This window comes from Sus scrofa, chromosome 14 (genome assembly GCF_000003025.6).
Source record: "Sus scrofa isolate TJ Tabasco breed Duroc chromosome 14, Sscrofa11.1, whole genome shotgun sequence".
Classification (NCBI taxonomy): Eukaryota; Metazoa; Chordata; class Mammalia; order Artiodactyla; family Suidae; genus Sus; species Sus scrofa.
This window is the reverse complement of record NC_010456.5, coordinates 6,416,917-6,546,912: the sequence shown is the minus strand read 5'-3', so window position 1 is coordinate 6,546,912 and position 129,996 is coordinate 6,416,917. Positions and strand designations below refer to the sequence as shown.

General features: G+C 51.8%; 5 protein-coding genes, 1 long non-coding RNA gene and 1 other non-coding gene across 11 annotated transcripts; 3 read left to right on the top strand and 4 right to left on the bottom strand.

Moving 5' to 3' along the window:
- On the bottom strand, window positions 17,387-25,951 carry POLR3D (RNA polymerase III subunit D). Of its 3 annotated transcripts, none has more exons than XM_001927933.6 (9): window positions 25,750-25,951; window positions 25,340-25,509; window positions 23,371-23,414; window positions 22,514-22,665; window positions 22,131-22,255; window positions 21,482-21,650; window positions 20,871-21,136; window positions 19,999-20,151; window positions 17,387-19,858 (listed from the first exon to the last, which is right to left on the bottom strand). In XM_001927933.6, the coding sequence occupies exons 2-9, from the start codon at window positions 25,502-25,504 to the stop codon at window positions 19,736-19,738; spliced, it is 1,197 nt and encodes a 398-aa protein (XP_001927968.3). In that variant the 5' UTR covers window positions 25,505-25,509; window positions 25,750-25,951; the 3' UTR covers window positions 17,387-19,735. The 3 variants fall into 3 exon arrangements, with proteins under 3 accessions (XP_001927968.3, XP_005657291.1, XP_020928412.1); XM_005657234.3 differs by having other exon boundaries at window positions 25,740-25,890; XM_021072753.1 differs by having other exon boundaries at window positions 22,131-22,665; window positions 25,750-25,900.
- Window positions 25,933-26,012, top strand: MIR320 (microRNA 320). Its single transcript, NR_035382.1, has one exon. It is a non-coding gene; the product is annotated as a microRNA 320 (primary transcript).
- PHYHIP (phytanoyl-CoA 2-hydroxylase interacting protein) lies at window positions 40,166-52,518 on the top strand. Its single transcript, XM_001927910.4, has 5 exons — window positions 40,166-40,719; window positions 44,484-44,677; window positions 45,797-45,971; window positions 48,571-48,688; window positions 50,389-52,518. The coding sequence occupies exons 2-5, from the start codon at window positions 44,513-44,515 to the stop codon at window positions 50,921-50,923; spliced, it is 993 nt and encodes a 330-aa protein (XP_001927945.1). The 5' UTR covers window positions 40,166-40,719; window positions 44,484-44,512; the 3' UTR covers window positions 50,924-52,518.
- On the bottom strand, window positions 57,847-103,140 carry BMP1 (bone morphogenetic protein 1). Its single transcript, XM_021072336.1, is given in 21 exon segments — window positions 57,847-58,566; window positions 60,755-61,005; window positions 62,872-63,085; window positions 63,429-63,556; window positions 69,131-69,256; window positions 73,375-73,555; window positions 73,922-74,082; window positions 75,149-75,274; window positions 77,137-77,332; window positions 77,434-77,579; window positions 77,791-77,907; window positions 79,601-79,703; window positions 87,630-87,745; window positions 88,270-88,394; window positions 90,083-90,188; window positions 90,920-91,098; window positions 91,403-91,520; window positions 91,711-91,875; window positions 95,466-95,534; window positions 95,537-95,578; window positions 102,804-103,140. Coding segments are annotated over 21 exon segments (2,958 nt in total). The 5' UTR covers window positions 102,958-103,140; the 3' UTR covers window positions 57,847-58,431.
- On the bottom strand, window positions 70,717-72,818 carry LOC110256603. Its single transcript, XR_002338344.1, has 2 exons — window positions 71,507-72,818; window positions 70,717-70,779 (listed from the first exon to the last, which is right to left on the bottom strand). It is a non-coding gene; the product is annotated as an uncharacterized LOC110256603 (long non-coding RNA).
- Window positions 103,809-106,604, bottom strand: SFTPC (surfactant protein C). 3 transcript variants are annotated; one of them, NM_001044533.1, is given in 7 exon segments: window positions 103,813-104,012; window positions 104,312-104,412; window positions 104,415-104,458; window positions 104,796-104,906; window positions 105,165-105,287; window positions 105,594-105,752; window positions 106,493-106,604. In NM_001044533.1, coding segments are annotated over 6 exon segments (570 nt in total). In that variant the 5' UTR covers window positions 106,535-106,604; the 3' UTR covers window positions 103,813-104,012; window positions 104,312-104,321.
- LGI3 (leucine rich repeat LGI family member 3) lies at window positions 117,647-127,813 on the top strand. Its single transcript, XM_003132797.4, has 8 exons — window positions 117,647-119,093; window positions 119,989-120,060; window positions 121,267-121,338; window positions 121,628-121,699; window positions 121,799-121,870; window positions 122,535-122,704; window positions 122,863-123,027; window positions 125,133-127,813. Exons 1-8 carry the CDS (start codon window positions 118,549-118,551, stop codon window positions 125,948-125,950), a joined length of 1,986 nt encoding a protein of 661 aa, XP_003132845.2. The 5' UTR covers window positions 117,647-118,548; the 3' UTR covers window positions 125,951-127,813.

Below are 129,996 nucleotides of genomic sequence, written 5' to 3'. Positions count from 1 at the left end.
AGCCACGACAGGAACTTGAAGGCCTAAGTCATTTTGTGATCTAAGCCTGGCCACAATGCTTGATCTTGAACAGGTCTCAGTAATCAATGATCTTAAGGAAACAAAGAAATGCAGGAACAGATAAAAGGTAGTTAAAACAATAGAGCAGTAATACAGTAGAGTCCTAGTCCCTCCTCAAGGGATATATATAATAGTATATCTCTGATGTGGAGGATGGAATGGTGACTTTGATCCTCCTGTCTCCAATTAACTACAGCTTGGACTCTACTGACCTTCGCCCCAATTCTATGCTGAATTCTCTGCTCAAGCCTTTTCATGAATATACACGTACTTTCAGTTTCAAACTTCCCCAAGCAGTTCCCGTTGTGGCCCAATGGTAATTAACCCAACTAGTATCCATGAGGACATGGGTTCAATCCCTGGCCCCGCTCAGTGGGTTAAGAATCAGGTGTTGCTGTGAGCTGTAGTGTAGGTCACAGACATGGCTCAGATCTGGAGTGGCTGTGGCTGTGGCTACAGTGTAGGCTAGCAGCTACATCTCCAATTTGACTCCTAGCCTAGAACCTCCATATGCCATGAGTGTGGCCCTAAAAAGACACACACAAACACACACACACACACACACAAAGCCTTCTTGATAGGCATTCCTACTTGACAGCATCACTATTAATAGGCTGAAACCAACACAAAACACATGTGCTAAAAACCAGAACCCTACTACTGGTGAGAATGTACAATGGTGCAGTACTTTGGAAAACATTTGGTAGTTTCTCAAAAAATTAAACAAAAAATGTCCTTTGGAACCTAAAAGTCCACTCTTTGGTAACTACCTAAGAGGAATTAAAACACATGTACCTAAAAAACTTGCATGCAAATCTTCATAGCAGCATTACTGATGAAAGCCAAAATCTGAAAACTGGAGTTCCCATTGTGGTGCAGTAGAAATGAATCCATGAGCATACGGATTCAACTCCTAGCCTTGCTCAGTGGGTCAGAGATCCAGGGTTGCCATGAGCTGTGGTGTAGGTCAAAGATGAGGCTCAGATCCTGTATTGCTGTGGCTGTGGCAGCTGCAGCTCCAACTTGACCCCTAGCCTGGGAACTTCCATATGCCAAAGACAAGGCCCTAAAAAGACATTAAAAAAAAAGACAATGGTAAATAAATCAGGGTCGTAGCTGTCTGCAGGGTATGGCCAACTCAGCAATCAGTTCAACTTAAAGGGCTTGCAACGGGGTATCTCCCTTTCTGAGGAAGCTCAAAGGTGGTTCTCCAGAGACAGATCATCTGTGTCCCTCCTTTTCCCATTCCCCCCATCCCAGGGACCAAAGTAGTCCCTCGCTGGTGCCTGAGTCATTCCTCTCGATCCACTGGGTCCAATTCCAATAACTACAAATTTACCATTTGTCACACCCAGACCTTTTGTCCAGAAAGATTCAATATGAGGGATAAGCTTATTTTTTATAAAATCTAATCAGCTGTGCCCCTAGTGTCTCAATTAAATTCCTTTTTTTTTTTTTTTTGTCTTTTTAGGGCTGGACCCAAGGCACATGGAGGTTCCCAGGGATCCAAACTGTGTCCTCATGGATATTAGTCAGATTCATTTTCACTGAGCCACAACAGGAACTCCTCCCTCATTAATTTTTTTATAGTAACCCAGGGCAAAAAAAGTACCAAAAAATTCCATTTATTAAGTTATCAGATCTAATTTAATACATATTTATGTTGTCACAACTTTGTGGCCATTCGAAAAACATACATATAAATTGAAAGAAAAATAACACTTTTTATTTATTGCCTTTTTAGGGCCATACCCTCAACATAAGGAAGTTCCCAGGCCAGAGGTCGTATCAGATCTACAGCTGCAGGCCTACAGTACAGCCACAGCAATGTCAGAGCTGAGCCGTGTCTACAACCTACACCATGGCTCATAGCAATGCCAGATCCTTAACCCACTGAGCAGAGCCAGAGATAGAACCCATGTTCTCATGGATACTAGTCAGGTTCATTACTGCTGAGCCAAGTTGGGAACTCCCATTCTTTTTTTTTTTTTTTTTTTTTTTTTTGTCTTTTTGCCATTTCTTGGGCTGCTTCCGTGGCATATGGAGGTTCCCAGGCTAGGGAGCGAATCAGAGCTGTAGCTGCCAGCCTACGCCAGAGCCACAGCAACTCGCAATCTGAGCTGCATCTGCAACCTACACCACAGCTTGCGGCAACGCCGGTTCGTTAACCCACTGAGCAAGGGCAGGGATCGAACCCGCAACCTCATGTTTCCTAGTCGGATTCGTTAACCACTGCGCCATGACGGGAACTCCCTATTCTATTTTAAAATAGAATAGTCTTCCCTCATCTGAAGTGTCACTTTCTTTTCTTTTCTTTTCTTTTCTTTTTTTTCTTTTTTTGTCTTTTTGCCTTTTCTAGGGCCTCTTCTGGGGCATATGGAGGTTCCCAGGATTGGGGTTGAATCGGAGCTGTAGCCGCCGGCCTTTGCCACAGCCACAACAATGCCAGATCCGAGCCGTGTCTGCAACCTACATCATAACTCACGGCAACGTCAGACCCTTACCCCACTGAGCAAGGCCAGGGATTGAACCTGCAACCTCATGGTTCCTATCGGATTTGTTAACCATGGAGCCCCGACAGGAATTCCAGCAGTGTCACTTTCTACAGTTTTGGTTACCCTTGGATAACTGTCTTCTGAAAATGTTAAAGAGAAAATTCTAGGACTTCCTATTGTGGTGCAGTGGAAATGAATCTGACTAGTATTCATGAGGATGCAAGTTCGATCCCTGGCCTAAGCACGTCCAGGATCTGGCATTGCTGTGAGCTATGGTGTAGGTCACAGATGCTGCTTGGATCCCATGTTGCTGTGGCTGTGGTGTAGGCCGCCAGCTGTAGCTCCTATTTGACCCCTGGCCTGGAAATTTCCATATGTAGAAGGTATGGCCCTAAAAAGCAAAAAAAAGAAAGAAAAGAAAAAAATCATAAGTTTTAAATATATGTCATTAAATGAGTAGTGTGATGAAATCTTACACTACCTAATCTGTCCCATTCAGGATATGAAATATGAATCAACCCTTTGTCCAGTATATTCATGCTGTATACACTTGCTGCATTTAGTATAGGAAAACACAGTATATAAAGGGCTCAGCACCATCTGAGGTTTCAGACATCTACTTGGAACATATCCCGTGAGGATACATAATTAATTTCCTGGGATGTGCTGGGTGCTGTACAACTTCTCAAAACTTGGGTATGGACATACATACTTATTTCTTGTACCACACCAATAGTCACACAGTATTTGCTTTTTATCACGGCAGTGGCAGAAAACCCAACTTTCCAAAGATATGATATTATCAAAAGGATAACAAACATGGGAGTTCCTGTCGTGGTGCAGCGGAAACAAATCCGACTAGGAACCATGACGTTGCATCCGATCCTTGGCCTTGCTCGGTGGGTTAAAGATCTGGCGTTGCCATGAACTGTGGTGTAGGTAGCAGATGAGCTTGGATCCTGCGTTGCTGTGGCTGTGGCCTAGGCTGGCAGCTGTAGCTCTGATTTGACCCCTAGCCTGGGAACTTTCATATACCGCAGGTATATCCCTAAAAAGCAAAAAAAAAAAAAAAAAAAAAAAGGGATAACAATCTGATGTTGAAACCATGCTCTACCTTGGGCTAGCATGGGTCCATAGTTTCCTACAGATGGTATCATTGCGTTTACTTTTTAGAGCTACACCCGAGGCATATGGAGGTTCCCAGGCTAGGGGTCCAATCAGAGCTTTAGCCATTGGCCTATGCCACAGCAACGCCAGATCCAAGCCTCATCTGTGACCCACAGCACAGTTCACGGCAACATCGGATCCTTAACCCACTGAACGAGGCCAAGGATAAACCTGCGTCTTCATGGATGCTAGTTGGGTTCGTTAACCACTGAGTCACGACTGGAACTCTCCCATGAACATTTAAAATAGAACCGACCCTTGAACAACCTGTGGGGTTAGGGCCGTCAACCCTCGGCACAGTCAAAAATATGTGTATAATTTATAGTCAGCCAGATTTCCTACATGTGGTTCATCCCATGTTCCACATCTGTGGATTCACCCAACCATGAGTTGTGTAGTGCTGCAGTTTTACTATTGAGAAAAGACCACATACACATGGACCCATGCAGTTCATGCTCATTTGTTCAAGGGTCAGCTGTATTCTGTGATGCTCCATGGCCTTGCTGCTGAGGCACTCAGAGGTGCCTCAGGACAGTTTGGGGAATGTGGGTCTAACACAGAACTGTTAATTCAGTTTTCAGGACAAAATTCTTTGGGAAAAAAATTCATAATCAGATTGTCACACTTGATATTATTTAGTAGTGTGAATGTTAACAAATGGCATAAAGAGTTAATATTAAAAACAAAATTTAGGGAGTTCTCTTTGGAGCTCTGGTAACAAACCCGACTAGTATCCATGAGGGCTTGGATTCCGTCCCTGGTCTCGCTCAGTGGGTTGAGGATCCAGCGTAGTCGTGAGCTGTGATGTAGGTCACAGACATGGCTCAGATCTGGAGTTGCTGCGGCTGTGGTGTAGACCTGCAGCTGCAGCTCCAGTTGGACCCTAGCCTACTATGAGTACAGCCCTAAAAAGACCACAAATAAATAAACAAATAAATAACTTAGCATTAAGTTTGAATCTCTTAAGTCCCCCTTTTGCAGCCACCAGAGGGTGAAGCAATCTGGCCTGCTGGGGTTGCCATAAGGAGAAAGGAAGAAACATTGTACCTAAAAGGGAAACTCAGATTCTCAAAATAGGTCTCCATAACACTCCACCTTTCCATTCTGATCAGTACCCAGGGAGTGGCCAAGAAGAGGAGATTGCTTTCTAAGAATATCCATATTTAGTGACCACACTGCCTTGTTAATGCACATGGACCCTGAGGAGGTGATGGATGTAGGGTCAGAAATTGTTTTGGGTTGATTTTTTAAAATAGTTATTTATTTACTTATCTATTTACTTATTTATTCATTCAATCATTTATCCATTCATTTATTTATCCATCCATCCATTCACTCACTCTTGGTTGCATCTGCAGCTTGTACAAGTTTCCCAGCCAGAGACAGAATCTGCACCACAGTAGTGACCCAGGCCACTGCAGTGAGAATGCCAGACCCTTATCTCACTGAGCCAAAGGGAACTCCTTAAGTTGAGTTTTGAGGAGGGCTTTCCAATGCTCCACAAACCAGATGCCTGTGGATAGTGGACAGTGTGGAAAGTCCATCAAATACCTTGGTGGCTTGACAGTCCATTTCGAGCAAAGGTCCATCATCATCCGACTACAAATGTCCAGGGCCAGAAATGCAGCTAAGGTTGGTTTCAAGAACCACAGTGGTCTGGCCAGAGTCAGCTGATGGGACTGAGATGCAACACTGCATCCTGAAACTGTCAGCAATGACGAACCCCAGGAGGGGGGCAAAGGTTCTATGGCTTTGCCCTGTGCGATGGGCCTCCCTCACCAAGACCAACACTTCGAACTTTTATTAGGAGTTGCAGTCCAGCATGCAGTAGTAGCTAGTGCATCTGAAACACAGAGTCCTTTACCAGGCGCTCAGTCTACACAGTGGGCATGATGCATGTCTGGTTTAATGATGGGTCCAGGCAGCAAGGGTGGCTCTCTGGGCAGTACAGGCTCAATTCACAGTTTTTTTTTTTTTTTTTTTTTCTTTTTAGGGCTGAACCCACAGCATAAGGAAGTTCCTAGGCAAGGGACTGAATTGGAGCTATAGCCATTGGCCTACACCACAGCCATAGAAACGCGGGATCTGAGCCATGTCTTTGATCTACACCACAGTTCACGGCAACCCCAGATCCTTAACCCACTGAGTGATGCCAGGGATCAAACCCGAATCCTCATGGATACTAGTTGGATTTGTTTCTGCTGTGCCACAACGGGAACTCCCTCAATCCATAGCTTGATTGCAGTCCATCACATCAGAGAAAGAACCTTCATCATGGGTACCTACAAGAGTGCCCAGATGGCTCCATGAACAGCCTTGACTTGTTTCCACGGTTGGTGGCCCCAAAGAGGGAAGTCTATAATCTGCCAGTCTGTAGTTTTCCAAGTGGTAGACCAAACAGCTAGGCCATTGTCAACAGTCCAAACAAGAGTCAGCAAAAATATGACAAGCTTCAGCAAGGATATTGTCTGGAGCTGTGAGGAAGGCTTTGAGTTCTTTCCACGCAGCAGAGGGACCAGATCTGTCTTCTGTTCCACATGCCCAGCAAGGACGCTTAATAGTGGACACCATGGGTTTTGGCTTAGCCAAACAGTGGGCCAGGCCCAGGCTCTGAGGAGACCCACTGCGGACTGAGAGTACCATGAGCAAGAGGCCTTGCTTCAGGCTGTGGAGGACATTTCTCCCAAAGGGATGGCTGCCTGTCTGTCTTGCAAAGCTGAAAACGCCACGGGGTTGAGGACAGTTGGAGATCTAAATATATTATCTCCAGAGTTCTCATCATGGCTCAGCAGAAACGAATCTGACTAGCATTCATGAGGAGGTAGGTTCAATCCTGGCCTATCTTGGGGGGTTAAGGATCCGGCGTTGCTGTGAGCTGTGGTGTAGATCACTTTTGTGGCTTGGATCTGGTATTGCTGGGCTGTGGTGTAGGCTGGCGGCTGCAGCTCCAGTTGGACCCCTAGCCTGGGAATCTCCATATGTCGTGGGTGCAGCCCTAAAAAGACAGAAATAAATAAATACATCATTTCTATCTGACAAGAGAGGCTTGTTGAGCTCTCATCACACTGAGTCGGAGTTAACCTACTCCCTCAAATATCAGTCACAAGACCCCAGTGGGTATGCGTTTTAACACCCTCAGGTGTTCAGTTTTGACAAGACCCCAACAGCAAGGTAAGAGGTGCTTTTTGCAAGAGGTGTACCTCTTAGCATCATCAGGGAGGCAACAAACCCATCAAGGGACATCCCCCAGGTGGAGGCTGCCTCTTGCTGCCAAGGTTTGGATCAGGAAAATGATGAGAGAGATTTTTTAGCACAAAGGGATTACAAGAGCTGTAGGGTCCCAAAGGCATGAGCACCTCTCTCCACGCAGCAATTCCCCATCAGTACAATCCCTTCGGCACGTGTGAGCATTCACAGAACATTCACGGAAAACACCGATGCCAATTACACACTCAGCAGCGGAAGCCACAAGAACAGTCCATTGAATTGGCCCAAAGCCCTGCCCACAAGGTCAGCCAGCTCCTTTCTTCTTCCTGGAAAAGTGAGGGCCATTCTTCCCTTGAAAGGAAGCCTAGGAGACTTGAAGTGTTCTTTTTTGCACTTGCTCAGAAGTGCGGTTAATAACTCTTTAACACACACAGCCTTCACACAATGACAGTCAGTCCTTCATTCCTGCAGCTAACATTTATTTGGTGCCTATTATGTACAAGAAACCATTTTATGTTCTGGAGATAGAGTAATGAGCAAAAAGCCTAGTGGGGGAGTTTCCATTGTGCCTCAGTAGCAATGAAGTATCCATGAGGATTCGGGTTCCATCCCTAGCCTCGATCAATGACTTAATGGATCCGGTGTTGCTGTGAGCTGTGGTGTAGGTCGCAGATGCAGCTTAGATCTGGTGTTGTTGCTGTGGCTGTGGCCAGTTGCAGCTGTGATTGACCCCTAGCCTCGGAATTTCCATGTGCCGCAGGTGCAGCCATAAAAAGCATAAAAAAAAAAAAAAAAAAAAATCAGGAGTTCCTGTGGTGGCGTAGTGGTTAACGAATCCGACTAGGAACCATGAGGTTGCGGGTTCAATCCCTGGCCTTGCTCGGTGGATTGAGGATCCAGCGTTGCCGTGAGCTGTGGTATGGGTCACAGACGCAGCTCGGATCCCGCGTTGTTGTGGCTGTGGCATAGGCCGGTGGCTATAGCTCCGATTTCACCCCTAGCCTGGGAACCTCCGTATGCCGCAGGAGCAGCCCTAGAAAAGGCAAAAAGACAAAAAAAAAAAAAAAAAAAAAAAGTCAGGTGGGAATATCAGGCCAAAAAAAGAGAAGTAGATAATATGTCAGATGGTGATAAATTCTATGGAGAAAAAGAGCAAGAAGAGAGCAGGAGGAGTGTCAGGGATAGAACTTCCCTAATTTATGTTTGGTGGTCAGGGAGAGTCTGAGACCTGAAGGGAACGAGGAAACAAGACAGGAAGGTATCTGGGGAAAGCTGATTCCAGGCGAGGGAAAAATGACACAAAAACCATGAAGCTGGAGCCTGGCTGCACTGTTACATAAGAAGCAAAGTCTGCGTGACTGGAGTAGAAGGACTCAGGAGAGCTGGACGCGGGGTTACAGGGTTCATGGGAGGATCCCATGAGGTCTTGGAAGTTGAACAGACTTGGCTTTTACTCTGAATGAGATGGGAACTGGCATCACATGACAGATTTTACCAGGATCTATCTGGCTGCTGTGTTGAGAACAGACTGGTGGGGTGAGGGAGGGGGTAGAGAAGCAGGCGGATCATTTACAGGGCAACTGTAAAGAAAACTCCACAAGAGAGGATGTTAGTTTGGCCAAGAGTAATAATGCTGGAAGTGGTGAGGAGCAATACCATTCTGGAAAGATTTTTTAAAAATTATTATTTTGCAAAATATAACCACAACACCATATTATAGTTAAAAAAACCTAACAGTAACAACATTATCAAATATCTGTTCAATATACAAACATCCCTGATTGCCTCTCCATTTTTTTTTTTTTTTTTTCCTTAGGGCTGCATCTGCGGCATAGGTGTCCAGTTGGAGCTACTACAGCTGCAGGCCTACGCCACAACCACAGCCACACCAGATCAGAGCTGTGTCTGCGATCTACACCACAGCTCAAGGCAACGCCGGATCCTTAACCCACTGAGCAAGGCCAGGGATTAAACCCACAACCTCATGGTTTCTAATTGGGTTGTTTCTGCTGCACCGTGACAGGAACTCCAGCCTCACGATTTTTTTAAAATTTTGTGAAAAATATCTAAGATAAATAAAAGCCCAGAGTTCCCCGGTGGCTTAGCAGTTAAGGACTTGGCATCGTCACTGCTGTGGCTCAGGTTACTTCTGTGGCTCCGCTTGTTGGATACCTGGCCCTGGAACTTCGCATGCCGCAGGTGTGGCCAAAAAAATCCCCCAACAAAGCCAGATATTAATTAAAATGGTGACAACGGATTTTTTTCTTTTTTACAGCTGCACCTGCGACATATGAAAATTTCCAGGGTAGGGGTAGAGGAACCACAGCTGAGGGCTACACCACAGCCACAGCAACACCGGATCCTTAACCTGCTGAGCAAGGCCAGGGCTTGAACGTGCATCCTCATGGGTACTAGTCAGGTTCATAACCCGCTGAGCCACAACAGGAACTCCCAAGGATTTTTTTCAGTAACTACTAAAGGAGGGGAAAAAGCTTAGCTCCATCCTAATTTGCAAAGAGGCATTGTAAAGAGGGAATGGGGGCAGGGACAAAGAGTTGGTTATTGCAAACGTGACTAGGTTGGCGGTGTCTGCTAAACGGCAATTATGGAAGTAGGATTCTATCCTCGAAGACTGGGAGACAGAAGCCCTCCCCTTCTTGATAATTACATTTCTAAGGACTGGCTTTCAGGTCCTTGAAACAGATACTCCGTAGTTACAGAAGGTACATATCATCTCAAAGGATTCACAATTACAAGCCGTTTTTGAGTAAATGTCTAAGAAAGAGAGGTTACAGGACTGTCTGGTGTCAGCTAGAACAAACAGCAACATTTTTGGACAGCCCTAAACTTTTCCAAATAGACACTCAATAAGGGTCGGGTGGTTCCAGGGACACAGCCTTAAGGCACTATAAGCCACGTTCAAGTTTGGTTAAGACCCTTTCAAAAAGACAAAAAAAAAAGGGAGTTCCCATTGTGGCGCAGTGGTTAACGAATCCGACTAGGAACCATGAGGTTGAGGGTTCGATCCCTGCCCTTGCTCAGTGGGTCAAGGTTCCGGCATTGCCGTGAGCTGTGGTGTAGGTCGCATTGCTGCATTGCTGTGGCTCTGGCGTAGGCTGGCAGCTACAGCTCCGATTCGACCCCTAGCCCGGGAACCTCCATATGCCGCAGGAGCGGCCCAAGAAATGGCAAAAAGACAAAAAAAAAGACCCTTAGTGCTGGGTTTGAATGGAGTCTTCCTGCTGAGAGTTTACTGCAAAGTATAAGGCTCATACATTGCAATGGATTGACGTTATCTTCTAAATCTCTTTTTACCTATAGCTTCCTCCTTCATTCCCCTTACAATTTGTTGGAAAATTTGAGTCATTTGTCCTATAGTTTAAAGGCTTTGCTGATGGAACTCTCATGGCTACTTTTTTTTTATTTTGTGGAAGATCCAGGGCCAAGGATCGAATTTGAGCCACAGCAGCAACCCAAGCTGCTGCAGTGACAACACTGGATCCTTAAGCCACGGGGCTCCATCTCTCTCTCTCTCTCTTTTTTTTTTTTTTTTTTTTTTTTCTGTTTTTGGTCTTTTTAGGGCTGCACCGGCAGCATATGGAGGTTCCTAGGCTAGGGGTTTAATCGAACCTGCAGCTGCCGGCCTATGCCACAGCCACAGAAATGCCAGATCCAAGCCAAGTCTGTGACCTACACAGCTCACAGCAAGGCCAGATCCTTTACCCATTGAGTGAGGCCAGGGATTGAGCCCACATCCTCATGGTTCCTAGTTGGGTTCATTAACCACTGAGCCATGAAGGGAACTCCCACCATGGGTTATTTTAAATGTTTCTTGTTCCTTGTATTTCCCCAAATTGGCAGGTGGTTAGGGGTGAGTTGCCTACTAGACATACAAGAAAAGAAGGGAGAATAGGCAGTTGGATACAGGCTGGAGACAGGAGAGAATAAATTGTGAATCATAGACATGGAGAACTTAAAGCCATGATTCTAGGTGAGATGGCTGAGGGAATGAGAGCAGACAGGCCAGAGAAACGTGGGGGAGGTACCACACCGAGGAAAGAGATGGGGAGCACATCCGGTGAGACAAGAACGATCAGTTAGGACAGTGTCCCCGCAGGCAAGAAAGGAAGGTATTTGAGGAAGGGAGGAGTGATGAACTGTGTCAAGTGTGACAACAGATTCAGTAAAATAAGGATGGCAAATTTAGTACTGAGTTTGGCAAAGACGTCACTGGTGACCTTGAGAGGAGCTCTTGGGTGGAGACTCGAAGGCAGACTGGAATGGGTTCAAGAGAATGAATGAGAGGAAGTGGAGACTCTCAAAGACAACTCTTTTTAAGAAGTTTTGCTGCAGTTCCCGTCGTGGCTCAGTGGAAACGCATCTGACTGGTATCCATGAGGATGCAGGTTTGATCCCTGGCCATGTGCCACAGGTGAGGCCCTAAAGGAAAAAAATAAAGTTTTGCTGCAAAGGGAAGCAGAGAAAAGAGGTGATACTGGAGGCGAATGCGACCTTGAAGGAAAATTTGTTTTCAAGATGGATCTTAAGAGCCTATTTGGATTGTGTGAGACTGAGAAGGAAACACGTGGATGCGCGTGTGTTTAGGGGGTTGCTGGAGCAAGAACCTTTGAGGAGGTAAGAAGGACAGAACTCAGGGCCCCTGTGAAGGGTCTGGTCTCCAGGAGGACGGTGGACAGTTCATCCACTCACCACTCACAGGAGGAAAGTCTGTGCACAGATGCAAACAGACCAGTAGATGTGGTGGTGGGAACGTGCAGTTACTGCTTGTTTTCCTCACGTGATGAGAGGCAGGGCCAGGAGCTGAGAATGGGGAGAGGTGTTGGAGGTTTGAGGACACAGTATTCTCCGGGGAGTGGGAAGAAAAATGGATAAGGAAAACATACTAGATTACTGGTCTTAAAGTGAGATGGTACAGCCTGGTTGTGCGTGCTTCTCTGGCCAAGTTTAAGTCCTCAGGGAGATGCAGAGTAGGCAGAGACTTAGATCTACCCAGAAGTGGGCTCTTTCCTGTCGACAGGAGAAAGGGGCAAGGGCACTGAGAGTGAAGGCAAGGAAGCGGTTTTATTTCATTTTTTTGCTTTCTAGGGCTGCACTCGCAGCACATGGAGATTCCCCGGCTAGGGACTGAATAGGAGCTACAGCTGCCGGCCTACACCACAGCCCCAGCAATGCAGGATCCGAGCCACATCTGCGACCGACACCACAGCTCACAGCAATGCCAGATTCTTAACCCACTGAGGGAGGCCAGGGACTGAACCCGAAACCTCAGGGTTCCTAGTTGGCTTCATTTCCGCTGCACCACCTGGGAACTCTGGTTTTAACAACAGCATGTTTGAGGGTTTGCTTACACAAGTGATGTAAATTGAAGCTCTTCTCTGTCACAACGGACACCAGGAGATGTTCAGTTTTTTTGTTTTTGTTTTTTTGCTTTTCAGGGCCGCACCTGTAGCATATGGAAATTCCCAGCTAGAGGTCAAATTAGAGCTACTGCTGTCAGCCTACGCCACAGCACCGCCAGATCCAAGCCTTGCCTTCAACCTACACCACAGCTCATAGCAATGCCGGATCCCTGACCCACTTAGTGAGGCCAGGGATCAAACCTGAGTCTTCATGGATATTATAGTCGGTTCGTTACCACTGAGCCACAACAGGAACTCCCTCATCTTTAGATTTTTACAGGAGAGTTTATTTAAAAAAAAAAAAGTCTAATTGTTTAATCACTGTTATTTGGGAGCTCTATTTCTCTTAGCTGAACCTAATCTTAACCGATATTTTAGGGAAAAAGCTTAATACAGGAAATATATCTATTTTAAATATTTGAACACATATTTATCTTGCCTAAACTTAATTCGATGGTTGTATCTTTTTCTTTTTGTTCCTTTTTTCCCTCTTTTGGTGGCCTGGTGGCATATGGCACTCCTGGGCCAGGAATCAGACCCAAGCCACAGCTGTGAACTATGATGCAGCTGCAGCAATGCTGGGTCCTTAACCCACTCTGCCGGTCTGGGGATCAAACCTGCATCCAGGCGCTCCAGGGACACCACCGATCCTCAGGAGCTCCTCAATGGTAGTATTCAGCGACTCACCTTTATTAAGTCTTTCCAAAGCATTTACCTTAGTTTCTACAGAAATAAGAACTTTCTTTTAGCAGTCCTATTCATCAGTTTATGTAATATTTAATTAAAGTACGTGCTTACCTTATTTTCATCAGAAAGTTTCTTCTAATCCTCATATTTTATTAGTTTATACCATCTTTAATTGAATTATGTAATTGCAATGGTGAACACCACTGGCAAAAACAAACTTGGGAAAAACACAACTGTCTTTTGGAAAGCACATAACCCAGCCATGTGAGCAGTGTCTTCACACACCAACCCCTCCTATGTCTGAAGGAGTGAGGAGACAGAACATTAGTTACCTATCCTGAGGGTCAGTTGAGTACATGCCAGGTCTCCTACAGAGCGTCTTTTTACATTAATATAGTTCAAAAACAGAATCTTGATTAAACATTTAACCTCACAAATCCATGAGCAACTTACTGTTGATGCGCATGTGGACAGGTGCAAACATTCTGGAGGGCAGTACCTACCAAAATCCATAAAGAGATCATAGAATTTGACTAAGTTTTTTTTGTTTTTTGGTTTTTTTTTTTTTTTTTTTTTTTTTTGTCTTTTTAGGGCTGCACCTGTGGCATATGGAGGTTCCCAGGCTAGGGGTTGAATCAGAGCTGTAGCTGCCGGCCTACACCACAGGATACAGCTGCATCCTTAACCCACTGAGCAAGGCCAGGGATTGAACCCATGTCCTTGTGGACATGAGTCAAGTTTGCTGGAGTCACAATAGGAAGTCCCCTTTAGGATTTTTTTTTTTTTAATTACAAATGGCTTTAATGGAGTTCCCGTCGTGGCTCAGTGGTTAACGAACCTGTGACTAGTATCCGTGAGGTCATGGGTTTAATCACTGGCCTCGCTCAGTGACTTAAGGATCTTGGCGTTGCCTTGAGCTGTGGTGTAGGTCACAGTTGTGGCTTGGATCTGGTGTTGCTGTGGCTGTGATGTAGGCTGGCAGCTGCAGGTTCAATTTAACCCCTAGCCTGGGAACCTCTATATGCCACGGGTTGGGTCCTAAAAAGACCAAAAAAAAAAAAAAAAAAAAAAAGACTGGAAACAATGAAGATATGGGCAACAAGTTAACTACAAAATTGTTTATTGCATCATTTTTTAAAATAGTGAAAAACTGGAAAAACCAAAATTGTTCAGAGACTAGGGATTATTTGGGTGAATTTGATAGTCCAAAGATGTATTCTAATGTAGCCATTAATATTTTGCTGTACACTGTAAGAGATTCCAAAAGAATTCGTGTATTATCTTGTCCTGGGGACAGGTTTGAGAGTCACGCTGGGTACAGTCAGTTTTAGGTATTGTGTTTTCATTTGGAATATACTATTTTGAGGGGGTGAATCAGCATCTATTGGTAGCATGACATGGTCACAGATAGCGTTACCTTCAAATTTTGGATACTTAACCAACTCTGGTGAGTATGGTTGACTGGCACTCTTCAACCACCACTTCATTAAGTGCCTGCCTGGATTATTGGGGCTAGAAGGGGAATGCTACATTTCCTCAAATCTCTCATACTAGGGTTCTGGATGTGAATCAGGTTCTGCCAATTGGAATGTGAAAGTGGAAGTACCACCATTCTACTGCTTTGGCTGTTCACTGGTGCCAAAACTGTGGAGTCGGTCAGCTGGATTCTTCTCTTTCATACCCCACAGCTACTCTTTTTTTTTTTTTTTTTTTTTTTCTGCTTTTTAGGGTGCACCCACAGCATATGGAGGTTCCCAGGCCAGGGGTCTAATCGGAGCTACAGCTGCCAGCCACAGCCACAGCCACAGCAATGCCAGATCCGAGCTGTGTCTGTGACCCACACCACACCTCACGGCAACACCAGATCCTTAACCCACTGAGCGAGGCCAGGGATCGAACCCACAATCTCATGGTTCTTGTCGGATTCGTTTACACTGCACCATAATGGGAACTCCCACCCCACAGCTACTCTTATCAGCAGATCAAGTATCAGAAGCCAATCACTTCCCAACACCTCCACTATCACTTTCTGGTCCAAACACTGTCACTGTTGCCTAGGTTAATAATACAGTAGCCTACAAGAGTTCCCATCGTGGCTCAGTGGAAAACAAATCTGACTAGTATTTGTTTAATTACTTTAAGCCTCGACCTAGAGGCCTTTTGAAATCTGAGATGCTTGCGACAGCTAACCATCTCCCTAAGAGTAAAGCTAAAGTCCTTACGATGGCCTTGAAGCCCTGAGGACCTGGCTCAGATACTGTTCTCCCTTTCACAGTGTCCGTCAGCTGTCAGCTCGTCTCCTTACTGTCCTGACTCTAGCTGTCCCCACTCCTACTAATCCTGCTGGTTCACTTCCTCGAATACTTCTTCAAGGAAGCCTATCCTACTTACTGTGGTCTGCCCCACTACCACCCACAGACCCCTCTTACCCTTTAAAAAAAATTCCACACCTGTGGCATATGGAGGTTCCCAGGTTAGGGGTCCAACTGGAGCTGTAGCCGCCACCTACACCACAGCCACAGTAATGTAGGATTCGAGTCATACCTGCAACTTACACCACAGCTCAGGGCAACGCCAGATCCTTCACACTGAGCGAAGCCAGGGATCGAACCTGCATCCTCATGGATGCTAGTCAGGTTCATTAACTGCTGAGCCACAATGGGAACTCCCACTCATCACATTTTAAATACTAAGTAACTTAACTTCTACTTATGGATGGTCTCCCTCACTAGAATGCAAGTTCCACCAGAGACCTTTCTGTTCTGTCACTGACGAATCATAAGCTGGAACTGAACCTAGCACACAGTGGGCACTCAGAGTTTCTTTTCTTCAGGCGTTCCACGGTCCAACTTTAGCTCTGTGGTTCTCCAGCCAGTTGGGCGTTTTCTGATCTCTGCATTGCAGCTATGCAGTGTGTTCTGGAACTCAGCTCTACCCTGGTCCTTAGGTTTCCTGATGCTAGCAGGGGCTGGAGCTTCCCTGGTGGACTAGTTCTCTGGGGGTTCTGACTCCTGGAGGCTGAACCTATGGCTCTCTTCCAGCTTTCCAATGAGTCTAACAATACTTATTTTCCTGTATTAAACTTTTCTGCTTAGAATACCTAGAATGGTTTCTATTTCTCTACTGAACTTTGAAAAAAATACACAAGATAAAACTGGGGCCAACGACGATCAAGTTTGCCTTCTCCTGACTGACTGGGTCTTAAATGTCCATGAGCCGAACGGAAGAAAGTCCAACTTCTACCTCAGCTTTCGTGGAGTTGGACCAGTGTCTGCTCCAATGGAAGGGGACAGAAGAAATGCTTCAGAAGAGCTGTCAGAAGTTGGCCACAGATAAGTGTTCCTAGAGTTGGCATTCTACCTCCATTTTTTTCAGATGATGCCCCTGAGACCTAACCCCACTCCAGTCCCAACTCTCTCATCAGAACTTTGGCAGCTGAACCACAGTCCAAGAGCAGCTGATAACATCTTAAGAGGGGACCGCCCCAACTGCGGAAGTATCCTGCCCTAAGATGGGGGTGGGATGAATAGACAGCAGATGTCATTTTTTTCACTGTGACTAGACCCAAGACATAAGTCTCTTTTTTTTTCTTTCCCTTTGTAGGGTGAACCCATGGCATATGCAAGTTCCCAGGCTAGGGGTCCGATTGGAGCGATAGCTGTTGGCCACAGCCACATCTGCAACCTACAACATAGCTAATGGCAACACTGGATCCTTAACCCACTGAGCGAGGCCAGGGATTGAACCCGCATCCTCATGGATACTAGTTGGGTTCGTTTCCATGTGCCACAACAGGGATTTCCAAGCCTCTTTTCTTTTATTTTTATTTATTTATTTATTTATTTATTTTTGCCTTTTTGCTATTTCTTGGGCCCTCCCGCGGCATATGGAGGTTCCCAGGCTAGGGGTCCAATTGGAGCTGTAGCCACTGGCCTACGCCAGAGCCACAGCAACGCAGGATCTGAGCCGCGTCTGCAACCTACACCACAGCTCACGGCAACGCTGGATCATTAACCCACTGAGCAAGGGCAGGGACCGAACCCGCAACCTCATGGTTCCTAGTCGGATTCGTTAACCACTGCGCCACGATGGGAACTCCCCCTCTTTTCTTTTAAAGAGCTGAGTGTGAGGGATCAATTCCACTGGAACATGTGGGTAGGTCTGGGAGGATTAAAGGGTGCTTGCTGTCTCTGATACTTTCAGTTAGATCAGAAGTACCTGAAGTACAAGATGGTTATTAACGTGGAAGAACTGTATTTACCTTTGAGTGAGATGGAACACATAATAGGACAGCATGTTTATATTATGTGCAACATATGCAATTTTGTAGTCTGAAAGAATATGCACTAAAATATTAAAACTGGTTTATTTAGTAGAATAAAAGGTAATTGAACATTTCAAAAATTCTACCTACTTTAGGATTTTACAATAGACAGTGTATTTTTTAATTGTGGTGGCAGCTATCATGGACTGTCTACCTAACTGCCATTCCTGTTTCCTACCTACTAACAAAACCGTCTCATAGGCAACAAGCTGTCAGTGCCAGGGGACAAACTGTCCACCCCTCTCTGCCAGTGCCCATGCAAGGGTGGCCCAGCTCTATCAAGAGACATAAGGGCAAGTCTCTTTGGGCCTCTAAAGGATATTCCTTCTGATGAGAACAGCATGAGGAGAAAGTTCCTTTGCTGCTGTCTACTTTGCTTCCAGCTTTGGCTTTGGACACTGTAATTTGAAGAAAGGATGCTGAGCTGTAACAGCCACTTTGCAAGACCAAGGATGGCAGAACAAATGGATCCAAGAAAATTCTGATGACATTCTGGCTGCTACCCAACTCTGGAACCATCTATTTCCAGACTTCCCATTACATGAGATAATTAAATGCCCTAATTGTTTACGTCACTGTCAGTCTAGTTTTTGGTTACTTGTGCTGAATACATCCTGACAGAACCACTTTTCTGTCTGGCACGAAATAAATGCTTTGTGTCCACTATAATTTAAAAGCAACCCTATTAAAAAGCTACTATTACCTCATTTTTACAGAAAATGAGAAAAATTGAACTTAGGGAGGGTAATTTCCCCCAAAATTACTGGTAGTTAGATTCAAACCCGTTTCTGACTCTAAAACCCACACTCTGTGACTTAGCAAAGTAATTAAAAATGAACAAGCCTATATAGTGCACATTCGGCATATTAACAAAATACACACAGATGTAGAGAGTAATAAATTTGCATCCATTTTTCACTCATACATGAATTTAGCTTTGGGCTTTTTTGTCCTTGTTATTTGCATTTATCTGTTGGTAGAAATGTGTGCTCTGGGTGCCTGCCCTGTCCTTCTACCAACACTGTCCAACTTGTGTATGAGGAAGAGAGAGAGAGGTCATGGAGATGCTGACGCCGAGTCATGACTTAATCCCCAAGATACCTGAAACGGTGAAGCGATGAACTGTCAAGTGGGAGATGCTTTCCCTCAGGCCTCCGCAGAACAAACAACTAAAGACTAAAACACCCAACATCTCACGAGGCAGGTTTGAGTTAGCCTGGAAAAGAAGAGTGTTTCTGAACCAGACAAACCAAGAGAAACAAAGAGAGGACTACAACGGAGACTCACTGGCAGTGCATTACTCCTGAAAAGGAGAAGCAGCAAACAATGAAGCCCAGAGACAAAGAAGCAGTTGCTTCACCAAAGCTCAGCCTTCGACTAAACAGGACTTCCACGGCCCACGACTCCAGGAACCCTTTCTGCTTGTCCTCTACAAAGATCAGAACATCAGCATCCAACAGAGCTCACTGAGCTCTTAGTTACAGAAGGGTGACGTGGGGACTAGTCAGTCCTGCCTCCTGGCTGTGGCTAGGAGCTTGCTGGGCTCAGTGTAGAATGAATGATGAATAAAAAACAGGCTCAAAGAACAAAGAGAAGGAGGGAAGGAAGGCATATCCGTCCAAAATCTCTGGGGCCACTTAAGTCAGGAAGAGCCTGTGTGGTTCACACCTGTTCCAAAGGTGGTTTGCTAAGCTCACGGCAAAGGGAGCTGCAACACTGGCTTGAAAATAGACTCAGGCAAAGGGAAACTAAACTAACATTTATTGAGTGACTACTGTGTACATCTGGCCTTGTGCAAGGAGTTTTCATCGAAAATGCTCCATTTCATCCTCACACCAACCCTGCGAGGTAGGTATCGTCCTCATTTTTCTCAGATGAGGAACATGAGGCTCAGAAAGGTTAGGTAGTTTGACCAATCACACGATTAGTAACAGCAGAGCTGGGACTGCATCTCAGACTCAAGAATTCCCCACTCGCTCTTGGGCGTTGCCTCACAGGAGGAAGGAGGGAGCAAAAGCAGCCGTCCTTCCGTTTCCCACCCTGAGAAGCAAAGGGAAAGCACCCTTTCCCACAGACCGTCCCCTCTCCACCTGGGGAGGGGACAGGCAGGTGAAGAGATAAGACATAAATATAAAAATAAATAGCAAGGACAAATCCCCCAGCGGTGAGGAGGTGCAGTTTCTGTGCTGTGGGAAGGTCGTCGCCATTCACGGCTGCTGTGGGAGGGAGCCGCGTGGGCCCTGGGGGGAAAACTGGGACAATGGCTGGAGTGGGTGGGCTAAACAGGCCCCTTCTGGGTCCAACAGATTTGAGAACAAAACGTCTGGAGCAGGCAGCAGCCGTGGGCAGTCACCACCATGCTCCATCTGCTCGTTTTACCGGTGCTTGTGATCCAACAGGGATTCAAAATTGGGAGAACATACAAGTTTGTGCTTCACATGTCCCAGGACTGTCATCTCACCCGTCCTACTGTCTCCAAGGCCCACGGACACCAGCTCCTGCCAATCGACAGAGACAGTGAGAACCAAAACCACAGCCCTATGATTTGAACACTTCCCTTCCTCCCCATGTTCCACACCAATTCCTTAACCATCCTCAATGTCTTAAAGAGCCTCAGAGAGACCTGGCGGGCCCTCACCTGCAGGAAAGAGCAGGCGGTTCCCATCGTCACGTCCAGAGTCACCTTGCCCAGGAGGAGCTGCACCTTCCCTGACTTGCGGATGAGCAGCTTGCCAACCTGGCCCTCTGTCAGGTCAGCCAGGGTACAGGTGTTCTCTGCCAGGCGGGCTTCCTATGAAGACAACCAGGGGATGGAAACCAGGTAAGGAGCCGTCTCTTCCATCCTTCAATAATGAACCCTTTCCTACAGGAAGGCAGCAGCAGCAAAGGTGAGAAGGAGCTCCCCAGGGAGTTCCTGTCATAACACAGCGGAAATGAATCTCACTGGTATCCATGAGGATGCAGGTTCAATCCCTGGCCTCACTCAGTGGGTTAAGGATCTGCCTTTGCCGTAAGCTGTGGTATATAGGTCACAGACATGGCTTGGATCTGGCGTGGCTGTGGCTAGACTGGCAGCTACAGTTCCGATTCAACCCCTAGCCTGGGAACCTCCATATGCTGCGGATGTGGCCCTAAAAAGACAAAAAAAGGGGGGGGGAGCTCCCCAAAGAGGGCCTTTTCCTGGAGCTGCCTGCCATTGGTCAAAAAACCAAACCCCACCCACAGCAAACACCAGCAAAGGAGCAAAATACCAGCAACTGCTGCAGCTGGGTGATAGTACACAAGAATTTACGTTCTCTCATTTGTGTATGTTCAAAATATTCCATTGTGAAAAGGAAACACATACAATTGGGGTTGAAGTGCAAAGCCCCAAGGCCCCTACATGCAGAAAGAACAAATGCATACTGTTCTCCCATTTCAGGACAGGAGGCACACCTTTGCTTCCCCTAAGGGTGGTTGTGTCCCCTCTCAGTGCCCCCGCATCTTCACAGAACTCATTCCCGAGCATACCCGGTCTTTCTCCTGCTTTATAACCACCATCTGGCCATCCTCGCCCTGCACCTCCGTCTTGACAGGCTTGATGTCCTGAGTGGGTGGCTGGCCAGGGAGCGAGTCTGGCAGCTGCAGGAACAGCAGCTCTTCCTCCTGTGTGAGGCTCAGCTCCCTGAGCAGCTCTGCCACAGACACGTCCTTCGGTAGGCTCGGGGTCTTCCGGGTGGCTCTGGGAGGAGCCTTCACCTTGGTCTCCTCCTCCTCATCTCGTGGTTCTTCTTTCACTGCCCAAGACAACAGAAATGGAAGTGCTATCAAGTGGCCATCACCCATGATCTCACTGCACCCACCCCTTCGCCTCGGTCTGCTCCACTGTCATTCAGCCAGGAAGCTGGAAGGAAACTCTGTTTACAGAGAAGGATCCAGGAGTTACATAAAAAGAGGTATCTGAGGCTGGGCCCACCAACTCCTGTTGCCAGGAACCTGCTGAGAGTGAGAATTTAGTGCCCGTGGCCAGGTCCTGTATTGACGGCTGGACTGCCTTATGAGTTGGTCTGGGAGGCTCATTCCCAGAGAGGGGGTGGGGCAGGCACAGAAAAGGAAAGGAGACATTAACTGACACAGAGTACCTTTCACAGCAGGCCCGTCCACATCCATGTCCTCTTCCTTGTGGCCAGGAAGCCAGGGTTTAACATCTGCTTCTTCATCCTCTTCCTTAAAAAGCCAGCCTGAGTGAGCCAGTGGCAGTTGCACAGGTGTATTTCGAGTGTCATTCCTTAGGCCAGGGTCATCGATGAACTGTCAAAGAGGAGCCAAGGGTCACACAGCCAGGCCCGCAAACACATTTGCCTGGAGTGCAGTCCACGTTCGCCCCTTTTTTCCCCCACCTTAGCCTTTTTTTTGGGGGGGGGGTCTTTTTGCCTTTTAGGGCCACACTTGTGGTATATGGAGGTTCCCAGGCTAGCGGTCCAATCGGAACTGTAGCCGAGGCCTACACCACAGCCACAGCAACGCAAGATCTGAGCTGCATTTGCAACCTACATCACAGCTCATGGCAATGTTGGATCCTTAACCCACTGAGCAAGGCCAGGGACCAATCCATGTCCTCATGATGCTATCCGGGTTCACTAACCACTAAGCCACGACTGAGAACTCCCCACCTTAGCCTTTTCCTAATTGAAGATTCCTGCTACTCACGGGGCTTTCAGGACATCAGAGCTCTCTTCTCCCCGACCTGGCTCCCCAGAAGCCCCTTCCCCCTAGCCTGATGGTACCTACATCATCCTTCTCCAGCATACGCAGGATCTGTTTTGTTTCTTCGTCCGTCTCCCTCTTCTCCTTTTTGATGTTGATGATGTGAGAGGGCCCAATGTCTGACATGTCCACGGTCTTATCCCAGTTCCCTGTGGGAAATGACGCAAGTAGTAAAGAAGGGGCCAACAGCAAGGAGGCATGTCCAACATGCCAACAGCAAGGCCAACATGTCCACGGTCTTATCCCAGTTCCCTGTGGGAAATGATGCAAGAAGTAAAGAAGAGGCCAACAGCAAGGAGAGCTAACTGGGAGCAAGCAGGGGAATGCCACTGCCCTTGCCCTCCTCGTGGGCAGCTGGACCTGAAAGCCACTGATTCCTTCCTCCCAGAGCCCCGGCAGCTTTGTACCCTTCTTCTTCATCATTTCAGCTGGGCCCTGCTCAAAGATGGAGTGGGACTGGATCACTTCTGGGCGCCCCCGGCCCCTTCCATGGCCCTCTCGCTGTCGGTCTCTATCCCTTTCACGCTTTTCCTTCTTGACTGCTACTTCTTCCTTGGGCCTGGAAAAGAGAAGGGGCAAAATAAAACCACTCACTTCCCTGCCTCCGAGAACTGGTCTTACTTTCCCACACCACTCCGTTCCAACTGTATGGAGAATTTAATGAGCCAACAAGTACATCATGAGAAGCAGAACCCCCAATCCTAAGTCGAGCATCTTTTCACTTGCTTGATGAGGTGAAGTCCTTTCAGTTTACCGTTGCTTTACCTTTTTGTTCGAGATCACGTATTAGAACTATCAACTCAAAAGTTGAATATAGAGACTGCCCCAAAATGTGGATTTTCTGTATTGAGTGAAAGCAGGAAGGCTGCAAGGCAAAAAAACCTTATGGACCTGATACATCTTTGTCCGGCTGTCAACTCTGGCTACAAAAGATAATCACTCCATTTCCTTACAAACAATTAAATCACAATTTTAGGGATGGACTCCCAGGCATCAGTATTTTTTTAAAGCTTGCACATCAGAATCCCCTGGGAGCCTACTGACAGACCACTGTAAAAATCAACTACAATAAAAAATTTTTAAAAAATCCCCTGGGAGCCAGGGTTGAAAATAACTACTGAAAAGAACTAAATCTATCAACTTAAATTTCTCTTTTTTTCTTTCTTTTTATAAACTTAAATTTCTGAACCACATACCTACTTCCTTCCCCCAAAGCCCAAGTATGTAAATAAGGAACAAGTATTCAGAAGGTCTGGCTACTTACTCTTCCTTGATCTTCCGACTGATGATATTTGGGGTGAAGGTTTTCTGAAAGTAAAATACCGGAGTTACTGATTTGGTTAAGTTCTGATCCCAAAGCACAGAGGAAAATAAAAACTTCCAAAGGGCATTTTCTATGGATAAAGACCAGCAAGGTTTTATTCTACACACGCCACACCGTTGTCAAAGATTTACAGAAATGGGCATATGCTCAATTTTTTTTTTCTTTTTAGAGCCACACCCTCAGCATATGGAAATTCCCAGCAAATTCAGGCTAGGGGTCGAATTGGAGCTGCAGCTGTTGGCCTAAGCCATAGCCGCAGCGACACTGGATCCGAGCCGCATCTGTGTCATATACACTACCGCTCACAGCAATGCCTGATTCTTTTTTTTTTTTGTCTTTTTGGGTTGCTCTTGCAGCATATGGAGGTTCCCAGGCTAGGGGTCTAATTGGAGCTGTAGCCACCCGCCCACGCCAGAGCCTCAGCAACGCAGGATCTGAGCCGTGTCTGCAACCTACACCCGAGCTCACGGCAACGCTGGATCCTTAACCCACTGAGCAAGGGCAGGGATCGAACCCGCAACCTCATGGTTCCTAGTCGGATTCTTTAACCACTGTGCCATGATGGGAACTCCAGCAATGCCTGATTCTTAACCTACTGAGCGGAGCCAGAGATGGAACTGGCATCCTCACGGATACTAGTAGGGTTTATAGCCCACTGAGCCACAAAGGGAACTCCTGTACATGTGCTTGAAAAGGAAGAAAGTCACATCATAGTGGCAGTGGAATTACATATAGAAGAAACAGGCACCAAAAAACATTTAAACAGCAGCTTCAGCTTCTGCCCTCTGAAAGGAGAACTTCGGGACTTCTAACAATAAGGAAATTTCCCTAATCTCACTCCTTGTCTTCAAACTGCTACAGAGACCACGTAGTATCACAGGGAAAGAGCTCTAGCAACAAGGCTCCAGTAGGGAAGACAAATTAATTAGCACTCATAAGCAAATGACTGGGTCAGAAGGCCACTAGAATTTCCCAAAGTAAACTCATGCCTTCAAAAACTGGCTGCTTGGAGTTCTTATTGTGGCTCAGCAGTAATGAACCAGAGTCCAGCAGCTACAGCTCCGATTCAACCCCTAGCCTGGAAACTTCCATATGCCGAGGGTGTGCCCCCCCCACAAAAAAAAGACAAAAACTGTCTGCTTTATGTTCTGTCATCCTCCCCATCCCCCCTTTAAGGGCTATCCTTTACATCTACAGGCAATTAAACATAATACAAGGGGACAGAGCCTCTAACACCATGCCTAGGACTCATAATACTTTGGATCAGATGTCTGCACACTGGGAACCACAGCAAATTCAGAGCTCTTTAAAACTGCAGGCAAACTCTATGCCTGGGTGGCTTTCGCAGCTTTTTGGGTTTTTTTTTTATCTTCTTTTTAGGGCCACACGGCCGCACCCCCAGCATATGGAGGTTCCCAGGCTTGGGGTCAAATGTGAGCTGTAGCCACTGGCCTCCACCACAGCCATGCCAGATCTGAACCAATACTGTGACCTACACCACTGCTCACGGGCAACGCGGGATCCTTAACCCACTGAGCAAGGCCAGGGATGGAACCTGCATCTTCATGGATACTAGTCAGATTAGTTTCCGCTGAGCCGGGATGGGTACTCCTTTCAGCACTTTCTTAAGGATGTTCAAAACACACATAAAAAGGAAATGAACACTGCTCAAAGTGCTTTTGATCTAATTAGGATTCTCTGCTCTTCAGCCTTTTCTGAGAGCCATGACAACATTTTGTATCCAGTAAGTAGCTTGACTGGAAGGTAGGGGCAGGTTCCCCGATATTGCAGGCAAGATTCGTGAGGCCTAACGCTATGCCTGCCATACTGAAGGCCCTACAGGTACTTCAGTCAAAGGTGTCTGCAGTTTAGGGCATTTGGATTCATTTAGAATGGTGCCCTCGGGTACCTTCTTGACTCCTCCGAGGGTGAGGTCCCTGGAGCGGATGGAGGGAAGGCGGCCTGGGGTGAGGGAAGGCGCCGGCCTCCTCCCGATAAGCCCCCGGGCACCGGGCAGGAGGGGTCGGGACCCTCCTGGAGTGCTGGGATCGCCGGCGGCGTTTCCTTCCGACATGTTGCCTGGGGCAGAGAGAGGAAAGGAGTAAAGAAGTCACTGAAGGAGGAGGACATGCGGACCCTGGCCGGAACCCCACCCACGTGGCCTCCTGCCCCCCAGTCAGCGCGGCCCTCCCGCAGCGTCCCAGTTCCTCCTCCTCCCACGTGGCGAGACTCCCCGGACCACCCCCGCTAGAGCCCTTGGCTCGCTCTCTCCTTTGGTCCCCCCGGCCAGGCACCAGGCACGGACGCACCTCAACGCACCTGGGCTGCAGCTCCGCACCTCGCGCGTCCAGACTTCACATCCAATGCGACCCGCAGCCCACCCTAGGCCTCCGCGCCGGGCGGAAGTCTGCGTGGCAGGGCCCGGGCGCCGCCATCTTGCCGTGGGGCGGAAGTGAGGTCGGGGGGTGGGGCTGGGCCACACTATTTATCCCGCGGCTCCTCGCTCCCCTCCGCCTTCTCTTCCCGGTTCTTCCCGGAGTCGGGAAAAGCTGGGTTGAGAGGGCGAAAAAGGAAGAGGGGACTGGTTTAGGTTACGCCACGTTGCAGCGCTTGGGGGTCGTGCCCCGGAGCGTGAAGTGGAGCCGTTCAGCTCTGGGTCTGGGGGTCGGGCGGCGAACATGATGCAATGTGGGGATTCGCTGCTGTGGAGCATCCGGGTCGAGGCTCACGATGGGGCGTGGGACGCGGTGTAGAAAGCAAGACCCCCGACTCAGAATCGGGGAGTTCTGGGCCAGGCCTCGCTCTTGTTCAGGGATCCCTTACCGGGCACAGCGCTGGAGCAACTAATGCCTAACGGCACCTGCCCTGGCTTCGTGACTTTGGGCCGTTGTGTGCATTCTTGGTCCAATCCTGGAACCAGAAAAACGAAGTTTGCTCTACTGGGAGGGGCAATTTTAAATAACTTTTCTCGTGACTCCAACATTTGTAATTTAACCTAGAAAAAAAGATTCTCTACTGTCATTCCTCCCACCCCCAAATCATGTGAAAACCGTGTAACAACATTACAGAAAGCTTGAGAGAAGGAAGACTTTTGTTAGAATCACACATGGAGTAACTACTAAAACTTTTCTGCTATATTCCAATCCCCTTCAGAGATTTCTTATTGTACCACAATTTTGAATCCTCCCATTTCAAATAACCTTTCTTCGTTGCTGCATCAAACGACTGCGCGTAATTCTCATGAATTATCATGATTTGTCTGTTTTCCGGTTTGATCACTTAAATTATATCTTTTCTAGTGTTGTAAATAACAACGTAGTGAACACCTGGTGCATTTAAAATTTTTTATTCTTTTGGATTATATTCCTAGGGTGAATTTCCAAATTTGTGATACCTAGCCACAAGATGATGTACTTTTTTTTTTTTTTTTTTTTCTTTTTAGGGCCTCAGTGGTGGTATATGGAGGTTCCCAGGCTAGGGGTCTAATCGGAGCTGTTGCCGCCAGACCAGAGCCCCAGCAACACCAGATCTGAGCCGCATCTGCGACCTACACCACAGCTCATGGCAAGAGGGATCCTTGACCCACTGAGCGAGGCCAGGGATCAAACCTGCGTCCTCATGAATGCTAGTCAGGTTCATGAACCGCTGAGCGGCTACAGGAACTCCAAGATGCACTTTTTCTTAAGTAAAAATTTTTATTTTGAGATAATAGATACATATGCAGTTGTAAGAAATAATGCGAAGAGCCAAATTCTCTACTCAGTTTCCCCAATAGTAGGATATTGTAAGCCAGAATATCAACATTGTCAATCAAAACACCTTCTATCACCATAAGGATCTCTCTAGGGCCCTTTTATTTATTTTTAAAAAATTTTTAATTTATTTTTGTTTTTTTCTTTTCAAGGCTGCACCTGCAAAATATGGAAGTTCCCAGGCTAGCGGCTGAATCAGAGCTACAGCTGCCAGCCTATGCCACAGCCACAGCCACTTGGGATCTGAGCCACATCTGCGACCAACACCACAGCTCACGGCAATGCTGGATCATTGATGCACTGAGAGGGGGCTAGGGATTGAACCTGCATCCTCATGGATTGTGCTGCGCCACTGCAGGAACTCCCTCTAGGGCCCTCTTAAAGCAACTTCCTCCCCTCCCATCTATCCCTGGCAACTGCTAATCTGTTCTCTGTCTTTATGCTTTTGTTGTTTCCAGAGTGGAAATCATTCAAAAATGGAATCATACAATATGTGACTTCTTGGGATTGCTTTGATTACTCAGTATAATTTCCTGGAGATTATCCAAATTGTTGCATATATCATGCATGTATCACGAGTTTGTTTCTTTTTTTTTTTTTTTTGTCTTTTTTTTTTTTTTTTTGCCGTTTCTTGGGCAGCTCCCGAGGCATATGGAGGTTCCCAGGCTAGGGGTCGAATCGGAGCTGTAGCCGCTGGCCTACACCAGAGCCACAGCAACTCGGGATCCGAGCCGTGTCTGCAACCTACACCACAGCTCATGGCAACACCGGATTCTTTAACCCACTGAGCAAGGCCAGGGATCGAACCCGTAACCTCATGGTTCCTAATCGGATTCGTTAACCACTGAGCCATGACGGGAACTCCACCAGTTTATTTCTTTTTATTGCTGAGTATCCACAGTTTAGCTATCATTTGAAGACATCTGAGTTGTTTCCAGTTTGAGACTATCACGGATAAAACTACTATGAACATAACTGTACAAGTCTTTGTGTGAAAGTAAGTTTTTCTTTCTCTGGGATAAATGCCCATAAGTGCAATTGTTGGGTCGGATGATAGTTATATGCCTAATTTTATCAGAAACCGTCAAACTGTTTCCACAGTGGCTGTACCGTTTTCTTTCTTTCTTTCTTTCTTTCTTTTGCTTTTTAGGGTTGCACCCATGGCATATGGAGGTTCCCTGGGCTAGGGATCCAATCGGAGCTACGGCTGCCAGACTATGCCACAGCCACTGCAATGCCAGATCTGAGCTGTGTCTGCAACCTACACCACAGCTCATGGCAACGCCAGATCCTCAGCCCACTGAAGGAGGCCAGGGGATTGAACCTGCAACCTCATGGTTGCTAGTTGGATGCGTTTCCACTGCACCATAACGGGAACTCCTACCATTTTATTTTTTTAATTTTTTATTTTATTTTTTGTCTTTTCTAGGGCCACAGAGGTTCCCAAACTAGGGGTCCACTTGGAGCTGTAGCCACCGGCCTACACCACAGCCACAGCAACACAGGATCTGAGCTGCATCTGCAACCTACACCACAGCTCACGGCAACGCCGGATCCTTAACCCACTGAGTGAGGGCAGGGACCGAACCCACAACCTCATGGCTCCTAGTTGTATTCATTAACCACTGAGCCATGACGGGAACTCTTGTACCATTTTAAATATGCACATTATTTTATGGTTGTTCATCCATGTTGCTGAATTGCTTTCAAAAAGGGTTGTGCTGATATGTCTCACCACTGAGAAAATGTATACATGAATACATATAATATGTAAGAATGTATATATGTTTTGCTACATCTTTTTGATTATTGGCTCAACATTTAACATTTTTTGTCAATTTAATAACACATTACTATTTTTTTGCTGTAATGGTTGCTAACCAGACTTTTTTCAACTTTTCTCCGTATTGATTTTATAACTAAACCTAACATAACAAAAGGAACACTCTTCCTGTCCCTTTCAGAGCTACACACAATGGCTCTTAACCATTACCTGGAGCACTAGGTAAAACTGCTTTGATTTCATTCTCTGGGTTTTCTACTTTCTAGCAGCTCCTAGGTTTAACTTTTGTTTTGCTTTTTACAAAGATACTTATTCATTGTAGAAAATTTGGAAATTTTAAAAAAACATGCTCTGTCTCTATCTTTCTTGTACACGCATGTGCACATACACAGAAATACTACTCAGCCATAAAAAAGAATGAAAGTTTGCCATTTGCAGCAATGTGGATGGATTAGGAGAGCATTTGCTAGGTGAAATAAGTCAGAGAAAGGTAAGTACTGTATGATATCACTTATATATGGAATTTTATTTATTTAATTATTTAATTTATTTATTTGTCTTTTTTTTTAGTTATTTCTTGGGCCGCTCCCGTGGCATATGGAGGTTCCCAGGCTAGGGGTCCAATTGGAGCTCTAGCCACCGGCCTACGCCAGAGCCACAGCAACGCAGGATCCGAGCCGCGTCTGCAACCTACACCACAGCTCACGGCAACGCCGGATCCTTAACCCACTGAGCAAGGGCAGGGATCGAACCCGCAACCTCATGGTTCCTAGTCGGATTCGTTAACCACTGCGCCACGACAGGAACTCCTATATATGGAATTTTAAAAGTACAATAAATTAGTGAATATAACAAAAAAGCAGCAGACACAGATGTAGAAAACAAACTAGTGGTTCCAGTAGGAAGAGGGAAGCAGGGAGCGGCAATATAGGACTAGGGGATTAAGAGGTACAGGCTATTAGGTATGAAATAAGCTACAAGTATATATTCTACAACATGTGGAGTGTAGCCTATATTTTATAATAACTATATATGGAATGTAACAACTCAATATCAAAAAAACCCCTAAAACCCAATTTAAAAATGGGCAGAAGAACTGAATAGACATTTTTCCAAAGAATCGCAGATGGCCAACAAGCACATGAACAGATGCTCAACATCACTAATTATAAAAGAAAAGCAAATCAAAACCACAATGAAATATCACCTCACACCTGTCAGAATGGCTGTTATCAAAGTCTGCAGATAACAAATATTGTCAAGGAACTGGGGAAAAAAGAACCCTTGTACACTGTTGGTGGGAATGTAAATTGGTGCCGCAATTGTACAAACAGTATGGAGGTTTCTTTAAAAACTAAAAATAGAATTACCATATGAGGTATACATCTGAAAAACAACAAAAACACAAAATGAAACATGTACCCCAATGCTTATAGTAGCTTTACTTACAATTGCTGAGACATTGAAACAACCTAAGTGTCCAGCAACAAATGCATGGATTAAGAAAATGTGGAACACTACTCAGCCATAAAAAAGAACAAAATGTTGCCATTTGCAGCAACATGGATAGACTTGGAGGGCTTATGCTAAGTGAAATAAGTCAGAAAGAGAAAGTCAAATATTGTATGATATCACTTATAGTGGAAACTAAAAACTAGAATAAACTAGTGAATATAACAAGAAGAAGACTCAGATAAAGAGAACAAAGTAGTGGTTACCAATGGATCAGGTTGTGGGAGAGGAGGGAAAATACAGGGATAGGGGAGTGGGAGGTACAAACTACTAGGTATAAGATAGGCTCAAGGATGTATTGTACAGCACAGGGACTATAGCCAATACTTTGGAATAACTATAAATGGAAAGTAACCTTTAAAAATTGTATAAAAATTTTAAATTGAGACTTCTTTTTTGTCTTTTTTTTTTTCTTGGACCGCTCCCACGGCATATGGAGGTTCCCAGGCTAGGGGTTGAGTCAGAGCTGTAGCCACCAGAGCCACAGCACCGCAGGATCCGAGCCTACACCACAGCTCACAGCAATGCCAGATGGTTAACCCCCTGAGCAAGGCCAGGGATTGAACTGGCAACCTCATGGTTCCTAGTCAGATTCATTAACCACTGCGCCATGACAGGAACTCCTAAAATTGAGACGTTTATATGGCTTTTTTCTCAATATAAAAATTGTTCTGAGTTATTACATACTCTTCTAATTTATGATTTTTGATGGCTAAATAGTACTCCACATCATTGTCTTCCACCAAAATTTATTTAGCCAGTTTCCTTACTCAGTTCTTATTGGATTTCCACAGCGTTTGTTATGCCAAAAGGACAAGAAGAGAGAATACTTAAATTGAGCCCTCTATCTTTAACATTTGGGGGCTTACTTCCGAACAATAATTATTATAATTGCTGTTAAGAATATTCTCCAATTTTCCCTCTTATTAGGCTGATGTACTTTCAGCACTATTCTATTTTCTTCCCTTTTTTTTTTTTGGCCACACCCACAGCATGTGGAAGTTCCTGGGCTAGGGATCAAACCCACGCCACAACAGTAACCAGAGCCACTGCAGTGAAAAGAGTGGATCCTGAACCCAGTGAGCCGCTAGGGAACTCCTCTGCTTTCTTTATTTGCTCCAACTCCTCCCTCTTCATTTTCTCTGGAGGAGGGTTCATTCTCTTATCTGGTCTCAAAAGAAAGTTGTAAATCATTACTAGCTGAATCAGGGATAATCACATCTCTGATTCTAGCAGAATTTAATTTGTTATTTAAACCATTTTATTTTGTTTTATTTTTTCATAGTAAAGACAATAATCTAATTTTTGTCTGATAACTTTAATGACACTAACAGTCAGACTCTTTAAGAGTATAGCTTTTGGAGGTCTAAATGCAGATTTCAGAAGCTATAAGCAGATTCTGTCAAAAGTCTATTATGCGAATTCTTTTTTTTTTTGCTTTTTGCTTTTTAGGGCCACACCTGTGGCATTTGGAGTTTCCCAAGCTAGGGGTCAAATTGGGGCTGTAACTGCTGGCCTATACCACAGCCACAGCAATACCAGATCTGAGCTGCATCTGTGACCTATACCACAGTTCATGGCAACGCTGGATCCATAACCCACTGAGGAGGCCAGGGATTGAACCCACAACCTCATGGTTACTAGTCAGATTTGCTTCGGATGAGCCACGACGGGAACTCCAGTTCCTGTGAATTCTTGATGGGCACTGGAAATGCTGAATGAATAAAGGACAGTTTCGAATACATATCAGTAGAATAAAAGGAATATGTGGTCTGAATATGTTTACATATCAGCAGAATAATAGGAATGTGGTCTGAATATCTTATCCAAGTTCAAGCTATTACATGTGCTCTATGAACAATTTATCCTAATTTGTTTGCATCATTTTTCAGCAATTTCTTTGCTGGTTCCTCCCCATCTCCTTTTGTGAAAACATCAGAGAGCTATAGGATTCAGTCCCCCAAACTCTTCCATTTTTTCTCTATTTGCTCTCTTCACAATGGTCCAGTTTCTGGGCTTCGAACTATGTGCTATACACGGATGACTCCTCATTGCTTATCTCAGTCTGGACCTCTCTCAGGTCCAGATGTGTATCTCTGCCTATCCCACCTCCACTTGGATGTCTGCTAGGCATCTCAGCCTGTATCCACATTCGAAGTCTTGATCTTCCTGCTCCAACTACTCTAGACTTTTCCTCATCTCTGTACCTGGCAACTCCATCCCTTCTGGTAGTTCAAGCCAAAAACCTAGCAGGTATTCTTGACTCCTCTCTTTTTCTTATGTGATACATTTAGCATGTCTGCTCTTCCAGATATATCCAGAATCGTACTACTTCTCACCACCTTCACTGACCTCCTACCTTGGTCCAGGCCACCTGTAGGGAGGAGGCTGTGATTATTATAATAGCCTCCTAACTGGCCTCCCTCAGCCAAGTCTCAACATAGCATAAACATTTTCACATCAGATCAGTCTCTGCTCTAAACTACCCAGTAGCTTCCCATTTTAGAGTACAAACCAGAGGTTTTTTTTTTTTTTTTTTTTTTTTTGGCTGCACCCATAGCATGTGAATGTTCCTGGGCCAGCCCAAGCCACAGCAGTGACAATGCTGGATCCTTAAGCCGCTGAGCCACCAGATGAGCTCCAAAACAGAGGGGTTTTTTTTTGGGGGGGGGCATACCTGCATCATATGGAAGTTCCCAGGCTAGGGGTCTCTTGGCAATGCAGGATTGTTAACCCCTGAGAGAGGCCAGGGATCAAACCTGCATCCTTATGGATATAGTTAGGTCCTTAAGCTTCTGACCTGCAATGGGAACTCCCAAAACAGAGCTTCTATTTTTATTTTTATTTTTGCTTTTTAGGGCCGCACCTGCGGCATATGGAGATTCCCGGGCTAGGAGTGGAATCAGAGCTGCAGCTGCTGGCCTGTGCCATAGCTACAGCAACGTGGGTTCTCAGCCACATCTGTGACCTATACCACAGCTCACAGAAACACCGAATCCTTGACCCGCTGAGGGAGGCCAGGGATCGAACCTACACCCTCATGGACACGAGTCATGTTCATTTCCGCTGTGCCACAATGGGAGCTCCCAAAACAGAGGTTTTAGACCAGCCTCCACAGCGCTGCATAATCTGTCCCTCCACCCACTATCACTCTGTCCTCAACTCCTACCACGTTCCCTTGCTCCCTGTTTCAGCTGCACTGGTCCTCTTGCTGTATCTGGTCTGCTCCCTCTTCAGGGCCTCCGAGCCTGCTAAAGGGAATGTTTTTCCCTCACATAATTCTGCATGGCTGCCTCCCTCCCTTCACGGTTTTTAAGCCTAAAGTCGCTTTTTTTTTTTTTTTTTTTTTTTTTTGCCTTTTTCTAGGGCCACTTCCCTTGGCATATGGAGATTCCCAGGCTAGGGGTCTAATTGGACCTACACCACAGCCACAGCAAAGTGGGATCCAAGCCGCCTCTACTACCTACACCACAGCTCACGGCAACGCCAGATCCTTAACCCCCTGAGCAAGGCCAGGGATTGAACCGGAAACCTCATGGTTCCTAGTTGCATTCATTAACCACTGCGCCACGACGGGAACTCCAGAAGTCGCCTTTTTTTGAGAAGACCTTCTCTGATGTCTGTGTTTAAGATGGCAACCTCCCATTCCTCCAGGACATCCCTATATATGGCTACTGACATTTTTCTCTTCGGCACTTATCACCAGCGAATATAGAGTTTATCCGGATGTCTTCCTCTTACCAGAACATAACTCCCTAAAAGCAGGGACTGTCTTCCCTTCTCCCACTTCAGTATTCTCATTGCCTGAAACAATGCCTGATACACAGTCACTACCCAATAAATTTTTGTTGACTGAATGGATGGATTCCAGTTTATGTTGAGACCAAGTTGTCCATCTGGATGTATCTTAGAAAAATAAAGATGGATTGTTTCCAGGGGAATTGGTATCAGTAATTTAACTTTGGTACCATCAACATAAAAGCTATCTTTGCATTGAATTTTCCTATGTCTTCTCTCTAGGTTCTTCTGTATACAACTCTCTAAATAGAGTAAGGGTGGCAAACACTGAGTGTGTGGAGGGAAGCCTTTCCAGCTTGGCAGGAGTTTGCGTATTCAGTATGTCTAAGTATTGTCCCCAGTACCTCGTCATGTGGTGCCCAGTGATAATTCCATAGTTCCTACGTTTATGCTCGTTCACTTCAGGTATAGCTTAGCGACTAGTCCAGCATCATGGTTCTATCTGATTAGTCCTTCCCTTTCTCTCTCTCTTTTTGTTAGTCTTTTCTGGCTGCTCCCATGGCATATGGAGGTTCCTAGGCTAAGGGTCGAATCGGAGCTGTAGCCGCCAGCCTACACTACAGCCACAGCAACACCAGGTCCAAGCCATGTCTGTGACCTACACCATAGCTCACGGAAACGCTGGATCCTTAACCCACTGAGCAAGGCCAGGGATCGAACCCGAAGCCTCATGGTTCCTAGTCGGATTCGTTTCCGCTGTGCCACGACAGGAACTCCTCTTCGTTGTTGTTGTTGTTGTTGTTGTTGTTTTGTCTTTTTGCCATTTCTTGGGCCGCTCCCGTGGCATATGGAGATTCCCAGGCTAGGGATCAAATCAGAGCTGTAGCCGCCGGCCTACGCCACAGCCACGCAACGCAGGATCCCAGCCGTGTCTGTGACCTACACCACAGCTCACGGCGACCCCGGATCCTTAACCCACTGAGCAAGGGCAGGGGCCAAACCCGCAACCTCATGGTTCCTAGTCGGATTCATTAACCACTGCGCCACGACAGGAACTCCTTCTTCATTGTTCTTAATCATCTTCCCTTGAAGTTTCTCCTGTCCCTCCAACATTTTATTAGTATCTCTCTAATATATTTTCAGAGTTATTAAACATAATTTGGTATTTTTCCATGACTTAAAATTGTTACATATTTAAGTTTAAAAAAAACTTAAAAACTGGAGTTCCCATTGTGGCTCAGTGATAATGAACCCAGCTAGTATCCATGAGAATGATTCCTGGCCATGCTCAGTGGGTTAAGGATTGGGTGTTGCCATGAGCTGTAGTGTAGGCCATAGACACGGTTCAAATCCCCCATTGCTGTGGCTTTGGCATAGGCCAGCAGCCATAGCTCAGATTCGACCCCTAGCGTAGGAACGTCCATATGCCAGGTTCGGCCCTAAAAAGAGGAAAAAAAAAAAAAAACCCAAAACAAACAAAAAACCCTTGAAAACTTATCATATTCTTTAGTTGAGTGAAGACTCAGAAATGTGTCCAGTTTTTAGAATTAATGTTCTTTAGTAAGTTTGAAATAGGTGATGGGTGAGGGTTGTAGCAGGTCTAAACATAATTTCAAATTCATAAAGTATAAATAAGCACTGGGAAATCCACATACTTCTCATAAATAGTCATTGCCCACTCCTGTCATTGTCAACACTTGTAAGTGAACAAGGTGGCTTTTATGTGCTGTCTGGACATGTCTGCATTCATTGGTCCATGAGAGCTCCACGCTTTGTTCAACCATGGGGAAACATACATAAACATTTTGAGTCTAAAAAGTGCACAAAGGAGTTCCTTGGTAGCCTAGTGGTTAAGGATCTGGCTTTGTCACTGCAGCTTGGGTTGCAGCTGTGGTGCAGTTTCAATCCCTGGCCTGGGAACTTTTGCATGCCATGAGAGTGGCCAACAAAAAATGAAAACTAAAATTTAAAAAAAAATTTAGAAACTGTAAATTTTTTTCATCATCAGCCTCATCCTCTGCTAGCTTAGACACTATATTTTCTCTGTGCGCTTCCACCACGAAGAACCCAGCCTTTGTACTCAGACCTGAATTTGATTCTAGCTTGACTTCTTATGGACCAAGTCTTATTCCCATCATCTGCCTATTGTCTTCTTCTTCCTCTTTTGTTGTTGTTGTCCTTTTAGGGCCGCACCTGTGGCATATGGAAGTTCCCAGGCTGGAGGGTGAATTGGAGCTGTAGCCACCGACCTATACCAAGCCACAGCAATGCTCGATCTGAGACGTGTCTGTGATCTACACCACAGCTCATGGCCATGCCGGATCCTTAACCCACTCAGCAAGGCCAGGGATTGAACCTGTGTCCTCATGGATGCTAGTCAGATTCGTTTCCACTGAGCCATGATGGGAACGCCCATATTTTTTTAATTAAAAAATTTGTGTTTAGTTTTGTCTTTTGTCTTTATTAGGGCCACACCTGTGGCATGTGGAGGTTCCCAGGCTCGGGGTCTAATTAGAGCTACAGCTATTGGCCTACACCACAGCACAGCAACACCAAATCCAAGCCGTGTCTGTGACCACCACAGCTCATGGCAACACCGCATCCTTGACCCACTGAGATAGGCCAGGGATTGAACCTGCATCCTTGTGGATCCTAGCTGTGTTCGTTAACCACTGAGCCATGATGGGAACTCCTATGTGTGTGTGTGTGTGTGTGTGTATTCTGGCCTGGAAACTTCCGCATACTGTGGGCGTGAGGAAAAAATAAAACCTTATTGTAGAAAGACTGCATAATTAACAGAAAAGTTATTTGGTCAGTGAAAGGAGCAGGGTGTAAAACAGTATTTATACTTTCTATTTTTGCCAATAAAGTATATAACTTATACACATATTTCTTTTTATTTCTTTTGTCTTTTTAGGGCAGTATTCATGGCATATGGAAATTCCCAGGCTAGGGGTTGAATTGGAGCTGTAGCCTCAGGCCTATGCCACAGCCACAGCAACATGGGATCTCAGCTGCATCTGCTACCTACACCACAGCTCACGGCAACGCTGGGTCCCTGACTCACTGAGCAAGGCCAGGGTTCGAACCTGCATTCTCACGGATACAAGTTGGATTCATTACTGCTGAGCCACAATGGTAACTCCTACTTATATTTTTGAATGGTGAGGAAACAAATGATTTAAGTTTTCTCTCAGGAGTTCCCTGGTGGTTCAGCAGTTTAAGGATCTGGCGTTGTGAAAGCTGAGGCTTGGGTTAATGCTGTGGCTTGGGAACTTCTGCATGCCATGGACATGGCCAAAAAAAAAATTCTCTCTTAATTTTACTTTTTTTTAGGGCTGTACCCATGGCATATGGAGTTCCCAGGCTAGGGGTTGAATTGGAGCTACAGCTGCTGGCCTATGCTACAGCCACAGCAACACTAGGTCCAAGCTACATTTGCGATCTACACCACAGCTCACGGCAATGCCGGGTCCTTAACCAACTGAGTGAGGGCAGGGATTGAACCTATATCTTCATGGGTACAAGTCAGATTCATTTCCACTGGGCCATAATGGGAACTCCTCTCTTAAATTTTAGAATTAAATTTTCTCCTCTTTCTACATAAAAAGTTATTAAAAATAAAAATGCAGCAGAAGTGCATCTTGGCGGTTGTTTGGTTTCATCCGGAGTTAGTTATATTTGGCATGTTATGCTTTCTTCTTACCATGTGTTTTCTCATGTGATCTGCAGAGAAGTCCTCTGAGGCAAGAAGAGGCAGGAGCTCTGAGAGGGTTTACGCCTTCACCTGATGCTAGCACCCAGCTAGCTCCACAAAAGCTCATTCAGATGGCTATTGTTCTCAACTTGGGACCCATGATCTCACGCGGTCTCCACGTGCCATCCTGTGACGTGGGAGGCAGGATGTGCTGAGACTAGTCTTCCTTTACAGAGGGAGAAACCAAGTTGCTGTTCTCAGGTTGGTTATAGGGCCAGGTGTTAGTCTGATGCGGACCATAACCATGAGATGACATGTTGCGTCTCTCTGGAGTTTCAACATCTCGGTGTTGGCGTGTGAAGGGCAGGAACTATTTATATTTAGCCAAGGGAGTGCTCGATCCTGCCTTAGTGTAACTAATACCCCACACTGTTCAGGATCTGACCAAACTTGCCCAGGTTCTCCACACCCATTTAGGGTAGGATTGGCTTCTGCGTGTCTGCATTCTGTGAACTGTTCACTTTCTGTCCACTGTCACCGCCTCTAACCTTTGGTGCCAAAGTCTGCAGCCCCTGAGTTCCTCTCATAGAGTGTCCCCCACCCAGGGTCTGCCTGCTGTCCCTGCACCAAGCCCTCCCGTCTCCCACCACACTGCTGCTTCCACCGTCTCCTCATGGCTGTGCTCCACCTGCTCCTTGGAGCTGGTCCTGTCTCCTCCTTCTCTGAATACTCATCTGTACCATCCATCTAGTTGTAGACACCTTGTTCTCTAATTAGAGCTCTGAAACCTATCATTCCTCCCTAGCAGACTGTGGTGTGGGCTCCTTGCAGGCAAGGACTGTCAATAATGATGGCGATGATGGAGTTCCCGTTGAGGCTCAGTGGAAAGGAACCTGACTCCTATCTATGAGGATGAAGGTCCGATCTCTCGCCCCGCTCAGTGGGTTAAGGATCCGGCATTGCCAGACACTGTGGTGTAGGTCGAAGATGCAGCTTGGATCCCGCGTGCTGTTGCTGTGCCTGTGGCATAGGCCAGCAGCTGCAGGTCCAATTCGACCACTAGCCTGGGAAATTCCATATGCCACACCTTCGGCCATTAAAAAAAAAAAAAAATTATGGTGATGGTGATGATAACATCACTGACGAGTGACAGGACACATCTTGTGTACCAGCCAGAGCTTCATAATTTATGTAATTTCTCATTTCGCGGTGACAACAAGCCTCTTTTATTATCCCATTTGACAGATGAAGAAACTGAAGCTCTGAGAGGTTGAATAACTTGTCCAAGGTCACTCAGCTAGAAAGTGAGTGTAAACGTGTTGACCATATCTGTCTGAGTGCAAAGCCTGTGCTTTTCCACCTTCTACATACCCTTTATCACCACTGTTGTTTGTTTGATTCAGATTTCCCTGAGTGTCATTCATGGTGACATCCTCAGGGTCCTTATTTCTTGGTGTAGAAAAGCTTCCTGTCAAGAAGTCAGGAGTTCCCATTGTGGTGCAGCAGAAATGAATCCGACTAGGAACCATGAGGTTTTGGGTTCAATCCCTGGCCTCCCTCGGGGGTTAAGGATCTGGCATTGCTGTGAGCTGTGGTGTAGGTCGCAGATGCGGCTCGGATCCCGTGTTGCTGTGGCTCTGGTGTAGGCCGGCAGCTCTAGCTTTGATTCGATCCCTAGCCTGGGAACCTCCATATGCTGCATGTGGGGCCCTAAAAAGACAAAAAGACAAAAAAAAAAAAGACAAAAAAAAAAAAAGAAGAAGAGGAAGAGGAAGAAGAAGGAAGATAGCAATCTCTCTGGCTGAGGTGTTCAGGGCTTGGCTCCTCTGAGCCTAGGGGGTTGGCTGGGATGAGAACACCCCAGGCTCTGTGTGTTCCTCCCACCCCCACTTTCTTGCCTCGGCTCACCCTTCCCTGCCCCACACCTTCACTCTCTCATCTCTCTCCCTGGGAAACATAAGCAGCCAGACATTCTCCCTAGGCAATCAGGGGGCCCTGGAGCTGCAGGTCTGATAGCTCTTGATAGAGTTGGTAAGAAAATGGAGCCATGGATCAGCAAAAGGCCCTGAGGAGAGAATCCAGACTGTAGACAAAATCTCCCTCCCTCCCCCACCCCTGGCTGCTCCCAAATCCCTGGGGGACCCTTTCTCTTCACAGCCCCCCTCCCCATCCCCCAATTGCTTTGGCGCCCCGAGCCCTTGGGCTAAGCCCCACCCCTCTCCCAGCATCCTAAAGTTTGGGGGCTGCCTTCAAGTGAGAGAGTCCCTAGCAGGGGTGTGCTGGAGGGACTTCTCAGGGCAGCTTGTCCTGAAAAAATGGGGGAAAGGTGATCGCTGCTGCTGTCTCGGCGGACATCGGCGTAGCTCCCTAGGAGACTCTGTGCCCTCTCCCCCTCCCACCAGCCCAGGCGAGCAGGGACCAAGCTTGCTTATTGTCACCTGACGCTGGGCAGCCACTGATCCCATTGGTGGAGCCAGATTCGGTCTGGCTCTCGTTCTTTCTCGCCTTCTCTGCCTCTCTCTCATCCACGCCGCTTTGATTTCGCTCTTGCTTCTCTCCTGGAGCTCGACTGGGAACATCGCCTCTCCGGGGGCAGCAGCATTGTGCGCAGAGCCAGGCAGGAGCTGCCTGCGGGGCATGGAAGAAGCCTTCTTGGCAGCCTCGAGAGGAGCCAGGGGAGTGAGTGAGCGCTGTTGCCTGTGACCCAGGCGTCCGGCTGTGCCCCTCTGCCTGGGGAGCCCGTCCACCCAGAGCTCTCTCCCCTCCTTGCCTTCCAGATCTTCCTCTGCAGAGCCCGGTGAAGCCAGGTGAGTGTTGTTCCCACCCCCCAGCCCCAATCCAGAGCATCCTGCTGTAAATTCCGAGAGAGACTCGGGCGGCTGCGGGCTAGGACCTGGGGGCGCCAGGGTCCTGCCACTGTCCACAGAGCCCACCTGGGATTGCTGGGGCTGACGACCTTGTCCCTTTTCCCCCAGGCCCTTGGCAAAGGGGTTCACAGCTGGACCTGATCCCCAGGGCACCACAGTCACCCTGTGACCATTCTGCTGCAGTCAGTGATGCCATCGGGGACAGCAGGGTGGGGGGACGTGTTACCTCTGGCTGTGATGGCTCTTCTGAATGGGCATGGGCCGGGAGTATCAGTGTGCTCAGTGTGAGTGCCTGCTTGCCAGGGCACTGGAGGCTTGCTTGCGTACATAGTTTTGTCTGCTTGCACTTAGGCTCCTGTGTAGCTTTCGACTGCTGTGTGGCATGTCTAGGAACATACGTTTCTTGCACATGTGAGGTCCGTGGTGGGGAGGGATCACTTATCTGAGTAGCCTGGGGGGTGGGCAGTGCTGTGTGGGTGGTATGAGGCAGTATATTTAGGGGTGGACATATCACTGGTCATGCGTGGGGAGGGGCACGTTGTTGGGTGGGGGAGTGCATGCGACCAGAGGGTTTCTATGTGGGGAGACACAACTCCAGAGCAGAAGGGGGCGTTGGCGGAGAGTGTAGGCAGAAGCCATGGTCCGTGGGCAGGCCCGCGGAGGTGCGCAAACCTGTTGGCATGTGAAGGATCAGGGCTGGCAGAGCCTGGCGGAGACAAACACATTTTCCAAGTCTGTGTCTTTGAGCCTGGAAAAGCTGTGAGAGAGGATACCAGAATATGGGCCCATGTTGACATGTGTGCAATTGCACATGCGTGTGCAAGCGGGCGGAGGGGTTACATGCCTCCATGGAGGTGGCACGCATACATGCGGGTGCCTGTGGCCTCCTTTCTTCTCCAAATATGGCTTGTGGGAGGGCGTGTGTGCATATGTGCGTGTGAGCGTCTGCAGACGTGAACATGTGTGGGTCTGTGTGCAGGTGACAGCTTGTAGAGGGACAACTGTGGGACATTCTTAGAATGCAGAAGGTGGGAGCTACCTGAGTGGGTAGGTGAGTGTGTGGGGTGAGGCTGTCTGAGGAGGTGTGTGCCATGGTGTGTGGCAGGTGTGGGTGGGCATACCCAGTGCCTGTGCCTGTGTGACTGCCTGTGTGTGGGTGTGTAAACGGTTGCCTCGGGGTGGGTTACATGGGACTGTGGGTGTTTCTCAGGTGTTGTCTCAGCCCATCCCTCAAACCCTGCCTTTCCCCCTCATCTGGGCTTGGAGACCTGGGTGCACACCCACCCTTGTCCACAGGCTTTATTGTTCTCCCAGTGTCACTTGCTTCCACCCCTCCCCAAAGCTAGCATGGAGGGGGGGTAGGATCTGAGCTCTCCTAGAACTGTAGAGAGGAAAGGCGGAGCCAGGTCCTGGAGACCCCTGCCAACAAACACGGCTGCCCCTCTGGGAAGACTCTGACAGGAGGGGTGTGGGGTGGGAAGAGGTGTCCAGCCCCTGAGGTAGGCATAGACTGGGTCCTACATGGGTGGGAGGTGGCTGCTCAGGCCCTCTGGGGCAGGTGTGTCTGTGTTGGTGTGTGTGGGTGTGCATGTGTGTGCCTGTGGGGGGCACACATATGTCTCCTGAGAGAGCACCTCACCAGGAGCCCGAGGGATGGCAGCTCCCACCCCCGCTCCACACCGGTCTCCATGAATTACTAAGAGGTTTATCATCATACAGTGGTTTCTAGACACTTGATCCCATTCTGTTTTATTTTGGTGTGGACCTGGTAGCACCCCTGTGCTTATTTACTGTAGGGTTCCCCATGCACGAAGCCACTGGTATTTGGCTGAACTTCACAACAGGTCAACACACACTTTAGGGTGGAAAGCTAAGATGGAACAAGGACTCAGGTGACAGCCCGGGACAGGTGAGGGTCATCACCCATATCCTTTGCCCTGTGCCCGCTGCCCAAGGAGCCCATGGTTTAATTTAGGGTGTCAGGCTCTAGAGCAGGCTTAATTGATGGGAAAGTGTGGGTTGGATCTTCTGGAAGCTATAAATAGAAGAACCTGTGTGAAGGCACAAGGTACCCTCACCCTTAACGCCTGGGCGAGGCAGAGGGAAGGCAGAGAAAAGGAGATGACACTCCAGAAATGTGAGGGGTGCTGGTACGGGGCTTGAGGAAGACCCCGGAAAGCATGAGCCCGATGGGGTACTACGCATGTGCCCCGGGAGAAAGTCCAACCACATTCACAGTCTTGGCGCAGAGACAGTCCCTCTGCCTCCCTCTCACTTCCCCACCCTGTTCCCCAGTGCTCCCGTGAGCCAGGCCAAAGTCAAGGCCAGAGTCACCTCATCCTAGCTAAAGCACAGGTGAGAGTGATGGTGGTGTGGTTCCTTCACACCTGGAAGAGCAGCCAGGGGTAGAAGCAAAGCAGTGAGAGAGGGAGGTGAGAGAAAAGACAATTCCTTGAGAGGGAAGGATAGAAGGAGGAAAAAGAAATCATGGTAAACCCATGTGCATCTGTGCAGACACACATGCCCCACGTGTCACACACACGAGGGGACACAACCTTAGCTTCATGATAAAGAGTTTGGGCTCCGGAGTCAGACATACCTGAGTTCAAATTATTTCCAGCTGTGTAACCTTTGGCATCTTAGTCCCCCCCCACCTCAGCCACTGCATCTGTGAAATGGGGATATTAATATTGCCGACTGGAGTTCCCGTGGTGGCTCAGCAGAAACGAATCTGACTAGCATCCATGAGGACACAGGTTCCATCCCTGGCCTTGCTCAGTGTGTTAAGGATCTGGCGTTGCCGTGAGCTGTGGTGTACGTCGCAGGCTCGGATTGGATCTGGCGTTGCTGTGGCTATGGTGTAGGCTGGCAGCTGTAGCTCCGATTAGATCCCTAGCCTGGGAACCTCCATATGCCTTGGGTGTGGCCCTAAAAAAACAAAAAAGAAAAAAATACTACCTACCTACTTACTATGAGGCTTGCATGAGATGATGTCTGTAACATTATTAGTGCATAGTTGGCCTGCAATAGGTGTACGGGTAAAAACCAATAATTTAAGAGTCAAGCAACAGAGGATCTGCCGAAAGAAAAATAAGAGTTGAAGAGTTACAGGTGAACAGCAGCCGTGGCCCGGCTACCCCCCCCCCAACCAGTAGACCCACATTCTCTCTGTGGCACTTGTACTCCCAGCCCTGTGTCATGGTGACCCTTGCTGAGTCACCCCCAGGGAGGCGGGGACTTGAGCCTGAAAGCCCTGGCACCCTGGGCGTCTTGGCTGCCGGTGCCCTCTGCCGGTCTCCCTGGTGGGCGCTTCCTGCCTCTCCCACGCCGCCTCGCCCTGTTCTCTCCACCCCACTCCTTTCTCTTTTCACGCCTTCTGGCTGAGGGCCCCCCTCCTCGGCTCCATCTGCTGCAAATCTGTCCCACCCAGCGTCTGCAGCATTCCCACTGCCTCCGCCACCTGTCAGGTGCCGTCTGCTCTGCAGACCCCTCTGAGGAGAGCCAAGAGCCCACAAGGGGGACACCCCAGCTCACCTTCGGTCCCACCCCTCCAGTCTTCCCTGTGCAATCTTCCCATCGGAATTGATGAGGCAGGTGCGCAGGATGGCTCCTCAAGGTTCCACCTTGCAAGGGATGTTGGGAGACAGACTTTCTAGAAGATTCTGTGGGGGGGAGGGAGGTGCTGAGTTCTCCTCTCCCCTCAGTCTGTACAGAAGCCAAACCAGTGGGGAGCATGGAGCTGCTGTCCACGCCCCACAGCATCGAGGTCAACAATATCACCTGCGACTCCTTCCGCATCTCCTGGGCCATGGAGAACAGTGACCTGGAGCGGGTCACCCACTACTTCATTGACCTGAACAAGAAGGAGAATAAGAACTCCAACAAGTTCAAGCACCGGGTGAGTGCCCAGGGCCCCTCTTTCCAGCACTTGCCTTTGAAGGAGGCAGGTGACAACTGCGAGTCGGAAAGGCCTGACTCAAGTCCAGCTCTTCCTCTGCAGTCTTGGGAAGGTTATTTAACCTCTTTCCTCCACTGCTAAAAAGGGAATAATAATAACGCCAGCTTGCGAGAGGCTTCACTGAGGTCATGTCTGTGCCCTGTCTGGCCTGGGCCCAGCACACGGCCAACACCGTTATCAGCATCACAGCTGGGCCTTCACACGGGGTGGGGCCACTGCAGTCACACCTGAGGATGGCGTCTCAGGGTCCGACAAAGCCCCCGGCTTCGGAAGCAGCCTTGTTATGACTGGGTGGGCCACAGGGGCCATGGGCCCCTTTGCTTGGTCCTCAGTGATTCCCCCACAGGCCCCTGTGCTGCCCTCTGGCCCTCTGGCCTAGCCTCTGCCGCGTTTAGAAAAGGGATGGCGAATCCTCCGCTGGCCAGGGTGTCCTTTCCCTGGGTTCGAGGCAGTGCAGGAGGAAGGCTCCCATCTTCTCGAGCTGTCAGAGAGGCGGGGGAAGAGTGAGGTGGGAAGGAGCTGGTTCCCACGACGACTGCATCGTGTGGGTTACTCACCCTCTCTCTTTGGAACCGGCTCTCCGATCTGGGTGTCTTTTGGCAGGCCAGTTGCCACGGTGACGTGAATGTTCAACGCCACCCCCTTAACCCTTCCCCCCCAAAGACTAAGGCATATTTTCCCTTCCTCCCTGGCTTCTCAGCATTTGCCGTTGCCGTGGAGACGGCACTGCAGTGTGCAGCGCTCTCGAAGTCTCCCTCGAAAATGAAGGTCTCCCCGCCCTCAACTTTGCGGGTCTCCACCCCAGTGGCCTTTCTCTTCAGTTCCCAAGAGAACGGGCATGTGGGTTAAGGCGGTGCAGGTTGGGCAGAGTCTGTATGGCCTTCCCAACGGCCACTGCTTGCTTCTGCAGGAAAATGGTGGCCGGGCCACCAAGCCCCTGAATCTGGCCCTCCTCACAGGAAGGCGGCCCCTGGGGAGTGGGAGGCCTAGAGGAAGGCTAAGTGTGGGCCTGACCCCCAATTTGACTCTTGGCTCTCGGTCTGCGTCCCGTTTTCTCAGGATGTCCCCACCAAGCTGGTGGCCAAGGCCGTACCACTGCCCATGACAGTGAGAGGCCACTGGTTCCTGAGCCCCCGCACGGAGTACAGCGTGGCGGTGCAGACGGCCGTGAAGCAGAGCGATGGGGAGTACCTGGTGTCTGGCTGGAGTGAGACGGTCGAGTTCTGCACGGGAGGTGAGGCCCTACCGTCCTGCTGCGTTGGCACGCTTGGTTTAATGACGGTCAAGGAGGGGACTTCATCTTAACCCAGCAGGCACTTAGGAACACCTGCTGTATACAGACACCATGCTTTGGCCACCAGGGAGACCTCCATGGATGAGACCCACCCCTGCCCGCCCCCACCAAGCCTGTGGTGTGATGCAGGAGGCAGAAGTGAGCACTGCTAATTACGTTGACAATTCCGTTTCCAGAAAGGAATGGAGTTGCTTTTCTGCCTTGGGGCAAGTATAATGGTGGTAAAATGCATGTAACATAAATTTTACCATCTCAGCCATTTTTTCCGTTAGAGTCCAGTAGGGTTAAGTACCTTCACGCTGGCCGGCAATCCGTCTCCAGAACTTTTTCATCTTCCCAAACTGAAAGGCTATGGCAGTAACCAACAGCTCCCCATTCCCCCCTCACTCCAGGCCCGGGCAGCTACCCTCCACTGTAAATCTGACTACTCTTGGGACCTCCTGTGAGGGGAATCACACAGTATTTGCTCTTCTGTGATTGCCTTATTCATTTATTTATTCATTTTTATTCTATTGGTCTTGTCTTTATTTTTTTTAAATCTACTTTTAATGATTTTTATTTTCTCTGTTACAGTTGGTTTACAGTGTCCCGTCAGTTTCTACTGTACAGCAAAGTAACCCAGTCACACATATATAGACATGCTTACTTCTCACATTATCCTCTATCATGTTCCATTATAAGTGACTAGCTCTAGTTCCCAGTGCTGTACAGCATGGATTGCCTTATTCATTTAGTACGATGCCCTCAAGGTTCATCTGTGTTGCAGCGTGTGTCACAATTTCTTTCCTTTTTAAGGCTGAATAATATCCCATTGTGTGGATGGACCACATTTTGTTTACTGATCATTGGTCAATGGACAATGATCTTATTTTGTTTGTCCTGGGCCTCCACTTGGCCTGGGAAAACTTATCTTACAAACTGGCCTAGCAGAACTTAGCTTGCAAGTTCCAGCGTGAACAAACACCAGGCTTCTGTGAACTTGGTCACTGATGACCCAGGATCTGCCCCATAATATTGCACTCTTCTGGTGTCCACGGGGAGAATTGCCCCAGATTGCCCTCTGCCACAAGGAAGGGGCAGGAACACTCTTAGCCTCAGGTCTCTGAGGCTGCTAGCTCCATCCTCTGCCAAGGTCTGTGCCCAGAGTCTCCTTGACCTGCCTTCCTCTTTTGAATTGTGGGGTTTTTTTTTTTTCTTTCTTCTTCTTTTTTTTCTTTTTAGGGCCACACCTGTGGCACATGGAGGTTCCCAGGCTAGGGGTCTAATCGGAGCTCCAGCTGCCGGCCTACTCCACAGCCACAACAGCATAGGATCTGAGCCGCATCTACGACCTACACCAAAGGTCACAGCAGATCCCAAACCCACTGAGGGAGGCCAGAGATCAAACCCACAACCTCATGGTTCCTAGTTGGATTCGTTACCACTGCGCCACAGCGGGAAATCCTCTTTTTTCTTTTTTTGTCTTTTTAGGGCTGCACCTGAGGCATATGGAAGTTCCCATGCTAGGGGTAGAATTGGAGCTGCAGGTGCCGGCCTATGCCACAGCAACACCAGATTCAAGTGGCATCTGTGACCTACACTGCAACTCATGGCAACACTGGATCCTTAACCACTGAGCCAGGCCAGGGATCAGACCTCCAGCCTCATGGAAACAAGTTGGTTTCATAACCTGCTGAGCCACAGCAGGAACTCCAAGTAGTGTTTTTTCTTAGCTCATCTGCAAAACCCACTCTCTGGAGGTGCTCCTGCACCTTGGAAGGAAACCTCTTGGTTTACCCAGGAATTCTACATGGAGTGGGAGTTCGCTAACACTGGGGAGCTGGGGATGGCTGCAATTGCCAACCCAGCACCCTGGCCAGGGCTGTATCAGCAAGCAGGAAAGGGCACATTTTCCTACTCTGTGCAAAGGCACTTCTAGGCTAGGGGCAGCCCTGCCCGGGCCCCAGGACTCCAGCCTCCGGCCCTGGCCCACAGAATCCAATTTTACTTACCTGTTTCCACCTTCCCTCTTTCTCCTGGGATGCCCCAGACCCTGGCTTGGCTAAACATTCATCTTGGTTCTCTGCAGTTTTCGCATGAGCCCCCACCTGAAATTACAGCTGGCTCCCATGTGGCGTTGTTGGTGGCCTCCTACTGCCAGACTTGAGGCGCTCTCCCCAGGGGACCTCGGTCTCTCCTCTCAATTCTTCCTTTGCCTCTTGGTCCTCTTTTCACACAAGGGTGATCTGGGATTATGGCCCTTGGGGCCTGCAACATGACTGAATAACTGGGCAGCCCTCTGCCCTTTGCTGATGCAGAGCTCTGAGCCTCTTGCAATAGGGTGCAGAAGTGACAAGGACAGACAGCATCCAGGAATCAATCCCCAGCCAGGCGAGGTGGCCCCTTCCTATCTGGTCTGAGCTGCTGTGACTGTTTGGTCTCCCCTGTGCCCTGAGGACAGATGGGCAGTGAAGCACTCGGTGATCTGGGGTGGGGGCAGGGCGGGGGGAGGCTGTGGTCCCCTACCTGACCCTCAGCTCATCCACCTGGCCTCTTGCAGATTATGCCAAGGAGCACCTGGCCCAGCTGCAGGAGAAGGCTGAGCAGATTGCCGGCCGCATGCTCCGCTTCTCCGTCTTCTACCGAAACCATCACAAGGAGTACTTCCAGCACGCCAGGTATGTACGTTGCAGCACCCCACATCTCCCCTGCCCCCAGGGCCTGCCAGGCCTCCCCTTCCTCCCCCGGCTCTGCCATCATGCTGGTGGTCTGATGTCACTTCCACCCAGTCAGTTGCCAGACCCTGCTCTGGAGTCCTCACCCCATCAGAACCCAGGCTGGCTCTCGGGGGACGTTGGGCCCCCGGAAGGAGAGGGCTCTCAGGATGGGACTGCCTGGGGGCACTGTGCTAACAGGACTGAATAAATAAGGTCCTGGATTTGATCCTCCTTTCAGAGAGTTCCTTTCACTGGCTTCTAAGGCTGCAGGTCAGCTGTCCCTCCTTGGTCCCAAGGGCGGTGGTGAGGGGGTTCTGAGCATGGAGAGCCATGGTCTTCAATCTGTGTTCAGGGAAGCCTGAGGGCTCCAGGGACGGCTCTCAGGGCACCCTTTAGGGTGGTGCTGAGGTGGGTGCTGCTGAAGAAATCAGAGGATGAGGCCGGCTAAGCCCTGCTCCCGACATCCAATCAGAGCCACTTCAGTTTTATTGCCTGTGACCTGCCTGTGTGTAATTTTCTTTAGGGCTAAAAGAGAGGGATTCAGTTTGAATATTTGAAATCTTAAAAAAAAAAAAAAATGTTTGAAGGAAGTTCCCCTGTGGTGCAGCAGGTTAAGGACCCGGTGTTGCCAGGTGCAAATCAAAACTGTGGCACAGGTTTGATCCTTGGCCTGGGAACTTCCACATGCTGCTGGAATGGCCAAAAAAAAAAAAAAAAGGAGAGAGAGATAAAAAATGTTTGAAAATTGGTGATCTGATCCAATACCCTCAGCCTACATATGGGGAGGCCTGAGGCCCAGAGTGCCAGCAAGTCACTAGTTACTTAAGACAGCCAGGACCAGGTAAGAGTGAGCCAGGACCCCGGGCTGCCCATCCTCCCCATGCTGGTGTTTGTACTCAAGAAGAGAGGCCATAGGTGAGGTGAGTGGTGAGGACACTGGCCCGCTTTGGGCGTCTCTAACGAGTAAGCAAGGGAGAGACAGAGAGTACCCATACGTGCCAGAATGTAAAGATGAATAAAGGTACAGTACCCCTCCCACCCCCACCTTGCAAACCTCCAGGGTCTTGAAATAAGTATGCACGATTGGTGAGTTCAGCATTCTTCACGTGTTAGGCGGTCAAAATTGTGTTGACTGCAAGTGCATGCTGTTCCTAGAAGGTTTTGGAGACGAGGGGACACCTGTGTTGGGCCTCAGGGGGATGATTAGAAGTTTGCCAGGCCAGGTGGAGAAAGGTGGGAAGGGCGGTCCAGGCAGAGGGAAGAGCACTGCAAGGATGCAGAGGCAGGGAAGAGCTTGGGTGCATTCCCGCCCTGCTGGAGCCTGTTACCTGAGGGTAATGGGGGTGGTGGGAGGTGGGGCCACAAAGACCAGATCTTCCTGACTTTGCTTTTTGTGCAAGTCCCATCAAAGGGTTTTAAGCTGGGGAGTGGCAGGTTCAGATCTCTCCTCCGTGAAGGAGTGGGCTGGATCAGCCCATCTCCAGGGCCCTCCCTTCTCTCGCATTCTGGAATGCTCTATTTGTGACTGGTGGAGGCGGTAGCTGGTGGGAGAGCTGGGAGCTGGGCGGACTCCCTTCTTGGTCGCACACAGCAATCAAGCCTCAGTCCAGCTAACAATGGCATTTTCTCTTCCCCTTGGCATTTCTCCCTCGGGTGGGCAGGACCCACTGCGGGAACATGCTGCAGCCCTACCTGAAGGACAACAGCGGCAGCCACGGCTCCCCTACCAGCGGCATGCTCCACGGCGTCTTCTTCAGCTGCAACACGGAGTTCAACACAGGCCAGCCCCCGCAGGACTCCCCCTACGGCCGCTGGCGCTTCCAGATCCCCGCCCAGCGCCTTTTCAACCCCAGCACCAACCTCTACTTTGCGGACTTCTACTGTATGTACACGGCCTACCACTACGCCATCCTGGTGCTGGCCCCCAAGGGCTCCCTGGGGGACCGCTTCTGCCGTGACCGCCTGCCCCTCTTAGACATTGCCTGCAACAAGTTCCTGACCTGCAGCGTGGAGGACGGGGAGCTGGTCTTCCGCCACGCCCAGGACCTCATCCTGGAGATCATCTACACTGAGCCCGTCGACCTGTCCCTGGGCACCCTGGGGGAGATCAGTGGGCACCAGCTCATGAGCCTCTCCACTGCGGATGCCAAGAAAGACCCCAGCTGCAAGACCTGCAACATCAGCGTGGGCCGCTAGGGACGCCTAGGGAGCTGGGGGGCGGGGGGCTAGGGAGAGATGGCAGACAGGGTGGTGATGGGAGGCATAGGTGCAGGGAGCTGGCCTTCTCTCCCCTGCCCCCCTGCTCCCTCCACGCCATCCATCTCCCTCTTCCCTTCCCCTCCCCAGCACATTGGAGGCAACAGAGGGTGGTCCCCTTGGTAGGCACGGCCCACCCATGCCTGGTGGAGTTGGGAAGGCTTCTTAGCCTCAGCAGGTGGGGGGTGGGGGGCGGGTGGATTTCGGGAGACTTCCCCGTTCCTCTAGTTTCCCTGCCCTGCTGTTTCTTGCCTCATCCCAGGCCTCCATGTCAGGAGATCTGCCGCCTAGGGTTCTCCCCGGGAAGCCTCTCCTTTCCGAGGCCCACTTGTAGCTTGCCTGCCTCCAGAGGTGAGGCGAGAGCTGTGGGCGTGCTCTTCCTTAGCCCCACCCACCCCGCTCAGGGCCAATCACAGAATGCCCCTCCCCTTGAGCTGGGCCTGGGGCTTCCCTCTATAAATAGTCTTCTGCACAGCTGTGACCACCCCATCCCACCCCACCTCCTTGCCCCGCAACGCCCTCTTCCTGCATGGGGAGAGCTGTCCCTCCCCTTCTCCGCTTCCCCCCTCGAAAAGGGCCCTCTTTTCTCTTGGCTTTGGGGGCACCTGACTGCTGAGGTTTTCCCCTTCTGTCTGGAGATGGTATAAACCCCGAACTTTCCTCTTGCTCAGAGGGAGGAAGGGGTCTGCTGGAATCTGTAGTGGCAGCCTCTGGGGTCGAGGAGGGGGAAAGAGACCCCTGAGACCCAGAGGGATCCCCCCTTCTTAGCAAGGAGTGGGAAGTCTCACGCCGAGGGGACCCGATGCTGAACTGGAAGTTGAGGGCGTTCCCGCAGAGTCCTGGCACCCTGCCTGGCTGCGCGCTTGCTCTCTCTCTCTGTCGCGGTGCCGCCACCGCACTGTGCCTGTGTGTCATCTGGACTGTGGCTTCCCTGCCTGCCACCCCTCGCGGCCCCCCGCCCACTGGCACTGTCGGCTTCCCACCGAGCAGCGAGCCTATTGGCGGAGAGCCCCCTCCCCGGGGAGTTCTTGGTGAAGTCCTTCCTGGGTCACGCAGCCTTTTCACCTGTTTCCTACTTTTGTAGGGCTTGTGGGAGTGGTGAGGGTGGCCCCCGGAGACCAGCAGACAGGGTGGAGTGATGGGGAGAAGTGTCCACTAAGGCAGCCAGCTGTTTGGGGGACGAAAGTGGTGACATCAGGTGGAGGAGAGCAGCCCCCACAGTGACAGCCTGATATCTGTGATGAAGGACATAAGAGGGCAGCAGGCCAACAAGGCCATATCTCAGTGAGTGGCAGTTGGGACAGCTGGTCGCCTCTTCTATAGCCACAGGGAGTGGTGTGATCAGCTGTCTCAGTGGCATGGATCAGGGCTGGGGGCTGTGGGAGATGCATGGAGGAGAGGACATGGGCCCCAGTCCCTTTTCCCTCTGCTGAGGGGGTGGCCGCTGCCCTCCCCTACCCCGTATCTGCCCTGGGTTGGGGACATACCCGCCTGTGCTGTGCTTGTGCATTAATAAAACCACCATGGCCTGAGAGCCCTGCCTCTCCTTGGGCTTGGGGGCGGGGGCGGGGGGGGGGCAAGCTGTATAGTCACAGGGGAGCTCAAATGAGGATGCCCGCCAGGACAGGCCACCCGGAACCATCTCCAAGGGTGTTACACATCTCACTGTGGGTGGCAGGGCTCCAGGAGCAGAGCCGCATTTCCAGCTTGGGAAGGACTTTGGAGGTCGCTCGGCGCTACCCAGCAGTTTGCCAATAGGAGGACTGAGGGCTCTTAGGGGAGAACCTATAGCAGTCTGGAGGCCCAGCTGAGGTCGACAGGCCACCCCATTTGGAGGCCTGCCCCTGCAGCAGCCTGCCGCTGCATCAAACCCAGATGCCACTGAATTCCCCTCCCCCAGAGCCTGAGTGTCCCCTCTCCAGCAGGGCTCCTTTGCAGATCTGAGTCACCTCTGTGTCTATTATTATGGACTTATTAAAATGATCCTCTGCTGGAGTGGAAAAGCTCCAGAAAAATTAGAGTCACCTTCCTGACACTGCCTGGCTCAGGGCCAAATGAACATGTGTCATCCCAAGCTTGGGACACAGCCTCTTTGCACTAGGAAGAAAAGCTGAAGGGCACATGCCACTTCCTGAGGGCCTACTATGTGCCAGACATCCAGCCAAGTACTTTCACACACATCAGCTCCTCTAGTCTTCATAATGGCACTGAGCTGTATTATTCCCGTTTAACAGATGAAGAAATTGAGGCACAAAGTGATTAAAAGGCTTGCCCATGTCTTATAGCCAGTAGGTGGCAATGCCCAGGATTTGATTCAGAAGCGAGAATCTTCCCATTTCACTGCCCTGTCTCCGCAGTGTATGCTAGGGACCACCTGGGGTGGTAAGACAGGTGGGGCTGGTCTTAGACACAGTGGCCCTCCTAAGGGCGTCCACGGCACTTCTGGCTGACCATGGCCATGCCTAGTTCTTGAATAACACCAGGGGGGGCTGTGGAGTCACAAATGCCAAGGAGGTTTATTTTAAAAGAGTGGTGGGGAATATTTGGAGTCCAAGATTCCAAGGTTGGGGAGTGATCTCCAGGGTCCATCCTTCTGCCTCTGGGCAGGACCACTCCCCCCAACACTAGCTGAGGGGTTTTCAGAGTCTTCCAGAGACACATGCTTCAATCTTCCTTTTGCAAACCCTTCTGAGGTTCTTAGGAGGAGAGACTGGCTCCCAGGTTTCCCTTCATGGGGGTGGTGGTGCTTCATTCAGGTTTCCTCTCAAGAACCTGCGCCTCCCTCTTCTCTCTAGATGGCTGCGGGCCAAGGCACCCATCAAACAGAGCTGGGTCAGGGCATCTGGTGGAGTCTGGCCCCCCGTGCCTTCTGACCTGTGTCCCTCTAATCTAACCTGGTGGGAGGAGAGAGGTCTACTTCGTTTATACACACACACACACACACACGCACACGCACATGCACGCGCACGCACACGCACACCTCCCAGGGCTGGAGATAGAAGACAGCCTTTGTGGCCAGAGAGAGCAGCAAGTTGAAGGACGACCTTGGGCTGCAGCTCCCACTGTCCAGTAGAAGGGCCCTGAGTTAGCCCCGCTCCAGGGCAGGCAGGGAGGGAAAACGAAGTCATGGCCACCAAGGGGCACCTCCGGGTTACAAGTGGGGTGTTCCGCTGTGTAGGCGCAAATACAGACACACCCAATACACACGCATGGCCTCACACTCTCACCCTAACCTCTGACACACACACACACAATTACACAGGTGCAGTCTCTTCTGCCCAGATATACACCCATATTTCCTTTCCTTCTGGCCAGCATCTATCTTTCTTTTCTTTTCTCTTCTCTTCTCTTCTCTTCTCCTTCTTTCCTTCCTTCCTTCCTTCCTTCCTTCCTTCCTTCCTTCCTTCCTTCCTTCCTTCCTTCCGTCTGTCTTTTTTAGGGCCGTACCCATGGCATATGGAGGTTCCCAGGCTAGGGGTCGAATTGGAGCTGTAGCAGCTGGGTCTACACCACAGCCACACAACGCCAGATCTAAGCCGTGTCTGTAAATTACACCACAGCTCATGGCAACACTGGATCCTTAACCCACTGAGCAAGGCCAGGGATTAAACCCGCGTCCTCATGGATGCTAGTCAGGTAACCACTGAGCCATGACGGGAACTCCCCAACATCTTTCTTTTAATCCTGGGTGGATGTCAGCCCCCCCAGGGAAGTAGGAGGGAAGGTGCCAGCTCTGAGGACCCTCAAAGTTTCATATGTGTCTCTTCTGCGTGTTAAGAAAAGAGGTGGTCAAGGTCCCAAGGAAAGGGACGTGGAGGGACCATCCGCTGAAATAGAGGGAGGCCTTCAGGAAGCTGAGCTGAGGGGATTGGCCATAAAACAGCTTGGCCACAGCATCTGGAAGAGATTGGAACCAGATGTTCCTGGGATGGGGGAGGGGACGGTTGTGAGGCTGGTGGGGGGCTGGAGCAGGAGAAGCAGACTGGTCAGCAGGGGGCTGGGTTGGGGGCCTCTGGACTCTGGGGAAAACATCTGGCCATCCTCTCCCTGTCTCCCCCGCTCCTCAAATCAGGCTTTACTATTTTTGCAAACTGGGGCAGCACATCTTCTCACAGATTCTAGAATCAGCCTTTTGTGTAGGGACAGTCAAGCACAGGGTGTGACTTGGGAGGTGCCCAGAAAGGCTACCAGCTAGCCAGAAATATGTCCCCTGCTGCCACTCAAGCCCCGCCCTGCTGTGGGCTAAGCATTGCCCTCCCTGGTAAGCCAAGTTCTGCGCTAAATTCCTAATGCAAGGCTGGAAACTGGTGAACCCAGAAGATTCCTTTTAGCATAGGAGAAGCGCAGTCCAAGAGCTGGAAAAACGCTCTGCAGAGGGCAGAAAAAGCAGGCCCACTTACAGAAAGCCTGTTGGCCAGGTGCTATGACGGGCTCCCTCTAAAGTGTCATTCTTCCTTTCTTGAAAACTTGTGCTGTCATTCATTCCTGTGTCTAGATGGAGAATCCAAGGTTCAGAGCAGTTAAATGACTCACTCAGGGGCACGCAGCCACCAAATGGGAGAGCTTGTGTTCAACACTGGCTGTGTTTGCATTTAAGTTTCTAACCTTCTCATGACTGAGAAGCATGTGGGGTTGGAGGCGGGGGAGGGGGGGCGAGGGAAAAAAAAGACCTGAGGGGACAGCAGGGCACCCAATTTTTCTTTTGCAAATGAGCCAAAAGTTGGCCCTGGAAGCCCCCAGCTGCCTCAGGAGCCTGGCCCCATCCTCTGGCTCCTGGAACCTAGATGCTCCTGGTTGCTGGGGAAAGGTGACAGGCTAGGGAACAGAGGCCTGGGGCAGCGACAGCTGGCCAACGTCACAAGGCAAAGCAAGGCAGAGCCAGGTCTCCTGATCACCAGGAGCTGGTGTCCTGTCCTCCAAGGGCTGGGGATGTGTGCCCAAATGGAGGAGCCTGGAGCTTCGGGCTATGTAATTATCTCAACCTAGTTACCAGGTTGGGAGTGCAGTCTGGGGCAGGTCCATCCTAGCTCTTCTGCTGTTGGGCAGGCACTCAGGACCCAGGGAACCTCAGGAAGACCTTGGGGACTTGGAGACAGTTGGAGGAGCAAGCATTCCTTCCTCTGACGTGGAGTCACCTGAGTGGTTGGGCAGCCGCACTGAGGTTTGTCTGGTCTAGAGGCCTGCAGCAGCCCAAAGGTGGAGGAGTGGTGGAGTCTAGAGAATACGTTTATTGATGAAGTTCTGGAATGCCTATCGGCAGCCTGCAGCCAGCTCCTGACCAGCCTTTACCATCCAGGGGAAGCTCCTGAACGTGGGCCAGGGAAGACTGGGAGGGCCCACCAGCCCGGGCGAGGCATTAAGCCCCAGTCTATGGTGGTGATGGAGTCTTGGGACTGACGCCCGGGTGGCTACATGGGTCAGTCCTGAGCTGCCTCCAGCTGTGCTGTTGCTGTTCATAGTGGCCCTGTCCTGGGTGGAGGACTGGAGTACTCCCTGTGGGCCCGAGCCCTGCAGTCTAGACAGGGCTATGATCCTGGCTCCCCTCACCCAAATGGCTTGTGAACTGGGAGTGTGGTCCTCTAAGTTTCAGAGGAACCCCAAGGGCTGGCGAGGGGAACTGTGACAACTGACTATAAATTCTGCCCTGGAACTGATGCCAGGCTGGTTGGCAGAGTGTCTGGGTGAGATGCCCGGGACTTGGGGGCCTTTTCATTTGGCTCATGGCCCTCGGGGCTGTCCCCAGCACTTCAGTCAGAAGAGATGGGGGCAGAGAGGGGTGGCTGTGACATCACAGCCCATGACCTCACTGGCCTGCTGGCCATCACCCACTCCCTCACCTGCTGTCAGGACTGGAAGAGAGGGCTTCAGTCTGACTGTGGGTGCTGGTCCTGCACGCACATTAGATACCAGCCATGTGTCTGGTTTCCACGGCTGCTTTCTGCTTAAAGGACCAATATGGGCTGCACTGCTGCCCATACTGTTCCCTGGGGCTGGGTGCCCCCGTATGGTCCAGACAGTATCTGGTACAACATCTTCTGTAGCAGAGAGGAGTGTGGGGCCAGTAAAAGACCTACAGTCCCACCAAAGTCTCCTCGGCCTGGGAGCAGGCTGCCCACTCACGCTGGAATCTGGGAGTGGCCAGCCCAGGCAGAGAACCTGGGTTCTTGCTGGGCCTTTCCTGTGAGATCCATGGAGAGAAAGAGGAGAGAGAGTCTCCTTTGACCGGAAGGAGTAGGGATGCGGTTTCTCTCCTCCTGGCCTCGGGGAGATGGGTCTGGGCCTCACTGCTGGCTGGGAAGGAGGAGGCAATGGCAGGAAGGAGGAGGCCAGACGAGACACAGCCGTAGGTCATCTTGGGAGAGGGGGCCAGAGCTGGAATGTTTGCTCAGTGGCTGCCGAGTGTCTGGTTCTTGTCTCCATGAGAGAAGGACCTGTGGGGCCAGCACTTGGGGTCTGATCTTCAGGAAGGCAGGCCCTGGGGGCCGACTGGTGGAACTGATCTGGCTGGTGCTCATGTTCTGGCTCCCGGTGGCTTGCCTAGCCCGGCACCTGGACCCAGAGATGGGAGGCCTGGATGGACAGACCCACACTACCCCTTTATACTCCGCCTCCCTCTCCACCAGCCTTTTGATAGAACGTTCCACCCCTGGTGTGGGAAGGCCGAGAGCAGTGCATGTGTGCAAGGCATCTGTATCTGTGTGTGCCCGAGTGTGAAATCACACCCTCGGGGGCCCTGGAACTGAAGGAAGGAAGGGAGGCCAGTGGGGCCAGGTGTCCTGGCTGCGGGCCAGCCCCATGCACATCTGGAATTTGATGCACCCTCCCCCCTGGCCCCCACATCCCAGACAGCATCTGGCACAGGATACAGGCTGTAACACTTTCGGTTTATTGGCTGGGGTGCCCTGGTGTGGCCAGCCAGCCACTGGGCCTGAGAGAAGCCCTGTCTTGCTGCCCCACCCCCTCCCCTTCATCTTCCCACTGTGGCTCCTGTGGGATGAGTATGGAAACACACGCCCCAGGAAACAGAGGGAAGTGGGGGCTTAAAATAAAACCAAATCTGGGTTGGAGAAGGGGTGGGAAATGTACATTACGATAAAGATATGCCACTGGCTATACACAATACAGCGTGTAGAGACCGGCAGGGAAGGTGGGCGGGTCCTGCTGCCTGACCCTCACCCACCGGGGAAGGCCCCCAGAGAGGAATGGCCACTTCAAGTGTCTCAGTGAAAGCTCTGGCTCCCTGGCCCTGGCCCCTCGCTCCCGCAGGGGCGAGGGAGGAAGGGATCGAGGGGCAGTGGCTCATGGAGGAGTCCAATGCCCCACCTCCTGAGGACAGCTCCACCCAGACCATCGGCCCCAGGTCCTGGCACCTGGGGGATGGGGACGCTGTCCGGCTCAGGTGACCGAGGGCAGCGGGCCTCCCGTCCCCGGCCGTGTGAGGGCAGTGGTCACTTCCGGCTGTGCAGCGTGTCTTGGAACTTTGTGCTGGTGTACCGCAGGTGGAAGCCTTTTTTGGTGATGGTGTCATCCGAGTGGAATTTCACCAGGACAGAATCTCCCGCCGAGTACACCTCCTCGGGAGGCTGACAGAGGAAAGGGGGAGGCATGAGGCTGAGGACCCGGGGCTGGGGGTGTTGTTTCCCTCCCCGAGTTCCTCTGCTGGAAGGAAGACTTCCACCAGATTCCCCCAGATCCTTGTAGGGCGAGGAGAACGCTTGCCAGCAGGAGTTTAACGGGGCACCTGGAGGGTTGTTGGGGTGGGGGGGCAGAGGAGCTTCAGTTCAGAGTCACATTTCCATTCACACCCAGCACTGCCACTAACTAGTCAGCTATGAAGTCTGAGGCAAGGAGCTGCCCCTCGCTGAGCCTGACTTCCCTTAAGAGCAAACAGGAGCAGGGAGTTCCCGTTGTGGCTCGGCAGGTTAAGAACCCGACCAGTATTCATGAGGATGCAGGTTCGATCCCTGGTCTCGCTCAGTGGGTTAAGGATCCAGCATTGCCATGAGCTGCAGTGTAGGTCGAAGACACAGCTTGGATCCCATGTTGCTGTGCCTGTGGTGGAGGCCAGCGGCTGTAGCGCCAATTGGACCCCTAGCCTGGGAACTTCCATGTGCCACAGGTGTGACTCGAAAAAAATGAAACAAATAAACAAAAGACCACAAACAAACCAACCCACAACCTAAGCATTAAAAAAAAAAAAAAAAAAAAAGAGCAAACAGGAGTTTCTGGTGGGGATAAGGACAAATAAGAGGATGGCTGTGAAAGGGTTTTGCAAAGGGAGCAGTTTCTCTGAGTGGCTGACGTCCTGCTGCCCTGGCTGCGTTGCTTTGAGAGGAAGACAAGACACCAGGGCTCAGCCGTTGCCTCCTGCCCTCCCCCGACACCAGCATGGCCAGCTCCAAGAGATGCCCCTTCCTAGACTCCTGTAAGCCCCTCCTCACCTCTGTGTGCCGGCCCTCAGAGGGAGAGCTGCCCACGCAGCACCAGCACACAGAGGCCCTGGCCCTCAAGGCGTGGAAGGGATCATTTCCGAGAACTTGGGGACATTTCCAGCAACCATGCCAGGAAAGCCCTGACGGAACTGGGTTCCTTCCCCAGGTCTCCTCCCATTGGCTCCAGCCTGGCGCAAGTCTCTGGAAGAAGCCACCTGGGGACACCCAATTTGGTGTATGACTCACCTGAATGTGTCAGATGAAGGGAGTCACAAAGGGCAAAGTAGGGAGGGGGCAAGAGCTTGGTAGCCAGTGGACTCTGGAGGCGGCTGAGCCAGGCAGGCCAGGGGGCAGTGTGTGCCACTGTCCACCCTCCACCCTATCTCAGTCCTGTCCAGCCCTTGCCAGGCAACAAAGGCTGAAGCTTTGCTCCTAAGGGGAGATTCTACTGGCCAGTGCTGGCTCCAGCAGCTGCTGCACCTCCTGGGAAGTTTAACCCTTCCTGGGACGGCCAGGCTGCCCTGGGCTTGGCCAGGAGAGAGTCAGGGAAGCAGGGAAGTGACAGCAAGGAGGGAGATTGTGAGGACACGTGCATAAGAATGAGTGTGTGGAACTGGGAGGGGGAAGGAGGAAAGGATTCAAAAAAACAAAAGGAACAAAACAAAAGAAGCCACAAGCTCTGCCTGGAGGAAGATGAATCTAAGTCTATGGTTTTCCTGTGGCCTTAGTTAAAATCCCATCAAGCAAACTTCTGCCCACTGTCTCTGAAAGTGCCATTTTATGGACCAAGAAGTGATGCTCAGTGTCTGCTTGGACAACAGCACCAATATGCTTTGGGACCAGCTGGCCTTTCACCAAGAGAAACTGGCAGTGGAAGAGCTGAGGGTATTGTTATAGCTCTGCCAGACTGACGGCCTAGCACAGCTCAGCTCGGCCCTGGGCCCTGGCTCTTGCCCCAACCTCTGCCCTTATCCTAGGCCCTGGGGAGCTGCCTTTGGCCTGGGACGAGGGAGTGGGACAAGGGAGTAACGGGGCAGAGGGAAATCCATCTGCCTTCCCAGATGCAAACTACCCTGAAGACCCAATCAGACTGGTGCTGACCAGGTTTGGAGCGGGGCAGCGCTCATCCCAGAGGCTGCAGGAACCTCTGTGTTGGCCAAAGAGAACTGGGGTCCCCGGCTGGAGATGGCCCAGGGCAGGGTGGTCACCCACCAGGCTGGGTGTCCAGGTCCTCCAAAGCACCAGGCAGGGACCCCATGCCTGCAGAGGCGCTCCTGCACTGACACAGACCCAGAGGTCTCTGCACTGGGGTGAGAGGGGTTGGGGGTGGGGGCCTCACCCCTGAGCCGCAGTAGCGCCCCAGCCTGGGGGCCGTGCTGTCGTAACCATCGAAGAGCTCCATGTAGTCATAGCCGCAGTCAGTCTCCTCCTCCACCTCGAAGGTCTGGAACACCAGCTCCACGCCGTAGCCTTCCTCGGCCACGATGACCCACTCGCAGTCCACCCCCCCAGGGTAGTTGTTGTCGCCAAACTGGGCGTGGGAGTAAAGGTCCTTGGTCTTCACCTCTGCCCGAACCTGGCCTCCACATTCTATGGGACACGAGATCGGTCATCACCCCCTGAGCATGGCTGCAGCCACTGTCCTTCCCCAGGCTCAGCCGTCCTGGCCGGATGGAGGCCCTGGGACAGAGCCACATGGCTAGTGATAGGTGGGTTTGGACTTGGCCCAGGCCTTGGCCTGGAACAAGTGCTCTGTTGCTCTCCCCCTGGAGAGAGGCCCACAGAGGCCCAGGGACGCGGCTGGGTGAAAGGCCGCCAATCTGGAGGTGCTGGGGAGAGCGTGCTTGTCAAAAGTGGACTTTGCCAATTTGCTCCAGCTGATGGCTGCCATGGACGAACATAGGCCCTGTGAGCCAGAGCGCCCATTCTTAAGAGAGAAGAGGTACATCTGGATATTGTGTGAAAACTCCTAGTTTCTAAACGCGGGCTCATGTTTTTAAAAAACACAGTGAGGGGAGTTCCCGTTGTGGCTCAGCAGTAACAAACCCAACCAGTATCCATGAGGACTGGAGTTTGATCCCTGGCCTCGCTCAGTGGGTTAAGGATCCAGCATTGCTGCAAGGCAGTATAGGTTGCCCATGTGGCTCAGATCTGGTGTTGCTGTGGCTGTGGTGTAGGCTGGCAGCTGCAGCTCCCATTCGACTCCTAGCCTGGGAACGTCCATATGCCACAGGTGTGGCCCTTAAAAAAAAACGAACAAAACCCAGCATGGGCCAAACCCAGGAGGAGTTCTGGGACTCCAACTTGCAACCCTGCGCTGGGATGGGGCAAACAAGAGCAGGGAGGGCAGGGCCATCCGTGTCCACCTCCTCCCAATGCCCTCTGGCCTCTAGGACACCTGGGCTTACACGTGGGGAGTGGGCAGGCAGGGCCTGGGTCAGTGCTGAGGCGAAAGGGAGGAGGAGAGACTGTGAAACCATCATTTCTGCAGCCTGTGGGCCTCCCCCAAAGGTAGCTTAAGACCCACAAGAAGCCTGCTAAGCCCCCAGCTGCCACCCCTACTCTGATGCCCCCAGCTGCCACCCCTGCTCTGACACCCCAGGCTTTGCAGGACTGGGATCCAGCCTTTCTCTGTAACCACATCATTCCCACTTCACTGCTGCCCTCACATGTCCACAGTGCCAGCCAAAATAAATGACCTGTGTACACCCAGAGCTGTCCTGGGGTTGTGGCTGTGTCGGGCTCCTCCCTCTGCCTGGAAGGACCATCACCTCACACCCAGAGCGTGAACCTTATCATGTTTTGTCTCCTGCTTTAATTATCTGTCCTTGTCCTGTCTCACTGGCAGGCTGTGGGTCCCCGGGTGGTCTCAGGCCTGATTCACCTCCCCTGGGCCCTCTGAGTCCTCTGAACAGGGCCAGGGCTCAGTAAGAAGGCATCAAACAGAGGGACAGATAAATGCAGAGTAGACCCCTCAAGGGCGGAGAGGTTTGTCTGCCTTACTCATCTCGTGCCCCACACTTAGAATGCTGCCGCATACAAGCTATGCATTAACAGATGTCTGCAGGATGAACTGACCCGTGAACTGGGGGGTTGGAATGTGGGCCAGCTCCCACAGTCAGGTGCCTACCGCTGGGATTCCAGGGGATGCCCTTCCACCCCGGCTTCCCTTCCCCCTGCTGTCACTGCCCTGTTTCCTGACCTTGGCACCCCTAACCAAGGCCTCCCCTCCCTCACCCAGAAGGCTTACTCGGCATCCCTGGCCTGGCTTCATTCAGAACACACAGTCTCCCTACCCAGCCACCGGCTGGGCCTGCCTACATCTTCACAGGCTCTTCGTAAACCCCACCCCAAGCCAAGGGCCCGCCTTTGAGACCAGGATCAGCAGGCACCTCTAGGTCAAAGGACAGCCTGAGGGCGCCAGCTGCCCAGGGACCTGGCCTGCAGCGGCCTCACCTGTGGAGTGGGCGGCCTGGAAGCCCTTCCTCTGCACGGAGTTGTCTGAGTAGAAGCGCAGGAACATGCGGCTGCCTGTGGCCAGGACGGGCTCGGGTTTCTTGCTCCCACAGAAGCGGCCCAGGACGGGGGCCTTGGCGTCACGCCCGTCGTACACCTCCAAGTGGTCATAGGCGCACTCGGGCTGGGACTCGATGTCCATCTCCAGGAAGGTCTGGAGGACACGAGGGAGGACACGGTGTTAGGAACGTGGCTGGGGCAGGAGGCGTGGGTAACAGGTGGCCCCAAACCAAGGCCTCCAGACCCCAGTGCATCGATACCAGGGAAGCGGCCACTGCTGTGAGCAGGAGAGAGGGAGGACCCAGGAAGGGATCCAGGTGATGGCAGGGTGGAGGCCTCCGCACAGACCAGACGGGGTTCTCAAAGGAATAGCAGCCCTATGGGCTCAGCCAGGCCACCAGCCTGCAGCCTGGATCGCCCTGGGCAGAGCTCTGAACGATGGGAAACAGGTGATGGCCAGATGGCACGGATGAGCAGGCTGGGAGCGGGCACCTTACCAGCTTGACCCGGTGCCCGGGGGTGCTAGAGATGGCCCAGGTACACTCCTTCTTGCTGGGGTACTTGTCAGGCCAGTTGGGGCTGGTGATGGTGCCGCTGGTGGATGTCACCTTGTGGTCACAGCCAGCTGTGGGGAGGTGAGTAAGGGGAAGGGGATCAGTGGGGACCCCAGTGCTCCAGTGACTCCAAGAAGACCCTCCCACCCTCCTCCCCTCTTGCTTCTCTGTCCCCTACTCAGAAATGAACTGAAGGTGCATATTCTTTTCCATTCAGTCACGCAGTCTGGGGGGATCTAGCTGCTTGGTTCCAAGCTGGACCCTGCCTGGTAGCATCCATGGAGGCCAGCCAGGCTTCCCAGGTGCCCTGGGTATACTCCTGGACCTCTGAGGCCATTTGGCCACCTCACCGCTGCCTTCCAAGAAGCTGGCATCCTCTGATCTCCTGCCACACCCCCATTCCCATGGAAGATTTTGGCGCCTGACTCAGTTCTTCCCACCCCCCTCCTGCCACCATCCTAGGTGACACCAACAAACACACAGATGGTCCATCCATACTCCGGCCTCTCTCCCCTGACCTCAACTCTCTAGTTCTCCCCTCTCTCCTTTCAAGGCTTTGCCATCGCCCTCCACTTCTCAATGATACAAATGCATCATCCTCTCAGTGGCCTCGTCCCATTCTTCCAGGCTGCTCAGCCACCACCCTCCTTTAATGCCTCTTTGACTTTTAAGAGACCTCCACATCCTTGACCGTTCTGGCTTCTCTCAATGCTTCCTCCTGGGTTGACTTAACTTGCTTCTCTACCAGCTGGACCACCTGGCTGATCACCCCAACTGATCATCAGCTGCTCGAACTGCTCCATCTTGGAAAACCCTGTCTGTGGTCTCCAAGAATGGCTGGGCCCCTGCCACTTGATAGTCTTTGGATTTGACCTTCACCAGCTCCATCTCTCACCTCCTCAGCTATTGCTCCAAGCCTTCAGCCCTCTCCTAAACTCCCAGGGTCCCTGCCAACAGACCACCTCACCTCCCACCTCCTCGAGAAAAGCAGGGCCCTCAAATACGAACGACTTCAACTTCCCGTACCCAACCTGCAAACTCACCTTCCCGCCTGCCTCATCTCGAAGGTGCTCTCCTCTCCAGCAGGACAGGATTTTCCTCCCGTGAGCTGGAGCCCATGGCTGCCCGCTACCTGCAAACCCTCATACCACACATCATCCACCCTCACCCTCTCTGCCAGCTCTGCCAGCCCTCGAACCTTCCTGCACTTTGCCCATCCTAAGACAACTCTCCCCTCTGGCCACTGCCCATCCTGTCTCCTTTTCTTCAAGACAACTTGGTATCAACTATTACATTTAGAATGGATAAGCAATGAGGTCCTATTGTACAGCTCGGGAAACTATATCCAATCTCTTGGGATAGAACATGATAGAAGACAGTATGGGAAAAAGAATGTTATATAGATATATATGACCCAGTTACTATGCTGTATGGCAGAAATGGACACAACAGAGTTCCCATTGTGGCTCAACAGGTTAGGAATCCGACTAGCATCCATGAGGATGCGGGTTTGATTCCCAGCCTAGCTCAGTGGGTTAAGGGATCTGGCATTGCCACAAGCTGCAGCATAGGTTGCAGATGAGGCTCGGCTCTGGTGTTGCTGTGGCTGTGGAGTAGGCTGGCAACTGCAGCTCTGATTGGACCCCTAGCCTGGGAACTTCCATATGCTGTGGGTAAATCCCTAAAAAGACAGAGAAAAAAAAGAAAGAGAGAAATTGATACAACACAGTAAACAACTATACCCTAATTAAAAAAAAAAAAGAAAACTTGTTATCACCATGTTCTTGTGACTCATGGCTCCTTGATCCACTGCAATCTTCCTTCTGCCTCAGAAAAGGACAGCTTCGAGAACTCCAATTTATTTATTAATTTGTTTTAAATAACATGAAAGTTCCCAGGCTAGGAGTCAAATTGGAGTTACAGCTGCCAGTCTATACCACAGCCACAGTAACAAGGGATTCCAGCCACATCTGCAACTATGCCACAGCTTGTGGCAACTCTGGATCCTTAACCCACTGAGCAAGGCCAGGATGGATCAAACCTACATATTCATGGATACTAATCGGATTCTTTTTCTTCTTCTTCTTCTTCTTCTTTTTTTCTGCTTTTTAGGGCCGCACTCATGGCATATGGAGGTTCCCAGGCAAGGTGTCAAATCGGAACTACAGCTGCCAGTCTATGTCACAGCCACAGCAACGCAGGATCCAAGCCCCATCTGCGACTTACACCACAGCTCACGGCACAATTCTGGATCCTTAACCCACTGAGCGAGGCCAGGGATTGAACCTGCAACCTCATAGTTCCTAGACGGATTCATTTCTGCTGCACCATGACAGGAACTCCGATACTAATCGGATTTTTAACCCATTGAGATACAGCAGATTTGTGCTGGGAATTCCACCAACTGCAATTTAAAAGCAATGTTCCTTATGCATCATCATGCACTCTGACAGGCCCCTCTGGGAAAGCCAGTGGGCTGCTGGCTGGGGAGGGGGAGAGGGAGGGGGGGTGCAGGCCCCACATCTATGCCTGTCGTCAGATGCTCAAAGAATGAATGCACAGCCATCAGGGCCCAGAGAGGGGCAGAGCCCTTGCAACCTGCCCTGTGGCCCAGGGAGAGGCAGGTGGATCTCCAGCCTCCACATTTGAGCTGTGAGCTGCTTCTGCTACCTAGCTGCAGCTTCCTGTGTCCCCCCTCACTGCCCACCCCCTGCATTTCTACACTGGTCTTACACCCCCCATTTCTCCTTCCTTGCACACTTCTGCCCACCTGCCCAGCTAGACTGCAGTCTCCTCAGGAGCAGAGGGATCCCCTCTTTTTTTCTTCTTTTTAGGGCCGCACTCACAGCATATGGAAGTTCTCAGGCTGGGGGTCAAGTTGGAATTGCAGCTGAGGCCTACACCACAGTCATAGCAACTCGGGATCTGAGCCACATCTGTGACTTATGCCTTAGCTCATGGCAACACTGGATCCTTAACTCACCGAGCCAGGCCAGGGATTGAACCCACATCCTCATGGATACTAGTTAGGTTCTTAACCCACCGAGCCACAGTGGGAACTCCCATAGGGATCCCCTCTTGAACCCCCTACAGGACTCTGCACAGCACTGCACCCTCCGCAGGGGCCAGGGAATCTGACTGGTTTGTTAGTAGCCTACCGCTTGTGTAAGGAACCAACAGTGCTTCCGAAGTCAATCAGAGCTACGCACAGGCCATCTTCCCAAGAAGTTTATACCTTCTCCTGGCTCTCTTGTTGATGTTGATGCCAAGGATTCTTTAGCAAAATCCTTTTTCATAGAGAGTACGGGATAGCATGCAGTTTAGACAACATCAGAAGAAGATCCCCTTAGCTAAAAGATGGGGAGGTCCGTGAGCTGGGAACTCTGTATATGGGGAGCCTGAACTCTGTATATGGAAGTTCTGCAGTGTCCATTGGGTGCTTCAACTCTGCTTATTCTAATTTTTTTAAATTTTTAATTTTACTTTTAGGGCCACACCATTGGCATATGAAGTTCCCAGGCTAGGGGTTGAATTGGAGCTACAACTGCTGGTCTACACCACAGCCACAGCAACATGGGATCCAAGCCACATCTTCAACCTACACCACAGCTCACGGCAATGCTGGATCCTTGACTCACTGAGAGAGGCCAGGGATTGAACCTGCATCCTCAGGGTTACTAGTCGGGTTCTTAACCCACTAAGCCACAATGGGAACTCCAACTCTGCTTATTCTAATTGGCAGTTTATTTGTTGGTACCTTGGTTGTCCCTCTAGTAATGATGCGGAGAGGCATTTGCCAGGCACTGGGCTAAGTGCTCAAAGCAAGGGCTTGAAACCTTCAGACCAGGTCATGGTGAAGCAACTGAAGCTCAGAGAGGCGAAGTGACTTGCCCAACTGAAGGCACACAGACCTTCAGTGTCAGAGGTGAGTCTGTGTTGTCCTGTGGGATCATATTTCCCCAGCAGGCACGGGTCACTGTGGAATTAATGACTGGGAGCAGGCCAGAGCTGTACTGTATCCAGAGAGGTATCATGTGATATGAGCGATGGCATGAGAGCTGTTTTCAAGGATCTGTGGGCCTTCAGTGTCAGGGAGGCAGCGGCTCTGGTCTGAATGTCCCCAGGGGTCAGAGATGTGACCAATAAAATGACATACATGACTGTACTCTAACACCTTCATTAATTTCATTTCCAGGAGTTAATACATAATTCAATACATAATTTTTATAAGATCGCTTTCTTAAGCTGCCCCTCTCTTTTTTTTTTTGTCTTTTCAGAGCCACACCTATGGCATATGGAGGTTCCCAGGCTAGGGGTCTAATTGTAGCTGTAGCGGCCGGCTTACACCAGAGCCACAGCAATGCAAGATCCGAGGCGCGTCTGTGACCTACACCACAGCTCAGGGCAACACCGCATCCTTAACCCACTGAGCAAGGCCAGGGATCAAACCCGCAACTTCATGGCTCCTAGTTGGATTCGGTAACCACTGAGCCACGACGAGCCCTGCCCCCTCTCCTTGACAGCCCCAGCACTCTGTGTTCCCTGGGGTTCTCCTTTTCAGCACTCTGCCCAGAAACCTGAGTTTCTATTCACATTTTGCCTCTTACTTTCTCCAACTATTCTGGCAGCAGGGGCCAACTGGCAGGAAGACAGAGAGAGAAAATAAGGAAAGGTGGTATGTCCCAAGCCCTTGTGATCATAGACTCTCTAAGCCAAAAGGAAAGCTTCCCCCTTCTTCAATTTTAGACACCTGTGCCCTTCTCTGTACCCACTGTCACCGTTAAGAGCTATAATCACTGCTTTCCAAACTGGAAATAGAGGCCTTCTCCTAGGGCTCTGCTGGAGAAGCTCTTGTCATGAGCCAGGCACTGCACGGAGCATATCACAGTGCCCCCCCCCCAGGAGAAGGAGCTAGTACCATTATTATTACTACCGGTCACTCCTGAGCAACCCCAGGCGTGGAGAAGAAGTCAGTTGTTTGAGGGCACACAGCTGGCCAGAAGGCAGGGATGGGCCAGGCAGCCTGGCTCCACAATCTCTGTTTTCTTTTTCTTAGGGCCTCACCCATGGCATCTGGAAGTTCCCAGGCTAGTGGTCGAATCAGAGCTGCAGCTGCCAGCCTATGCCACAGTTACAGCAATGGCTGATCCGAGCCACATCTGTGACCTACACTGCAGCTCACGGCAATGCTGGATCCTTAACCTACTAAGTGAGTCCAGGGATTGCACCCGAAACCTCATGGGTACTAGTCAGGTTCATTACTTCTGAGCCACAATGGGAGCTCCCAGAATCTGTGTTCTTAACCACTGTACCATCTCACCTCCCTGACGGGGAGGTTGGCACACACAAAAAGAGACTGGGACATGGACTTTGAGGTACATTAAAAATGGGGTGTGGGACAGCCATGAGCCCCTACTCTCCTGATGCGCATAAGCCCAGAAGTGTGTGTGGCCTGGATATTGCTGGGGATGGGGTGGCAGTGAGGGGTCTATGCACCAGGTGGGAGGCAAAGCTAGGTGACCTCAGGTCATCAGCTTCATGAGTCTGAACAGAGGCCGAGGGAGATGGCACCTCTGACCTGGCTCCCCAGCCTCAGTCCTTCGGGCAGCACCATAAGCAAGGGGAGGTGCTCTGGCAGCGCTTACCTTCCTTGCAGTCGTGTTTGTTGTCATGGAGGACAAAGCCGCTGCGACACTGACACTCGTAGCTGCCGAAGGTGTTGACGCAGTCTTGCTGGCAACCGCCGTTATCCTTGGAGCACTCGTCCTTGTCTGCAGGAGGAGCAAGCAAGGGGCAGACCAGTCTGTGCCAGGCTAAGGCCTTGTCACCCCAGGGGAAGTGGATGGGAGGCCTGGCTGGGCGTCCCCCCACCAGAAGGCAGGGTGGGGAGCGGAGGTCAAGGCCATGACGGGGGTCCTGGGCACTGCGCCAAGCGGAGCCAGCTGAGGGGGGCCCAGCTGTGGGGGGAGAAAGTAGAAGTGGGTGGAGGGAGGTCTGGGGTCTGGAGCTGACCGGCATGGGAACCCCCTACCATTACCTGCTTACTGGACAGACGGACAAGTGGAAAAACAGACACACGGACAAGCAGACTGCAAGAGAAAGGAGCAGGACGCAGGGGTCCCTCTTTTACTTCACAATGGGAAATGTCACAGACACCATCAAAATGGGAGGGGTGGGAGGCAGGGAGGGTCCCCTGTCCACGTGAGGGGGACGGGGGCGAGGAGAGCACCAGTTCTGTCCGGCCAGAGGGCGGCGGCCGACATGGCAGAGTGGAGGTGGGGGTGGGCGGCAGCCAAGCCTCCCAGCCCATCCCGTCCAAGGTGAGGTTCCTGAGTAACAAAGGGTCCGGGAGGCCAGGCTGGCCTCACTGGGGGGTCCGGTTTCTTTTCTGCACTCGGAATTTGAGCTGGTGGGGGCGTCCCCGGGGGGGCTGCAGAGCTGGCCTCTTTTCTGAAACGAGAGAGAGAAGGAGAAAAGGGACCAAGGGGTGGGGCGGAGGGCGGGGCCAGGGAGGGAGAGCAGTGAGAACCGGGCGGCTCCGAGGCGGTCCGCGGGCGGCGCGGGCAGGGGGCAGCGGGACACACATGCACGACGGCCATGTCCGGCGCAGCCAGGTCACGGACAGGCAGCAGGTGGGAGGAGGCGCAGCGACAGGGGACTATGGGAGGAAGCCTGCGGCAGGGAGAAGGCCCAGGGGGTGGGAAGGAGGGAGATGCAGAGTCTCGGGCAGAGGGGAGCAGTCCTTGGGAAGGGGCCTCATCCAGAGCTCGGCTCTCTCCTTCTGGTGCTACTGCTAGAGTGTGTGGCAGACAGACACGAACTCACACCCAAACCCACAGGATCCCTCACCCATGCTGTTGTCCTGACAAGGCAGCACAGACACACTTGCATGTGCACATATGCCAGCCCCTCACACACAGGCACCACACGCATACACATCAGCCATCAGCAGCCTGTGGACACGTGCACACAGAGACAGACGCTGCTCGCTCCCTCACTCACTCCCCATGTATGTAGGAAGTGTGCACAGGTACAAACACACAGGCATAGCTGCACTCAGTGCCCTGCACACAGTACAAACGGAGACACATGTGGATGCAGAGACCAGGGCCCATCAGCAGACCTGTGGGCTCAGGAGCGCGCATGTGTGCAGCTGCTTCCGTTTGGGTGGATCTGCACATGCGCTGGCCCATGAATGCAAAGCCTGACACACAGAGGGCCGCGTGCTCACCGCCATGGGTGCATCACACACGCAGTCTCTAATCTCTCCGTGGTCATTTTGGGTAGTGTGTGCCTGGCACAGAGGCAGGCATTCAGGGAAGGAGAGTGGACACCCAGAATTCCATAGATGAACCCCGAGATAGAAATATGTCTGCTGGCATTCCCATGGCCAGGCAGGGTTGGTGACAGTGGGGGACCCGTTCCTGGTCTCCCTCAGGAGAGGGCCCAAGGGCTGGAGCGCTGGCTCCCATGAGGCCCTGCTTCTCCAGTCCATCCTCAGGTGAGCCAGACCCCTTGGGGCCCACAAAAAGCCCAGGGCAAGAATGTAGGCCCTATGCGCTTTCCCGGGTCTCCTCAGTGAGAGCATCACGAGGTCTCTGGCTGAGGGCCCTGTGGAAGCTGCCTTTGAGCAGGCCCTTTGGGCATGTATAGGTGACAGGCACCCTATAACCCATCCTGGGGTTCACTGAGGAGCTCGCTGATGACTATGCTGGGAGCCTCAGGGCCCCCTGCCATGGACTGACCAAGGATTTCCTGAAATGTTTTGACCCCCATGCCTGCCTCATACTTGTACCCCAAATACTGAGTACAGTGCTTGGCATACAGGAGGGGAGAAGAAATACCCGCCCAATGATCGAGTGAGTGGCTGAGTGCAGGAGTGAGGCCGTGACCCCCGAGGAAGGCCTGCTGTAGCGCCCAGGCTGGGGCTCTGGCACGTGGGTGGCAGCCTCTCCTGGGAGCCAGGGGAGCGGGATGCAGGAGGGGCAGGAGCAGAGGGTGGACAAGGAGATGGCACTCACCCTCCAGTGCCAAATGCCCCGGAAGGTGGCTGGGGTCACACTGAAGGTCTTCAGGTTCTCTCTTCTTCTTGCCTTACGGTCTCATCGCTGGGTGTCCCAAAAGTCCAAATAGCGCCCCTCCTGGGGGGCCAGGGTCAGATGCCCCGGGCCCTGAGGGCTGAACCTCGATGCCCACCGGTGAGGGTCCTCTGCCAGTCTCTTGTGCAAAGGGGCAGCGCGTGCGTGTGCATGTGCCAGTGTGCACGTGTGTTTGCGTGTGTGTATGTCTGTGCAGGGCTGAGGCGGGGCTGGGCATAGTGTCTGGCCAGGATGAAGAGCCCTGGGCTCTAGGCCTGACAGATGTGGTGTCGGTCCCCTTCTGCCCTCCCCCCAAGACTGGAGCACAGAAGGGCAGGAAGAGACAAGAGTAAGCAGGTAATGGTTTCCACTGGACTGAGCCCACCCCTGAGTGGGTGGTACCACCCCTCAGCCCTCTGGTGAGCACCTCACCGGAGTTCCAGGGGGGCCCAGGGAAGAGAGGGGTTTGCATTGCCAGAGGAAGGTCTCAGCCAGCAGTGGTGCAGGGGCTGTGGGGCACTGTAAGCAGAGCGAGTGGCTGGCAGTGCCAAGCAGGGAAACAGGGCACAGGGGCAGTGCATGGCATCCAGTGGGCAGGCAGGGGTGCAGGGCGGCCACATAGGGGGCTCGAGGATGCAGGACCCTGGGCAAAGGAGGGGAGAAGGAAGGCAGCGTGGACCCGGCCCTGGGCTTCTGGCCATCCTGCCTCCCATGCCCGGCCCACCAGGCGGGCTGGGGATGAGGAGCGTGGGCCACTCCCTGACAAAACTATATGCCAGCCAACCCACCAGCCCCCTGCTCTCTCCTTAGAGCTCCCCAGCCCTGCACTGCCTGGGCCCCCACTCCTACTGCCTCTGGAAAACCACCAGTCTCCTGACAGCCTCGCCCCCAGGGAATGACTAAGGAACTACTAGAGCAGGGGAGGGGTTTCCAGGGACCCTAGGAGGTCCAGCTCAGAGGCTGGGCAGGGGATTCTGATCACCATTTAGTCTGCCTGAAGATGGCACCAGCAGAGGGACTCTATCCCATGTCCATACAGTGGACAGCTCTCAACAGATGGATGCTGGTTGGGTCTGAGTCCCCCACCACGGGCCTAGGGGGAGTGGGAAGGCCTTGGGGATGAGAGGAGGGGGGCTCCTCATCTTTTCTTTTTCTCTTTCTTTTCAGGGCTGTACCTGCGGAATATGGGAGTTCCCAGGCTAGATCAAATCAGCTATAGCTGCCAGCCTACACCACAGCCACAGCAACGCCAGACCAGAGTTGCATCTGCACCTACACCACAGCTCACAGCAACACCAGATCCTTAACCCACTGAGTGGGGCCAGGGATTGAACCTGCATCCTTATGGATACTAGCTGGGCTTGATACTGCTGAGCTACAATGGGAACTCCTCCTCATCTGTTCTGAGGGCCCCCACCTCCTGATGTGACACGTGCAGGGTCTGATTAAAGACCTAGCTATTGCCAGATAACACACCTTGTCTGTAGGCTGCTGGTGTCAAGACTCACTGAACTCTCTGTCCTGGGCCTGCCCTCTCCCCAGCCTTGCCCTCTGGCTCCTGAGATGGGGACTACCCGCTCTCTTCTTTCCTGCAGGCCCTTCCTGCCCATCCTCAGGTTGGCTCCCATACAGCCCCGAGGGCTCTGGAAGAGTGGGGTTCGGGTGGGGAGGGGCTGGCCTGGTGGTGGAGGGCTTGTTGGGGGAGCAGGGGACAGACACTGCTGCCTGGCATGGGAGAGGCTGGGGAATGCAGCGGTGCAGTGGCAGGAAGAAGGGGAGGCCGGGCTCGGAGCCGGGGAGTCCGGGGTTACCTGAGAAGAAGTGGGCCTTGAAGCCCTTTTTGGAGACTGTGTTGTCAGACTTGAACTCCACACGCATGTTGTTGTACTGGGAGGTGATGACCTCGGGCTTTTCAGAGCCACAGAACTTGCCGTGCAGCTTGGAGTCGGCTGTGAGTCCGCTGCGCACCTCCACGAAGTCATACTTGCACACCTGCAGGGCAGCACAGCTCCAGGCCCACCTCCTCCGGGAAGCCTCTCATGACCACCCCCGCCCGGGGAGGCTCCCTGTTCTGTGGGTCCTTTTGCTTTTAGTTATGTGCTTTGCCAGATCTAACAATTCAAAGGTGCCACCCCCCCCATCCGTCCTGGGCTCCCCGCACAGGCCCCCAGCTCTGCCTCTCTCCACAAGCTTCCCGACTCCACACGCCTCATTCCCACAAGCCACGTGCTTCCCGGCCTTTAGGGCCCTCCTGCCTGAGCACCCCCTGCTTCCCCGAACCACTCCCTGGGGTATTTCTTTCAGAGGGTAGAGAGCAGGCACCGAGCCGAATCTTCTCAGCCCTGGGTGGGTGCTTACGTCATTGCCCTCGGTCTCGAAGAAGTCAAACTGCAGAGAGATGCGGTACTGGGTGGGGGCCACCAGCTGCCAGATGCAGTTTTTGTTAGGGGGGTACTCCTTGGGCCAGCCCGGGCTGGTGATGGAGCCATTGAGTTTGGTGAGGAATCCACCACAGGCAGCTGGGGGCACAAGGGAGACGGCATCACCCACCAGGAGATCCCGTTCTAGAGAAGAGTGTGGGACCTGGGCTGGGTGCTTTAAGGAGGAGGTGTGGGTTTGTGGGTTCCCCCAGCCCGGGGGCTTGTCTGGTCTCTCAGGGACAGAAGGGAAGGAGGCAGGGTGAGGGGGGTGGCTGCAGAGCATGAGGATTGTGTGTGGCCATTTCTAGTGTCTCTGCAGGAGAAAAGGCTGGGCATGCACTTAGAGGGAGGACAGGAGGTGAGGGGCTCCAGAAGGGCAGTGCCGGTGGGCAGGGAGGACCAGGAGGAGGGCAGGGAGGACCAGAAGGAAGGCAGGGAGGACCAGGAGGAGGACGGGGAGGACCAGAAGAGGGCAGGGAGCACCAGGAAGAAGGCAGGGAGGGCTGGGAGGAGAGCAGGGAGGACCGGGGTGGGGAGGACTGAGAGGAGGGCAGGGAGGATCAGGAAGAAGGCAGGGAGGATCAGGGAGGAGGTCAGGGAGGGCTGGGAGGAGAGCAGGGAGGACTAAGAGGACGGCAGGGAGGACAGGGAGTGGGACAGGGCGGACCAGGAGGAGGGTGGGGAGAATTGAGAGGAGGGAAGGGAGGACTGGGAGGAGGGCAGGGAGGACTGGGAAGAGGGCAGGAAGGGAGGCAGGGAGGACTAGGGGGGTGGAGCGGGACCAGGAAGCACGGAGAGGGAGCTGCTCAGAGGTGAGTGGAGAGAAGCGGAGCAGCAAGATCAGGCTGAGCTGGCGCTGCTTAGCCAGAGAGCATTTCACTAGCCTTTTGGGAACATTTATAATGAGAGGCTAAAACTCAGTGTTTTCTGGTGGGTGACGAAATCAATCAAAATCATTTAAAAAGAAGAATAAGAAAACAAAGCAAAACAAAACATATTGGGAGTACATCACACCTGGTCACAGTGGTTCTGGGGGATGGAAATATACAATGTGTTCCTTAACCTGTGAGTGGTGAACAAAGTGCCAGAGAATCCCAGCTTTTCCAGAAAGAGGTCTATCCAAGGCCATAAGAGATCAGGGCTGGTGGGTGGGCATGGTACTCACCCTCACAGCGACGCTTGTCGGGGGCCAGCTCGTACCCAGGGTCGCAGCTGCACTTGTAGCTGCCCAGAGTGTTGAGGCACCGCTGCTCACAGCCCCCGCGGTTGGGCCGAGAGCACTCGTCCACCTCTGCCGTTGGAAGGAAGGGGTCAGTGATGGCCAGTCTGGGGCCTGGATCTCCCCTTCTGCCTGCTGCTTGAGAGTCTATTCTGGGGTCTCTCGGGCTCCTGAGACCCACCACCACCACCACTTCAGCAGGAGGAAGTCAGCTGTGACCACTGCCCCCCGCCCCGGTCCACTCAGCTCTGAGGCCGTGGGCTTTCCCGCCCCCACCCAGTCCTCCACGGCTGCTCAGAACCTCCCTAGGTCTCCAGGGGCTCCTGCCCATGACAACCCCAAAGGGGCAGGCAGTGCTCTGAAGGAGGGGACAGGTGGACCCCGTGGAGCTTTCCTTCTGACCAGACTGGCTGGGCTGGTGGCCACCACTATTCACTGATGCCTCTCATGTGCTATCCCCTGGTTGAGTGCTATTCTTTCATTTCTCCTTCAACCCCTAAAGGAAGGAGGAGCTGTTACTGTCCTCCACTTACAGACGTGGAAATGAGGTTCGGGCAGAATGTCCTGCCCAGGGTCACAACGATAAAAAGTCCACACAGCTTTGCCTCCTCCCTGAGCTCCTGCGGCGCTTCCCATCTCTACATCTCACCAACACTCCTTCCATGCAAACCCTGGGACTTTAAGGCAACTCCTGAACTGTTACGTCAATGTACAGTCCAGCGCCTACTGTGCATCAGCTACTTTTACCTAAGCTTGTTCTTTACTCAATGAGGTATGTGGTTTTTCAGTGGGACTCTTACTGCACAGTTAGGCCATATATTCAAAAGCAGGGGCCCAGGGTCTGCACATCCCTCCGGGTGTCTGTGTGAAGGGAGTGAATGAATAAGAAATGCAGCCACCATTCACAATAGCCAGCGTGTCTGCCAATGGATGAGGCTCAAAGAAATGTGGGCTAGACACTCAGTGGAATACTAGTCAGCCTTAAAAAGAAAGGAAATTCCAGAGTTCCCATTGTGGCTCAGCAGTTAGCAAACCTGACTAGCATCCATGACGATACAGGTTCGATTCCTGGCTTTGCTCAGTGGCTTAAGGATCCGGCGTTGCCATGAGCTGTGATGTAGGTTGCAGAAGCAGCTCAGATCCCTCATTGCTGTGGTTGTGGCGTAGGCTGGTGACTACAGCTCTGATTGGACCCCTAGTCTGGGAACATCCATATGCCCCAGGTGCAGCCCTAAAAAGACCAAAAAAAATATAATATAAAAAAAAAGGAAATTCCATCCAACATAGGTGACAACACGGATGAACCTTAAGGTAAGTAAAATAAACCAGTGACAGAAAGTCAAAGTCTGCATGATTCCACTTACACGAGGTATCTAAAATAGCCAAATTCAGGAGTTCCATTTGCGGCTCAGCAGTAACAAATCCAACTAGTATCCATGAGGATGCGGATTCGATTCCTGGCCTCGCTTGGGAGGTTAAGTATCCCCTGTTGCTGTGAGCTGCAGTGTAGGTCGAAGACACAGCTCGGATCCTGCATTGCTGTGACTGGCACAGGCCAGCAATTGCAGCTCCAATTCGACCCCTAGTCTGGGAACTTCCATATGCTGTGGGTATGACCCTAAAAGACCAATAAAATAAAATAGCCAAATTCATAAAAATAAAGTGGGATGGTGGATGCCAGATGCTGGTGGCAGGGAGGATGGGGAGTTACTAATTATCAGGCATGAAGTTTCAGTCAAGTGTGGAGATCTAGCTGGACGATACTGTGCCTATGTTCTTAGCAATACGGGATCACACACTTAGAAGTTCTGAGGGGAGAGCTCATGTGAAGTGTTCTTACCTCAAGCAAATAAAAATTTAAAATAAAAAGAGGGACTGAAGGAGGGTGGGTTGGTCACGGGGATGGGCAGGGTGGGGACTGGAGAAGGATGTACCTTTGAAAAAGTTGACGGCGAAGCCAGCTTTGTTAATGGACCCGTCGGAGACGAACTTGAGCCAGAGGCGGCTGGACGTGCTCTTGATGTCATCGGGCTTCTCGTAGCCACAGTAGCGCCCTATGAGGGTGCTGCTCTCACTGTGTCCATCTCGTACCTCCAGGTAGTCGTAGGCACAGCTGTCGTGGCGCTCAATCTGGAGGTCGGGGGCTCTGTCAGCGGGAGGAGCGCTGGCAGCCCAGACCCAAGCCCTGGAAACCCGAAGGGGATGGTGGTCCTGGGGGGTCTCTGACCCACCTCAAAGGACTGGAACGTGAGGCCCACGTGGAAGCCCTCAGATACTTGGATCCGCCAGATGCAGACTTTGCTAGGCCGGTAGTCGTCTGGGTAATTGGGTGACTGGATGTGGCCATTGTCCTTTTTCACATCTCCCCCACAGATGGCTTTGGGGACAGGGGACAAGGTGGGAAAATCAGGACATCCGTCAGAATGCTCTCCTCTCTTGCCCACATCCCTAGACTCCCACTGCCCTGGCCCCAGTAGATCCCAACAGGATCGTCACTTTCTCCTCACAGGTGCCAGGAGGGAGGGGCTCTGGCGTGTATCTAGGGACCCCCCCATCTCTGACCCCCCACCCCCCGCCTCAGTCAGTACCTTCATAGACGGCAAAGAAGCCCTTCCCGACCCAGTTGCTGCTACTGCGGAACTCAACCCAGAGGCGGCTGTCAGTGGAGACGATGGGCTCGGGCAGTTTGCCCCCGCAGAAGCGGCCTGTGCAGGCGGTGTGGACAGAGGACAGTGAGGCCCGAAGCAAGGCCTTATCCCTTCCCGCACCAGGACTTCAGGAAACCCTGAAGCTCTCTGGGGAGCCTGGGGGTCCCAGCCCTGGTCTGCACTTGACACACATTCCCAGGAGCACAGACCCTCCAGTTGGCCTGCATTTGGTCCAAGATCCAGCTGGGCCTTGAAGAGCCAGAGACCGCTCCAGAAGGTTTCATGCACTTGAGGGAAAGGATATGACTGCCTCTGGGAGGAAAGGTGACTCCTTAACTATCAACTCTATCTGTGTTTTATTTACTTTTTAAAAAGCGCTACGATCATTAATTACTTATTTATATACACTCTGTGCAAACAAGTAATAACCAAAAATGAACACAACTTTCTTTGTACAGCACAAAATGTTTTCATTGTTCAAATGCAGGGGATGCCATAGGACCCCCAACTAAATCCCAGAAAACACCCCTTTTGAAATAAAACACAACAGGAATCCACGTAAGCAGATGAGGATGGCCATCAGTGGAATTCTTTTAGTCAAGGACCGACTAGGAATGATGTGTGTGTTCCTAATAAGACGGGTGTTTCCCAACATTCGGCAAGGGACAGAGGGTGCTGCCCTAGGAATGTAAGTTATGAAAAAGAAACTGCAATCTTGGAAATGCTAACACTACTGTAGCAGGAAGTGTCGTAATGACAGCTGCTTTGGGTGACTAATAAGAAATATTCCAATACTAGAAACTGGGGTTGTGTGTGGTGGGGTGGGAGATGGTTAGCAAGGATTTGTCAGCTCGCCTCAGGCACAGGATGTGGGACAAAAGTTCTACTGCTAATGAGTTGGTCCTGAGCTACTTAGGATCCTGTCCAGATCAGAGAAGAATTCATATGGCCCCTCAGGCTCTAAATATCTATGTCCTTTTTTTTTTTTTTTTTTTTTTTTCTTTTTAGGGCCGCACCTGCGGCATATCGAGGTTCCCAGGCTGGGGGTTGAATCGGAGCTACAGCTGCCGGCCTACGCCACAGCCACAGCAACGCAGGATCCGAGCCGTGTCTGCAGCCTACACCACAGTTCACGGCAATGCCGGATCCTTAATCCACTGAGCGAGGCCAGGGATCAAACCTGCAACCTCATGGTTCCTAGTCGGATTCGTTTCCGCTGTGCCACAATGGAAACTCCACTAAATCTATGTCCATTACGGCATCTTCTGCCCTGCGGTTCTGACCCACCCATCCCCTACTTGCCACCCCCCCCCAGACAAAACATCCTGTGCAAACACGTTTGGGCCACCGCACCAGGAATGAGGGTGCACTGTGGGCACCCTCAGGTCACATCTTACAGACAGAACAGATGAGCACTAGAGCTTAGAGCTGAGAGGACAAGCCTGCCTGTCCATCTCCCTCTGTCTACTCATGTGACTCCTCTCCATGTACACTGACAGCCGCCCTCTGAGGGAGGCTGGGAAGCCGGCACCTGGGACCCTGAGCTCCAGACTGGGGGAGGGACTTGCCCAAGGTCATACACTTAGCCATGGAGCTGGCAGCAGCAACTGCACCAGGACTCCCGGTTTCCGCGCCAGGGCACCGCCCTTGGCCAAGTGTTGGTGCTGGGGGAGGATGCAGAGAGTGTGACGTGAGCAGTTCTGAGAAGGAATGAGCTGTGAAGGAGGCAAGGCTGGGCTAGTGCCGGTACCTCGGAGCGGCGCCTTCCTCCAGAAGCCGTCTCGGACCTCCACGTAGTCATACCAGCAGAGGCGGCTGCGGTACAGGTCCATGGACGTGAAGTTCAGAATGATCTGGGGAGATGGGGGAGGAAGAAGCTTACACCGTTGCCCACACCTTGCCCACTGTACCCACCAGCCCCAAGACTGCTATCTGCTTTGCCATGTGAGGTGGTTTGCCCTAGGTAATAAATGGTTAAGGGTGCCAAAAAAGAGCTCCTGGCACAGAAATGCCACCCCTCCCCAGCCATCTGCCAGTTCCAGTCAGCATCCTTCACAGATATCCCAGGCCAGGCCTCACTTAAAATGCACAGCCTTGTTGAATATATATTTGAAGCCTGGGGTCTCAGTTTATTGATCTCCTCAGTAAGGAGCCGTTGCTTAGGGTTAAACAAACCCAGCTCCCCTCATGGTCAACTTAATACAAATTACAGCATCTTTAAAGGAAAGAGGTTTCTTTGGTGATAGGAAGGGCCCAGGGCGACAGGTGGGTACTAGGGGGTCTGAATGGGAATGAAGGGTCCAGAGGAAGAGCACAGGAAAAACAGGGCTGAGCCCCCCATCATCACGTATTTACTGATTGCTGGTTCTGGGCAGGGGTCGTGCTAGCTGCCGTGGGGAGTCCCGCTCTGTGTGCCTTCCGTGAAGGGGTTTAAGACATGTCCTTGTCAAGCTTAGGACTCAGAGCAATCAGACATATACATGAAAAGATCACTAAGTAAGAAACTCAGACTCCAGTCACAGGGGCTGGTGTTTGAACCTCACCTCTGCATTTCCTGCTGTGAGTCCTGGGGTAAATCACGAAAGCTCTCTGAACCTCAGCTACCTGGTGCATAAACTGAGAAAAGAGCATCTCACCCTGATACAGCCCTTCATCAGTGCAAGCACCTCCCTAAGTACCTCCTGTGCTTGAACTCATTTCAACCCTTGAACTCATGACATGTTCACCTAATACTGGAGGAACATCTGACACCTCGCTAAGTACCAAGTCTTGCCAGCAGGTGGGCATATGACAGGTGGAGAAACTGCTTCCTTAGTAGTTTCCAGAGCAAGCCCTGAAGCCTGTTGGGTATTTGGAATCCCACAAGCAGGGACTCCAGAGAACAGTCACCCTGTCTATGGGGCATGGACAGTGGACACACTGTGGCCCTAGGGGCCCACTTGTTAGGTGCTAGCTTGGTTTCCTGCAGGAGGAGAAGGGGTCTAGAGGGCCTGTCTCCCTTCTGGCTCCCTGCACAGTTAGAGGCAGACAGAATAGAGGCCAAAATGAAAAGAGATTCCACGGCAGATGTTGGCAGTTGCTATTTGCAGCCGGGGTCAACGCTGTGACTGGTCAAGGAAGAGCTTCTGGCTCCTGGTCATTCTCTAACACAGACCCTGTTGAAATTCTTGATTTCAATGTCCACCTACCCATCTCCTGGTCTCTGTCTCTTGACCTCCTCTCCCACCCTCTCTCTGCCCCTTCTTGACCACACACAGCACATCATGCCCTAGACCTTGTTATCATCCACAGTCTCAAGTCCAGGCATCTCACGCTCCATTCACCTGCCCCAAACCTTTCCTGCTCACTCCCTCTGTACACAGAGTTCAACCACCCTTCTAATTCACTACAACCCGCAATCTGCCAAGCCTGTAGTATTTTCATTGCCTTTCACTCCCATGTGCTCACCTCTTTTCTGACCTAGCTTGGAAGCCATGGTCCATCTTTCATCTTTTCTTTTGATTCATACATGAGTTTAAATATGTTTGTGTTGGGGGAGGGCTTTCATTCATTGTGGTACTCTGAGATGTAATCCAGTGAGATCGTTTTCAAAAGCATATTATGTTGCTCTTGGTGATGGCGATTAATCATCATGGGGTGTCTTATTATAATTTTAAAAATACAAGTCCTGGAGTCCCTGGTGGCACAGCAGGTTAAGGATCTGGTGTTGTCACTGCTGTGGCACAGGGTTGATTCCTGGTCCAAGAACTTCTGCATGCCATAGGTGTGGCCAAAAAGAAAAAAACCCAAAAAAACAAGTCCTAGCATTTTGAAATACTGAAGCTGAAAATCTGTTCTATCTCTTGCTATAGAGACAGTGTCTTATTACACAATATTTTATCTATTTAGAAAATGACTAAATATGATCACAGAGGAAGCTGAATTCACTATGGAATCCTCTGTGCATGGCAGAATAGCTGCTTAGTAAATACTCCTTGAATTGAATTCTATTTTAGGAATCTATCCTACAGATACACTTGCTCAAATGTAAAAAGATGTGAGTTTTGAGGTATTTATTTTGGTAATAATGAAAGCCTGGAAAAACTTAAATCAACATCTATCAAGAAGTTCCCGTCGTGGCTCAGTGGTTAGCAAACCCGACTAGCATCCATGAGGATGTGGGTTCGATCCCTGGCCTTGCTCAGTGGGTTAAGGATCTGGCGTTGCCCTGAGCTGTGGTGTAGGTTGCAGACGTGGCTCGGATCCCACGTTGCTGTGGCTGTGGTGTAGGCCGGCAGCTACAGCTCCAGTTCGACCCCTAGCCTGGGAACTTCCATGTGCCATGGTGCGCTACTAAAAAGGCCAAAACAAAACAAAACAAAAAAACCCCCAAAAAACATCCATCAAGAGGCCTGCAGGGGAGGATTAAATAATTAAATTAAGGGAAATCAAGATGATGGGATGCCAAGCAGCCTTGAAAATAACTGAGGTGTATGAGGTAGATCCGTATGGAGTGATGACCATGATTTATTGTTGAGTGAGAGGTCAGTTACAGAAGACCACACACACACACACACACACACACACACACACACACACACATGCATGCCTATGCACTAGAAAGGACTGGAAGAACATACCAAGCATTACCAATGCTTAGTCACCTCTGAGGAATGGGATTTGGAGGAGGATCGAGGGGAGAAAATTCACTTTTTACCTTATGCATTTCTACATTGCTCAAACTCTTTACAATATGTGTGTTACCTTCTTATCTACCAAGCAACATAATTATTTAAAGAATTGATGGATGGGGAGTTCCTGTTGTGGCTCAGTGGTTAACGAACCCGACTTGGATCCATGAGGATGTGGGTTCAATCCCTGGCCTTGCTCAGTGGGTTAAGGATCTGGTGTTGCCATGAGCTGTGGTGTAGGTCGCAGACGCGGCTCGGATCCTGCATGGCTGTGGCTGTGGTATAGGCCAGCATCTAGAGCTCTGATTCGACCCCTAGCCTGGGAACCTCCATATGCCGCAGACGCAGCCCTAAAAGACAAAAAAAAAAAAAAAAAAAAAAAAAGCCTTGCTGGATGGAAGAAGGAACCCAGAGGGCTGAGTCACTCAGGCTCCCTGGTTCCTGAACTTGCACCCTCAACCACTGCTCCACGTGGCCTCCCGAGGCCTGCCAATCAATTTTGCTCAGCAGCTGCACTGGGAACAGCAGCAACTTTCCCTTCCTGCTCAGAAACAACCGTGGCTCTGTCCAGGGCGGATGAGTTCAGGTCCTCTGAAGAAAGTACACCAGCCTGCGGAATCCTACAGGGCCCACCCAAGACCTCCCACAGGCAAGAGGAAGCAGAGGTCACTTCTCTCGGGAGGAAGAGGCCTGGGCTGGCAGTCAGGGGCATCCTATAGGAGGCGTGGCTGTGGCTATCTTGAGACCGGAGGTGTCTAATTAAGAGTTGCTACAACCTATGTAGTGTGGAAACAGCTGTGCTCTGGTAGCAGGGGTACTGCCCTTTGCCAAGGAAAACCTGGCCAGCTCTGCCACTTCCTGGCTGGTGACTTGGCTGTGGCTTGACTTTGTACCTCACTGTCTTTGTCTGAAAAACAGAGGTGACCGTAATGACTCCATGGGGAGTCGGGGGTAAATGACTGGGTGCAGAGTCCTCAGGTGCACCCCAAGTATGGGAAGTATCCTTCCTGTTTGTTGGGTGTTCCCTGGGACAACTCTTGGATCTCGGGGACATGCTGTCTGGACTGTCTCTGGACAGTCTGCACGATCTTAGGCCCGTCATTTAACTCCTCCAGGCTTCCATTTCCTTACTTGTAAGATGGTAACGGTAACAGTACCTGCCTCATGGCCCTTAGGGGAATTAAATTAATACATGTAAAATTTATGAACTTGCCTGGCACCGGTGGCATCCATACATGTCACACATCCATACAATAGCATCTGCCACTCAGTAGATGTTCATTTCACTCCTGGAGTTGAGTTGCTTAGATAGTTTGACATTTTGTTCACATGACAGCCCGGACCAGCATCCAGGAAACAGAGGGAGCAGATGAGGCACCCGGGGAAATTGACCAGGGCTTACTCATTTAATAGATCAGGACTAGAGAATGATAACAGTACCTAACAGTAACTGAATTCCCGTTCTATTCTAGGCAGTGCCCTAAGCGCTTTATGTACATTAACTTGTTCCACTCTCCTATCATCCCAGGAGAGAGGTACTATCACCAGGTTCATTTCACAAATGAGGCAACAAAGACACAGAGAGGATAAGCAACTTCCCTAAGACCACAGAGCCAGGAGTTAAACCCAGGCACTCTGGCTCTTAAATGTATATACCCTCAACCTCTATTCCATGTGGCTTCCCTAGGCCTACCCGCCAATTCTGCCCAACGACTGTGCAAAGAATGAGCACCAACTTTCCCTCCATCCTCTGGGCCCACGCCCTTCAGTGATGGAGAAGAGGGCCTGAGGGGAGGACTCAGGCCAAGCCTTGCAGAGGAGGAAAGGGAGGGGTCAGCTCTGCCCAGCCAGGGAATGGGAGGTGGGAGGTCAGGGAGGACGCTACAGAGGAGGCAGGATTTGGGTTGGACCTCAAAAAATAGGCAGATTATCAAAAGGCAGAGATGGGAATGAGGGTGGATACTGCCAAATCCAAAACACACTTTAAGTTCTTATCTTCTTGGCTCCTCTGCAACATTTGACTACGGCCTCCTCCTGAAACCACTTTCCTGCTCATAAAGGAGTTGCCTCCCTTGCTTGGGGAACACTGGAATCCTCTTCAGGGCCACTGATAATTACATGCAGTGTAAAGACTTGGGGCTCTTCAAAGAAACCCTCCCAAGTGGCTCTTCCTCCTGCTTGACATCCCTGTGACTTGCCGGATCATAGAAGACTGACATGCCACTTGCGTTTCTGGCAATAAGCTAAGTACTGGGAGGCAAATGAAAAACAAGCTCTCAGCGGCCAAGCAGATGTCAAAGTCCATCCACTAACGCAGGTGGATTTAAGGTTTACTGTTGAAAGAGTAGACTTTGGAGTCAGCCCTAGAACTGAATGCTGGTTCCACCGCTGCTACCTGAGTAAACCTGGCCAGATCCACTCAGGCTCTTTGAGCCTCAAGTCCCTCCTCTCTCCAGCAGGTAGAATAGTACCAAGGTCACAAAACAGTGCAAGGAATAATGAGATCATGTAAGATGCCTAATACCTTGGCACACAACTGTTAAATGACAAAGATTGGTCATTACAACTTTATGATGCCATCCTCCTCTGACTCTCCAGCCTTTTTTTTTTTTTTTTTTTTTTTTTTTTCTGCTGTGCCCAAAGCATGCCAAAGTTCCTGGTCCGGGGAACCAAATCTATGCCACAGGAGTGACAGTGCTGAGGCCTTAACTGCTTGGCCACCACGACACTTCTCCCCAGCCTTTAAATGTTTCTGTCCCCCAGGGTTCCATCTTTGGCTCAGTTACAACTCTACAGTTTCAACCAGGACCGTAAGTGGGTTTTACTTGGTACACTTCTACCATCATGCATTGGTTAACCTAGAATTTTTATCCATAGCCTACTTCTCTCCCTGGAGCTCCAGGCATGCCCCTAAAAAGGATGAGGAGTCTTGTGGGAGCTATGGAGAAAGCAGGCCCAAGGCACAGAGAGGTTCCTAAGGCAAGGCCATGTGTTCACTGGAGACTAGAGCCAGCCCATGCCAGGCAAGAGCAGCAAGGAAAGAAGTGGATCCTGACCAAATTGCCATACACCTGTCAACAGAGCAAACCTCCTGAACAGGAAAGAGAGCAATGCTCTACCCTACTCTTGCTTCCAGGGGCTGGGGACTGTCCCATGTCTCTGTCCATCCCCAGTGCCGGAGCCCACAGTGGCCACACAAGTTGCTGAAAGGCACTTGAGTAACTGCTGGAATGGAATGAGGCTTTAGAATACGCAAAGTTTTGCAACTGCACACTTTTATGTTATAAGCGTGGTTCTATGAGATCTTGGGCAAGTTATATAACTTTTCCAAGTCCGCTTTCTCGTATGCAAAATGAGGCTAACATTAGCACCCAGACTATAATGTTGTTGTGCTGAGAGACATAACACACGAAGAATTTAACACATGCCTGGCCAATCATACGCTCAGTGATCATTAGTTGTTATTATTGTTATCTGCGGTCAGATTTCCAAAGGCTGAAAACCCTCAACAGAGCAAGGTCAGTACAAGACAGTAAAAAGGACTGCAATTTTTAACTTAGAACAAGAAGAACAAGGGGTGGGTTTGCTTTTGAGGTAGAAGGTTAACCGAGAGAGATAGGGAATTACTCAGCTCCCAAGAAAAGTCTGTCGTAAATGGGGATGATCTTCAAATTAACAAAAATAAGCATAGTTTGGAATGAAAATAGAGGCTCAATAATACAGGAGAATCAGTGAGCGCCTCTTTAAAATTGGCTTTTGTCTCAGGGCTCAAAAATGACATCAGAGGACATTCAAATAACTTGCAGATGTGATCTGTAATCTTGAGAACTCAGAACAAAATCTTTTCCAGTTTTCAACAGGGGTGTGTGTGTGTGCATGTGTGTGTGTATGTGTGTGTGTGTGTGTGTGTGTGTGTGGAGCAGGGGAGTTCTGGAATGAATTGTGGGAATTGCGAACCACTGAGTTGAATATCAATCCGCAATTAAACAGAGGGTCTGTGACCATTTAGCAAAGAAACATTTGACTAAGAGCCAGTTTGGCAAATCTGACTAGTAACCACGAGGACCCAGGTTTGATCCCTGGCCTCGCTCAGTGGGTTAAGGATCCAGCGTTGCCGTGAGCTGTGGTGTAGGTCACAGACAAGGCTTGGATCTGGCATTGGTGTGGCTGTGGCGTAGGCCGGCAGCTGGAGCTCCAATTCTACCCCTGGCCTGGGAATTTCCATATGCTACAGGTGCTGCCCTAAAAAGACCCCCCGCCCTCCCAAAAGAGAGCCAGTTTGGGTTCACTTGAAACAAGGCATGTCAGACAAATCTCACTTCTTTTTTTAAAAGGAGTTTTACCAACTGGTAGAACAGTGGATTTATTTTGGTAAGGCAACCCATTTGGCATTTATTAACCACTTTCTGTGCCAGGGACATAAAGACGGCAAAGGCCTCGTCTCAGAAGAAGCTCACATCCTGGTAGTCAACAAGGTAGTGACCTGTGGCTGGCTGGTAATGACATTTAGTGTAGTCATAGTTGGTGGAATAACTCCACCCAAAGCCTGCAGATTACTGGGTCAATGTCAGTTCAGAGGGAGATCTTGGATCTGCTTTGATTCACGTCCTGTTCAATAGTTTGATCAAAGGCCAGGTTCGGAAAACCCAGAAGACATGCTTAGCAAATGAGCTCATGGCAGGGTGAAGATGGCTACCTGCTGGATGGTGGAATTTGGATTCAAAATGATCTTGAGAGTCGTTGGAACAAGCAATGTGACCAGTAATAAAATCTAACTGAGCTCAAGGTTACACTAGGACATTAAGCACCACGTTCCAATCAACGGAAACAAAAGCCTTAAAGCTGACTCCTGGGAACAATAAAAATAGGAAGGACACAGAAGGTCCAGGGGTGGGTGAGAGGTCCATACTCCACGTGATAAGCCTGTGAATGGATGTGAGGAGTACGTAGAAAAGTTCCTGGCATGTGGTAAGTGCTGTGCACGAGTCAGTGTTTATACACAACTCTGGTAAGGTGAATGGGTCTATGACCCCCAGAGAGGTCACTCACAGCTACACAGACTGAGCTCTCCTACTTGGGGCTCCTGGCAGAGGAGGGGATCTCAGTTACCTTCTCTCCGGGCGTGACGGAGATGCGCCAGACACAGTGCATGTGGGCAGAGTAGCCATTGGGGTACTCGGGGGAGGAGAAGTTGCCTGTGCTGTCTTGCAGGGTCTCTCCGCAGGCTATCAAGGAAACAAAATGACAGGGCTGCTGGTTGTAGGAGCCCAATCCCCCCCAACCTTCTGGCTCCCTCGCCCTGAGCCCTGGCATCCTCAGAGAGAGGGGAGAATGGCTGAGGAGAGGACGGAGTCTGGGGTGGGCCTGTCTCTTTAAGATCCACCCCCTTCTCCTCTCTCTTCCACCTAGTGCTGCGGGATGCCCTGTTGTCAAGGCAACATGGGTCCCAGAGTTAAGGTCAAGCTCCCTCAGAGGGCCTCACTCCACTTCAGTCCTGAGAATTGCTCTGTGCTCCCCAGTTTCTGCTCCTACTGCCCCTTACTCTCACAGACCCTCAAGGTGGGCGGCTTAGCGTCTCCCCATCTGATCTGGCCCCAGCTTGGGTCTGGAACTTGAACACTGCCCCTCCCCGGGTACCCCTCTCCCGACACCAGGCAGCCTCGGCCTTTTCTAAGTCTCACGGCTTCAACCTTCTTGGCCCCAGGCCCTGGCCTCCACCCTGCCCCAGCCTGTCCCTCCCTGCCCCGACCTGGGCACTTGTAGAGCTTGCGGGCCTGGGCAATGTCCCCCTTGCTGAGCCGGGTCCTCTGGCCGATGGGAGGCTTCACCCCATTCACCTCGTACTTGGGAACGATAGTGTCCAGGAAGATGCCCCTGAGGAGGAGAAGCCCGGCTGGGTGAGAGTCCAACGGGAGGAGGTAGCGCGCCCGTGTGCACCCAAGGTCACGACCCTGCCAGAGCCCAGACATTCCTCAGCAGGGTCACGGACGGGTGGAGACATCTCACCCTGTCATTACACTGCCCACTGACCAGCAGCCACCCTGCTCCGTGGCAGCCGCACCACAGGGCCTGGGGGAGCCCCAGGCACACTCTGGGAGGTTGGGGACACCGACTCAGGAGGCCCTGGGGACCCATCAGTGCTCTGGCTCAGTCTGGCTCAACTCCCAGCTCTGGGAAAGCTCTGGACTCCTAGTCAATCATGTCTCCAACCCTGCTCGACCCTACTTCTGAGGCCCTCCCAGCTGATTCAGCCTTGACTCCACGTCTCCCAGGACAACCCAGGACCAACGCTTTGCCCTGCTGGCACAGGCTGCTTCTCATGGCACCTGGGACAAGGCCAAAGGGCAGGTTCCACTGTGGCCAGACCAGATCCTGGGGACAGTCCCGCCAGCTCTGGGGCCATCAGTGCCTCCTGTTAGGTCCTGGGTGTTTCCATCTGGGAGGAGCAGAACAAAGGGGAAGCAGGCAGCCCTCCACCTCCCCAGGGCCCCTGACTCACCCCTGGCTGGGTGGGACTCAGCAGGAGGTGGGGTGGGATGTGGTGGGAAATGAATGTACAGGGGGTGGTCTGAGGGGGTGGGGGGTGGGATGACCTCACCACCCTTCCCTGGTCCCTGTTCCCTCAGGTCTGGAGGCAGGAAGAGTGGGTCTAGGAGGAGAGGGGGAGGGCCAGCGCCTGGGAGAGCAGAGATAGAGGATGAGGACAGAGCCAGCCATGGGAAAGGCCAGGCGGCGGAGAAAAGCCTGAGGAGGAGGAGGGGCTGTTTCCCACACTCCGCTAAGGAGAAGATGGGATGGAGAGGCTGGGCTGCTACCTCGGGGTGGGGGTGGGGGGTTGGTTTTGGCTGCGATTCTGGGAAATAAGGCCCAGGATAAAGAATAGGTGGATACATTGGGAGTTCCACTGTGGCTCATTGGGTTATGAACTCGACTACTATCCAAAAGGAGGCGGATTCATTCCCTGGCCTCACTCAGTGGGTTAAGGATCCAGCATTGCCATAAGTGGCAGCATAGGTTGCATACGCCACTCAGATCCTGAGTTGCTGTGGCGTAGGCTGGCAGCTATATCTCCAATTCTGCCCCTAGCCTGGGAACTTCCATATGCCACGGGTGTGGCCCTAAAAAGCGGGAAAAAAAAAAAATAGATGGATATGTGCTCATGAGCTGGAGAGGGAACTGGTCCAGGGCAGGGGCCAGACTTTATGCAAATCAGCCAAGTATGAAAAGGCATAGCCATCAGAAAAATATGCCCCCTTTAGCCAATGGTTGAGGGAAAAGCTCAGCTCCCTCGGGGTATGGTTCCGGGGCCATGGTATACCATGTGGCTGCAGGGCAGCTGGAGTTCAGCCTCCTGGGCCAGGGGTGAGTGGGAGCAGGTGAAGAACCTAGGTACTATGAGTCCGGGCCCTGCCAGGAACTGCTGTGGAAGAGGAGGGCGGGGCAGGCAGCACCCATGGGTCCTCTGCCTGGGGGCCACAGCCACCCAGAGGCCCACTAGTGGCCTCAGTGATTACCCCAGCAGGGCAGGCTAGTGCGAAGTGGGAGGCTGCCCCATCTCTCACCTGGAGAATGTGTTCCGGGCATAGTGCATGATACTGTCAAAATCATAGGTCTCCCCCAGGGACTCCACCTCCTGGACCTCCATCTTCAGGAAGTTATACTCCTGCCCTGCGAAGACCAGGAAAAGGGTGTGGGGGGTGGGGGAGGCGGGTCTGTGCAGGACGCAGTGCTGCCTTTTCATGGCAGGGAATGGGGTCCTCCTGGCATTTGAGAGGTGCCCCCCTACCGGAGGCTCTGGGCAGCAGCAAAGGGAAGTCTAGGGGAAGGGAAGGTCTCTAGAAGAGTCTGTCCAGTGGCGGGCGGGGTGACGGGGGAGGGAATGAGGACTTGCTGGAGGGAAGGCTCAAGGGAGGAGGAAGGAGGCCCCCATTTTTAGAACTCCAGCGAGATGAAGGTAGTGAAGAGTGGAGGAGGCCTGGGGAGAAAGGGAGGAAGCAGGAAGGAAGGGGAGAGCAAGCACAGCAAGGGAAGAGGAGAGAGAAAAAATCCTTAGAGGAAGGAATAGGCAAAGAGCAGAAGACTGGGTAAAAGTGAAAAGAAAGGCGGGGCAGTGGGGGGGATGGGCAGATCCCTCCCCAAACCCCATCCTAAAGGCCAAGTGGGTTCTAGCTGCTCCAGACAGCACCCGTGTCTGGGACCTGGACCTATCCCAGTCCCCTAGCCGACAAGTGATTTCCAGCCCCTGAGGTGCTTCTGACCCCAGAGGCGAAGTCTGGGGGGCGGGGTCTGGACCCCAGGCGGGGCTGAGACGGTAACACTGAGATGGCCAAAGGTGATGGCTTCAGGAAGCAGCTCCCGCCCAGACCAGGGGCCCTGGAGGGACAGACAGAGGTGCGTACCTGGCTGGATGTTCTCGCGCACGATGGACACGTGGCGGTCTCGGTCTGGTCGCGTGTGCTCATGCCAGAAGCCGATGACGTGACCCAGCTCATGGACCACGATGCCGAACTTGTCACAGTTCTTGCCAATGGAGATGGCCTGGGGGCCCCCGCCACGGCGGCCCACGTAGGAGCAGCACCTGGAGGGCGGGGCCAGCTCAGGGGGGCGGTCCCGAGCTGGGGGAGTGCATCCACTCAGGGGCCGGGCGTGGCTGCCAGGGGGGCCAGGGATCGGAGGGGGCGGGAAGGGACCCAAGCTCCGGGGGTGCCGGGGCTATGTGCTGGGGTCTGAGCCACAGCCTGGGCAGCTCCTGGGGAGATGCCCCATGGCAGGAGGGGATAGATTATGCAGGGCCATGCCCAGATGTTACAGCTGCAGTGCCCAGGACAGAACGGGGGTTGGGGCAATGGCCAAGGGCGCAGTGCCCAGGGGCCCCTGCTCACCCGCAGGGTCGATAGGTGAATACGATATAGCTGTCCTCATCTGTGCGTTCCAGGAAGGTGACACAGGTGTGCTTCTCCCAGTGCCTCATGGCCTGCCGGAAGACTGCCCTCTGGCTGCCTGCCAGGACAAAGGAGGCCAGGCTGTTACAGTGTCCAGGTGGGCCCACCTCCACCCACTGCCAAGAGTCAGCAGTTCATTGACAGGTAGAAGGTACCATTCACACCACCACGCATGACAGGGCTGCCCTGAGGCCAGGCTGGGTGCAGGCTCCCCACCCCCCACACAAGGGCCCCAACATCATGCTCACCAGTGAAGTTTCCCCCAATAACAAAGGGGATGACCCCATCGGGCCACACCCGCTCTGGTCTGGATGTTGCTGCCCGCCGGCTCCGGGACCTGCTTCTCCATTTCCCGTGGCTTCTCCTCTGAGGCTGACCACGAGTGCTCTGGCACTGGAGGGTGGAAGAGTTTCCTGGAATTGAAAGAGTAAGGCCTTGATGGCAAGTGAATAAAGGGCAGGAGGAACAAATACAGTCGATCCTCCTTATGTGGGGATTCTGCATGTGCCTGCTCACTAAAATTTATTTCTAAACTCCAGATCAGACCCTCAGCTCTTTCATGGTCACTCGATGTCATGCTCAGAGCACTGAAAAATTTGAGTCACCCAAGACGCATGATCCTAGCCTAGGCTGAACAAGGGACGGGCTGCCTTCTTGTTTCAGCTCATATGGTGAATAAGTACTTATGATCTATTTAGTGCCCCATTTTTTTGGATTTTTGTGCTTTTTGTTGGTGATTTCACCATTGCTTTTTTTTTTTTTTTTGGTCTTTTTTTTAGGGCCATACCTGTGGCATATGGAGGTTCCCAGGCTAGGGGTTGAATTGGAGCTGAGCCGCTGGCCTATGTCACAGCCACAGCAATGCCAGATCCAAGCTGTGTCTGTGACCTACACCACAGTTCATGGCAACGCTGGATCCTTAACCCACTGAGTGAGGCCAGGGATCAAACCTGCATCCTCATGAATGCTAGCCATATTCATTTCCGCTGAGCCATGATGGGAAATCCTGATTTCGCCATTTAAAATGACCCTCTCCTTGCTCCCTTGTAGGGCTGAAGTGCCATCCGGTGTTGATAAGTTCAAGAGGGCTAGGATGTACCTTATGGAGAAAGTGTCTGTTAGATAAGCTTCGTTATAGTCCTATTGGCCATGAGTTTGATGTTAATGAATCAATAGTATGTTAAGTAAAGTGTGTTTATTTATTTTTTCCTTTTGGCCATGCCCATGGCATATGGAAGTTCCCAGGGCGGGGATCAAACCCATGCCACAGCAGCAACCAGAGCCACAGCAGTGATAACACTGGATCCTTAACCTGCTGTGCCACTAGGGGCTCCAAGATGTCTTTAAATAGAAACACACAAACCTGAGCGACCTATCGATGAGTTGATGAAAAATGTGAGCAAAGGCTTGCAGGAACCTAACCCTGTATTTCTCCCAGGAACAGTGGAGCAGAGTTTGATAATTCAGTGTTCACAGTGACGTTATGGAACAATTAGAAGGTTATTCTATAACTGTATTCACAACTACCATGAACAGCAAGAACCGAATTTAAGTGAAAAAGAGAGGAGTAGTGACTCATTTCCCCAGATCTCTGGGGGACCCTGAGACTATGAAACATTCCCTTCTTAGCCAATGAAACTTCATCTTTGTGGAACATACAGAATTTGATGTCTTCTTTAAGTATTCCCAAGTTGGAGTTCCCATTGTGGTGCAGTGTATTAAAGACCCGATATTGTCTCTGTGAGGAAGTAGGTTCGATCCTGTTGTGGTGGCTGTGGTGTAGCCTCAGCTGCAGCTCTGATTCAACCCCAAGCCTAGGAACTTCCATATGCTATGGGTGCAGCTACAAAAAGAAAAAAAAAGTATCCCAAGTACACGTCCTCATTTGACCCAGTATCTTTTGAGATGGCTTGAACAAGAGTCACTATCTACATTTGACAGATGAGGAAACAAAGGCCGAAGATTTGCCCAAAGTCACAGGGCAGGTGAGTGGCAGGTCCAGGTGATGTAAATCTCTATTCTGCTCTCCACCATCCCATGCCTACTAGTCCCCACTACAGTCAAGTAAGTGTTACTGGTTACCAGGCCACCAGTTCACCCTCCAATGCCAGCTACTTTCTGGGGCAGTTTGACCTTTACTCCATGGGCTGACCATGCCAGGATCCTCTCTCATACTACACGGGACAACTGCCTGGCACCACCACAGTGTGCGCAGAACACAGGTGAGAATCTCCCACTTTGGCAATGGGAAGGTTACCTGTGGGCAGGACCATGTTCCAGAGCAGTGAGAAGGCTGGACAGAACCAGGACAGCCCAGGCCCTCATCCCTCCCAGTCCCTTACCCGCTCACAAGTGCCAGGCTGGTTGGGAGGTACCTGGAACCACCCCTGACCTTGAAGAGCTTTGAGTCCAGCTGGAGAGAGAGACATCTAAACAAATCATTGCAATGTGGTTTGACTTGTGAGATGCTAACAGGGTAAGCCCGGGGCCTTGAAGGACATGTGGAGTCTTGCAAAGTGGGAGCAGGAGGGGAAGCCAGGAGGGATGGTGGTGTTGAGCAAAGAGCCTCGGATTTGGAATGAGAAGGCCTGGGTTCCTGTGCCAGTTCTGCCCCTGATGAGTTTTGTGATCTTGAGCCAGTCACTTTATCTCCATGAATCTTAGTTTCTGTACAGATGGTTCCCGACTTAGGATGGTTTGACTTAGGATTTTTTGACTTTATGATGTTACAAAAGTAATACACACTCATGGAGTTCACCTGTCTTGGCGAAGCAGAAACGAATCCAACTGGGAACCAGGAGGTTGTGGGTTTGATCCCTGTCCTCGCTCAGTGGGTTAAGGATCCGACGTTGCCATGAGCTGTGGTGTAGGTCACAGATGCGGCTCGGATCTGGCATTGCTGTGGCTGTGGTGCTGGCTGGCAGCTACAGCTTCAATTCGATCCCTAGCCTGGGAACCTCCATATGCCATGGGTGCATAAAAAAAAGGCAAAAAAGTAATACACACTCAGTAGAAACCCTACTTCGAATTCTGAATTTTGATCTTTTCCTGGGCTCGTGATGTGTGGCACAATGCTTCCTCGAGATTCTGGGCTGAGCCAGTGACCTGCAGCCTCCAGGCAGCCACAGCATCACGATGGGAAAAGACCGATAAAATTACAACCATTTTGTACCCAGACAGCCGTTCTGTTTTTCACTTTCCTAACAGTACTCAATACATTACATGAGAGATTCATGGTTTTATTACAAAATAGGCTTTCTGTTAAATGATTTTGCCCAACAGCAGGCTAATATGTCCTGAGCACCTTTAAGGTAGGCTAGGCTGGGCTACGATGTTCAGTAGGTTAGGTGTATTAAATGCATTTTTGACTTAAGATATTTTCTTTCTTTCTTTCTTTTTTTTTTTTTTTTTTTTTTTTTTTTTTTTTTTTTTATGGCCGCACCTGCAGCATATGGAAGTTCCACAGCAAGGCCAGATCTGAGTTGTGTCTGTCATCTACACTGTAGCTCACGGCAACACTGGATCCTTAACCCACTGAGTGAGGCCAGGGATTGAACCTGCACCCTTGTGGATACCAGTTGGACCCTTCACATGCTGAGTCACAATGGGAACTCCTTGACTTAAGATATTCTCAACTTCTGATGGGTTTATCAGGATGTAACCCCATCAGAAGTAGAGGATGATCTGTGTCTGTAAAGCAGGAGTTGTCCTGACCTACCTCTGAGGTGGCTGAGGACAGTCAAGTTGGATGACAATGCTTCTGAAAGTACTTGTAAACTATAAGCAAAAAGAATGCGGGTGCATAGCTCCTGGGTATGTCTACACTTGCTACTGCTCTGGGGAAGGGCTAAAGATACCCCAAGGGATGACAAGCCCTCATGCTGGGTTCAAGCTCATGGCCTCTGTCCTGGGAGGCTCTGGCTGGGAACAGGGAGGTCTCTGGTTTCTCCAATTCTGCAACCCATTTCTGGGACAGAGGAGGGCTGGCCCATACCGAGTGTACCTGCAGCTTTGATGGAAGACTTGCGGGTTGTCCGCTGTCTGAGATCCGCAGCCTGCTGCACCTGGAAGCCCTCAAGTCCTCTTCATCCAGGGCGATGTCCCCAAGGAAGGCAGCTGGAGAGAGAAGAGGCCAGGCGAGTTAGTCCTCCCTGCCCCAGCATTGCAAGCCTGACCATGGGCACAGCGCCCCCCCCCCCCCCCCCACACAGCATCTGTAATCCTCAAATGCCTTCTGACAAGGAAAAGAGCAGTAGAGGGTCCAGCTCTGAGGATCTCTTGAGAGGATCACGCTATTTTTTCAGTTGCAATCTCAGCAAAGCTGATGCCCAGCCCCCACCAGACTGTTAGTTCCTCAAAGATGTGTTAGTTATTCCATCATTCATTTAGCAAATTCTTAGTAAGCACCTCCTGTGGGCCAGGCGCTACCCCAGTGATTAGCAAGACTGATGAGGTCCATGCTCGAGGAAGCTGACCTTCAAAGACACTCAAGTAAACAAATGCAGAGCTTGGAGCTCTGAGCCTGAGAATTCCAGGAAGGGATGGGTGCTACCAAGAAAATAAAAGGGGGTGAGTGGATAGCATATCTACTTTGTAGGCCCATAACCTTGGCATTGTGCTCAGCCTGTGGAATTCACTCAACAAACACCATTTCGATTATATTGAGGCAGATATGAATAAAAATGGGACCAGACAAGAAGCCGGGACACCTAAGGGATTCTGACACTGAGTCTCTGGGTCCACTCTCTGGAGGAAGAAAGGCCTGGGGTGGGAGAAGAGCCCCCCTAATGGGCCATTCTGATTTCTGTAGCTGGAGGGAGACGCTTCCAGGGAGATGGGCTAAATGGTCCATCTGTTTTCTGAGAAACAGAGGCCCTGGAGCTGAGCGCTTTGGAAGGAGTTGGGATGCAAGCTTCATGCTGGGCTGTGGAGGGGGAGGTGGGAGGCTGCGCTGGAGGTGGAGCAGAGAGCAACTTCCCCGCAGCTCCACCCATGGCGACATCTGCTTCTCATCCCAGGGCTACACAGGCCTGGCAGGCAGTGCTACGCAAATTGTTTTAACCTTGAGGCCTTGCATACAGGTTCCTCCTCCCTTGATGGCCCAGTGGTGGACACACACACACACACACACTTCCCTATTCATCACACACAAAATGGACAAGTGGCTCAGTGTTCCTCCAGACACAGGGGACATGCACACCCATGCCATCAGAAAGAGAGGTATGCAGAGTTACAAAGATAGCCCTGCACACACCAGTGGCAACCACACCTCCCTTTCTGTGTTAGACGCTCAAGAACGTTTGTTCAAGCAAAGTGTTACGTCCCAGTCTTCACTTTTCTGTAGATGTGACCCGGGGCTGGATGGTCAGAATGCGGGAGTCACTTGAGCAGTTATCCAGGTTGTCCAACTTTCCATTTTACAGGTGTGGAAACTGAGGCCCAGGAGGGCAACGATTTAACCCAGACCATGCTGCTAGTCACTATGAAGCCTGGCTTTATAACTCAGGCTTCCCGATTCCCAGTCAGTGCCCACTGCATTCAAGTTCATCACCTCATAGAATCCGTATTCTGAACATATATATACATGGAAATAGATACTCAAACACACAGGTCCCCCAAAAATACACACACCATCAGACAGTCCTAAAGCATACACGCAGAAACTCCAACACACATAAACTAATGGCAAGTTTCAAATCCATCAGGCCAGTGAGAGTAGCAATAATGTCACCTTATGTCAATGTCTACTGAAATTTACAGTGTTTTCCAATTGACAAAGTGTTTTCATATGAAGGGATTCATTAATCCTGGCCCACCAGGGACATGCCTGCTAAGCCATGCTCCACCCATACATTTGCCCAGGAGTGTCCCACTAAAAACTTTGAGGGACAACTAGTGGCTAGAGTCAAGCCTACTTTTTTCTTTTTCTTTTTTCCTTTTTAGGGTCATACCTGCGGCGTACTAAAATTCCCGGGCTAGGGGTTGAATCGGAGCTGCAGCTGCCAGCCTATACCACAGGCATAGCAACACAGACCCGAGCCACATTTGTGACCTACACCACAGCTCATAGCAACGCCAGATCCTTAACCCACTGAGCGAGGCCAGGGATCAAACCCACATCCTCACAGACACTATGCCGGTTTCTTCACCCCGCTGAGCCACAATGGGAACTCCCCACTTCCCAGCCTTGTGAGATCAGAACACTTGGCCGTAAGGAACGGAAATGACTTGGTGAAGGTCATCAGCGGGTGGGGGGCCCAGAATTTCTTCCTCCACACGGGAAAGATTCTCTTACTGAAAACATGATCCTTGGTGGCCTTGGCTCAGCAATCGATGGGACATTAATACAAGGCGCTTCTCAACTGACATGCAAGGGTGGCCTTAGCAAGGATATGGGAGGACACAGAGGTGGCGGTGGATCCTGTGTGCCAGTGTTCATGTGGGCACACAAGTGCCACATGAATGCCCCCACACCTCTGCTCACTTTGCCCCTTTGCACACACCCTGCACCTTCAGGCTCACATAGCCACACCACAGACATCACCATGGACACATGTGGCTGGGCATTTAGACACATCTTTGGACAGAGCAGCAAAGAGCAAGGGCTTCAGAGTCTGAAAGACCTGTCCGTGACTCCAGCTTGACCACTTCTAACTGACAAGTCATATAAACTACTAAACCTCAGTTTTCTCCTACATAAAAAAAGTAGCTAATAAAAGAATCTGTCTCCTAGGATTACTGCGTGAAATAAGGCATGCAAATAAAGCATCCAGCACAAAGCCTAGAGCATAGTAAGCACCCACTAAAGAGCCACTGTTAATATCACCCCAATAATAGCCCTGTAATGGCAAGTTCAGCTCTCTACTTTCAAGGGCATACTGTTTCACCCACACTGGCCTCCTGGCTGAGTAAAGCCCGAGTGCTCAGAAGCAGAACCTCAAATTCCAAGGACAGAGGCCACAGAAGTGTGCTGGCTTGCGGGACTAGGGCGGTGTGAGGGCAGGGGTAGTGGAAGGCGGCAGGCCCTGGGCTAGCCTCAGAGCTCACTGCCAGCTGTGCCCTATGGTAGGGATGTCATGACTCAAGAATGTGTGGGAACTGAGTGGGGGAGGGGAGGGGCAGGGTGGGCAGGAAAGCCTGATGGCCAGGAGCTGGGCCTGAAGGCCCTGTCCACTGGGATGCCCTCCTGGGAAGCTAGGGAATCTGAATGCTGGAGAGTCCAGGATGCAGCTCCTCACCCGGAAGGAAGCCCCAGGTCAGGGTCAGGGTCGGGACTGTAGTTGTTTTCATCACGGGATCAAAAGTTTTTGTTTTGTTTTCCAGCTGTAAACCAGCCAGGAGCACTTGTGGCTGCTCCACAGCCCCAGCCCCCAACCCCCATCCCCCACTCCCCCACCCTCCCAGCCCAGAGAAGAGGGAAGAAGAGCATGAGGAGCCTGGCTAGTGTGATGGAGCCCCAGTGCCCTGTGTACCAGGTGTACTGCGCATGTCCCAGCACACAGATGCAAGCTTCCAGCTGGGGGAGGACACCCCAGTGTCTGCATGTACTTAATCACAGGTGTACATTTACATTTGCATACGGGTGCACATTTGCACACCCACTTACGGAGACTCAGGAGTACCAGCATGCACAGTTGACCTAGACTTGCCCATAAAGCAGGGGCACACCCACAAATGTGCAAAAACACACTCCTGACTACTTCCCTGGGCCAGCCCTGGTGTTTCCAAAGACACGAAGAACTGCACGTGAATACCCCATTCCTCAGGCCACACCCCACAAAGGAGAAGGGCGCCTTTAGAAACAGAGAGGGGAGAGGAGAGAGAGATCACCGAAGATTCTAATGCCTAGATTCCCAGATATTCTTCCGAGGCTCTCAGTGGCCTGAAGAGTGATTCATTCTACTCTTGCCCTCCTTCCATCCCCCAATATCTTTTCCCCAAATCCCTGGAGAAACCAGAAGTTTTGAAAGTTACTTCTTCCTGAGAAGCCCTACTGGTCCTTGCCATCTGGAGCCCTGGGAGACTGTAAGACTTTTTCCTCCTCCCTTGGGGCACTGAAAAGAGAAGGTGACTCAGGGTGCAGGGGTATAGGTGGGTGGATGACTCAACCAGAGTGTCTGGAGGGGGAATGTGGCCTGGTGAGAGAAGGAGTTGCTTCTCAACCTCTGGAGCCTCTTTCTCTGAGGCCCCCCTGAAGTCCAAACCTGGGCTACAAAGGCCCTGGGATGAGGATGGTGAGCTTCCGTTTCACCTCGGCTCCCAAAAGCAGACCTCTGAGCTGCTGGCTGAGGAGGCAGAAGTCAGGTCCTCACTGGCTTCTGGCTCGGGAGGGAGCTACTCTGCTGAGGGGAGCGGCTGTGTCCCAGTTCCTACCTCCAAGTTCCCTCCCAGAGACCTGAGTCACCTGGGGCAGCCAAATGGAGCTGGGAACCTTGTGGAAGGATCCCCTTGATGGTTTGGCATCCCCGTGTACCAAACCCCAAGTACCAAGAAATCAGGGCTGACATGCAATCTCCCTGGGAGAGAGGGAGGGCTTGGTGGAACCAGCTCTGACCCTACACGGGCCAGCTTGGCTTCCTGCCCATTGTCCTGGTCCTGCCTAGAAGATCCAGGCATCTCTCCAGGGTACCAAGGGTCTTAATTTTGTCCTTACTGTGACAGTAACGTTGACTCCAACAGGAGGAGCAAGAGGTAACCTCAAATGAAGAGGCCAGGCTCTGCTGAGCAATCACAGGTGAGCCAAGAGTCAGTGGGGTTTTCACTCTTGGTCCCTCGAGTGTGAGGAGGAGGAGAAAGAGGAAGAGGAGAGAGCTGGAGAGCATCAAGTGGGTAGAGGTAGCAAACACAGCCACATGCATCCACAGAAAGTAGAGCCAGACATACCTGCCACCACCACCTCCAGCATCTTGGGGTCAGGGCTCAGTGGGGGCAAGAGGTGAAGGCAGGCAGGAGGGGTTAACAAAAACAGAGCAAAGAGCCTGGGGACCTGAAGTCTGAGGAAGTGGGGGGGAGGCAGAGGGAAGCAGGGCTGCACCAGTCACACCCAGGAGGGAGGCCTGGTCTGACCGTGAATCTTGGCCTTGACAGGTTCCAGGGCCCTCTCGGCCACCCCTAGACCTGGCCCAGCTCCTCATGAGCCTCACTTCACCCTGGTGGAGAACTTTCTCCAGAGCCCTTGTTTGAAGTTCCAACTCAGCTGGCCCCACCCTAGCATGAAATCTGAGACTAGGGAGAGCCCTCAGCCTCCGGCTGCTCCCAAAATCACTCCAATTTCCAACCAGTAGTGAAATACATCAGACTGGCTTCCTACTTAGTCTGTAAGGCCTTGCCCCCGCCTTCCTCCATGAAGACCTCCCAAACCTTCCCAGCCTGCTGGAATCACCGTTTCTCTGCCACCACCACCACCATCAGGGTTGCAGGGGGCAAGAGGCTCCTTAAGCCTTCAGGGCTTTCCCTCCAAGGTGACACATAATGAATGCATCTTGGTCTGTGCAGTTGGTTACGGCCAAGTGTGTCTTGTGCCCCTTTTGGACTGTAAGCTCCTGGAGGCAGGAGGCATGACTTATTCTTTGTATCTCCCATAACATCAAGCCCAGGGCTGGGTACCTCTTAGACATTCAATAAATGCAGACCAGTTGAGTGAATAAGTGACACAAGATCGGGGTCAGGGAGACACTCCCTTTTCCTGAAAACCAAGGCTATTTCCCCCCCCCCAAAAAAAGGAAGAGTGTGAGGCACCAAAAACAGGGGGTAGACCAGCAACATTTATTTAGCACTTACTGAGTGTTAAGCTTTAATATGCATTTCATATATATTCTCCCATTTCATCCTTACCACCAACTCTGTGGAGAAATGTATTATCACTTCCATTTTATAGGTGAGAAAAGCAAAGTTCAGAGACGATAATTAACACTCCTGAGATGCTACAGCTAATGAGTTGTGGGTCCAGGATTGAGAGCTAGGTCTGTCAGCCTCCAAAGCCCACGCTCTGTCCACTTAGCTTCACGTCCACCCCAAGCCCGGCAAGAAAGATGGCAGTTAACTCCGGTTTACTCACAGCCTCACAGGGGTGGAGGAGGAAGGGCTGAGGGATTGGCTTCCCCTCCTCCCAATGGAAAGTCTCTTATTCCTGCAGTTTACAGTGACCCATCACCCAGAGGGGTCCCTCAGGTCAGGACCAGAGCTAACTCCCTTCCACACCGACCCCTGGCGCCACACACAGGCACTTTAAGAATTCCAGGCACTTTGCCACTGCCCCTGGCTCTGCCTATTTGGAGACCTCTGAAGTCAGAGGCAGGAAGTCAAGGAAAGGTTCCGATATCTCATGCCCTGTGTGTTCTCTTGTCCCAGACAGCCTGTCCAGGGTCATTTGATACAGCAAATGGCTGGACTGCATGACCATCTGGTCACTCTAGGCCCAGCAAGTGAAGAGGTTACACAGGTTCTTCATGGACAAAGCCACGCACACACACACACACACACACACACACACACACACACGCTCCTGGAGTCCTGACCTGGGCTAATTAGTCTCTAGTGTCTGTGGACTGAGAGAGCTGATCTCCAGTATCTGAGTTCTCTGTGCTTTTCCCCTTTCCACTACAATTTGGCCTTGGCAGGGGTGTCTGGCACATAGGGGCAGAAGTAAGTCCCCTTCCTGGCTGGCTTCTTGACTTTGACAGCTGGCTCTGAGGTCCCAGAAAGCGGCGGCCGCTGGTGGGGAACTTGGGATCCCCAGGGAGCATGATCTCTGAGGATCCCTTGAAAAACTTTCTTCTTCCACTTGGGTTGGGTGGGGGCCTCGGGAGAACCGCTCCTCGGAGATGTAAGCCTCCCCCAACTCAGCAGGACAGATGTGCAGCCCCAGGGCAGCCCGGACAGGCAAGCTGGAAAACACCAGTGTGCTGGAGCCCGGGATGGTGGAGAAGGGAAAAGTGCACACGCGCGCGCGCGCACACACACACACACACACGCACACGCACACACACACACAGACGAAGTTTTGGCCGGAAAAGTTTCCAGTAGGAGGAAAAGACTCCTTGGCCGCAGGTCTCTCCAGGGACCCAGGCAGGAATCCTCTGGGAGAGACCCGAGGCGGCCACGGCAGCTCCCATCAACAGCAGCAAAACTTCAGTCCCTAAAAGTCCCCCAAGCCCCCCCTTCTCCCTCTTTCTTTTGTTCCCCACTGCATTGCCAACCAGGCAGCTCCCGGCTTCCCACACCGGACTGTCCTCCTCCAACCCCGAACCCTCAGCAGCCCGCGCGCCTCCCTCCCGGCCGGGCGCGCAGGCGCCGGGCGCTGGCGCCGCGAGACCGGCCGTTGGGCGTAGGGGGCGCCTACCCGCCTTGCAGGGGTCTTTGTAGTTGAGGGGCTCCGCGTCGTCCTCCTCCCCCAGGTCATAGGTGTAGTCGGCCAAGTCGAGCGGCCGGCCCGGGCGCGCGAGCAGCAGAAGCCAGAGCAGCAGCGGCAGCGGCGGGCGGGCCACGCCGGGCATGCTGGCGGGCGCGGCGGCGGCGACGGCGGCGGCGGCGGCGGGTCGCGCCCGGACGCGGGAGCAGGCGAGAGGGGAAGCGGAGGACTGGCGGCGAGGGGAGGGCTCCCGGCCTCCCGCTCTCCCCCCGCGCTCTCCCTACCTCCTCCCCTCCCCTCTCCTCGCCCTCCCTCCTTCCTGTCTCCCGCCCCCTCTCCGGCCCGGCTTCTCCGCTCTCCCTTCCTTCGTTCTGTCTCTTTCCCTCTCTCCCTCCCTCCCTCTCCCCCTCTTTAGGGAAATGAGCTCGCTGGAGGGCGGGTTTTCGCCCGGAGCTCGGCCCCCCTCGGGGCCGGGACGGTGCTCGGCCGGGCCGGGACGCGCGCCAGCCGGGGGCGGGGAGGGCGCGGAGCCGGCCGGCCGGGAGGGGGCTCGGGCGACGCGGGGCGGCGGGGCCGGAGAGGGGGCGCCGGGCCCTGGGGTGTCCGGCCCAAGCCTCCTCCCCGGCTGCGGGACACGCCGTCGGGTCGATGGCACCACCCCCGCCTGGCTCCGTCCCTCGGGATGGGACCGCGTTCCTCTGCCTGCTGCTCTCCCTTTCTCCCTTTCTCGAACCCTCGGTCTCTCCCATCCCGGTCCCCGTCCCTCTAGTTCGGTCCTTCTGTCTCTCTCCGTTTCTTTCTCGCTCCCTCCCTCGGGAGATGCCACTGGAGGGCGCCTGAAGCCTGCGGATTGCTCCCCACTCCCCTCGCCCCCATCACCCAGGGACAGGGGAGGTTGGGGAAACCGGCTCTGAGCCCACGAGGCCCTAGCCTTCCCCTAGCGGCCCCCATCAAGAACGGGACCGACGGGTGTGAGAGGATAGAGGAGACAGACCCTTCATTTTTCAATCAGGCTGCTTTATTCTTTGGTGGTAGAAGCCCCCGGGCCCCTAACAGCTGCTTCTCCTCTGCCCACCTCTCCCCACAGCTCCCATTTCTCCAGGGCCAGTCCCCGTGGTGTCCCAGAAGCGGCTTCCTGTGAGTCTGCACAAGACTCTTTGCTCCTGGATCTTTGCTGTCCTCTTGGGGCTTCCTGAGGCCCTGTGAAGCAAAGGAACACAGTTTATGTGAAGAAGAGGGACTGGGGGTGTTACTGAACCCAAGTTCATTCTGCTCGCCCTGCCACAGGCCAATAAATTCGGAGATGAGTTGTTGGGGCAAAGAATAACAACTTTAATGGAAAGGTAGCAGACGGAAGATGGCAGACTAGTGTCCCAAAAAGCCTTTTGCCTCAGTCTGAATTCAGGCTCCTTTCACACTGAGAAAGAGGAGGGGGAGGGACCAGTGGTCACTCACTGTCACTTGCTTGCTCCAGGGCCCTGGAGGTCACACCTGCTCACCTGATGTTTCCTAGATGTACAAGAGGGGCACTTCGCCACACAGGGTGCTCATGGTGCTGCCCAGGAAGGCCAGGTCCCCGGAGGGTGCTGAGCCAGCGACATGCCCTCCTCCTGGCCCAGCTTAGAGGTAGGCGTCGAGGGCTTGGCCTGGAAAGAGCATCTGATTTGAGAGCCTGGGAACTGAGTTTCTGTCTCACCTGCGGCCCTCATTATGGGACTTCAGGTGTGCCTGGTAATCTCTCTGTGTAAAGAAGGGGCTGTGCTGGAATCAGAAGCCCCCAGGGGGTGTGGGGCTCAGCTGAGGCCAGTGGCATGGCTGTAGGTAGGGATGAGGAACAGGTAGGAAAGGTTTGGTGCACGGGTCTAGGCAGGGCGTTCACCTGGCAGTCCATGAGGCCTTACAGGTGACAAGGAGCCGTCATTGCAAATGCTCCTCCCAGCAGCCCTGGCAGGGAGATAACCCACTCCTTACATGCACACTCACCTGGAAGTTCTGGAATTTTTTGGTGAGAGCCTCAAGACTCGGCATACTCTGCGGAGACATCTTCATGACATAGCAGCAGGTTCCCGGGGCTGGCTTGTAGGCAATCAGGAGCTGTGCACGGGAACGATGGAGTGGGTTAAGGAAGGCACTGCTTAGTTTACTCTCTAACCCTGGGCCTTGGCCACCTCCCTCTAGGATGGGCCCTGGGGGGAGCCATATTGGAATCTGGGGCTCAGGCACCCCCCCAGGGGAGGTAAAAGGGCTGGGGGTGGGGAGAGATGGATGACATGTAAGAAGCAGCATAGCTGGGCAGGACTAGCATTGTCTTGTTATTGGTCCCCCAGCCCTAGGGTCAGGAGTCATACTCACCCGCTGGTAGTCATAGACCACATTGCCACTAGAGCCAATGGAGAAGGTGGCAGTGGTTCCCACATGCTCACTCAGGGCCAGGCGTTGCTGGGCTTCTGGCCCTGCGAGGCTCATCTCTAGGACCTGGGGGAGGTCGTAGTGCTTCCTGGCATTCCTCTCTTCCACTCATTCCTTTGCCTCATGCCCACCCTCAGTCCTCTTTACTCAAATGCAATTCTTTCTTCCTTTGGGTGCTTAGAGAGGCCGAGGGGAACCAGGTGCTGGAGGGAACAGGCTATCCCACCCTGGGACAGGGGCCTGGTAAAAAAGCTCAGGCCAGCATTACCACCCTGCTCCCACCTGTCCTTCCACTAGGTGCGCCTCACTTTCCCTCCTTCCCCTCGGGCAAAATGCTACCTGACCGGTCTACCCCATCCCAGGCCTGCTCACCATCTCAGTATGTTTCTGGCTCATGTGAAGACCCATGAGCAGGGCCCCTACAATCACCACGACGACAAGAACCACCACCACGACCACGACAAGAAGGCGTTTGAGGTTCACAGGACAGCAGGGGATGCGGAGCCGGCCCCCTGGGACTGCTGAGTAGTCCTGAAGGGGGTGAGGCAGGCAGGGAGACAGGTGTGAGGTTGTGAAGATGCTCCGTCTTCTTCTTATACGATCTGGAAACCCTCCACACTCTCCCAGGGCTGAACAACCAATGCTAGGGGCATGCAGCAGGGGGCTGAGGAGATCAGAGAAGGCTTCTGGAGGAAGGGGCCTGGATTTCAACAAACCCATTGATGCTTAGAGAAGTCTAGCTTGGAGAGACCCAAGGGAGCCTGTTTCACCAGTCTCATCTCCTGCTATTTCCTGGCATCCCAGCCATACCCAGTCCCTCTCTGTCCCCCCCAAACCCATGCTGTATCACACCCCCATGCCTTTATGCATATGATCCCTTCTTCCCATAATGCCTTCCTCCTTCTCCACCTAGTGAGCTCTGACCTGGTCTTCTGGGGCCAGCTTATTTTCTCTGTGAAGCTTTCTGCGACCTCCTAAGTAGTGGCTCCTTATCCAATGCTCTTAGCAGCCCTTTCCACTGACCTCCGTGGTGGCTCACAGCCCCTCGTATGGGAATTAGTGGCTGCCACACCGATCTCTCCAGTCTACTATGACCAACCTACCATTAGGCTAGGGTCCCTCTCCCAATTTAGCACAGTCCTAGGTTAGTTGAGCGAATGAATTTGGATGAGGAAACAGGCTGAGAGGTTGGAGGAGGCAGGACCCACCACTCACCTGCACACACAGACACACAAACACACACACACACTCCCTTCCACATGCACACTCACCGGCGGACTCTCCATCAGGACTTCTTTGCTGCCTACATCCATCTTGCTGTAGGCACCTTCCCCTGCTCATCCCCAAGTGTGACCAGGGTCTTATATGCACCAGGAGGGAGAGAGGACAGAGGTGAAAGACTTGGCCTCTGTCTACCAGCCAAGCCCTCAACTTTGAAGCCTGTTTGTTCCTGGCCCTTCAGAGCCAAGGCCCTGATAAGCTAGCTGCAAGAGCGCCTAAGGGTCCTTGGCCCTGGCACATGAGTCCTCTTGGCCCTGGCAAGAGCAAAGCTGGGTAAGCTGAGCAAACTTGCCCTTGGGCAATCTGCACCTCTCACTGTGGGTGTCTTCCTGGCATGCCCGTCTTTCTTGCTGGCACCTGCCCATGCAGTTCTGTGGCTTTCCCTGTATGTCTGCCAGGCTGGACCTCTAAGGCAGCCCCAAGGGTCTGACCCAATGGGGAGTCCACCACCTTCCCAGCAGAATTTCCCCCAAGCACAGGGCTGAGCTCCAGGAAGGTGACTGAGGCGTCTGTGCCTGTGGACCTGCAGGGGCACTACTAAAGGCATGAGGTGCCTTGGCATCAGTGTGGGGGTTCGTAAATGGTTCATCAGTTCTCTGGGAGCATCAGATTTTCACTTCAAGTGAGGTAGGAGGGAGCTGGGCCCCTGGGCTGAGAACAGCTGGGACTTGTTAGGCCAAGTGAATCGTTTCTCTTTGACACCTCAAAGAAAAATTTAGTTGAAAGAGCTGAGCTCTGCTGAAGTAGAAAGATAAGAGGACCACTTCGATCCCTCCTGGGGCCAAGGAGATCCCCCAGTTACACAGGCACAGTATGACTCCCAGGGGTCTAAAAGGGAGGGGGCACTGGGCCATCCTAAGTCCTGATACCATCGAGGCACCCTTTGCTCTGGAATCCATCTTTCCCAAAAAATGTGCATGTATACTGGGGAGGGTCAAGAATCAGGGCAATTCTGCTTCTAGCCTCTAGCTGGTTAGGATTCCTGGTTTTCATCCAAGCTGCCCAAGTTCAATTCCAGAGCAGAGCAGAGGATTAAGATCTTGCCCCAAGCCATCACTCACTGCTGTCTCTCCAAGATCATTTGGTGCCAAAACCCAGGAACTTCAAGGTAAACTACTGGAAATCCGGGAATTTCAAGGTAAACTGCAAGTCTCGCCCAGCTGCCTGTGGCTTGAGACCTCCTGGCTTTGCTCTGACTCTGTTTTCTTCTGCTGTCTCTAGTACTCCTTGCTTTCAGTCTCTGCTCTGCTTCCTTTCTAAGACCCACAGAGCATAATCTCTGTCTGCTCACTGTGTGTTATGGTTCCCCTTAAAATATTAGGGTGGGAGTTCCTGTCATGGCGCAGCGGTTAACAAATCCGACTAGGAACCATGAGGTTGCGGGTTCGATCCCTGCCCTTGCTCAGTGGGTCAAGAATCCAGCGTTGCCATGAGCTGTGTTGTAGGTCGCAGACGCGGCTCAGATCCCGATTGCTGTGGCTCTGGCATAGGCTGGCAGCTACAGCTCCGATTCAACCCCTAGCCTGGGAACCTCCATATGCCATGGGAGCGGCCCAAGAAATGGCAAGAAGACAAAAAAAAAAAAAAAATTAGGGTTGCAGGGATTATTCACCAGGCTGTGCAGATTCAAATAACACTTGGGTGGCAGCTGGCACAGTCCTTGGGACCTGGTGGGAAACACGATTTCCAGCCACGATGGAGCCCAAGAGGTCTTTCTCCCTCTTTCCCCTACTATCAGTGGACTTGCTGCGGCGCCCTCTCTGCCTAAACTGCAAACCCCAGCGTGCCGCCGTGCGCCCAAGCGCCTTCTTCAGCTCAGTGCATGCAGCCTCCAGCAAGTTACAATTCGCTACACACCACACTTTTGTGGGGACAAAGCTACACTCTGGGCCCTGGGGGGCTCTTCTAACAACTTCCTGTTTGGTACCGAGGTCCACACTACTCCCCAGCCTCGCTGTCTCAGAGTGGCCCCACTGCTGCGCTCCATCCCTCCAGCGTGCACCACTCCTCTGCAACTTTTTCTCCTACTTCACCTGCTTAGCAAGCTTGCTTTCTCACCTCATACTCTAGGTCCTCCTTGGGAAAAGATTTTCTAGACTTAACTGCTCTCTTGCCACTGCCAAATTCATTGTTTTCAGTGTCTGATAAAATTCTTAGGTCCCCTTCAACTTTACCTTATCTGGCAAACAAACAGGGTTTGGTTCTGCTGTTTACTCCGTAACTTTATGCCCCCAAGCCTCTATGAGAATACTCCCCCTTCCCAGTCCTCAGATCCTGACCCTTGTAGCATTTTCCATTATGGCCAACTCCAGTTCCTCCAGGAGTCCCCCCTTCACTCCAGGCCTTGGCAACCTATGCACTGCTATAGACAACAGATCCCCCGACAAGGACATCATGGCAGTGGCTCTGCATTGGCCTGAATGTCCTCCTTGTGCAGAAAGGGAGGGCACCTCAAGTGAGGCATCAAGGACAAGGGTGACCAGAGATGTCTAGTCAGGCACCAATGGGGGGGTAAAGGACCCTATGCACAACTGGAACCTGAAAGGGAATTCAGGGGACACCCTAATTGCCCTTCAGGTGCCTTCTAGGTCATGTTTCTGGGACGCTGGGCTTCATTTCTAGGAGGAATATTTATTCTCAGTTGCAGGTTACTCTGTATGGGAGGATCTCCTTCTAAGCGAGGAGAAACACCTCTGGAATGGATTCTTAAAAACTGGAACTTTTTTAAGATAGATGAGCTGAAAAAGAGAAAACTTACAGAGTATTCTATATTCTAACACTTCCTGGCCTTTATGCAAACTGGGGCATGGGGGAAAATGGCCTAAAAATGGGTCTACTGTCTTACCATTGGATCTTTATTGCCACAGGATGGAAAACCAGACTGAGGCTCCCTATGTTGAGAGCCTTCTGGCCCTTTCTCAGGCTGTCGCTCTATGTGGCTCCTATAATCAAATGCCTGAGGAGTCAAAAACTCTCCTAACTCTCTATAAATGATCCCCTTCTAACTTCCCCCAACTCACAGGAGGGAGACTAAGCTTCACTTACTCCCACCAATAACTCTTACCATGTCCTTGGAATATAAACATAGCCCGCTTTGCCTGAGACTTTGGCCTTGGGTTAATTAGTAGAACTTCAAGCTAAAAAAAAAAAAAAAAAGCTTTGAACTCAAGCAAGTAAATTTAACTTATTCTATTTTATGTTATGTTATTTTTGGTTTTGTGTTTGCCAGGCCTTCAGATAGTTAGATATTTTCAGGTAAGGATTTTTATGAGCCCAAGTTCTTGCATCTTCTTATACCTAGAAAAACACTAAAATCATTAACAATGGCATCTGCCTTGGCCATTGGGGGAAAAAAGAGGCAGAATGAAATAGCTGTGGTTCAGACACCCAACGTAATACTAGGTAACATTATGGGTATAATTTTACTTATGTATTTATTTGTTTATTTTTGTCTTTTTGTCTTTTTTTTTTTTTTTTTAGGACCAAATCTGTGACAGATGGAGTTTCCCAGGCTAGGGGTGGAATCGGAGCTACAACTGCCGGCCTACTCCAGAGCCACAGCAACGCCAGATCCACGCCATGTCTGCAACCTACACCATAGCTCATGGCAACGCTGGATCCTTAACCCAATGTGCGAGGCCAGAGATCGAGCCTGCAACCTCATGGTTCCTAGTCAGATTCGTTTTCACTGTGCCACAATGGGAACTCCTATGGGTATAATTTTATTTATTTATTTATTTTTGTCTTTTGCCCTTTTCTAGGACCGCTCCCACGGCATATGGAGGTTCCCAGGCTAGGGGTCCAATTGGAGCTGTAGCCGCTGGCCTACACCAGAGCCACAGCAACGTGGGATCCGAGCCGCATCTGCAACCTACACCACAGCTCATGGCAACGCCGAATCCCTAACCCACTGAGCAAGGGCAGGGACCGAACCCGCAACCTCGTGGTTCCTAGTCGGATTCGTTAACCACTACGCCACGACGGGAACTCCTCTATGGGTGTAATTTTAGACAAGTCCTTGTATTGCTGAAAAGTTAAGTTTTATGAACTGTGTCAGACTTAATTCAACCAACTGTTCTCAAAGCAGCATCAGCTGGCACCTGGGAACTGCAGCCTTAAGTTTTCAAGGTCTCCTCTGGTAACTTTTGCATTTTTAGACAGTGAAATTGCTGTGGATCATACATTAACAAAAAGAAAAAATGTATATTTATAATGATGAATAGCTTCTGTTATTTATATGTTAATACCACATTAAAGAGTAAAAGCTACTTGGGTGAAACTAAACAACTGACTACCTGGCTACATATCTCCCTGAAGTGTCAAGTCCAGATTGGTTTTCAGGTTTATTCTAAAAAAAAAAAAAAAAAATTAAGATCTACTTTGTCTATTAACTTTCAGGTTGTCACTCCTGCCACTACTTGTAATTGGGTCTGTTAAACCAACATTAAAATATGTGACCGCACCAAATGGCTTCATTCCTTTGGACAGGGTAACCCAAGCTTTGGCCCTATCTAAACTACAGTTAAAAATGTTACCAAGGCAAAAAAAAAAAAAAAAAAGGGGGGAGTTCCCGTTGTGGCGCAGTGGTTAACGAATCCGACTAGGAACCATGAGGTTGCAGGTTCGGTCCCTGCCCTTGCTCAGTGGGTTAAAGATCCGGCGTTGCCGTGAGCTGTGGTGTGGGTTGCAGACGCAGCTCGGATCCCACGTTGCTGTGGCTCTGGCGTAGGCCGGTGGCTATAGCTCCGATTCAACCCCTAGCCTGGGAACCTCCATATGCCGTGGGAGCGGCCCAAGAAATAGCAACAACAACAACAACAAAAAGACAAAAGACAAAAAAAAAAAAAAAAAAAAAAAAAAATGTTACCAAGGAGTTCCTGTCATGGCTCAGAGGTTAATGAACCCAACTAGTGTCCATGAGGACATGGATTCGATCCCTGGCCTTGCTTGGTGGGTTAAGGATCTGGCGTTGCCGTGAGCTGTGGTGTAGGTCCCAGATGCAGCTTGGATCCTGCGTTTCTATGGCTGCGGCATAGGCCGGTGACTACAGCTCCGATTGGACCCCTAGCCTGGGAACGTCCATGGGCTGCGGGTGTGCCCTAAAAAGACAAAGACAAAAAAAATGTTACCAAGCACAGCCTGGTTCTTCTTACAGTTGCCTGGGCCTCTAGTGGCAGTGGTCCCTTTATTAATCTTTGGCCCCTGCCATTTTAATCTGCTTGTTGAGTTTGTCTCTTCCAGATTACAAGTTTCACATCAAGATAGTGGGGATGCAGAGACTCCAGCTGCTCCATTAGAACAGATCCTGCTGGGATAACAACAGAAGTCACCCTGGGGCCCTGTCAAGATAGGGCGAGAGCTCTGCGGCCCCAGTTGGGTAGGGTCTACAAGCCCCTTGCCAGCCTGAAGTAGCTACAGAAGATAGACCCTTCATCTTGCTAACAAAGATTTTTTTTGGAGTTCCCGTCGTGGCGCAGTGGTTAACGAATCCGACTAGGAACCATGAGGTTGCGGGTTCGGTCCCTGGCCTTGCTCAGTGGGTCAACGATCCGGCGTTGCCGTGAGCTGTGGTGTAGGTTGCAGACGCGGCTCGGATCCCACGTTGCTGTGGCTCTGGTGTAGCCGGTGGCTACAGCTCCGATTCAACCCCTAGCCTGGGAACCTCCATATGCCGCGGGAGCGGCCCAAAGAAATAGCAAAAAAAAAAAAAAGATTTTTTTTTTGGGTCCACATCTGTCAGAGGGGATTTGAGGTAGGAGGTAGCTGGGCCCCTGGGCTGAGAACAGCTGGGACTTGTTAGGCCGATTCAAGTAAATCTCAAGTAAATCGTTTCTCTTTCACACTTCAGGGAAAAAGTTAGTTGAAGGAGCTGAGCTCTGATGGAGTAGAAAGATAAGAGGACCACTTTGATCCCTCCTGGGGTCAAGGAGACCCCCTAGTTACACATGCGCAGTATGACTCCCAGGGGTCTAAAAGGGAGGGGGCACTGGGCCATCCTAAGTCCTGATACCATCGAGGCACCCTTTGCTCTGGAATCCATCTTTCCCAAAAGATGCGCACGCATATTGGGAAGGGTCCTGTGTCCAGTCAAGTGTGAGAATTAAAACATAATTGGCTAAAGGTAAACAAAAATCCAGAAGAACTGTCCTATACAAGTGATTTAAATCACTCCTCTGGCATGCTCCTCACTCCTCTTTAGGGTATGTATTACTTCTTTGCTTCTCACTTAAACTCCTACTCTGTGTGCTCTCCCTCATGTTGTCCTGTGACTCTAACAATAAACTTTATACCTGTTTTTACAGTCTTGGCCTCCTTTAAACATTCTTGCTTTCAACAGGTACAAGAATCAGAGCAATTCTGCTTCTCACCTCTGCTAGTCTAGCGGTTGGGATTCCTGGTGTTCAGTTCCCAAGCAGAGCAGCGCAGAGGATGAAGATCTCACCCCAAGCCATCACTCACTGCCGCCTCGCCAAGATCCTCCCACACATCTCGTGTGATGTGGCTCCAGTCATTCTTTCCCAAATTCTGAAAACTCCCCTCTGGTTAAAACTCTTACTAATAGGCAGGTTTTCATTCTTTGCTACAGGCTTGTTTGTAAGCTTTTTTAAAACCTGCTTTTACTTTTATTTGCATTTATTTTGCACTGAGTTTATTTCCAGACCATACGTTTTTGTTTCTTCATGGATTTTTTTTTTTTTTTTTTTTTGCCTTTTCATATTGAGGTTCCCAGACAAGGGGTCCAGTCGGAGCTGTAGCCTAGCCACAGACACAGCAACGAAGGATCCGAGCTGTGTCTGTGACCTACTCCACAGCTCACAGCAACACTGGATCCTTAACTCAGTGAGTGAGGCCAGGGATTGAACCTTCATCCTCATGGATGCTAGTCAGATTCGTTTCCACTGAGTCACGACAGGAACTCCTCTTCAGTTTCTTCTGGAACAGCTTTCTCTTCTGTGCAACCTTCTCTTTGGGTTGAGGAATAATCTTTTTTTTTTTTTTTCCCCATAGGATCATAAGGTGGCAGGGGGGTTCCTGTAGGGTTTAATCCAACCACAAGCGCTGTAAAGTCCTGTGCTACATCTTGGGGGCAAGTTCACCTGGATGTGCTCGATGACCAGAAAATCCGCATCTGAGCCCTTCAGTTCAGCATCACTCTCTGCATTTTTAAGCATGTGCAGCAAAATTCAGCACTCCTTTTGGGCTGCTGACCCTATGTCCAGCCCATGTTTAGCCTGGGCATACCTGCCAGCTCCTTGATTGTAACGAGGGAACCACACAACACACTACTTGTATAAAGTGCATTCAGATACTCAGTGGCTTTCCGGATATGCATACCCTTGATGGCCTGGGGTTTCACGAGTGCTCTTAAAGTGAACTCGAAGACTTGGGGCAGGGATTGAACCCGAGCCACAGCAGTAACAATGCCAGATCCTTAACTGCTAGGCCACTAGGGAACTCCCAAATATTTGCAATATTCTGTGAGATTTTCTGCATGAAGGGAACAGTGAACCATTTTCAGAGATGAAGCTAGAGGCTCTTGAGAGCAGTTCCAGGCTGGACAGCTTTTCCTTCTCCCAGTCAGCCTTGTGCAGGGCTGGGTGTGGTGACGGATGGGGTCTCAATCTCCTTGTCCTTGAATCAGCCCACCAGCTTGGTGCTGCCTTGCACCCCAACCCCTCTACACTCGTCTTTCCTCCCTCCCTTCCTTCCTTCTTTATTTCTTTTTATGGCTGCACCTTCGGCATATGGAGGTTCCCAGGCTAGGGACTGAATTGGAGCTGCAGCTGCCTGCCTATACTGCAGCCATAGCAATGTGGGGTCTGAGCCGCATCCGCGACCTACACCGCAGCTCATGGCAATGCCAGATGCTTAACCCACTGAGTGAACCTGCATCCCTCTATGTTGGGTTCTTAACCCACTGAGCCACAGTGGGAATTCCTATGCTCTTCTTTTTATATCCTCTGAGCCTATATTTGCCCTGAGCATGCTACTCACTGCCATGTGAACTACTCTTGGACCTTCTTCTCCCCTCTGCCTCTTTCCCCCAAGCCATCTCTGTTGCTTTGTTGTACAAACCACACTGACTAATGGCTGCATTCTTTGTCTCAGGCTCCTCCACTTGCTGGGCCAGGTGGTCCCTACAGCACCTCTGCTTCTAAACTTTCATGGAGTGTAAGTCAGAGCCCCACACCTAGCTCCTTTCTTGGCTTCACCCCTTGTCCTCCTTGAACTTGCACTCCAAAACTTCACCCCAGTTTCTGCCCCTTGCTGGGGTTTCCCTGTGCCTTGGCTCCACCCTTCAGTCATGAGCTGGCCCCCAACTCTCCAGCCTGGGCAGGTTCCCCTGTTCCCACAAGGACCCCCCTCCCCAGCTGGAGAGCCGTCAGCCTCCAGGTTGCACAACAGCATGGCATCTGAGCTGAGAGCCCCTGAGAAGCTCGGGGAAGGAGAGGGGGACAGAAGTGTTTGCTCCCACCACCCTCCTCACCCCAAACTGCCGCCTTAAATATTTGCTTAAGCCTCTAGCAGCAAGTGTCCTAGGAGGAGGAAGATGAGGGAGGGGTGTCCAGGAAGAAGGGGGGGAAAAGCGTCCTCCTCTCAACTGTGTGCAGCCTTAGCTGTGTGCAGGTGCCAGATGCAGGAGACAGCCTGCCTGCTGTGCCCACCCCTGCCTGGCCAGCCCTCCCCCCACCCCCCGTTGTCCTGGCAACACTGGGATTGATTGGCTGACTCACTCCTCCTGGACCTGAGCCAGGTGGGCAGCGGGCCAGTGGGAGAACCAAGGAGAATGGCAAGCATCTCAGGGGTCCCTGTGGCCATCTGGGGGGTTCAGAGTCCAGCTGTGGGACTTGCTCTGAGCAGGTGCTCTGCCTAGGGCTTGCTGTCATGGCTGGCCGCTGGGAAAGGAATCTCTTTCTTGGAAAGAAGCCTCTGCTCTCATGGGTCCTCAGTCTCCCCGGCAGGCTGCCCTTAGGCTGTAATTCTTACAACTTTATGTGTTTTCTTTCTTTCTTTTTTTAACTTGTTTTTGCCTATTTGGAGATTGGGGAAGGAAGGGTGCGCTCCAGTTTCCTAAGGGAAGTTCAGACGCTGGCACCGATCTGGTAGAAGTCTGGGAATTCTTGTCTTCCTTCTCAGGAAGGGGGGAGGGACATTTATTGGGGCAAGCCAGCTGTCACCTCACCCCCCACACCAGCCCTCTGCTGCAGGCTTTCCACTTTGGGGCCTTTACTTAGCCCCTTTCTCCTTCCTGGAAAGCACACCTTCAGTGCCTCTTCACCTCTCTGAATACCACACACCCTAAAAGGCCAGGCAAGAGCCATGACACTTCCCCTGTGCTCCTGGCCTCAGCCCACAGTGGCGCCTCCCTCCTCCAAGATGGCCCAGCCTCCTTCTGCCCTTACCTGCCCCTTGGCCGGCACTGTGGTCCTCATCAGCCACGGGGGTGGTTTTGGTTGCCTTTCTTCTCAAAGCCCTGGGACCAGGCCCGAGACCACACTTTCCAGAGGTTTCTTGCAGTGCAAGACACATGCATGCAGCCAACGTGTAACTCTATTCAGTGGTAATAAGACTGTCACCTAACATCAGGGGGCTCCTGGTGAGGGGTCAGTGGTTTATTCCTTCAGTGTGGGGATGCCTCGGTGCTCTGGGACCCTGAATGAGTCGACCTGCCTTCCTTCGCATTATGTGTTCATCTGTGAAATAGGACTAATATGGCCTGGCCTGTCCCCCTCTCCAAGCTGTAGTGAGGATCCAGTGACACCACAATGCGACAGTCCAGTCATCCAGATTGTCATCATGCACTTCACCCCCCAGGGCATCTCTTCTCACCAGCTAAAAATAGGACCCATATTCCCCCTTTCTGTCTGCATCTGAGTTAAACCCTCTGAGGAGTTCCCAATGTGGCTCACCGGGTTAAGAACCAGTATTCATGAGGGTTCCATCCCTGGCCTCACTCAGTGGGTTTAAGGATCCAGCATTGCCATGAGCTGCAGCATAAGTCCCAGACACAGCTCGGATCTGGCGTTGCTGTGGCTGTGGTGTAGGCTGGCGGCTGCAGCTCTGATTCAACCCCTAGCCTGGGAACCTCCACATGCCATGGGTGTGGCCCTTAAAAGACAAACTAATGATAATAATAGCAATAAAGCCCTCCTAGAAGTGTGGGTGGTGGAGAGCCCCATGGCAGGCACTCCTCGGTGTGCATCTCCTTACCCTCCTTCCAGCCCCTCAGCTGCAGGGATGGACAAGATTCACTCTGCCCTTTGTGTGCTGGGCAGAGCTGTGCCAGGGACGGGTGGGGATGGTGGCCCAGCTGCCCCAGCCACCCTCCCCACCCCCACTGCTTATCTTCCCACAAGCTGGCATGGGGAGGGCAGCACGGGCAGCTGTACGGGCAGCGGCAAGTGAGCAGCAAAGGGCAGGGGCATCCCTGGCTGAGAGAACATGGACTTAAGCTCAGACTAGAGAATCCCCTGCTGGCAGAAGCTGGGGACAGCTGGGGAAGCAAAAGCCCGATCGGTTTCCTGGACTCATGAAAAGAGCATGACACTGGGTGCTCAGCCACCTGACTGCACCTGTGAGCTCTCAGGACAATTGTCCCGCCTCCCCCTACACAGCCCTGGGAAGTAACACAGCACAGAGCAGCAATTCTCAAACTTTTTGGACACCTCAACACTCTTAAAAAGTACTGAAGACCCCCAAAGAGCTTTGGTTTATGTAGGTTAGATCTGTCAATATTTACCATATTGATATTTACTGAGAAATTTAAAAACATGAAATAGGGAGTTCCCACTGTGGTTCAGTGGGTTATGGACCCAACTGGCATCCATGAGGATGCAGGTTCAATCCTTGGTCTTGCTTAGTGGATTAAGGATCCGGCATTGCCATGAGCTGTGGTACAGGTCGCAGATGAAGCTCCAATCTCACCTTGCTGTGGCTGTGGTGTAGGCTGACAGCTGTAGCTCCGATTCGACCCCTAGCCTGGGAACTTACATATACTGCGGGTGCAGCCCTAAAAAGCAAAAAAAAAAAAAAAAAAAAAGAGAGAAAGAATTAGACTAAAATAATAATAATCAATCCATTATATTCTATAACACACATTTTAAAATGAAATTCACTATTTTGCAAAGCAAAAGAAATTAGGAAGAGTCTCATTTTTTTATACTTCGGCAATTTTTAAAAATTTTTGTTAATTTAACTTAATAGAAGATACATATGTAGCCTCTGGAAAATACTAGGGTACTTCTGTAAGACAATGAAAGGGAAAAGGGAAAATATGTCTTAACATTATTAGGAAAATTGTTTTGATCTCAAAGACTCCCTGAAAGTTTCTCAAGGACCCTGGGCTGCCTGGACCAGACTTTGCAAAACCCAGGTGTAGAAGACCAGCTGTGGTTTTGGACTGGGGTGGCCTGGTTTTAAATCCCTGCTCTGTCACTTTCTTTTTCTGGTACCATGGGGCCTTGCTTTTCTTATCTGTAAAAGGGGGTTAATATCATCCACCTCAAAGGTGGAAGATAAGTAGTAGAGTACACAACACGAAGCAGATGTGATATCTGGCTTGTCTGCTTTCCTCTTGATTGGGGCCTCCATTTCCGCCTTTGTTAAACAAAGGGCTAGACTGCAAACGTCCAGGCTTCTTCCCAGTTCTAATGGGCTGTGGCTGTGTAGTGAGGAATGCCCGGAATTCCACACATTCCCCCTCCAACTCCAGTGACAGTCCCCCTTTCAGCTCACACAGACACAAAGGCACATTCTGTTTACTGGCTCGAGGAGATACGTGATCACAGACACACATGTCACTTACGACATGCCCATGAATTGTGCTTAGAAGCTGCTCAGGGCCCAGGCATACGCACAGATATATAGAGGCTCATGGATTCATAGCACTGCCTCCGCCAGGGAATGTGTGCACGTGCCCGCGCAGAGACAGGTGTGCACATGTGTAGTCGCACTGTCATAGGATGCACGTGGAGACTTCGCACACACGCACCGGCTCTGGGTGCCAGACACGCGAGCAGATGGCCCCAGAGGCCGCCCGTAGGGTATGCGGAGGCCAGGGCCGCAGGCTCTCCTTTCAGTGGCTACTCCCCGCCCGGGACTCCCGCTCCGCCCTGCGCGCCCCCGCCGCCCGCCGCCGCCGCCGCCGCAGTCCGCGTCCTCCCCAGCCGGACAGCCCTGGGCTCGCCCTGGGCTCCGCGCATCTCTCCCAGCCAGCGGTTCGCAGGAGCGAGCAGGGGAGGGGACGGCGGCCCAGGGCCCGAGGAGTCTCTCTCGGCTGCGGGCAGCCGGGGCCCTAGCTGCAGCAGCAGCCGCGGGTGGCCGGGAGGTGCCAGTCCCCGCGCGCGCGGTGGCCCAGAGCCGGTGGCTGGAGCTTACAGGCAGCATGGCGGGGCCGCGGGCCAGGCGGGGCTCGGGGCTTGGGCTCCTGGCGCTGTCCACGCTCGGCCTCTGCCTGATGCTGCAAGTCGGCGCCAAGAGGCCCCCCAAGACACCCCCCTGTCCACCCAGCTGCTCCTGCACCAGGGACACCGCCTTCTGCGTGGACTCTAAGGCAGTGCCCAGGAACCTGCCCTCGGAGGTCATCTCTCTGTGAGTGCCCGGGTCTGGGGTGGGGCTGGGTGAGGGAGCTGGAAATGGGGAGGAAGGCAAAAAACCTTTCTGGGAGTGTAGAGAGTGTTCCCCCTCTACAAAGTGTGGGGACCAGAAGGACTCCAGAGGGGTCCTCAGGACTGGAGGTTCAAGGCATCTGCAGGGCAGGGAGCTCTGCAGTCATGTGGGCTCAGCAGCCATAGCCGGGGAAAGCGGGAGTTTGTGGCCAAGAATGAATCATCACCACCATCAGCATCGGTGAGACCTACTGTGTGCAGGGCTCTGGACTTGGGGGGAGGGGTTGTTTACATGAGCATGGGAGCCCCTGACTGTGATGTCACACCAAGGACAGAAGGCATCTTGTTGGGGGGAGGATGGCAGCAGGGGGAGGAGTGGAAGTGAGCAACACTCCCACAGTGCCCTGGCACAGGCAGATGACTGCCACTGGTCTCACCTGCCACTCTGTCCAAGGCCAGGCGGCCTGTCACTTGCAGCAAGCGGCCTCAGAGACTAGATAGTGTGTGTTCTTTGAAAGCAAGATGCTAATCCACTATCCCCATCCCAGTGCCCCATCCCTCAGTAGCACCCAGCACACTGTGGGTGTTTGGATGATGGAGAAGGTCTTGGTAATGGAATATTCTTTGGGCTGAGCGGGGAGCTGAGCCTGGGGTCCTTGGTGCTCAGGGCGGCAGTAGGGGAGGAGGAGGATGAAGGCAGGCGGTGAGTTTGTGAAGAGAAGGGAAAGGCAGCTTCAGGTGGGGGGATTAAGCCAGGTGACATGGGGAATTTCCATCCAGGGCAGATGCATACAGAAGCCGTTGCCCTGTGCCCCTCGCACTGCCCCAGCACAGTCCCCAAATGCTCCCCTGGGTACTAACTCAGGTGTCCCCTGCAGGACGCTGGTGAATGCTGCCTTCTCGGAGATCCAGGACGGAGCATTTTCCCACCTGCCACTGCTGCAGTTCCTGTAAGGACAGGGCCTTGCTGAAGACGGGGTGGGGGTGGGGAAAGGGACAGATCCTGGACTGAGGAGAGGGGAGAGGAGAGTGGCTGTAGGTAGCCTTTGGAGATTAAGACGCTTACTTTGGGGAGTTACACGCATGGCTCAGCAGAAATGAATCTGACTAGCATCATTTTGATCCCTGGCCTTGTTCAGTGGGTTAAGGATCTGGCATTGCCTTGAGCTGTGATGCAGGTCACAGACGTGGCTGCAGATCTCGTGTTGTTGTGGTTGTGATGTAGGCCAGCGGCTAGAGCTCCGATTTGACCCCTAGCCTGGGAACCTCCATATGCAGCTGGCGTGGCCCTAAAAAGACAAAAAAAAAAAAAAAAAAAAAAAAGCTTACTTTTGCTCCAGTGGGACAGCCACAGATGGTGAAGTAGTGGGAATCAGGAGGGCTGCAGGGAGCGGGCTGGGGAGAAGGAGGGGGAGTGATGCATGCAAAAGCCACGAAGGGGGTATTCTGGGGCCCAGGTAGGAATAGACTGGCCTCCTCTGGAGACCCAAAGGAAGTGGATGCAATAACTTGGGCTGGTGCCAGAGGGTGGACAGTGCGGGGGAGAGAAGTCCTCTTAGAGACAAGCGACCCCAGGGGTCAGACTTCGAAGAAAGAACTGGGGACCATGGAGTTCCTGCTGTGGCACAATGGGATCTTGGGAGCCCTGGGACACAGGTTCAATCCCCGGCCCAGAACAGTGGGATTAAGATCCGGCATCGTCGCAGCTGCAGTTTAGGTCGCAACTATGGCCTGGGAACTCCACATGCTGCCAGGCAGCCAAAAAATTTAGAAAAAGAAAGAAGAAAGAACCGGGGACTAAAAGGGGCTGTTTATGTTTGAAGCCCCAGTCACAGAAGAGAACATATGTGGCTAATCCTCAAACTTGCCATCAGCGTGAGAGGAACTGGAGTGAACTGGGGTGAGGGTGAGAGACAGAGGGCAGTGGGGAAGGACCCAGCTTTGCAGGAGAAATCTACTCCTGGCTGTTCTTACCCTAGGAGCAAATAGGGACCCTGGGAATTTCTGGGACCAGAGCAGGATCCTGCCTGGACCTGTCACCCAGGCTGCTCTGGGGTCCCAGGGATGGGAGGCAGGGTCCTGGGGTGAGGCAGCCAGCTGGGGGCTGGTTCAGCAGGTATGTCCTTGGAAGCCCTAATCCACCTTTGTCTCTGCAGGTTACTCAACTCCAACAAGTTTACATTGATTGGGGACAATGCCTTCACGGGACTGTCGCACCTGCAGTACCTGTGCGTGGGAAGGAAAGGGGAATTGGGAGGTGGAAGGGAGGAGGGCTGAGGGGGGAGGTGGAGTGAGGAGGGTGGGGGTGAGGAGCCCAGAAGAGGGTCATTTCATCCATCCCCCTGCCTAAACCATCCTCCTTGGATGCCCTGTCACCACAGGCTTAATGTGGCCCAATTGCAAGGGAAAGCCTATCTTAGGGCCAAGGGCTGGAGTCTAGGCGGGGCGTAGGGAAGTAGCTGGTTGGTGGTCTGGGATTCTGAGTGGCAGCTGAGTCAAGTTTTCATTTTTCTCCAGCTTCATTGAGAACAATGACATCTGGGCACTCTCCAAGTTTACTTTCAGAGGACTCAAGTCTTTAACCCACCTGTGAGTACATCACATACCTACGCAAATCTAAGCCCCCTCTCTCCTATGGCCTCTGGCCTCAGTCATGATCTTCAGGTGACCCAGGGGTCTCTCTTGCAGCTCACTGGCCAACAATAACCTGCAGACGCTGCCTCGAGACATCTTTCGGCCCCTGGACATCCTGAGTGACCTGTAAGGCCTGAGTCCCACCTCTTTTCACAGTGCCACAGGGGGGCATGTCCCTGGAGGGAGGGGTGTGGGAGCCAGAATTGGGAGGATCATAAGGTCTTGACAGGCTGGGAAGGCTTGGATTTGGGGGGAGGAGGCTCCAAGAAGGCTAGGCTGAGTTACATGTAGATTGCTAGCCTTTCAATTTGGGTTTCTTCATGGCATCTGTGGGCAGTCTTAAAATGCACATGAGACATGTGTGTGTGTTTTTTTAAACACGTATTTTTAAATGCATGTTTGATTTGAATCTACGTTAAAGTCCGGTAGCATAGCCAGTCATTGATCATCAATCAGTATTTCTACAAGGAAACCAAAGCCCTTGGTTATGGAAGGTTTGGAGGAACTGGCATGCAACAGACAGCTGTGCAGATCATATACTGCAAAAGGCACCTGGCCAGGGAAGCAAATAGGGGCTGCAACTCAGCCTCCACTCTGCTGGCCAAGCACATGTCCATGGGGCTGCACCCACCCCAAGGAGAACCTTTTCCTAACTGGCACAAAGATGCCACATGAGCAGTCAGCAACAGCCTTAACAATATCTCCTTCTAAAAACCTAGAGGGCCTGAGTGGGCAGAGCAGCTGAGAGCCTGTCCCTCTCTGTGTCCCCTCCATCACCCACGTGATCCAGGGACCTGCGGGGCAACTCACTCAACTGCGACTGCAAGGTGAAATGGCTGGTGGAGTGGCTGGCACATACCAACACCACGGTGGCGCCCATCTACTGCGCCAGCCCGCCTCGCTTCCAAGAACACAAGGTGCAGGATCTGCCGCTGCGGGAGTTCGACTGCATTACCACGGGTAGGAGGTGCCCCACTTGGGCAGCAGGCTGGGCCTCCCCGGGAAAGCTCTAGGGCGCTGCCTGAACCCCTCAACATCCTGCCTCACCAGTTGACGAGCCCTCACCACTCAGAAGGCTCTTACCCTTCTCCCTCCCCCTGTACGTCTCATCCCTGCAGATTTCGTGCTGTACCAGACCCTGTCCTTCCCAGCAGTGTCTGCCGAGCCCTTCCTTTACTCCAGTGACCTCTACTTGGCTCTGGCCCAGCCGGGAGCCAGCGCTTGCACCATCCTCAAGTGGGACTATGTTGAAAGGCAGCTTCGAGACTATGATAGAATCCCAGGTAACTGCACTTGGTCTGGCTGTGGGGTCCTGATAGAGGGGTTGGGTGGGCTCCATTGTTTCTCTTCACTGAGGTCCTATAGGTAGAAGAATAGATGAGACATGGACTCTGCTCGTAAGAACTTTCTGGCCACTGGAGAGAGGTTGATATACACACAGATAACATCCACGTGCTGTGTAGGTGCTCAGAGGGAGATATGACCACAATGCTCTGGGAGCACAAAGGAGAGGCCTACCCTGGGCAATCAAGGAAGGCTTCCTGGTGGAAAGGATGTCTAAGCTGCGTCTTGAAGGATGAGCGAGAGGGAGGAGTGATGCTCAGGATCCTGGCTTAAGTAACTGGGTGGTGCCAGGGAACTAAGGAGGAGGTAGGAATGCCTGGTGAGTTTGGGGATCCTCAGGCTTCTAAAAGCCTGAAGGAGACTTAGCCAGGAGAAAAAAATGTGGGAAGCATGCTCTAGCAGAGAGAACAGCATGAGAAAAGTCGAGAAGGTGTGCAACAGCTTAGCACGTGATTGTCTGCCTTTAAATCACAGCTCATGGCAACACCAGACCCCTAACCCACTGAGCGAGGCCAGGGATTGAACCTTGTCCTCATGGATGCTAGTCAAATTCGTTTCTGCTGAGCCACGAGGGGAACTCCAGAAACTTTAAATTGCCAAGTATCTATGAAAGAAGTTGATGTCAGTATAGAAAAGCTCTTCCACCAGGACTCCTGTAGAAGACCGCAGGCTCAGATGGTGAATACCACCAAATATTTAAGGAAGAAATAATGCCAATCTTACACAGATTGTATTACAAAGCAAAAGGGAGGGTGGACAAGACTTAGGGACTGGTCAGCAGTGGGTGAGGGGGAAGGTGATGGTGGGGATGGCCACACATTGAAATCAAAAACTCAGGTTTGGGGGAGATGTGGAGCTCAGGCTTGGCCAGCCGGAGTTGAGGTGCTTATGGGTGAGCAGGCCCGGAGGGTCTGAGCCATGGCTCAGGAGCTGGGGGACTCATCAGCATCTGGGCAGGCAGACCAAGGCTGTGGAAGGGATTCCCTGCGGAGACTGTCGGAGCCTGACGGCTCAGCAGGGCTTCCCTTGGGTAAGAGGTGGGAGAAAAGGGGAGAAGGATGATGAAGCAGTGCTGGCAAGCAGGAGAGGAGAGGTGATGATTGGGGACACCAGGACAGGTGAGGAGTGTGGCTGGTGCCTGAGAAGGGGTCAGGGCAGTCCGGTTGTGATATAGATGGTCTCGAACATAAAAGCCCTTCCAAAAGTGGGAGCTCTTGGGAGGATGTATTTCCATATACAATCCAAGGCTCTGTATACCTAGGCTTTACCACCAGCCCCAGCTGTGTTCAAAATGTTCCTTCCTCCTCCTGCCTGGCCATCTGCCTCCCAGCACAGGATCTTAGAGTCACCCAGATAGTGGCTGAGGCACAGGTAGCTGTCACGGCTGGCCCAGAAGCACTGGATTTCAAGCCTTGGTTTCTTTTTCTTTTATTTTAAGGCTGCATCCACGGCATGTGGAGGTTCCCAGGCTAGGGGTTGAATCAGAGCTGCAGCCGCCAGCCTACACCACAGCCACAGCAACGCCAGATCTTTAACCCACTGAGCGAGGCCAGGGATCGAACCCACAACCTCATGGTTCCTAGTCGGATTCATTTCTGCTGTGCCACCACGGGAACTCAGAGCCTTGGTTATTTTCTGTGTGAAATTGCAAAATAATAGGGTATATTTCAGAGTGATTAATTGGGGTGGTGTTTCACCCTTAGCGCAGTGACAGTGCACAATAAAAATTCAATAACTGACGTGATGGTTATATATTCAGTCAATATCCAGTGACACCTATGTTGTGCTCAGTATCAGCTTATATTTGAAGCCTGGGGGCAAGGGTGAAGGAAGGGTGATGCTGAGATTGATTGTTAGCTGTGAAACAATTAGAAAACATCGAGCACTCAGTGGATATTCGGCGGGGAGAGAATACTGAAGCAGAGAGCCTTAGCCCTAACTGGGGTGGGGGCGAAGTGACCCTCTTTTCTGATAGTGTAGCAAAGGGCAGGGGCTGGTGAAGGGCCCCTAAGGCTGTCTGATGCTGTTTCCCTCCATCCTGCAGCCCCCTCTGCGGTGCACTGCAAGCCGATGGTGGTGGACAGCCAGCTGTACGTGGTGGTGGCACAGTTGTTTGGAGGCTCTTACATTTACCACTGGGATCCCAACACCACACGCTTCACCAAGCTGCAGGACATTGACCCACAGCGCGTGCGCAAGCCCAATGACCTTGAAGCCTTCCGCATCGATGGTGACTGGTACTTTGCAGTGGCCGACAGTTCCAAGGCAGGTGCCACCAGCCTCTACCGCTGGCACCAGAACGGCTTCTACTCCCATCAGGCCCTGCACGCCTGGCACCGTGACACGGACCTGGAATTTGTAGATGGTGAGGGCAAGCCACGCCTGATTGTTTCCAGCAGCTCCCAGGCACCGGTCATCTACCAGTGGAGTCGCACCCAGAAGCAGTTCGTGGCCCAGGGCGAGGTGACCCAGGTGCCCGACGCCCAGGCGGTGAAACACTTCCGAGCTGGCCGCGACAGCTACCTGTGCCTCAGCCGCTACATCGGTGACTCCAAGATCCTGCGCTGGGAGGGCACGCGCTTCTCCGAGGTGCAGGCCCTGCCCTCCCGGGGCTCACTGGCCCTGCAGCCCTTCCTCGTGGGTGGCCGCCGCTACCTGGCGCTGGGTAGTGACTTCTCATTCACGCAGATCTATCAGTGGGATGAGGGGCGGCAGAAATTTGTGCGGTTCCAGGAGCTGGCAGTGCAGGCCCCCCGGGCCTTCTGCTACATGCCTGCCGGGGACGCCCAGCTCCTCCTGGCCCCCAGCTTCAAGGGACAGACGCTTGTGTACCGACACGTGGTGGTGGATCTCAGTGCCTAGAGCAGGGGCCAAGGCCTCTGGGTTCCTCAGGCGGCCACTGGAGACTGGCAGGAGCCTCCAGGGGAGCAGCATGTGTGCCTGTGTGAAGACACACTCAGCCAGCCCGCACATGCGCCCTTATGTGCATACACCCCTGGGAAGCACGGGCTGCGCCGTGGATGCTAGCCCAGGGAAGCCACTTGTAATCAGCATGACGACTTGTATACACACCAGGGAACCCAGGGCCCGGTGCCCGCCCTCCCGTATGTGGATGCCTATTCACCCCACACCTTGTCTGCAGCCTCCTTCCCTCTGCCGCCTTCCACGGGCTCTGGCCCAGGGAGGGGCGCTGGGAGGGACGGGAGGCTAAACCGCTCCCTCCTGTTCTTCGGCTTGTCCTTCCGACCCCTAGTCTTTCCTGTTGGTGCTCCAGGTGTCTGTTTACCTGCTTGTGCTCCGCCTTGCAGCCCACAGCCACGTCCCTCATACTGCCGGGTGCACTCGCCCACACTCCAAGCCTTCTGCACGCACACGTGGACAACGACAGACTCCCTTGGTTGCATTAACACACACCTGTCTACACTCCCATCTCTGTGTGCACATGTGCGGATTCAGCGCTGCCTGAAGGGGCTCTCCTCCATGACCTTGCCCCTCTTCTTGGAGGGGAACAGAGTATCCGTCCTCCTCTGCTCACTCCTGGGGTGCCCACCCAGCAACTGATAATGATGGGACTGGTGGTGCCAGCCCCTGGGCACCAGCTTGAGCTCCTGGGGGCAAAGCCCCTCTGCCGAAGCAATAATGGCAACAAGCAGACCCTGACTTCTTCCCAGCTCTGTCTCTGTGCCCACTGGAGTTTCCGGCTCCCTGGTGGACAGACCACTCAGCTGAAAGCCTGTCTGCTTTTCTTTCCTTTAGCTGCCCCGTCCTTGGCCCACCCCTCCCCCATCCTCTGGTTCAGCCCCACATTTGGGATGTAGACCCTGCGTGGTGTTGCCTCCTTTGGATGCGTTCGAGGGCTGGGCAGATCGAGGATGCTGCAAGCCCCAGAGGCATCTGGGCAGGTGCCAGGAATGGACCTGGGTTGAAGTGTATCTTGGCAGCCCTGGCACCCCTCCAAACCATAGAGGTGCACCCCTAGGTGCACTGCCTATCAGTGGGAGCTGAGTGCTGGAGGGGTGAGGGTGTGAGGGTCCTGCGGGAGTGGCACCTGACAGCCAAGCTTCTGCTGCCCTCTGCTGTACACTGGGAACAGCTGGCTCTGGGATGCAAGGCTGGCGGGAAGGGCATGGGGCAGGGGGGCCAGACTGTGTGAGGGCCTCCCGGTGGCAGAATGCCCAGGGGCCCTTGGGGGCATACCCTGATTCACTTGCTTCAAATAAAAAGTTCCCACCCCGCTGACGGCTCTCAGGTGTCCAATGGCGATGGTCAGCAGCACCCGTTTCATTAGGAACAGAGCTGTGTTGTCTGACCCTGCTGCTGGCAGGGAGCCAGCGACCCCCTTCCTCCCTGCTCCCTTCCCTCTGAGGAGTAAGTAGGCACCCCAAGGTCAGCTGGTGCTGGGGTCAGAAGTTCATGGTGATGACACTCTGATGCTGGGCAAGTGTGACGAGTCTCTACCACCTGGGGCTGACTCACAGTCATGTTCCTTCCTGGAGATCACAGACTTGGGGCCCACTGACACTGGAGTCTGTCCCTCGGTCACATCAAATTCAACCAACATGGCCAAGGACAAGCCTGCCGTCCTCCTCTCCACCTCCCTCTGCTGGGCAAATGTGCATCATTCTGCCACTCTCCGCCCTTGGTGTGATGTCAAGCAAGTGGACCGATTTCCCTGAGCTGAGCTTCTCCATCAGTAAAGTCGATAATAAAACTTAATTTGTCCAAGCCTGATTCCACCACTTACTAGCCGGGTGGTCTCAACCACGTTCCTCTGCCTATTTGTATCTCAGTTTCCTCATCTGGAAGATGTGGATAATCCTGCTCCCTGTGAGATTTGAATGCATTTGCTTTACATGATGTTAATATATGTAACATCTTTAGAATAGTGTGTCTGGCACAGAACGAAGTTTTTTTTTTTTTTTTTTTTTTTGGTTGTAGGACTCTAGGAGATTCAGCAGTGGCTTAGAGAAAGAAGGCTGCTTTATGGGCCAGGAGAAGGTTGATCTTTGGGGAGACCTGCTGTTCTGTGGGTTAAGGTTCCTCACCCATCTTTGGTCCCAGAGCCCCTGTACCCTATGTTTTACCTTTAGCCTCAGATGCCCACTAGTCTCCTAGGCGATGTGTCAGGGTTTCCATCTTCTAAAAGTGCATTCGTGTGCTCTTGGCTTAGCGACACCTCTCGGGTCCTCCAGTCACACTGTCCTGGGAATGCGTGTCCCACTGTTTCAAATGGGGAATGGGCCCTCACACTGGGCCAGGGAGAGGTTGCCAGGGAAAGCGGGTTGAGTCTCCCAGACACGTTGGCACTCTGTCGCCCAGTAGAAAGATAAACACCACTCTGAGTGTCACTCCCCCCAGGGCGCCTCCCAGGGTTTGGTAGAGGCTTTTTCCCCCACCCCAAAAGCCCAGCTTTCTGTGCATGGGAAATGGCGCCTGCTTGCTGTATGCCTGCCTGGTCACCTGCCAGGGGCGGTTCATCCGTATGTCCAGAGAGCTGCTTAGCAACCCAGTGTAACCCAGTGGCTGTGTCAACAGCTCAGGACCAAAGGGCGTGAGAGGCAGAGTCCACTCACTCTGCCAAGGCCAAGGAGGGCGACTGCCCTCAGCTGTCAGCCTCAGGCCCCCCCAAGCTGACCCCTGCTCCCAGCAGCAAATCTCTGACCTCCTGTCCCTTAGATTTTCTAAGCACAGTCATTGGGACCAAGAGAATCCATGGGAAAAGCTGTCCCAGCTGGGTTGGTTTATAGTGGGCACAGGGGGGCTCCTCACCAGCGAATGGGGGTAAAGAGAGGCCTGTGATGCTGAGGTCCTGTGACCTCTGGGAGGCATCAAAGGCAGGGGAGGAGGGGCAGTTCTGCAGCAGGTACCAAAGGACCTGAAGCTCACCTGCACACAGCCACCCAGGCACCCTTACTTCTTTTTTTGTTTGTTTTTTCTTATTAGGGCCACACCCGAGGCATATGGAGGTTCCCATGCTAGGAGTCAAATGGGAGTTGCGGCTGCTGGCCTACGCCAGAGCCACAGCAATGCCAGATCCAAGCCGCATCTGTGACCTATACCACATCTCACAGCAACGCTGGATCCTTAACCCACTGATCAAGGCCGGGGATCGAACCCACATCCTCATGGATATTAGTCGGGTTTGTTACTGCTGAGCCACAACGGGAAGTCCAAGGCACCCTTACTTCCAGAGGAATAGGTGTCCCTTCCCTCTTCTGCAGCTGCCTGCTCCTTCTGAGTGTCCAGAGGTCAGTTGCATCCTTCTGCCCCAAGGAGACAAGGATACTTTTCACCTCCATTACTATGGGCCTAGAGATGGACGGGGGCCGGGACCTCCCTGAGGGGATTCTAGCCCTTGGTGGTTCGTGTTCCTCCAGTCTCAGGTGGGAGCGAGGGCCAGTGTGAGAAGGTGGTTGGATGGAGAAGGAGGCCTCAGAGCCTCAGGAGAGTTTCTCCTGTGGGCTTGTTTCACTGCAAGCTCTCACAGCAACACCAATAAAGTGGATGATAATAATTAAGACTGTGTAATCACCGAGCATTTATCCCCAAGAAGCCTCCTTTCCCTGGCCTTCATCCTTAGCTATCCATCCTTTTGATAGATGGTGGGTGGTAACTATGGCTCTTATAAAAAGTAATAACTGCCCATGTTTTCCACCCCCACAGCCCTGGGCAGCTCTGCTGTCACCCTCATTTCAGCCCCGTGAGGCAGAGGGGAGGCTGTGCACGGTGAGGGCAAGCTGGGCTCCCCAGTTTCAGAGGCAGGAATGAAGCACCTAGCAGAAGAGATACAAAGAAGGCAACCCCGGAGTTCCCGTCGTGGCTCGGTGGTTAACAAATCTGACTAGGAACCATTAGTTTGCGGGTCCATCCCTGGCCTCGCTCAGTGGGTTAAGGATCTGGCATTGCCA

Coding starts and splice junctions, on each gene's coding strand:
- POLR3D (XM_021072753.1), bottom strand. CDS start 25,504: ATGTCGGAAGGAAACGCCGCCGGCGATCCCAGCACTCCAGGAGGGTCC. Junction 20,152..20,870: donor TAAAGCAGGAGAAAGACCGG/GTATGCTCGGGA, acceptor TTGTCTTCATAG/GAAGCCCGCCTGGCAGAGAA. Junction 19,859..19,998: donor CCGCCTGCTCTTTCCTGCAG/GTGAGGGCCCGC, acceptor GTCGATTGGCAG/GAGCTGGTGTCCGTGGGCCT.
- PHYHIP (XM_001927910.4), top strand. CDS start 44,513: ATGGAGCTGCTGTCCACGCCCCACAGCATCGAGGTCAACAATATCACC. Junction 44,678..45,796: donor CCAACAAGTTCAAGCACCGG/GTGAGTGCCCAG, acceptor CCGTTTTCTCAG/GATGTCCCCACCAAGCTGGT. Junction 48,689..50,388: donor GAGTACTTCCAGCACGCCAG/GTATGTACGTTG, acceptor TCGGGTGGGCAG/GACCCACTGCGGGAACATGC.
- SFTPC (XM_021072183.1), bottom strand. CDS start 106,534: ATGGATGTAGGCAGCAAAGAAGTCCTGATGGAGAGTCCGCCG. Junction 105,288..105,593: donor GCCAGAAACATACTGAGATG/GTGAGCAGGCCT, acceptor GACCTCCCCCAG/GTCCTAGAGATGAGCCTCGC. Junction 104,907..105,164: donor TGGTCTATGACTACCAGCGG/GTGAGTATGACT, acceptor TCCCGTGCACAG/CTCCTGATTGCCTACAAGCC.
- LGI3 (XM_003132797.4), top strand. CDS start 118,549: ATGCGGAGGCCAGGGCCGCAGGCTCTCCTTTCAGTGGCTACTCCCCGC. Junction 119,094..119,988: donor CCCTCGGAGGTCATCTCTCT/GTGAGTGCCCGG, acceptor TGTCCCCTGCAG/GACGCTGGTGAATGCTGCCT. Junction 121,871..122,534: donor CTGGACATCCTGAGTGACCT/GTAAGGCCTGAG, acceptor CACGTGATCCAG/GGACCTGCGGGGCAACTCAC.